Raw genomic sequence first — 144,179 nt, 5'->3', positions numbered from 1 at the left:
ACACAAAACAGGACCATAATAGAACAATCATTCAGAACTTTGGAAAATCCATTTACACCTCTAAATTCAGAAGGAAAGTTAAACAAACACTTCAGAGAAAAATGGGGATTGGTTGAACCAATTGAAAAAGTGCTTGGCACAAGATTTGACAGCAGAAAAAACAAAAGTACTGGGACATATGATCAAGTCATCGTAACTGATAAGTTTGCATATATACCCATTTTGGAAACACTGAAGAGTATTTTGCAAAAAAAAGAAGTTCCAGAAATGTTAAATCTTGGGTATATTCCCAAAGAAGGTGTTTATGCAGACTTGAGAGACGCCACCTATTTTAAAGAAAGTCCCCTGTTTTCTTTGCAAAAAGATGCTCTTCAGATTCAACTGTTTTATGACGACTTTGAAACTGCAAATGCATTGGGACCTAAAAAGGGGTTACATAAATTAGGTGCTATCTATTTTACTCTAAGAAATTACAGTCCAATCTTTAATTCGTCTTTGCTGAATATTCATTTGTGTGCTCTATTCCATACACAGGACATCAAACGATACAACTTTAATTTGATACTTGAACCTCTTGTTAACGATCTGAAAGTACTTGAGACAGAGGGACTTAAAATTCCAACTTTTGAACATGCAATTCATGGTACTGTGGTTCAGGTTACAGGGGACAATCTTGGATTGCATGGTCTGTTTGGCTTTGTGGAGTCATTTGGCGCTCGCTATTGCTGTCATTTTTGTCTCCTTGAAAAGCACAGTTTTCAAGCTGTATTCTCTGAAGATCATCCAGAAGTTGTTCTAAGAACTCAAGATGAACATGCACAACACTGTCAAACTGTAGAAGCAGATCCTAGGCTTCCTCATGTATTTGGTGTGAAACGTGTTTGTCAATTGAATTCGCTTCAGTATTTCAACACGGCTAACAATTTTTCTGTTGACATAATGCATGATATTCTTGAGGGGGTTGGTCAGTTAGAGGTAAAACTGATTCTGAAGTACATTCATAGCAACTTCCTAAGAGCTGAACAAGTTGCTGGTAGAATACATGCATATGACTATGGTTTCAATCAGCAGCGAAACCGTCCACTTTTGTCAACAGATAAAATGCTGGATGGAAGTAATGACTTGGGTTTAACAGCCATACAGTTTTGGTGTTTGTTACGCAATATGCCTCTGCTTTTTGGTGATTTGATTCAAACAGATGATAAATACTGGAATCTCCTACTTTTGCTTCTACATATTGTTAGCATTGTATTTTCGCCAGTCTTGTCAGAGGGCATGACAATGTACCTCAAACATTTAATCATTGATCATCATCGGTTGTTCAAGCAATTATTTCCGGAAATAAATCTCTTGCCAAAGCATCATTTCATGATACATTACCCTCGTAGTATAAGGCACATTGGTCCAATTTTGCATACATGGTGCATGCGTTACGAAGCCAAACATAGCTTCTTCAAGCACCAATTAAAAAGCTTCAAAAACATCACAAAAACATTAGCGAAAAAGCATCAAAGTTACATGGCAATGTATCATGAATCATTTAGCAAGGAAAGATTCATTGTAGGTCCAGGAAAGATGGTGACACTTTGTTTAAAAGAGGGTGAAGCGATTGCTGCAAAGTTTGAGATTGTTTTGACAACCAGTGTGTTTTCTGCCAAGTGGATAAAATACTATGGTACACAGTACCGTCCTGACTTTATGATATGTACTGAGGTAGCATGTGAGATGCCTGTATTCTGTAAGATTGAAACAATTGTTGTAAAGGATGACAGTGTTTTACTCTGTGGAAAATTGATGGAAACTGTGTGTTTTGATGACCACTACCATGCTTTTAAGGTCAAGCTACATCCAGATAATGTCAGAAAAGTTTTGCATATAAATGATCTTTTCTACTTCAAACCATTTGATGTTCAAATGAAGTACGGTATGACAGATACTGCCTTATATGTTGTTCCATATTGCCATTTTATGCAGACGTAGGATAATTTTGCTAATGGTGTTATACTGAAGTTAACTGTTTGTGGACTTGAGATTGTTTGCTTGGCATGCCAGCCATTTTACAGTCAATGCCAAGTCCTCTAATGTAATGAGATGTACACCATGTGATGTTACTGTAACACTACTAAAAGTGTGTTAACAGATCATTTAATTCAATAAAGTTAAGTTAAAAGCATTTCTGTGGTAACTTGATTTTATTCAATTGTACATTTTAAATTTATTACAGAATTATGGGTATTGAACTCTATGAAGGTGTAAAAATAGCACTGCATATATTTCTGTGTAGAGTCGCTTTTTCACCACAAAAGAGTAAGTTGGTGACAGAGTTCTGTGTCAGATTAACATTCATGGGAGTTATATAAAACTCCAGTGTTGACTGTCAATAACTCAGTGCAGTGTTGAAAAGCATGAGAATAAGAGTTGATTTGTCACCACTGTGGAGTAAATTATTAACTCTGATTAGAATAATATTTACTCTTAATAGAGTTATTTGACAAGTAGTGTTAAGTTTTATTAACACTGCACAGTGTTAGCCAGTGTAAAATTTTTACTCGATTTAGAGTTAAATTTAACTCTGAAAATGTAACACTGTTGAAAGAGTTAAATTGACACCAATTCCGATAGGGAACTTATAGACTCGGAAACAGTATTAAATTCGACTCTATAGGTGTTGCTTTAACACTGCCAAATTTACTGTGAAGGCTTCAACCTGACCTGATCCATTTTGTTGGTCTTGTGGTTGAACTGCTCTGAGAATCGATGTTCTCTTATACGAAGAAGATGACAGAAGCTGGTGCTTGTGCATTCTCAGCAGAAAAAGGAAGAATCGGAGCCACTTATTGTGACCTATACTGCCTTGTCGACAACAAACGCGCTCCGAAGCCCTTCTTATCGCCGCAAACCAGGGATCGCAGGAAAGAAGAGACAGAGAGGGAGACCTGACGAAACGTTGATCCGAGCCTGGTGTGGCTGAGAAAGGTTGAGAAAGATGAACTGAGATGAATACTTTACGAAGTATAAACTTCACTGGATTGGGCTGAAGTGGGATGAAGTAGGCTGCGCTGGGCCTGACTGCAGTCAATGAAGCTGACCTGAGGGGAAGGACATTGAACTGAATGAAGCTGAACCGGGGTTTTGCGACTCACTTACCGGTGATTATTGGGAAGCGTTAGAATTTCAATGACTTGGAAACACAATATTTCAAAGGAGCTGCACAAGGGGAGGTTGGCATCAGACGACATGACCTCAATCTTTAAAAGTCCCGCTGAGTTTGGGAGCGAGTCTTGGGGTGAATGGTCAGATTTTAGAGTCTTTTTCTTGAGTAAAGTCGTAACAAGGTTTACACGCTGCCACACTTTCAATTTGAGGAAAACATTTGGTCACTTGCTAAACTCACATATCTGGACTCCAGAGCTGCCAGACAGTGATTATGTGTAAATGATTGTAACACCAGACAACACAACAAAATTAGGTTAAAAAAAAAGCAGGATTGTAAATTTTAAGTTGCTGATTTTTTTCAAACCTATAAATCACATCTTGCAGGTTGATCACCTCAGTGAAGCTCCCCTCACCAAACACACACACACACACGCACGCACGCACACACACGCGCACACACACACACACACACACACACACACACACACACACACACCATGACCTTCATGATTGACAAATTTGGTGTCAATCAACTCGACAATGTTTCTGCAGCAAAAACATTTTCGTGCTGCTTTGGCTTTGAGGATATTAATGAAAGTTTCAGCGTTACACGGAGGGTCAAAGGACATCTCGGATAGAGAATATAAATCGTCTCAATGGAAATGCTGCATTGTTGACTTTTCCTTCCATTTCGCGTATGTTTTCTTTTCTTCCTTCCTTTCTGTCAAAACTCGCAGCAAAAAGAGATGAGAATGGGGGAGGAGAGGTGAACACCCCCAACAGCAGCCTGGTTCCTTCACAAAAGGGGTGCATCTGCCATAAAAGGGTGGATGGTGGTGGAGGAGGGGTCAACAGGAGCGACCCGGCTGCTGGGAGTTGTATCTTGCGGCTTTATCCTCCTTTGTGTCAGCCACTATCTGTATAATGGAACGCTAATGGGAGGCTTGGTTTTCCAAGTGACACTGATTAATGGTTGGGAATGTTGGCTAAGATCCTGCTGCCCATTATCAGGAGGAGCCTGTACTTATCTGGCCTTGAAGTTTCAAGTGAGGTCGGGACTTCAAAGGAACGTTTAGATTTTTGAGAAGCAGAATCAAAGTTCGGCCGAGCTCGCTGGGTGTCTCGGTAAATTACAGTTACTGCAATTGTCGCCCCTCCTCCGCTGGGCCCCTTTGTTTTGAGAACACAGCAAAATAGCGACTGATGACAATGACTGGAATGCATATTAGCAGTAGCATTGTGTGTCTTTTTAGCCTTCAGAGTCGACCCCCGATGTTAAAACAAGATAACCTGCCAAAGTCCATACACACTGCAGAGTGAGGCAACGCTCACCTGAACGTTTGGGATAATGTGACGAAAACACGTATTTCCTAACCCTCTGAAGGCAACGCAGAGGAATTAAACAAAAGATTCAACAAGGAAAGCAGTCATTCTCCAAACGCCTTATGGCTTTATCAAGGAGGAGTTATGAAGTGATAATGTGACCCCGTTTAATCCCACATTTCACCATGAAAGCAACGTCTGCATGTGGAATCCTCGAGCTCTCCTCCTTCCCTTTCACCTCCAAAAGATCTGCGTCACTCCCTGCATCCTCTTTTCCCTTATTACTGGCCGTCTAATGTTTCTTTGCGTTGAACTGTTGCTACATTTCAAGCAACTTTTTGAAAAAGACTTTGAGAAAACCCTTTTCTGGCCAGACTAATTTACAGACTGCAAACCGGAAATGATGATCCACAAGACGATGAAAGCATGATGGAGCCTCCGGAGAGAAGCCACTGACAGTAACACTTTGCTTTGCACCAACACGTCTTGTGTTATTGAGAGTTTTTAATAATAATTGATAGATAAATGGAAAGAAAATCCTCATGTTTCTTACTTATGTAAACCAAGCACACTCTCCAAGTCCTAAGCTTGTTCCAAGGCTTGGACTTATAATATCTGTAAAGCTGGACTGTCTGGATGAAGCCGGCCATTTGACGGAAATCATCTTGTGGCCCCCGGCGGGGATTTCGTTGCCCAGCAGCGTGACGTTAAATCCCTGCAGTTTGTCCGTCTGTTCGGCTTGCAGCACAGAGCTGGGACAGGGCGGTGAGTCCTGGTGCACTCTAGACGGCTGCCTGCAGCACTTCGCTTTTGGACTGAGAGTTAAGCTTTTATGTTTTTTTTTTATTTTTCTCTTACTGTTCGCTCTAAATAACAAACGTCCCTTTGCCTAATAGCCAAACATTTTTTTTTCATGATTGGTCATAGTGAACACACACGTACTCAGATAATACTCCCTGCATCGCAGGAAATGGCAGTTTTCTCTTAGAGTGAATCTCAGATCGTTAACTATGCAGCTTATTCAGTCGTTTACGTGACAAAGTATCGAGCAAAACTAATTTTGTAGTTGACATAACCACACTGGCCTCCATCTCACTCGAAGCCCGTCATCTCTACCTTTATGTGCTGATTATTGCCTTCATTTATATTTAATAAAATATCTGGCACATGCTATTGCCCAACCTCTGGTTTTAAAAGAATTTAATAAACACAAATATTAATATGTACCTCTGGTATTCCAACTTTGAACTGGAATAAGACAAGATATATATATGTGTGTGTGTGTGTGTGTTTTTCTGACATATTAATGGAAAGTCCTGGGCCGAGTCACCGCCCAGATCTTAATGTTGGAGTTGTGGTGGGGGTGACCTGAAACAGGCTACAAGCATCTTAATGTTTCTCATTTCACAGAATGTAAGTTGTATCACTCGGCAGTAGCATCGTGCTGTTTAAGGAGTACGACGTTAATCTTCCAAAGCATTTCAGAGTTTGTCATCAAACACCGAATTGTCATCCTGGAAGCCAGTGCCAGTTTTGTTTTTTTATTTCTCTCTTGATTGTTGTTCTCTCAAACCCCTCTGCCCTCTGAACGCCATGCCAAATATTAGAAAAGATTACCTAAAAACCACACGGGGTACTTCCTGTCCCCCGCCTGCTTCTCAGCTCCACTCTGCCAGTGGAGATTTGGAGACGTGACAACAATGACTGGAGTGAGGGTGGTGCGGATTTACCATGGGAGAGACAAGTTTCGCTTCTCTCTGTCTGACTCAAACTCTTTACCTTCTGCCAAAAGAAGATAAAGAGTTTGAGGGGAATGACAACAGCGTGAGACTTTACGAGAAGAGAGCAGACACGTGTGGCGATCTGGTGATCAACTCTTTCAGGAAGCATAAAAAGAAGGGAGAGAGTGAAAAACAGAGGAAAAGTGAAACAAATGGAAGGGAAGCTGCCAAAAGAAAAAATACACCACAAGGCTAAATCCTCATATTGATAAATACATGTCAGTATTTTGATAATAAGATATCTTAAGCCACCTCAATATTAAACGAAGTAAAGAACCCAAATGCAAGTGTTTTAGCAAAAACCAAAACAGATTGAATTTGCAAAATCAAGGCAGAAGGATCACGAGACAAGAAGTGAAATTTAGCAAAGCCGAAAAACAACCGATGGTCATACACAGCGAAGGGCGGTTACTGGACTGGGGACAGGTGAGACTAGATAACTATATATGTGTCTGAGCGCTAGCCTAGTTAGCTAAGTGGATAGACGACGATGCATTAGTGAAGCACAAGGAGAGCATCAGAATCAGCTGAATAACTGAGTCAAAGATAATAATCACCAAAATAACAATGAACACAAGACTAATAGTTACAAGCTTGGGAACCAGAGTTATATGGAAATAACTAAGGAGAAACCACAAAATGAACTCCACGTCTGTCAATTCATCAAACTTTCACTCAAAACTGAAGTTTAAAAAAAATCATCTTTAGCTTCTCTTTGTGGTGTTCTCCCTTTTTTTTTTTTTTGCTAAGAGTTTTGGTCTCTAGGTTTTGTTGTTTTTCTTGTGATGTTTGTTTCCTGTTATAATATGGTAGCTTGACATCATTGTTCCTGGCCTGTATGTTCAACTCAAATCCATTTAGTCCTTTTAGTTCTCTATATGTGATATATATATATATATATATATAATATATATATATATATTATATATATATATATATATATATATATATTTATTGTTGTTTATCACCAGTTCCCTGATGTCCATTGTCACAGTGGTAGTGGTTATGCTTTTCTTCATTGGTTGCCATGTTTTATTTGGGTTTGACCGTTTGCTATGTTGTTCTCTGCTGGGTTGCTTGTGGACGTCCTCACCAGTTTGATTTCATTTGAAGAGGAGAATTTGGTGAGATAAATGAAACATGAACAAGAAACACATCATTCCACCCCTGCCAGCAAATTTCATGTCTAAGAAAAAAAATTGTTGGTTTGAAATGCAAACCAGCTGGAGAGAAGAACCCCTGGGAAAGAGGAAAGGAGGAGCAGCTGAAGATTCGTCTTCTCTTGCTGTCATGTTTTCCTGCCACTATGATTCTGTGCAGGAGTCACACGAGTCACTCTGACCTCGATTCGCTGGTTACCACTGAGGGCGCCGGCACCACTAACTGTAACGCTCTGGGACCCACACACACACACACGCACACACACGCAGAGATGCACATGTACTCCATTGCACAACTGGAAGAGAAAATCTTTTCTCCCTTGCTTCTGCTTTAGCAAATGCTACAAGTTAGAGTGTTTTCAAGCACAGAGGCACTTACACAATCACCTTCTGTCATCTCTCATGTAGCTACAATATGGCTCACTCATGCTCCAAAGCGCATGCCAGCCCACCAAGAATGTGTAGCACGCACTCAGAATTGCAGATTATCCTGATGAATGTTTCATGCGTATGTCTGGGATCTTTTTCTTTTTTCCTTTGCATCAAACATGTAGGCGCTCACATATAGGCAACTTTCTACACCCGAGAGGGCGCCCACTGATGCATAACATCCCGCAGCTTTAACTTACTTCTCATCTGCTTCCAAATATCAAATAGGCTCTGAGTTTTATAAATGCACCCTTACATCCACAAGCAAACTATTACTCCGGATGTGCTACATAATACATGGGTCCTCGTGCGGACAGTGTGTCATTTTGCCTTCTCCTCCCTCCCTCGCCGCCTTTGTCTCTGCTAGTTATCTCTACTTTCTGTACAGTTTATGAGTCGGCTGCCAAGGCTCTCGCATGCATTTCACTGTCCCTGATAATGCACACAGTGTGGTGATGTCTCCTCCTCCCACACCTCCCAGATGAGGAGTGGGCTGAAAAGCATCTCGCTGTGCCCGAGGTCCCACCAGATAAGCCATTGTAAGCCTTTCAGTATGACAATACAGACTCTGCTAGGCAGGATATGGGTCATTGGGTCAAAGGGACAAAATGTTGCGTATTAGATAGGAATTATGAATGTGGCTCCCCTCTCCTTGGCCCTATCTACCATAGATAATCACCTGCAGATTATCCCTCTTTGGATCCTGGTGTTAATCAAACTCCTCTTAAGGAAAGTAGATGGCGCGTGTTGACATGTTTTGTGGTTTGGCTAACAGTGAGAACTCTGCTAATCAGCGGGAGACGTCAAGATGCAGGAAGGGCTATCGGATGAGGGCAAAGTGACAAAAGCGAGGTAGTCTACTTTGGGTGAGTTATGTAGGGGGTGACAGTGACATAACGACGGTTACACACGAAAGTGGCCTCCCTCGAGATAAAACCGAACGATCAGCAAAAATGACTGAAAGCTCTTTTTCTTTTTGCTTTTCGTCTTTCCCTCTTGCTCTGCATCTTTTTATTACCACTTCATCATAAGGTCTGTCAACTTATCAACTAAGAGTTTAAGAAATAAATAGGTCAGCATGTTGGTTGTTAATTTGTTATTATTATTATTTACTAGCTGGTTGTGAAGTTAGCACATGGTCACCAGTCAAGCTAACTCCAGCTCAGCTCATCTGAGCGTGATGAGTGGAATCAGGGCAAAACGGCGAGTCCGGTCACGTCCAAAGCTCCATAATATGTTTTATCTCATTTGTTTAATCCCGCACAAAGAACATCTATATGGAAATCCATGGTTATTTAAATTTACATGCTATAAGTACGTCAAACCACGATAAGCTAACAAGCTGCTAAGATGCTAAGAACGTGTTATCCATTAGTCTAGCTACATGATGGGTTCAGTTCAATTCTGTGTATTTAAATAGCATCACTTAAACAGCATCTGTCAGAGACAAATAGATCCAAGTGACGTATCGGAGTAGGAGTAAGAATTAAATCGAACTCCACACATTTATATGCGTCTCTCTCAGCTCGGCTACATTTTGGATAAACTAAACACTTTGATGACTTACTGGTTTTGTTTGTCAATCTGGGGCACCATATTTCTTTATCAACTGGAATAGGAATGTGGCATGTTTAAAATGAGATCTAAATCTAATGTTCTCGTCAAAGGTTACCTTCGCTCTTTAGAATCACTAACGACAAAAGAGTAGTGACTGACGAGGCAGGCTGTTTGTTAAAGTCTCTAGTCCAGAGATGACAACACCCCGCTGAAACTGTTACACGAATGTGAAAGTGGTTTTGCAGTAAGGAGGAATCAAAATATTGAAAGCATATATATCATCATCTTTGTAACTTTTGAAGAGAAGTTTCAACCCACAAGAGGAACTTTGAGATCCATAAAGTCATTATGTGGCTGGGCCTGTCTGTCTGTAATTCCCCAGAGTGATGAAAGATTGCCCGCGGCAGAATTTTGTCATCCTAAAACCTAAAACTCTGTCAGCAGTCAGATAGAAATTGTAGCATCAGCTCCAGTCTTCCTGCATTGTGAATCTGACGTGCTTCTTTATCTCTGTGCAACTTAGTGAGCCATGCAATGGTTGTGTAACATATAGCAACAGTGAAGGGAAGCAGCTGAAAGTCTCACTTTCATAATATATATGGCTTTTAGTCTTGGTTTGGCTGTAAAAACAACATTTTGAAGAAGCTGTCATTTGCCTCAAACTATGAGTTTGTCTTTGTTAATTCACATAACAGCATGATGTTTCATCCTAAAACATCACTTCAAGCTTGCTGGTAAAAAATTTGTAATGTTATGAAACAGTTTATTTAAATCAGTAATTCCATTCATAAAAGTGAAACCTGCATATTATATTCACTTGTTACAGACATACTGACATAATTCAATTGTTTTTAACTTTTAATGTCGGTGATTATAATTCACAACTAATGAAAACCCCAATTTCAGTATCTGACCGTTTTCCTTTTTGAATTAAATTACTGATTTAAATCAACTTTTTCCTGACATTAAAATTTTTTCACCAGCACCTGTATGTCTGGTTGTAAAGGACAAAAACAAAGTGCTGGTAGATAATCTCTCCTTCCACTGGCTCAGACACAGAAAACTAAGTACTTGATACCGCCAGTATTTGTGGGCAAACATGGAAAAGAATCACTTGGAAACATCAATTATGTTAATAATGCAGTCTTCCAGTGGCATTGTGATCTAACAGATTACATAATATTTTTTACTTTTTATGTAATCATAATAGATTGCATAAAAAGGAAAAGGAAAAAGAAAATAGCTAATTTTTGTATTTAATAAACATTATACATATTTCTATCTCATACCCAACGTTGCATCAATGGTCTGGCTGCTGATTCTGCTAGAACCTTGTGTTGTCGTTGTGCCACATCATTATCCCTCAGATATGGGTGATTCCTCATCTTAAAGCAAAGCTTTAATACTTTGTTTGCCAATAGTGTTTCAAACAGGGAGACAGTTTTATGAGGATGAGAAGAAATATGAGCTTTTAATTTTCTCAAATTTATTCTTCATAGCAGGAACTTTTGAAGAAAGTAGAACTCATTTCATTATCTTCTGCTTTGCCAACTGGCCGCTGTACATCCACTCAATATATTCCCATCGTAATGCATTTTTTCTCATAAAAGCATTTTCCCTATTTCTAAAAAATCCCCATATCATCAAAAGAAGTCAAAGTTCCCTATGTGTTTATGTGTTTATGTATAAGTAGCAGAGAGGCAAAGCACTTTATGCATGACAGACCTAATGACCTCCCTGTGGCCTGCAGAGATAAAAACATCTGGTCTGTGGCTGGATTCTTTCCAGATCTGCAGCTCAATCTGGACATCAACATGTCCTCCGGTTCATATTTTCCAAAGCCACTTTGCCCTGTTCAGAGTTGCGAGAGACCTGGTTCCTCTTCCTGCTGTCATCAGATGAAAAGAGGGAACATTTTAGACAAATCACTCGCCAAGAGGGACAAGACAATCACGTCAACACGTTTGACGATGTTCATTATAAATAAAGTCAAGTCAGATGGTGAAATTCAGACTACTTTTTACTCTTTTTGTCACTTACGTTTTGTGGTCATCAAACAAATGAATTCAAACAGACAAAAATAACTTGAGAAAATACATTTAATTTTTTTATGTTGAAAAGAAGAAAAGAAAATTCCTGTTCCAACCCGAATCGGCCCAACGTGGAAAGTAAATTTAGTGTCATCAGCTGCCGTAAAGAGTTTGCAGGATTAAAAACACAGAACGCTTTAGCTCCAAGCCAGATGCTACAGAAAACATCCAAACAGTTGCATTGATGTCTGGTTATTAGCCCATATGAAGTCTTTTTTGTTTGTTTTTATTTTCTTAAATAAAAAAAGATGGTTTTGGTAAATGCGACACAAACCTATTTGTGTCACTTTTTTCACCGACTGATAAATGTCACAAGTGTCGTTTCTCATTTCTTTCAAAGTTTCAGTCAATCAGTGAATTATGTCGCTCTATCGCAGGTGCAGTACAGGTTCTGTGTCCGTAATTTCTTGATACAACAGGCCCTTAATTCTGCGAAAAAGCCCAAGAATCTGAGTTAATCCCTGTCACTTCATGATTTAGTGGTCCTTGCACTTTCTCGGGTTATCTTTGTCTTAGAATGCCTTTGATGATCTGAAACGTGTGTGTGGTGCACAAAAACAAGATAAAAAACAAAACAAAAGAAAAACACTGCACTCTTGTGCTTTTAAGTTAAATGGTTCTCATGTCCTGGTCGCGCTTTACTTTGGCATTCTTCCCACTTTTATATCTGCGCATGCTGACCCGGTGAGTTGCAAAAGGTCGTGGCCCAGTGGCGCGGGGGTGTTGGGTTGTCGAAGCCGGGCCGAGTCCAGGATGTCTGAGCCCTTCTTGTCATAAGCAGCGCCCCCCAGCCCCTGCCCCACGCCTCCCTCCTCGTCTGCCGTCTCTTTTAGTGGGGTACTGAAATGAACTCCATAGGAGGGCGCGGCGCTCCATTGCAGGCGTCTGCTTGCAGCACCCCACCCCAAAGCCGAGGAGGGCCAGTGAGCCATCTGCGCCCTTTGTCTGAGTAGTGGGGGATAGCGGGGCTGTTTCTTTTCCAGACACCCCTTCTGCACAAGTATACGCAAAACGGGACGGCCTGCAAAAGAGGGGCAAACGAAAAGATTAACTACAAGGTGGAGGAGGTGGAGAAGATCTGGCCTCGTTCTGTTTATCGATTATTCACGTCCCTTTTCATTAGAAAGTCGGAAAGAAAGAGAAACTCCCTCCCACCCCAAATCTCTCACTCAATCAGAAGAATATATCAGCACTTGGCTCTTCTTTCTTCCACTTAGTTTCTCCCATCACTGTGGCACACAATGGCAGCCTCTGTCTGCCTGGGAGTAACCAATGGACTCTCCAAAACGGTTCACATAGCTCATTGTCTTTGTCCCGACATTTTAGAGCAAGAAAGCAAAAAATTGTTCCTTCTTCTCTCGCTCATTCTCTGAGTTGTTCAGAGAAACGGCTTCTCAAAGTTATGTTTTGAGTTTGCGAAACAGCGGATCAGGATTTCTGTTGATGCATTAGAAAAAAATTATATCAATGAAAGAGTTACTGCATCTTTGGAGACTTGTAATCAATTTCCATGTCCTGTTTTGTAAACCTCCCAGGGGACAAGGCATCCCAGAGCAACCTGAGGACTGGACACATAAAATCCCCACTCAAAACCTGTGAGAACAGTTTGGTTCTGATAGCGCTTTACACAACAGATTTAGATCCATCCCATGAAAAGGAAAAAAAAAAACACAACTTGATTAAATGGCAAAACCAGGAGGGATTCCCTCTGTTTGTATGTGTGCTTACCATGATGGCTTGACCTCATCAGTGATCATTTGTTGGGTTTTTTTGTCGTCGTTGTTTTGCATGCGCTTGTCTGGCTCAAATCATCTCACTCGCTCACCCCCATCCAGCCTCATTGTGTGCAGAGAATGAAAGACCTAGTTTTTTGGCTGTAGAGGTTGGAGGATCCTCTCTGATGCTCTTTCCCTTTGGCCCTTATTGTCTGTCTTGCTCGAGGCCCATCCTGGACCGACTTACCCAGAAACAACCAACTGCTGAGGTCATCCTGTTTTCACTAGCGGTCACCATATAGGAGAAGATGGTCTTGATTTTACTTAGGTTTTTGGACAGACAGCAAGGTTATGAGAAGAGAATCACTTTTTTAGTTGTATAAAATGGGGCACTGGTCATTTTTTCCCTACTATATTTTGTACTCTAATGGTTTTGGTTGTTTCTTACCAGACGTTTTCTGGTACCAAATGGAGTTTTGTATCGGCCATGAATCCATTACTGCCTCCCAGAGGAATGTTTCGTACCCTGATTAGCAAATGACAGTGTTAAGAGTATTTCTACAATCTGTTCATAGTCCACTGTACAAAATCAGAATTATCTGGCTTGCTCAAGAATCAAACTCAAGGTCCAAACAGTTATTTGAAGATTGCAACTCCATCTTGCATTTTAGAGGTTTTGGTTGTTTCGTTCTTCATATTGCTCTTTTTTCAGGTGCAAACAGTCTGACGTAAGACGTTTCGCATCAACGTTGCATCAGTTTTCACCTACTTTGACCAATACATATGTAAAATCTAATAATATTCTGCCGTTATTTAGGCAGTAATGAATAACAGATTAAAACAGGAAGTGGTTTCTAGTTGTTCTGGTTTAATCAACGGTCAGAATCTGTAATATTTTGAGTTCCTTTGATCCATTGGGTCCAGAACGTCTATCAGTGGAAACAATGTGGATGAGAACTGTAGATTATGGAATGTATTTAGTACATAATTAGACATTTCCTTTATTAATCAGGCCTGTTAACCTTTAATTTACCTTTTGGTACTTATTTATGTAACCAGAAGATTTTGAAACAAAGGTTAACAAAAGAAAGTGGTAAGTTTAGAAAAAATGAACAAAATACAGATTTAATTTTGTAAATAGGCCTTGCTGCTAGAGGATTGTTTAGAAAAAGCGATTTCCAAACAAGAAAAACCCAAAATGTCAGGTTAGTATATATAAAATCAGTTCCAATGGGTCACTCACACCATTCACCATTCTTCTGTGCAAAGTAAAAAGTCTGGTCGGGTCCAGAGCTTCTGTTTGTGACACACAATAAGAAAAGTTGACAGAGTTAAATGGCAGAGGCAGCTTTAGCTAAACACTGGAGCTCTGAGCCAGGAGGTTTTTCTGGAGAGAAGAAAACAAGGAGAAAACACAAAGTGAATGGCAGAAATGGTCGTAGAGAGGAAACAAAATCTTGAGTTTATGGTGAAAAAAATTACTTCTTCATCTCAGACTAAATAAGCAGAAACAATTACTTCTTCTAGTAATTTCTACATATGTTGTGCACTGGAAAAGCTGGGCCACCTAGATATGAAACCAAATAATATTTTTTCTTCAAAAAGAGTGATACGTCGGACAAAAGTTGTGTTCCTCCTTTGCAAGACCCTTTGTGAGTTTTCTATGTTTGGGGAAATCACCATCTAAAGGTCACCTTTCATGTAACGGCTCCGCAGCTGGATGTAGATTCATTATTAATCACAAATTAGATCAACAGGTCAGACATCAAATCGTTGAAAAGCAGGGCGTTTCATCTCCAACCAACTGGAGTTTTAATGCTGCTACTACAAACCAACTTTATTTAGGCAACACACTGGTAGCCTCCCAGCCCATACGTTCACATCTGCCGTGCATTTATTCATTTATAAGCATCTATAATCCATTTTTTTAATGGTCTCATTTAGTTAAGAGAGCTCTGTGCATGATTTGAGCCAGTGAACAGAACTTCACCTCAAGAGAAAAAGAATTGTGAATCGCCATGAGGAATGATTCGTGCCCTTAGTGATGACATTCGATCTTAATCGTCCATGGATCACAAACAGACATGCTCCATTATTAAGTCTAATTCCATTACTAGGCTTTTACCTGCATAGCTCCAGTCCATCCTGATTATAAATGGCAAAAACACAAAATCTGACCAAGTACTTTTGGTTTAGTTTCCAGTTCCAGTTTGTTGAAACACTTGAAATAAGACAAAACTAGCTTCTGAGTAACTTCACAGTAAGACATGGGATTTTGTTTAAAGTCAATAATTCCTTAATGCTGATGAAAGAGTCTTAGTTACACTGTATTATTATTTCACTTGTAACACGGGGAAAATATCTTATTATAAGTGAAATAATCTACTAGGACTATTTCATTGATAAAAATGAATTATCGACTTGAAACAAGCTCCTGTATCCTCCTGAAAAGGTACTTGTAAGTTAGTTTCAAATGTACTTTGTGTTAAACCTGCCCTGGAAACTAGAACAAAATTACTTGGTGAAATGCTTCGTTTGTTTCATGGTGGAGATCAATCATGCAGTGTGTGCTTTCTCCTCGCTTCGCCGCTGATCTGAACTTGCACAATCCCAGCATCCCTTGATAACCGATTCGGGGTGAGAAAGTGTTTTGAAGTATTAGACTTATAAGGATTTGGCTTCTTCAGTCAAGCGTTCAGGGGCGTATTTGTCCAGGGTCTGGGCCTGTGTGTGTGTTTGTGTGTCTACTTATAAGTCTGAGGCGCTGTTGCTAGGTTTCATGATGAAATGTCTGCTGTGCATAAACGTATCCACCACACTTCCCTTTAGGTTTAAATGAGGCTCTTTAGCCATTAGCCTGCTCCCACTCCCACTCGCCTCCCCCCCCCCCCCCTACGTTTTCACCCACACAAACATACACAAAAGGGTGCTAAATGGGGCATTTAAGCTGTCACGTTGATGAGGGCTTGGCGGGAGTCCGGCTCCACATGATGATGTTGCAGGGGAGGCCTCTGAGGTCCCCATCTCCTCACTTTCACCATGATTCATTTGCTATAACGTCCCCTTTCTCCCACCGATGCTCGTCAGGGGAGCCCACAGACATGTGGCTGTAAATTATCAATGTTTGTCTGAAAATGGGTCATAAATGTCACACCCACGTACCTCGGTATGATGCAGTTGTTTGATTAAACACAGTGCACGGTTCGTGGCTTTCTTTGTTGGACTGCTCAAGTATGTACTTTGAGAAAAAGGGTGACAAAAAAATAGACAAATGGAGATTACCGAACAAAATAATAGCCTGTAGTTCAAAAACATAATCTCTGACATTTAGACTGGTCTTATCTACCTAAATATAAAGTTCTTATGGGTAATTGTTGAAGGGTTTTCCTTGTCTATGTGAAATGTGAGCAGCGATGTCACAAGGTGAAGCAGATACTTTGCTAGCAGAAAGTGATTTGTAGAGTGTTTGCCATACGTCTTGAATTTGTACCAAACGGTGTGAGTTATTTGTTTGCTTTATTTTCTTTTTCCCCAAAATGTCCCACACAGTTTAAAAACTGCGTAGTTCTGAAACATCTTGTCATTTTACCCCAAAAGATTCGAAACAATTCCTTTTGACAAATTCAGATGAGGATACACAATTTGAAAATATTTCCGCAGCATTTTGTGCTGCACATTCATCACACGCTAAAAATACTCACCCTTACCATATAGTCGTTATTATGTAACAATGCGACGCAGCGCAAAATGAAGTGCAGAGGGTTTCACTTTTTGAGCAACTGCCAAATATGTGATTTTACTGTTTTACTTTTTTCTTTACCAAAACACTGCGGTTGGTCTAATATTTTGCCTTTTTTTTTAAATCACAAAATAAATACAATGAACAGAAACATTAGAAATAGATGTGAAAAATCGTTTGCCATATATGAGCGCTCATGTCTTGGCGTGCAGGCAGCACAAGATGAGGAGAGGAAGATTTTAAAAATGTTTTGGTTTGCTTAAGCATCTACAAACAGATCAGCTGTCATCTTGTTACTGTCGCATTTTTTCCAATGGAGTAGCAAAGACTTTGTACTCTGTACGTCCAGTGTGTGGAGCTGGTGGAGGGACGGATTTGCTACATTGAAAAATAATTTGGAAGAAGGCTGAGTGAGTGATTTGACATGTAGTAGTTTGTGCAATGGTTGGACACAAGGCCTCTGAATTGGCAAAACTTTCACTCTGTGGGACAATCTGCAAAGGCAAACACAGTCATTACATATTTTTATTTCCTCAAGGAGTTTGCATTGACTTCCATTTATTTTGAATTCATTTCTATAACCTACCCCGACCCTGACCGTAAACCTAACCTCAGTTTACATCTTAGTCCTAAACCAAACCTCTGGTCCACAAACTTAAGGGGCTCTGAGTTTTGGGCTCACAATGTAGAATATGTTGGAAAAATGGGCTTTAAAAGGTGAGAAACGCTAAAACACACGTACCCCCCAACCACACACACACACACTCCGACACCCATCACCTCCAGGCGGCATGCCCTCTCCTGCTGGGCCCCGTCTTATCCTAATGGGATTGCCATGGTGGAAGCCTCCCAATAATGAAAATAATGAAATCAGCAAAGACCCAAAGAAAGGTTACCACTGCTCTCACAGGCAGTATCCCCTGCCAGGCTGCCAACCCCGCCTTCTCCACCCCCTGCACCCGACAATCCCTGCAGACGCACAACAGACAGAAATCCGCAAGGGGAGAATAGAAGGGAGTGGAAGAGGAGGTATTTCGCAGACAGTCCCGGAGCTGGGGGGAGGGAGAGAGACGAAGAAGTGAGACATGAAGGAGAGACGCAAAAAATAATCTGACTTGTCTGAGAAGAAAGAAGAAGGAGCACAAAGGCAAAACAAGATAAAAGGTGCCTGATTCTCTGTGTTGAACTTGTCAGATCTCTTGTTTCTAACAGGACATCCTAAATGTTTCAAGGCATGTGCTTCGAAAGCTTAACAAAACCTCGTTTTTCTGACCTCTTAACTACCACACTGCATATACCTGACATGCTACTCTGTATTCTTAAAGGTAACATTTATTTTTGTAAAGTGCGCTTTGTACATAAACCAACCTTGGCCTATTTCTTGAGCAGGGATTAAGATGTAAACACCACAGGAATCATCCTCAAAATAAAACTGCTTTGTCGGCTGCAGGCCTCTGAACTGGGCTGTAACGAGAATTGCTGGATGCGTGAGCCGCTGAACACGGGAGTTCCTCTGGGACAGGAAGTGGGAGCAGTGACAACAGGAAGCTAGGGTGAAAATGACAGCGGGAGCCTTCCCACAGCATCTCTCTGCATGCCTGCTTGCTTTCTTCCTATCCTCTGGCTCCTCTCTTTCACCTCTGCTTCAGCTCCTCCGGGTGCTCATCAGCATCATCATCATCTGTGGTCTCTGGGGCTCATGAGAAAAATGAGGACAATATGAATGTGTAAAGTGTGCCAGCATTGCTGTGTGTTGGGTAATAAGACTTTGCTCGTGTCCCTACAGTGGGTGTCTGTTAAAGATCATATTCTGCTGATACTGATTATGACTTCCACTTGAAAGCAGCAAAGCAGAACTCTGCTTGGTCGTGTTTGGGTTTTTTTTTTTTTTAGTACAAATTAATACTGCACCTGCGGCCATTGCTGGAAGTATCATTTCGCTTTTCCAGGCAAGCATTAACAAAGTATGCTTGATTATCTATGCGTCACGTGTTAGAAGAGAGTTTGTCAAACAGCTGTTACCATTTCTTTTTACAGATGCTAATGTTACTCTGACGTTAGCAGCTAATGCTTAGCAAGTTCCTGTACTGCCACTGCTTACAAATCATTTGTAACGGTCACCGTATCAGCTTTTGTTCTGCAAAGTCTGTCAAATACTGTTACACAAAAAAAAGTAAAAATTGAGACAGCTTGTGTAAGTAAGCAAGTGTTGCTAGCCAGCCATACGAGAGGACTTTGCTAGCTAACTCTGTGAACTTAACCCAAAAACTACTTCCTTTCTCACTTCAAAATAAGAGTCTCACATGGAAATACAGGGTGCCAAGCACATATCTACATATCTGTGGTCCCTAATAACAGTTTAGAAAACCTTCGTCAGACAAAAGGACATGCTCACAGCACTTTGACCAGAAATGCTGTGGCTCTTGCCTTGAGATCTCGTCACACCACAAGTCTCTGGTCATCTTAACTAATACGGCTTCCTCTGACTCTTTCTACTCTCTAATTTGAAGACGGCACAAACTGCCCCGAAGCCTTCCCGGCTAATTTGACAATGTCCCACATCAGAGAGAGGGCGGGTGACTCTAACAGAGGGCTGTTTTAATATTGCAGGGGCGTTAGGTGCCGTGCCTCCAGCAGAGCAGCAGACAAACCCAGAGACACCAGTCTGAGGCTCCTGTGGACAAATGACAGCTTTAGCATCCGGAGTATTTTCTAATTGGTGTCTCATAGATGGTCCCTGCTGGGGGAGAACGTCTGATTAGAGTATTTCCCACACTCTAACTTCTGTGTGCCTGACTTGTGTTTTTGTGAAACAGTTTAAGAAAAGCGTTATTGCATCTTAATGCGTATATTTCACATCATGGACGTATCGGTGACAGCCTGTCTGTGTGTCATTAGGGTGTAATAATCAGTAAACGTTAACTTGTTTTCGCTGTCACTCGTTTTCTGCACAGATCTGGCTATTAGTGAAAATTCATGTTTAATTTGTTTTACTTTGCACAAACTTTTTTTTTTTTTGTCTTCAGCAGATTGCTACTCTGTTTTTATGTTTCAGATCATATAACAATATTATATGTTGTAAAGTCAACAAAAAAAATCTAGTAGATAAGTTGAAATGATTATGTATTTATCAAGGAAATAAAAGTTATGCTGAGAAATCTGGTGAACTATGATTTACAGATAAAAAAAAATGTTCCAGTTCCTGACATGACGAGTCTCGAGGCCATCACACTACCACTACCATGTCAAGATGCTTTTTTTCTGAAATGTGCAGCAGGATGAACACTTTTGTAAAGGTTACACATTTGTCCCATCAGGCCACTGAATATTTTCTTGAATCAGCAAGATGTTCAATGCAAATGTTAGATGTTCCTGTCTGTTCTTTTTGGTCAGCAGTAGTTTTGACCTCTGAACTCTCCTCTCCCAAGGATGCCATTTTTGGTGAGCTTTTTTCTTACTGTTGAATGATAAACACTTCAACCGGGGCTAGTGAGACCTTCGATGATGCTTGCCTCCTGGATGAGTCACCAATGATCTCTTGAAGTAACTTTGATAGACGCAGCGCAAAATGAAGTGCGGAGGGTTTCCCTTTTTGAGCAACTGCCAAATATGTCAACAAAACATCTAGTAGGTTCTCTACTCTTCTGCCTTTTCTCCATGTAGATAATGGCTCTCACTGTAGTTTCAACCCAAGCCTTAGAAATGGCTCTGCACCCCTTCAGAGACAATCAGTAATGTTTTTAGATCAGTGCATGATTTTTTGCTTTTTTAGAAATTTTAGCCTACTTGCTGTTGCCAAACAGGTTGCTTTAGAGTAACTCTAGATTCTACACATCTGGATAAAAATGCTGAAGGTATTTTATGATTTTAAAATTGGGTTGCTTTGGTTGCCCTGCGACAGACTGATGACCTGTCCAGGGTGAACCCCGCCTCTTGCCCAGAACGTTAGCTTGAGATAGACACCAGCACCTCCTGACCCCACAAGAGACAAGTGTGTGGATGGATGGATGGATGGATGGATGGATGGATGGATGGATGGATGGATGGATGGATGGATGGATGGATGGATGGATGGATGGATGGATGGATGGATGGATGGATGGATGGATGGATGGATGGATGGATGGATGGATGATGGATGGATGGATGGATGGATGGATGGATGGATGGATGGATGATGGTTTGCTTGTGACTGCTTTTTTCCCTATTTTTATTAACAACACTTTTTGAAACCTTTTACTCTCATTATCTTTGGTTTAAAAGCAAAGTCAGAAAACAGAAAAAGAAATCTCTGTAAGGAGCTGGACATTTCCCCCCTGCTCTCTATGTATCCATTTCTCTTGCGTACGTGTTCCTCTGTCCCAGTTTAGCCATTGTCACCAGATGTCAGTCCCTGGGAACACAGGCAAACAATGGTCACTAAGAGCCAAAAGTCAATTGCCATGGGGAGGGGCAACAGGTTTATGTCTTTTCTTCAGGATATTTGTTGGAGGGGTGCGCTCCCAGAATAGGACACTGGAGTGGAGTGATTTAAAGAATGGTGGAAATGTGCTCTGGGGAGGCTGCTTAGACAGGAAGTGAGAATTGAGACGGAGCGTCGCAGTCGTAGCTGCATCAGCATTGCTGATTTGAGAAAACAGGGTGGGGTGCGGCTGTATAATGTGTTGTTTTGATACCGTATCACAGGGAAAGGCTGCGGAATATCCTGGAATGGAGATAATACCCAGAGAGCATTTCCCCCAAGCGGCCGTACAGTTTGTGCCAAACAAAAGAAAAGCTCGGCTGCAATCTTGATGGAAGACAGATTAGTATCACGGCCAGAAAGCCCTGACAAAGCAGAGACCCACACGGCGTGTGGCCCTTGGGAAAACAGGCGCCCTGACAGTAGTACAGCCCGCAGTGTCAACACGGGGTCAACAGAAGAAGCTCTGACTGGAGAAAAAAAAAGAAAAAAAGAATGCTTTGGCACTTTCCCACAATTATTTTCCTCCCACATTCTGGCTGATTGATGTTGTTTTAAACAGGCACCAATTAAAAACTAGCACCTGTGTCTGTCTCTGTGTCTGTTTGCAGAGTCAGTTTTGTAAAGCAGAGCAAGCTGAAACACATACATTTAGTGGGGGTTTTTGGAGCAGGGCAATCAAACCAAGGATTTGTGGATTTGTACGTGTCAACGTAAACAACCACAGCGGCAGGTTCACATGTAAGCCATCAATTACAGTAATTGATCCCTTGACGGAAAAACGACAGGACTTGTGTTTAGTGCTTGTGTGCCGTGGGCCGAGCCTCCCGTGGAGAGCAAATACCTATTGTTCATGATGAGAACAGGACACAGAGGTGAACAATCAGCGTCTTTTGGTGTCGCTGCTGACCACATGTGGGAGACACAAAGAGAAACTTTGAGGTCATTTGGGTCAGTCCTTCTCTAGAACTGCCTTTTAAATGTTATGTTGATTCTAATAACATATTGTTACATGGTTTGCAATTGTCTTTCCAAAGACAATAACAATGCCTTTCAAAAATGTACAGTCACATTCAGTAAATGAGAATGAACGTTTTTGATGAGTCTGGTTTGTCAGATTAAAAGTACCTGTTGGAAAATAACGGTGTTTAAGCAGGCAGGGTTGGTTTTACAAACATGTGGGCCTCTGGGATGGAGCAACTTTTGGAGCCCTGTCCACTAAGGAAAAATAATTTCACTAATGCAAATTTTAAGTACACTAATAGAAAGTCATATACAACAGCAGGTACAGACTGATGCATTGTGGGGTTAATATGTCCTCTACACAAAAACTCCATAATGTTTCCAAATAAATTGACTGTAGTTTCATCATTTTCAAAGACTGGAATATTGTTTATAGTCATAAAAAATACTTAAAAAGCATGTGATTTAGGCTACTGAGACGTGTATAAAGTGCAATAATTGCAAAACACTCATTCATTTAAAAGAAACAGAGACAGAGAAAAGAAACATTTTGGGGGCTACTGTCCCCCTAAGCCCTTTCTGAGGTCTGGGCTCGTAACCAGGTATTAAGCATACTACTTAAGCCCACATTTCTGTTTTGAATAATTATTCTTTTTTTATTGGTTTGATGTGAAATTCTAATTTTGAATGTCATGTTTTTATTTTGATGTAAGTGGAAAATTGTCACAACGAACAGAAATAAAGGCTTCCAAACATCCAACTGTGTTTAATTTATCTGTTTAATATTGTTTCACTTGCTGATAAAGTTCCTAAAATGAATGGGCTTTTCAAAATTTCCACATAGCAAACGCAAAGTTATGGTTGTTTTATTGTAAGCTATGAAATAGACCAACACAAATTAATGTATGATTGTAAAATGGTTTCCATTCGTATCCAACCCATGTAGAAACTCCTAAAAGTTTTCCTGACTCAGTCAGACTGGATTGAGGGTGTCTGTGGAAATCAATTTTCAAGCCTTTAACATATTGGGTTTAGGTCTGTTCTGGTCATTCCAATAATGGCTACACTTTAATCATTCGGTTGTGGGTATGTTGAGCTGGAAAAAGTTTCAGTGAATTTCATGCTCAGCTTTTCTTTTCTTTTTTCTTCTTTGCTTTTCAATATTTTTACGTCTTTGGATCAATCCATCCTATCTGTTATTGTTTGTTTCCCTTTCCACACCCACTCGCACCCTGAGTGCCGGATCTCACTCTGCGGATGTCGCATAATTACCTATGAACACGCTCCAGCTGAAGTGGTCCTCTGAGGATGATGCAAATTGGTGACATTCATGAAAATGTCAGCGAGTTTTCCTGGAAACCAATAGTGGGTGATAGAAAACTATTATATGAACGTGTTTTATTGTGGCAATGCGTCTACCGTGTGTGCTACTGTTGCTGAAAGATTTGAGAGCTTCATTTTGTTGCGCTCTAATGTGACCTCTGCTTGCTCAGAGGATGGAGCTGACTCAGAGATGACGCAAAATCGCCTCTGCAAAACAACAACTGGGGCAATTTGCATAATGAATGTTCTCACTTTCCAAACATTTTTTAATTTATTCTGGAAGTTGAATTAGAAAGTTTGCCCAACAAACGTCAACAAACATGTAAAGACATAGACTTTTCATTCAACTCAATTTTTCAGTTCAACTGAACAAGTCTCCATTGGTTGCACAAATAGCTAAAAACTATTTTGAAGTGGCAATTTTACCGTGACTCTGCACTCTGGGGAGTAATGGACAGAGGAGGTGAACAGGAAATGACGGCGCAAAGAAGGATCCTTCATAAAATCGAGAAAACCACTGACAACCCTTAGCATCCTGTTCATGAGACTACTTCATGACAACAGAGAGCCTTTAAACTACTTCAGACTGGAATACAGACCCACACAGATCTACCGGAAATCCTCTCTGGTCCCAGCCATCAGCATCTACAATAATTTTTTGTGATACAATACTTAGTTCTTCTTTGGGATGAAAGCAAGCCTTTTATGAATTTGGTTTTAATTTGAAAGTCCTTTCGAATACATCTACTTAAAGTTTTAAGGTACACCATGGACAGCTTGACAGTCAATGACAGAGACACAGGACAAAGCAGCATGCACATAAATACTTGTATCTAATTTAGAAGGACCTATAAACTTAACAGTCATGCTTTTTGACTGTGGGAGGAAGAACAAAACGTATGAAGAAGATGGACAGAAGCACAAAGACTGGCCTTTGAGCTACCAGTCGCACCACCACTCAACGGTTTAACACTGATCAAATGGGTGCATGTCTTTAATGGGGATTCTTGAGCAGGGTCTGTGTTTCTTTAATGACATCAGTTTGTGGAAGGTATTATCTGGTTTGGACTCTTGATTGGTATTGTTGGGCGTTGCTTTTTGTGCCTCCGTCTAATGCAAGGCACTGAGTTCTCGTTGAGCTGCCATGTCATTCTTCTTTGGCTGATGTTGGTGTTTGTTCATCTATTTCCCTCCTTCCCAAACCAATAAGCTGATCTTCGCAAAAGTTGAAAGAACTCTTTCTTACTATGAGTGTTTGACCTCTGCACTTGTCTTTCCTCTTGATTTTGAAGCTGTTTCACTACACTTTGACACGAGCACTGCCTTCAAAGAAAAGGATCACAGAGTGGCCTTTAATCTGAGTGATTCTGGTGAAGAGGAAGGGTTTGACTTCACTTTGTGTCTGTAGGACGTGCCTCCTCGAAGCAGTGATCTCTCATAAATCTTTACTTTCCCACTGTTACTAGAGTTTGCCCTCTGGGACGCGTGACTGGTGTAGTGCGGAGTTCCTTAATTCTCCTGCCTTGTGGTTCTCAGGTTGGATCGTAAATGCTGTAATCAAGTTTTCAGAGTTCGTCACACCTTGCATTTACCACCTGAGATACTTGAGCTTTCTAATGGTGCCTTGCGGTCTAAGCAGGGATGTTTGGGTTGAAATCCCAGAGCGACTGCTCATTAAAATCCTCCTATATGGACGTGTGAGGGTGCTAGAAGCTCTCGTAGTCTAAAATAGGCCAACAACTCAAGGGGGTTTCCTTCCTCCACAGCCACCCCTCACTGAGGCTTTGGAGGTGAAAGGGCAGGAGAAGGAGAGCCCTTCAGAGATTCCACCCATGCGCTCCCTGGACTTGAAAGTTTCTGTTTCTGTGAACTTTACATCAAACGAATATGTGTGGCTGCCAGCCCCTTTGAAGTGGCAAAGGAGAGCAGGGGTAGAAGGGTGGGTTGAAGTGGGTGGGAGGTGGTTAGGGTGGCTTGTCAGGACTTAATACAGGGCCGTGCCTCAACGTGTTCTGTGTCAAAACGGACCCCGGTGCGGCAACCCATCAAAAGGTCTACTGGAAATGGCACAAGATCAAGGAAAACAAATGCACCTCTGAGTGACTTCTTCTTTTTTTTTTCTTTCGTCGGATGCAGGTGCATCTGATGGTACAGTGACATCTTTGTGCTCCTCTGACGAGACCTCGTCTTTTGTCTGGACTAGTCATGTTAGGTTTGGCATGTGTTTCAAAAACACCAAGTAACACTACCAACACGAATGATGAGAAGAAAATACAGGCATAGCCTCTGCCCTTAGTCTGCACATCCATGTTTGTTCCACCAGTCCTACAGCTTGTTGTTCATACTCTAAAATACAATCCATAGAAATGTACAATAAAATAGTCTTCCAACCCGTCAAAGCAGATTTATCTCAATTCACATCCAACCGGCCATGTGTTGTTTGCATGTACTCCAAACAACATATGTGGTTTTGTGTACTTGTAAGGTAAGAAGGGCTCACATGAGGAATTTTATTATATATCAGAAAGCAATAAATGTTATACACAGGGCCTTTTGCATTCACTGGCACCTCTAGTAGAAATATTTTTTTCCCATTCTTTATAAATACACTCATCTTTTATTGCAGTGGATAATTTCACACTAGGTGTGAAATTATCCACACCTAGTGTGAAACCACAAGGTTTTTCTTGTGGTTCTGAACTTTTTCAAATTCACACTTTTCCCTTAAACTGTAAAGTCCTTCTTGTAAAGTCCTTCTTTTTTTTTTTTGTATGGTGGTTGCAATGTAGCAAAAATGTTTAAAGCTCCAGGAGGTCGGGAGAATAAAATGTGCTACTTTCGTCCAACCCAATAAAAACAAAAGCTACTAAACTGGCTTGCTGTTATTAATGCAGTTTCTTGTTGCTATTAACTAAACAACAGGCGGATCAGTGCTTCACTTTTGTCACTTTTGTAACTGATGACCTGACGCTAATAAAACCAGACTTGTTCCATACTATTATTATTGTGTAGGACTGAAAATTTGCGATTAAAAAAAATAAAATAAATCCCAGATAATTCCATGGATGCGAGCACAGGGACCATGCGGACTCCTCAGGCACCGAGGGGCCGCCCTCCTCCTCTTTCCCATACACCAGCATCCACTGACTCAGGCCACATTAAACACCCTGCATTCATAAAAACAGAAAGAAAGAAACGAGAAAAGCCATCTAACAAGAGCAACGCCAACTGCTTCCTGCTGCCGCACCGCTTTCAGCGCTCTGCGCGTCTTTAGAAAAGCGCTAAAACTCCAGAGAGAGGAAAGAAAGAAAAGAAGAAGAAGAAGATCAGGGGAAAAATGGCCAAAACTGAGAGGCAAAGACGAAGTTTGAAGAGTGACGACTTCTTCTTTGATTCGGAAGCATCCCTCTTGGATCAGCAAGATTTCGACATGTCCAGCTGCGCTTTCAATGACGTCTTCAACTCCAAAGACTCCCACATGGAGCAGATCACTTTCCTGAAAAACGTTCAGATGCTGCTGGATGCTGCCAGGATCGTGGAGAGTGCCGAGCGCAAGGACGGAAGTGAGTTGATCTCTGCTGCAGTTTTTTTTTTTATCCCTTTACATTTCATTTCAATTTCAGGAGGACGAAAAAAAAATCACCTCATTGTCAACAGCCTCAGACAACAAAGGGCTGAGTTCGTGCAACTCGTGCACCACTGTCTGCAATAAGCACAGCCTGGGGCAGGTTTGCACGGGCAATACGTGCGATTTAATCATCGCGTTAGAAAATGATAGGGAGAAAGGGGGGGGCGGCTTTGATTTTCGTGTTGAGATTGTTTCTGTGCGTTATCCGCAGTAGGTATCGTCGCTGTGTGCCTCTGCAACTCTGAATAAACAGGGACCAGTCATTTTCCCTGCAGCACAGTTAAAGTGCAACATGGACCCCGGTGATCTTTAGGTGAGTGTGGCTGTTCCAATAAAACCTGATCACATTGCAGCGTCCTCCAGGGGCTCAGTTTGGGATGATGTCATTGTGCCCCAGCAAACTCCACAGGGGGCCATATATGGCAAAAAAAAAAAAAAAAAAGGAAAAAAAAGTGTTGTTTTTTTATACACAGTGAATACAAGTGAGTTTTTTGCGGAACGTGTGATTCTGGGTTTTTGACGTGTCAGCTTCCATCTCGGAAGCGTTTATGCAACTATAAATAAGTTATGAGACTTTATGCAGACGGCAAATCTCGAAATGCACGAAGACTCGGGCCTTTACGGTAGTAATCTGGTGGCGTTTAAATAAACAATAATACAGTACGAGCAACGCATACTGTAAAATATCATATCATATCCTTATACTCGGGCATGATTCGTCGGACATGCCTTTGCATTTTATCGCCAGTCTACAAGAGCCGCTTTACGTTCAGCACAGACATGTTAATACTTCCAGGGCTGCGCACGCGAGAAGGCACTTTTTTTCTTCCACTCGTAACGTAGGAATTTTCATCACCTTGCTCGAGACAGCTCTCCTCTCAAATTGTTTGCTTCCTGCTATTTGGGGGCGTGTTGCGGCGCTTTCCACATGGCGCAGATCTCCGCCGTGGTTGGTCAGCCGCGGGTTAAGCCCTCCATGCCCGTCAAAGCCGTCCGCCAATTAGGCTTGTGCTTGTCTGTGATGTCACGTGTTGCTGGGCCTGGCTTAAGCCGAGAAGAACACTCCCACCGCCGCGGTGAAGTCTGGGACTTTGAGTACTTTTAAATCCTCATTTCTCAGTCATAACTACCACTGTTATGTAGGCGTTTCTTTAGATATTGTTTTATTACTAATGCAACAACACACCAGGATCAGCTTTGCTCTTTGATTTGATATTTGTTGTGGATTATTATTTAGATAAATTTGATAAAAATTTGCCCTTCCAAAAGCAAACTTTCATATCCAAAGGTATGGCGTGCCAAAGAGCCAAAATCCATAAATATCCAAAATAACGTTTTGTTATTTTGGATATTAATGGATTTTGTGATATAATTTATAACAAGTGATGATATTTAAAAAAAATCTATAATTGAACATGCAGATTTTAAAAAACCTATAAATAAATGTCAGAATTGAAATCTAGATCAAAGAATAAGTATCCTAACATCTGATTTATCGTTTTCTCTTTAATAATGTCATCAACGCTCACAGCTCCTCAGTGCAAATTATTTTATGATACACTGTAGCACATAACTGTGAGAATCATAAAAAAACCTAATAATTAGATACCATCAGGAGATTTCAGTTATAACTACCACATTTTTTATTTTTTATTAATAAATTCACACATTAAATGCATTTATGATAAATACCTTAAAATATGTAGAGCTTAATTTTTTTTTTCATTTTAATGCATGTATCTGCATAGTTATTTTTATGCACATATGTAAAATCCATTCGTTTACCAGAATTTGTCACTTTTGGTGCTTCGTACTGTGCTTGCTAAACTTGTTCACAAGTTTTATCTTAGTGAAATTGTGAATTATAACAGAACTTGATGAAGCATCTAAATTCATTTTCTATTTATTTATTTCAAACATTTTTTTTCTTAAAACTCTAGCAAAGCAGTAACATGCATAGAAAATCAAGAACACATTAATTAGCTTACTACTTCTGTGTTTATTTAATCCTGCCCCTTTTCTCAATTTGTACTATCGATTTATGATGGCAAATATTTGCGACATATTTTTACTATAAATGTGATTAAATATATCTAAATACATTTTGTTAATTTCACTTCGAAAATGTCCGACCTGTAACTTCAAAAGGTAGCTTAAAGCAAATGCACTAAAAAATACTCAATGTCCCAGAATGCACCGCGTTTGAACCAGCCTACCTCACTCTAACCCCTCCCTAGTTCCCGCCTCCCAGCTGAGCGGCTAGGTAAACAAACAGGAGAGGAGAAGAAACGAGCAGCAGCCGCTTTGCTGGGTTCTGGCTCGTTTAGGGACACTTTTCTATTCACATCTCTTTTTGTAACAAAACAGGAAAAAAAATGATAGCCTGTTGTCTAGAAAAAATATCCCTTTGATACATTTTCTAACAAGATTTAAAAACTGCTGGTTGTTTAGTAGTAGCTTTGCTAGCTCAGAGAGATTGGACTTTTTATACCATCATTTTTATTAGAGCTCGCAAGAAAAGCTCCGCGTAGGTCAGTAAGGTGTCTTTTTATTCCCCCTCTATCACCCTCCACACAGCCAGTTCCATTAGATGCAGTCCTGTCTTCCGTGAACAAATCAATTTTTTTAAAAAGCGACCGAGCGTTCCTGCCGTTTGCGAAGGTGAAACGTTAACGGCAGACGGCCTCAGGGAAGAATGACCGATGTCCAGCTAATAAATATCCAGCGGTTACTGGAGGCAGCGGAGTACATAGAAAGAAGAGAAAGAGGTGACGTGTGTTTAATGTATTTTAAATTGACTGTTGAAAAGGAAAAAAAAAGGGGGGAGCCGGTTTTCCGTGTGCGTGGCTGTCAGTTGTAACCGTTGGTTTCCTGTCCCTCAGAGTGCGAACATGGATATGCTTCGACCTTCCCTTTAAACCAGAGCACAAACTACCAGAGGCAGAGGAAGTTCCGGAATAAAAAGTTCAGCAGCAACCACAACAGGTGAGAATATCATCTCTGTCTGCTTCTGGCTTTTTTTTTCTTCCTTTGTTATTATTATTTATTTTTTGCTGGGAAATGTATGGTAGCACAGAGTAGTTTGGAATTACTCAGAGGAAGGCACGTGTGACGTAAGCAGCGTTTCACCAGCTGATTGTCAAACTGACTTCCTGATCCAGAGTGGAGATCTATGGTAAAAGTGAGTTCAGAAGCAACAGCATTGCGGCGTTGTTTTTGAAGAACGTCTAAATCTCGTTGTCATCGTTTTAAAAGGACTTTAGTTTGTTTTTCTCGTATGAATGTTGGCACTCGTACATGTTCGGTAGGTTACCTGACGTTCTTACTTTCTCTTTCACCTTACAGTCTAGCTCGCTGCGAGTTTCTGTATGGTCACGAGATTTGCTTGTGAAGGACTAACAGGGAAAACGCAACCTTAGATCCAACCCTCCCTTGTACAGCAACCACATGCGTTCTTAATCATATAGGCAGAATCCTTAAAGTATGATAACATTCAGTTAGAAAATAAAGCAGGCAAGCACCAGTAATATGCACTGCTGCAAAAGTAAAACAACGTAACGCTAGTTACTGCCATAATAATTGAATGTAATAATAATGAATGAAGTTAATGCGCATATTACAAAACATATTTTGGTTTTTCTGGAATTATCCCACCCTTGGCTTTATATAGGTAAGATTCCCAGTAAGGTTCTTACTGACCAGGGGTCAGTTTGTGATTGATATGGAATGAAAATTATTTGGTTTCTGTGGCGCTAGTGACCTTTATTCAACAGTAGAAAGATATATAAAAAATTTATGTGAAACAAGCACTTTGAATTGCCTTTTTGCTGAAAGTCTGCTAGATATATAAAATCACTTTACCTTACCTTATCTTACCTGGACGTAGGACTGTGTAACCTCTGGATATGGTGCGCCTGCCCTTACAATAAAACATGTGGACCCTGCTCTGAAAGTTTTATCAGTCAGTCGGCCACTGATCGGAATCAGACAGTTTTCCCCTGATTATGGCGTCGAAGAGTGACAAATCAACAAAACCAACAGTTCTTTATTTCTTTATGGCCAATAAAAAATTACATAGTCATAAGCACATTTACAGTAGCAGGAATAGTCTTAACTCATGTGTTTTTAATTGTTTTAGAATCTACTGACTTCGTCTAACCTGCCAAAGTGTTTTCATTTCTTTCACATATCTTGAAAACTGAGTCAGACCTCGAAGGAAACCCTAAATCAGCATCAGCTACCTGAATTGTTCATCCGGTCACAAAAAAATAAATACAAATTAAAATAAAACAAAAATTTAGAAACTACATTTTCTACATTTTTATTCCAGTAATTATTATTACTGGAATAATAATTTGCTTTTGAATCAAAAGCAAATTATTATTCCAGTCATTGCTAAATAGAATCACATGTTGCTTGTAACAGTTAAAGTAAGTCCTGAGTTAAAGTAAGCGTTGGTGACATTCATTTACCGTCATTCTAATTTTAATTATAGCCTGTTGTCAAGCTAATGCTAATGTTAGCTGTTAATTACCATCTACTCACCACTGACATAGTGTCCTCTCTTGCTACTTATGCTGTTAGATTTAGGGAATAATTACCAGATTTTTCTTGTTGGCAAGGCTTAATTGCTTTCTTTCAGCTAGCTAACATACTAGATGCAGTAACATGTAGGGGAGGGGCAGCACTGAGGATGTTTCAGGCAGAAAGAATAAACAACGCTTCATTAAAAGGACCTTAAACTGTCAGCGTAACTCATGCCTAGTTCCAACATAAGCCTCTTCTCCATTCCAAGACATGAGCCTGTAGTTGGATGCAGAAATGGATCCTCCATGTCGACTCCCGCTTCCACCACCACCCTTCCTGGAGGCATTAGATCCTCTCCTCCTGCTTACATACGTAACGCTGCCCATTAACAGTCCCACATCAAACGCGAGCTCCCCCCTCCGATTGCCTTCTGAGCCTTTTAATATTGAGAACGGGGCCACAAACAGGAGCTGCACGTTACTCATCACGAGCGCTGAATGCTGCCTCGCTCTGCATGGCAACAGTCATGATCAGAAGTCTGCGGCCCTATTTATGGCACTCTGGATGAAAAAACAGACATATGTGGGAATGCCTCAACACAATTTGCCCTTTCAGTTGTATTCAGATGGAGCGGTCGTGATGAAGTGACAAAATCAGTTGTTTTTGGCAATAAAATATCAGCACCAAGTAAAAATGGCGTTCTTCAAAGCGAGGAATACTCTAGAAAATATTCTCCGTGAAGATAGTTTCATTGGTCACTCTAGATCAACATGCTTCCTACCTGATACCATTTCGAGTTGCATATTGTGATGGAGCTCACTTTATTTCTGTCTTGAGCCCGAGTGTGTCTTTGCACCCACACTAGGGCTGCAAATAACAATTATTTTAGTAATCAATTCTGACAATTAATCGATTAATCTGATAAAAAATGTTCATTTAACCACTTAAGCTTTTTTACACAACATTAGAAATACACCAAAAATTCAAATAATAATAATTCAATTACCTTTTTAGATGTGAGGATAAAATTGTTATTGTCTGTAATGGAATTTCTTTTAGCGTTTGCGTGATCATTTGAAGCAAAGGATGTAGCTGCAGCTGAAAATATATAGTCTACTAATCTGTTGATCATGTTTTGCAATAGTAAATGGATAGCAGAAGGGGGCTTATTAGGATATTTTTTTTACACTATTTGAACCAGGTGAAGCTTGAGGACTTCTAGGTTAAACGTTTGCATCGTAAATGAAAGACTTGCGCAGTTCTGACTTAATTACTGCTCTGACCGTGTTTTTCTTTCAGCAAATGGCCTTTCTTAAAGTCTACTCTCCAGGTGACAATTGATCAATTACTAAATTAGCTGATGATTATTTCAATGTTTGATTAATCACAATTAGTTCCATTAATCGTCTAAGCCCAACTTCAAACCGCAGCAGTGCCTCCCATTAACTTGAATTGGGGTTTTCTGTAATTTTATGAATGTTGACAGATAGAGAGGGCGACACTTGCTCACCTTGTTAGGATGCAATGCTGCGCTCTGAAAACTCATTTCCTGACCTTCGTGTGGACTCTGGTTTAACACTTGATAGATCACTCACGGCCTGCACATGTCAACAGAAGGACAGTGAAAATGCCCTTCGACCATGACCTGACTCATCAGTGCTGTTTTGTATATAAATAGGACAGAATGTATGTTTATTTCACTGATGACCTGTAGCTGTAATGGCCCGTCATTATATAGCTACACCTCATTCTTCAAAGTATTGTTTTTTTTTTCCTCCCCTAAAGCAGAAGTAGGGTTGTCCTCTTGGAGAGTTGGTAAGGTACACTTTAGGGCGGAAACAATTGCGATGAATCGATTATTGAAATAATCATCAACTAATTTAGCGATCGATTAATCGCACTAAAAACAGGCAATTTGGTGAGAAAAACATCACAATCAGTGCACTAATTATACAAAAGTAAATACATTTTGCATTTAAGATTAAAAATAAATTGTCTGTATATATTTTCTTTCTAAAACTCCTCAAGTATCACAGCATAAGCTGCACTTCGTTCAAATTCCGTAAAATTGTCATGTTGCTGTGCAATTATTAATTCGTTAATTGAAAAAATAGAACGGCCCTACTGGTGTCAAGTAATGCAGAAAGGGCTCATTTAAGTATTTATTTTATATTTATTTAGCCCCAGTTGCATCCTTTGCTACAAATAATCAAGCATATGCTAAAGGCATGCTATGATGTTGCATTTAAAAAAAGGAATTGAGTGATTTAGTTGTCTGAATTTCTTACATACTTTTGAAATTCTATAAACACTATGCTGAAGTAGGAAATGAAAAATCAGCAGAATGTGTCAATTTTCGTATTCGATGACTTGATTAAGCGTCAGAGTGACTGATTACTCAAACGATTGTGAGCGGCAGTTCTCCTAGTCTTTCTAAAATGTACATTAAAGTCCAAATTCGTCTTGCACGTTTCGTTTGCTCTCCAGTTTGCAGCTGCCTCCTCGGTAGCGGGTTGAGGCTTAAAGCCACAGGCTTATCTGACTCTGTCCTCTCTCGCCTGCCGTTTATAGCAGGGATGCTTTATCTCGCTGACCCACTCTACGGGCGTGCGCACTCGCACACATGCACGTACACTTACAAGACTGCAGGAGGACGCCTGGTGCTGTTATGTCTGGCCTGGAGCCACTTTATAATCTCTGTTGCTTTTGTTGTCGTGTACTGGAGATTCAGATAGTGTCAGTCAGGATGCAGGAAAATGGTTTCTGATTATAAATCTCTGCGAGAAAATAATCTAACTTTGATTGTTTTCTTTAAATAAGAGGCCACACTAAGATATTCTGGGCTATCCGAGTTGGATGATTTTTTTGGGGCTTGTGTCAGGGCTGGTTGGTCACACGCGAGTGACTAAAGTCACTTAGAGTTTTGCGGTGGATGCTTATAGTCGAGCATTAGGGCCAGGCTGAGAAAAAATTAAAGCTAAATCACAGGAAAAGTTATAATATTAAGAGAAAAATGTCATAAGGGAATAAACTCATAATATTAAGAGTAATATCAAGAGAATACAGTCACGATAATACAAGGATAAAGTTGGAATTATACAGGAATTAAGTAACAGTACTACCAAAATAAAGTCACAATAATGCAAGAAAAAAGTGGAAAGACAAAAAAAAAAAAAAAAAATATGGGAATAGAGTTGTTATAATATGATTTTAAAATGTATTGATAAGAGAATAAATTCATAATGTTACCAGAATACACAAAAGTCACAGTCTTATGAGGTTAAGTTATAACAACACAAGAAAAACAGTGTATGAAAAGAAAGACATATGAGAAAAAGCTTAAAGTGTTACCAGAATAAAGTCGTAATCCAACACAAAAACTAATAAGAAGTTAAAATATGAAGAGTTGAGCATCTTGTAAAGTTATACTTTTGGTATCAGTTTTACAAATTGGACATGTTTGATGCTTTTAACACATAAGCATCACATTATTATCAGCAGCAGGACTTTGAAACAGTTGTGCAAATCTCGCTGTCTTTTTGGAAGAAAGACTGATGAACTAGATGAGCTGGTCAAATCAGATCTTGATAACTATCTAGCAAAATTATGTCTTTATCTTACCAGTTCTACGATTTTATTCCCGTAATATTGAAAAAACAAACTCTTAGTCTGACCCTAATGCTCCGTCGTACAAATCAAAGTTATTTCTACCATAATTTTCAGTTTATGTAAGCGTCCTGTTTTGATGAATGCTTTAACAGAATGGAAGCTACTCTCCTTGACATGCTGTAATTGCTCCTCTAATGTGTTTATGTCCTGTGAAAACAATAATCAGCTGAAAACAAGCAATTTATTATTTTTTTTGTAATAAAAAAACAAGTTTTAATTGTCCTGCTAAAATGGGATGAGGGGTACTAAGCAACCCAAATGCTGCTGACAACTATTGACGCAAATGATGAAAAAAAAAAAAAAAAAAAAATTACACGCGCATTCATTCATCTTCTGTTTGGTGGACTCACAGATACACACATCTGCTGATCTGGTCCTTTTTTAAAAGTGGAATGTTTCTGAAAACGTTTGGCAAGCTTAATTTATTTTTTATCCTGATGTGTTTGAGTGAATATCTTGGAGTTGGGAGTTTCCAAGCATGACCACTGAGATATAGTGGATGCAAATGGAAACCTTTAATTCAGGTACTGAAGAGAGTTTCAAGTAAACAACTATTAGCAGCTTATCAGTGACTAAAGTTTGTTGCCGCTCCTTTTACTTGTCGTAGATGTTCATGTGTGCAGTCTGTCACTTGAGCACAATGGTAAATACAAAGGTCTTATTATTCTATTGTATAGAGAAGAAAAATATTGCACTCTGACCCTTTTTTTTTTAAATAAATATTTGTAATATTACAGCCTCAATCATCAATGTTTGTTTTGAGGGATTCTCTGCTATCGAAGACCAACACAAAGTAGTGAATTACCATTATATTTCAGAAAAACAATTTGTGGTTTGTGAAGTAATTTTGAAAACAAAAATCTGAGTGTCCTGCCTTAGTATTTAAACACTTTTGGCTGAAAGTCTTGAGGCTTGTCTCTCCCTGATTTGCACATCCAGGGACTTATCAACGGCCTCGCCGCAACCTGAATTTTTCTTCCCAAGAACTCTGAACAGCTTCAGAAACATTTCAATCTTCTTTATGTGCTTCCATACAGACTCGGTTTGTGAAAGACAACAATTTCAAGATCACTGCAGCTCCTGAGTTACAAGCAGCCTCTTGGCTGCTTCTCTTTCCTGACCTGTATGGAAGGGTTCCCTGTCCAGATTTGTGAAAGAAAGTGGAAAAAGTTCAATTCAATTCGAATCCAAAGCATTTTATTTATTCTGTAGGGAAATGAAATATCATTGTACCTCATATCATTCAAGTATCTTCAATGAGTCTGAATGAATCTGCAGATGCTTCTAACTACATACTGTGGCTATCTGATTGTCATGACATGGGAACAAATCAATTTCCAGTCTGCAGATATGATTTTCCACAGCGACGCACCTTAGATGGCACTCCCAGCTGTTTGCAAGCACTACTAATCCACCTCATTTGCTTTTGCCGCTCCTCTCTAAATCCTTGTCCGGCGGTATGTTGAGAAAGTCGGGTAGAGAGATGTTGAAGTCGAGGATATAGTCCTCGCCCGTTGGATGGATGAAAAACATTAGGGAAAACATTTTGCTATAGAATATTCTGGCGATTAGTTGATTAACTGGATAAAAATATTAGTACATTTTGCAGGCTTTTCATTTAACATAGCATTAGAGATGCATTGAAAGATACAAATAAGCAAACAATCAAACCACACCTATAAATAAGGGACAAAATGTGGCAACAAAGCGGTCCTTTAGCGTACGACAAAGAAAATATACACTTTTTAAATGTAAAAAGTGTATATTTTCTTGCAGTTTTGTCTAAATTACTGTGCTGACAGCAGCCATTTCAGCAAATGGCGGTGTTTGGAGTCTGTATACTCTAGTCGACAATTAATCAATGACTAAATTTGGTGGTAATTATTTCTATAATTAATTAATCACGATAGTTTCAGTCCTAGAAGAGTTGGTTTGAATTTCTTTCTCCTCCTCCTGCTCTTTGGTTCTGTCTTGCATCCATGAATGCTCGCTTTGAACTCCTATGGCATTTGCGGTTGTAGTTCAGGTATTATTGGAGGCTTTTGAGATTCTAATCAGCTGCTCCCAGTTGTAAAAACAAGTCCTCATTGCCACCGTCACGCATCATAATAAGTGTACAAAAAACACACTATCAAAATAATTTCTTCCAGCTGCGCAGCATCCAAGAGCAAAGGAAATTAAGGAATATGTTTTTTTCTTTCTTCCTACCAGGCAACGTATTACTTCTGTTCTTACTGTTCTGTTCATCTGCAACTGAATAATAAATGGAAAAAAAAAAAACATACTATAATTTGACAAAAGAAAAAAAAATGGATTCGGAGAATGAATTACAGCGTCAATCTAACCGTCATGCTGCATTCATGAACCCGAGCCTCATTCGGAGAAGGCAGGGTGTAGTTTGTGTGTCAAGGGAAGTTGGCAATTTAGGAATCAGGAGGAGGCCTTGGACTCCTTTCAGTTTGTTTCCATACAAAGACACTCTCAGGCATCAGCTGATTCACTTCACATTATTAACAGAGGTCTGAACCCTGGAAAAAAACAGCTGCTGTGTGTGTGTGGGTGTGTGCGCGCATGCTTACAGCTAACCACATGCACACACACTCTAATGCTCTACTCAGAGGAAACATAAGTGCCTTCCATGTCACACTCGTCCTCAAAGAGTTCTGGTGTGTGTTGTTCAGTCAGAGGCTTTAGGACGCTGCGGTGAATGCTTGGATGACATGTTAATGTTTGTTCATCCAGGGACTTATCAAGGCCTTCTGTATGCTGGATTTATTAGTGTCTTGACTAGTTTTCACATCCCAAATCTGAGCCTGTGTTTGTCGACCTCATATACCTGTTCTCAGATTACAAGTAGATGTTCTTTTGCATACTTTCCTGATTAAAGTCTTAAGAACAGAGGGAAAAGTTACAAGTGTTTTCACTTTGTGCTGCTGGATCGTAACGAGGTTGTAAGTTGAGCCTCAGAATTAAAAAAGAAAAATAAATGGAAGGAAGAAACAGAACAAATAATGGACACTCCGCCAGATGCTTTCATTCAGAGCCACTTACTTTTCGTGAGGGGGTTTACTAATATAATCCTGTGCATCTTTCAGGAAATCTAAAATAACTTTTATTGTGTCAAACCTGTACAGCACTGGCTCAGCAACCTCCCATGTCCTAAAACATAATGGCTTGTTTTTTTGTTCCCGTTTTTTTTATCTTTTTGCATTTTGAAGCTGCACTTGTAATCTTTTTATGCAAAAATGTCAACACTTTATCCCTTCCTTTCTCAATGCTCTCAAGATCATGTTCAGGACTGAATTAGGTTATTTCTGAAAATGTAAAGTTTGCATTTCACTCTCTGTTTGTGCAGAACTCTCCACTGACTCCTTATGTTTTCTTTCTTTATGTTTTTTTTCTGCAGGTCAACACACAATGAACTGGAAAAAAACAGGTGAGTTGGCATTTCCAGTCACATGCTGGCACACCCTTCCTTTATGGGAAAACAAGTTCAGTTGGTTTCACTTTCACTTTGATAGAAAACAAGTCTGGTATTTTTATTTTAAAAGTAAACTCTTCTTCTAACACTGACATATTCCCAGACAGTTTCCAGGAATTCACCTCCATACCATAATATGGTTCGGTTTCTGAAGTTCATAATCCCTCAGCTAAATGTGACCTAAGATTAAATTGTAGACCAGGTCCGATTACCAAATCTGGAATTTGAAAAGCGTTGGGCTAATAGAAATATGGCTGACTTTCATGTCCTTTGGACCTAGTATAAGCATAGTTCTCGCTCTTTGTTCAAAAACAATTAAAACTCACATTTGATCCTGTTTTTAAATAAAATCTGTTTAACATCTGTTGTTCCCCGTTTGTATTTTGAATGCTACCTGGCAGCAGGTCTGTACAGTAAGCGCTCTAGCTGCCTGACTTCACATTTTAGGGCTTTGACATGTGGTCAAAAACAGAAAATCTAAGCTGAAAGCTTGAAAAAATGTTTTATCACAACACTGAAGTTTTTATTGATTGGTAGAGAATGTTGGCACAACAGAAAAGTCAAATCTTTATCTAAAGAAATGCATTAAAGGAGGTTTCCAAGCTTCTATATTGTTCTAAAAAGCTTATCTTGTGCGCTTATAATGACTTTTATCTACAGGGTGAGGAAATGACTTTTCAGATTCTGGTTTGTGATTTTTCTTCTTTTTTTTAACCACCCTATCCTTTGAAGTAACTAAGAAAAGCCCTAATCAGATCAAGATTGCCACCCACATACGGCGTTTACGCTCTGTGACTCTGCAGGTTTCAAGAGTCAACCTGTAAAGGGTTTCCTTTGACTCTATAAATAGGAGCAGCTAGACTTAAAGTATTTGTTGCAAACAGAAACAAGCCTTCCTTGTATTTCATTATGTCAGTGTGTGGGTGCATTGAAGAGACGTAGGAGGATGAATCAATTCAGAGTAATTAGATATCACCTCAGCTTTCTTTTTTTCTTTGTTCTCTCACCACACTCCCTGGCAACTTCCTGTGAAAGGATGGGAACATTGGAAGGAGATTCAGTGGGTTAAATATAGATGAGAGTTGATGTGTCATTTTGGTGCTCCCATGCACAAGCCAACCTTTTCGAACTGAGTGGCCTCGGCAGATTGCAGCATCCGTGCAGGCCTGCGTTTTACTGTATTCCGCCTACACAAATGGATTCCGATAATAGCGTCGGCTTATTTGTGTGTTCACTGTACGGAGACGGTTTTGGAGACTCTCGGTGCTTATCTGTGTTGTGCGCCGTGCTTCAATGGCCATTTATGGAATGTAGCCACTTCTGCAAATCAGAACAGGCCATGGCAAAGACTGTAGATGGAGGAAAACAAAATCATTGTGGGTTTTCCATCATCGCTGACAAAGCACCAAACTACAGTCTGAAAGAGGTTATTAGCATTTATGTTACTGTCATTAAGCCCAAACGTAATGACAGGCACGCCTATGAGGATTGGATGCGACTTTCTGCTTGGTGCTTTGCCAGTTCCCACACTGACACTATATACTCAACACAGTGAATATTATATTACAGCTTAGTAATTCATATTTCAACGAGGAAAAAAAATACGGATAAGAAGGCTATTGTTAATCCATCTTTCAGAAGCACATTTAAAGTCAAACATCTATAATCCTCTTTCTTTGCCAGGAGCTAATCCAATTCCCCTACAGCGTGTGCCGGGCTGTAAGTTATACGTATCAGGCGAAGCTGTTCACCCAAGTGTGTCTGGCTTATGCAATGATTCTCCACCCTCTGCTGCAGCAGCACCACCAGCAGCTCTTGGTCTATCTTGAGACCTGACCACAGCATTTTCCAACATTTATCAAGCCTGTGTATCGGCAGGCGGCGAGACGATCTGCCTTGCATGACTAGCACAGGTGTTGATAACCTCTGCAGTGTGCAGACTTGCCGAGACAGTAGAGACCGCTAAAGGTCGATAAAAGGCACCAAAAGAGAGGTAAAAAAAACACACAAACGCATTCCAAATACTTGGAGGAAGATAACTTCCTCTGCTCATTCAAGGCTTTGATCTTGTTCCCCATACCAACCTTGTTCAACTTCCACATGTCACCAAAGTATGCAGCTTTGGTAGAGTTAATAAGAAAAGGGCATGTTCCTTGTGTTTTCGCTTCTTTGATTACATGGATTTTCTTTTAAACATGGCAAACTGTTGGATATCTCATATTATGGCTTCAGTTCATCTTTAGGTTTTTTTGTACTATTTTGAGAATAATACTTTTGACTACAAATGCGGAGGCACAATTGCTAACAAGTCATAGTTCAGACCGAACAGGATTTGAGTGTTGGGGGCGACTAGATCACATGCAAAGTCTATGGTGGTCACACATTTAGGGCACGTCGAGAGGTCTTGTAGTTTGTTTAGCACTGCGCATTTCAGATCTCAAACCTTTAATGCGTGTACAACACATCCAAAGCAGCAGACGCTAGAGTTGGGAAAATTTAGGAAAATCTGGTGTCCTGGCAAGACATGCAGGCACCAATGTGAGTCATCAAACTGGGTTTGGATGAGACTAAGATAACAGTGAAAGCAACCCTTGTAAGCGCACAGCACCTAGAGTAGGTTGTGGAACTCAACAAACTCAGAACTTCTTTGAATTATCCGGCAGATCCAGACAGACCAGAGCTGCTTGATTCAATAAATAAAGCCAAGTCCCCCTCATTTTCTTCTGCCATTATACAAAGAGACTAGCAGAGGAAATATAAAGAGGCTCTTCCCAGTTGCTCTCTATGCGCGTTTGAGCAAAGTGTGGAAAGACACGCATCTAGAGTAATACTGATGCTTGAAATCAAGCGTCCAACTTGAGGCTTTGGACATCTTTTTTGACATGAAATACATTCAGTCTGAATGCAGCATTTTCTCATTTACTGAAACTTCTTTCACTTCAATGCAAATGAAAGAATGTTGTAATTCCAGCATTACAACATTCCTTTGCTTGATGTTACTATGGCGGTCCCAATTACAAGAAACTGTTCTATTACCAAGTTTGCTCCCTCCAAATTTGGAAAGACTTGGTAAATTCTCCACACTGAGCTGCTTTAATTGTGTCTAGATCTTCCAGGGCTCTCTGAAAAATATTGACATCAAGGGAACACAAACATTTATTTTTGCTGTATTTGCACACAATATGTGTGTTACTGTCTTGCACTGTTTTTGTCCAGCGGACATATTGGGGCATTAACTGTTTGCTTGGATGTACTTGCACTCGTCCAGGGTTGGAGGGATTGATCCAAGTCCAATTGCACAACTCGGTAGAAACACTTGAGGTTTCTACTGGGCTGATGAAAGGATTTTTGTAATTCATGTAAAATGACTAAGAATTTCCACTGAGGTATTATGAAATGTACATATCTCAGTTCCCATTTCTCGGCACATGATATGCACTGTTAATCCTTCAATTTCTTGTTCAGAGCTTCTACATCTGCTCATTAATAATTCACAGGCATATTTTTTTGCCTGCACAAAGCAGAGTATTCCTTTCAAATAGAATTGTATTTTTCAAATGCCAAATAAGAAGGACTTTATACATTAATTTTTCATAGCCAGTGGACCACAAACTCACAAGTGTTCTTCCAGCCATGAGCCTTGGTGAGCATTCAGACATGATGTACCTTAAAGAAAAGAAGCCTCAGTTGTCTTCCCACTGAGCACAACCTATTCTCAGGCTCCGCTGCAGGGCCTAAAACAGAACCCATTTGTTTTGACCAACGTGACAACTTGTAAGCTTTTCTTGCCTTAGAAAAGCAGCTTAAGGGACCTGATCTTTGGTCTACTGAGTCCAGCTTGAGAGAGCACACGTGCCGTGGTGTTTTTTTTAACTGCCTTCTCTCCGAAGCCACCCGTTTCGTCTTATCAATGGCTTCTCTTGGCTCTGGCTTACCTAACGATGGTCCCAAAGGACAAGGAAGTAATTGACAGGGTAATGAGATGAGCCGGGTAATCGGTCAAACAAACCTGACTAAGGGACACCTTGAGTAGCACGCAAGCCTAATCCGTACTCCAGATTTGTGTACAGCAAGCCTTTTTGTGCTATAATTACCAAAGTGGAATGTTCTCACCTGCCACTACAGTTGAAGGATGGAAATAGCTCGAAGTCTTAGATCCCCATCTGTAATGAGGAAGTTACGTTTCTTGTTTACACATTGCCCGCTCTTAGATTTACTTGAAGACGAGCCATGAACATTCAATTTTTCATGCATCATAATGTTGAGGTCCATAATACACTGTATGTTCTGCTGAATTTTTGTTTTGCGCCCATACAGCGTTTTTCCAATGCAACTTGTTTTCTGCTTTCTGGTTATCAGGTGTGTAGCCGTTGCTGTAAAACAAGTAAAGTGCAATCAGGCAAAACTGGGGAGGAAGTCACTGAAATCGACACATCTAAAACATATTAAGGAATAACTGAAATTCGTATGATAGATCTACTCAAAGTGGGACATAACAATAAGATGTCAGCAAAATGATGCTACTGCTGCATCATGCAAAAGGAAAGCTTCTTTTAAACTGGGACAGAAAGCCGGGCAAAGTTGATGGGAAGTTGGTTGGAGCTAAATTGAGAGTAGTCCTGGAAGAAAAACTGAAGGAGGCTACAAAAGGCTTGAGACTAGGGGTGGGCAATACTTATCACAATATTCTGTAACTGTAAAGCTGGGACACAGCATTCACAGCACCACAAACACACATACTGCTCTGGAAACCATACCCATTTTTAATGCGCTGATTTAGGATACCCCTCACATAAAGAAATGTGTGACTCATGTCACTAAACAGCACATAATAAGTGCATTTAATCATGTTCAAACATGTTTGTGTCATTAAAAACACTGTGAAGTAAACAATAAAAATAGCAATCCCGACAATATGAACAGTTAAAAAAAACATAATTAATTGGAATTTATCATCAAATCAAATATCCTGTGATGACAAGAAACTGAGCACAATAAACGATAAACTGTGATAAATGCCCACCCCTATGAGACCGGGGCACCGATTCATGTTCTTCTAGCTGGATGTCCCCAAACATACAGCCAGAGACCAAAGAATGTTCATGTGTGAGAATGGTCCAGTCAAAGTCCAGACCTGTGCAACTGAGAACATGAGGAAAGACTTGAAAATAGACATTTCACAGATGTCTGTTTAAAACCATTGAGTGTGAAAGAGCTTCATCACACTTAGCCTGTAGATGTGAAACATCATACAGACCTGCTCCAAAAGACTGCAGATGCAATTGCGAGGGAAAGATGCGCCTCAGAGTGACCTAAATACAAATCACGGTTTTTAGACTTTTAATTCTAGAAACATTGAAAATGTACCTTCCCATTTACAATTACGTACTGGTTTGTGTAGGATCTTTCGAATAAAGTCCCAATGAACAATGCGAACCAGTGCGAGGGGTGTGCATACTTTTGCAAGGTTCTGAAAAGCTCGGCCTCCGAGTTAAGCCGTTATTTTTTCACACACTACACCACATTACGCTGAAGTGTGGTGTAACTGTTTGATTTGCTATCGGTGGGTTGACATATGGGCTCAGTCTGCTGTTAAATAAAATGCACACTGTGTGAAAGGGAGTGATTTATTCTCTTATTTATTGCTTGCAGCAGGTGTTCTAATTAAGCACATTTATTAGCGACTGAATGTTCATGCTGATCTGTAATGTTCCGCACATTGTCTTCTTCCCACATGACGAGTTTTGTAGTCTGTCCAGCCTGTGCTCTTAAAACGTTAACACAATACAGAGTCTTCCAGGAAGGAATGTCTCTGTTTGCGCAGCCAAACCTTACAGCGCTCTGTCACGTTGACCTTGGTGCTGTTTAGTCACAGCTAAGAAAGGAAAAGAGTGAAAAATTAAGAGACAGAAATGTGATTGCAGAAGATGCAAGACCGTGTGCTAAATATGAACGTGGCTTCTATTTTTAGCCCCACAGCTGGGGAGAAGGGAGAAACACCACTGCCTGTGGACCAATCATAGAGGTTAGCTTTTGACCAATGAGAGCAATGAGCTTAAACATGAGGGGGAGAAGTCTCCGCCTCTTCTACTTTCATAAACGCTGCTTCACGTACTTTGTCATCAACAAAACCTTGAGAGAACATCTTCATTCGTCATATAAGAGTGAATAAAGTTATAACACACCGTGAATCTAACTGCCGCCATCAGTAACAGGGGGACTCACTGACTATGACAAGCTTGTGCGGCTTAATGTATGTAGAGAATGTGAGGCTGCATCGAAGATATTTCCTCTCTGTTGGAATAAGAAGATTCTGTTCCTATTTCACGGCACAACATCAGGCTGGATCTCACAAGGCACATTTTTAGATCCTGGCCACATTCGCGTCTCCTTTTCAGTGACAGATATCTGAGGAGAAAACGAGGCCTGTTGTTGGGAGAGTTCTGTTCTGCAGACTGGGAATCAAGAAAGAGATTAATTGAAATAAATGTTCAACTTTTCAGGGGTGTGATCTTTGTGCAGCGTAAAGCATTTCCCCATCTTCTTGATGTTCCTCTGCCCATCTCTCTTCCGCCGACCCCCACCACCACCTGGCTCGATTTCTATCCTCATCCCTTTCATTTGCTCCATGTCTCTGTCTCTCGCCTCCTTTCCTTTGTGCAAACCTTTGTCAGTGGAGGAGATTAAAAGGCAGTGTGCACGTGTGAACTAATCCGTGCGTTAGTGATGGGTTTCAGCCCCGCAGTCTCTTTGCCCCGCCGCACAGAGAGCACATCTCCCACCCTCTTTTTTACTCAGGCAAACTCCGCACATACATGCTTATGTGTGTGATCACGTGCCGATGTCTGTGGTGGCTGTTTACGGGGAGTAAATTGCTGCATCGTTGCATCCGTTTTCTCTCAGTCACTTTGTTTGCCTGTTCCGGTCATCTATGTCTTCCCTTCACTCTGTATTGTCACAGGCATGGCCTCTATTGGCAGGACTCCTTTGGCACATCAGGAGTTGATTCAAACATGTTTCAGGATACATCGATCATTGAGATTGCATCTGTAGCATCTTCCTGCACATTTTTAACATAAAGAGCTGACCTTATCAAATGTAAATCAACAATAACTAAAACACTGACACCCATTTGGTTGAATTTGTTTTGATTATTTCCACTGAGCAGTATAGCACAGGCAAATGCGGTTCAGTACATCACTTTCACAAAAAGTGGCCAACCCAACCCAACCAACCCGTACCAAACCATATCTTGGCTCCCTTCACTTGTAGGTTCATAGGACAATACATTACGGTCAGGGCAGAATTACAACATAGTTCATTGAGTGTGGGACAGAAAAACATTCCTGCTTGCAACAAAAACATATCAGTGTCACATTGGTACGACACCACCTTAGTCGATTTTGTTTTGCTTCAGGGGGCGATGGATTCCTGTAACTGGTGGGTTTCTAATTTGAATCCCGGCTCCATCTGTCTCTGTTGTTGTGTCTTTGCTTGCACGCTCATGGTGGTCAGAGGCCATGAGGTTGCAATTGGCTCAGAGTCTCATTCCCATCTCCCCCCAAGCAGTGTTGCCTTCATAGCCCTGTTTCATCCTGCTACCACTACTAGTTTCTGTAGTAGAAAGAAGAGGTCTAAGCATTTACCTCATTTCCATTTATCTCATTAAGTTTAACATTTGGCGGTTAGTTAACACTGTGCAGTAAAACTGTTAAGTGCACAATAAAACTTGTTAGAAGCGAAGTTCAGGCAGTTCATTTATGAACCCTACGTTCTGCAGTGTAGAAGATCTGCTTGTTCTAAAAAAATTTTTAAATTGACAGAGGTTTTGTTGTAGCTCTATTTGGAGCTATCTCAAGGACAGACTTATTGAGAGTTTACGTCTGCTAAGGTTTGAAGTTGCCATGCGAGCACCTCACAAGAAATTCACAGAGAAATTGACTGGAAACCGGTATGATACAAATTTCAGTTTGATAACCCTAACTGGTGACTAACAAAAAGGGAAACATAATATCCCAAACTTTTTCTAGTCAGTGAACACACAGTGTGCAACAGTTACCAGGTCATGCTGAAAAGAGTCTTCAGGGTTAAGCTCAGGAGAGTTACTGGTTGAACTCACATTGGTGCCCATTTCCAGTTTCTGGACAAATTACACAGTCAGAAAACTACCCTTCCTCCCCCATTCTCTATTTCTCAGCCTCTAGCTTTCTCTCTGACTCTCTCTGCATCCAGTCCATGTTTCATGGAGATGATGAGAACCAAAAAAAATTAAAAATACAGCAAAGGATTGCTTTAATCTCATATGTGGAAGTACTATGCTGAAGCCTATGGCTCCAAGAGTGGCCAAATAAAACTTTTACTCTATCAAAATGTATAGCTTCTAAAATAACCTTTTTGTCTATTCAACGAGAACTATTGTGCTTTTTATCTTTACATTTCAAAATGATAGACATCACTGAACCTATTGCCTGTTGGTAAATGGTCTTCACTTTACGTAATGGCTTTTAACCCTGTCTTGGCTTTCACTCAGCGATGTGGTAATGCTTTTCCTATTTTCACATCAATACAAGCACTCAAACAGTACTTCTGATTGAGTATTATACTACACATTATTTCGGAATGTTTTAATAGATATTTTTTGGTCTGCAGTACCATTTTGAGTCACTTAAGAATACCCATATCGTGAATGGGTATTCACCCATACCCATATCGAATGCCTGATTAAGACTCAGGCATACTGATTGCCTGACTATTTATTTTTTTCATTTGAAATGAAAAAAAAAATACAAAAAATAAATCGCAGCCATGAGTATGCTTAAGAAAGATTTAAGGTGCATTCAAATAACACACTACATTTGATGCATTAGTTTTGTGATCATGGTCACGTCAAAACAGACACTTTGATCTTAGCTCTTGCTGGATGGGGTTTTCTTGAAATTAGTATGTAGTGGGTTTTAATGACATCTTGGCAAGTTGCTAACAATGTAATCACATGTCATAAACACAAAGTCAAAGCCAGTGAAATTACTTTGAGATAGAGCTGTCTGCTTCCATTTGCTATCTTTTCAACTTGGTGTTTATAGCTCAGATTATAAAGCTGTAATTGACAAGGTTCCACTTTTGCAGCCAAGTTGGTGCCACCTTGATGACAGCAGTAAACTTAGGTAGTATTTGCTTCTCCTTTGGTAAATATATAGGTATATATGTGTGTATGAACTCCAAGCACATTACTTAAGCTGTTGCCTAACATCAATCATATCCAGAAGAGAAGGAAAATCTGAGGTTCCCTTTAAGAAATATGACCCAAACACATAAACATCAGCTTAAGCTTCCCTATTTTGTTAATGCCGACTTATCTGTTGATGCGAGATGTTAAATGTGCAGTGATCGTCCTATTGATCTCTAAATGTTGGAGTGCATTCGTCTGCCATCAACACGATCAATTCACCGTCTAAAGTAAGAGCAAGACCATCGCCGAGCACATACACATAGACTGGCGCCTGACTGGGGACCTTCAGACCTGCCTCTAGACCATGTATATTACATGTTATCATCTGCAGAGCGAGGTTCCAGTGTGACACATGCTGTTTTATGATGTATGGCCCAGGAGTCCGAGCCACCTGTAACACAGATGTAATGGATTTAGAAAAAACCGAAAGGGTGTGGGAGGGAAATCTTTCTGACAGATTTGCAAGTCTCCCTCCTTAAAGCGAGGTAATTAGATGTCGGTTTGATGTTCTCAGTTGACAGGCTGCAACCACTCCAATAATCTTTAACCACGTTGTGAATTTTGACGTACGGCTACTTTAAAATGAACCGGGATGCTGTAGGTTAAGTAAGGCACGGAAGGAACTGTGTATTTCCCTCATGAAAATCAAAGTTTTTTTCCAGTAGTCCAGCGATGTCTTAATTTCCTCTCTTGTGTCAATTTAAAAGATTAACCACAGAAGCAATCATTGCTCATGAGTAATTAGTGTAATAAGTGGGTGAAGGGTCACGTTTGCTTTCTCTCTACTTGTTTCAGAAATGGGTCAAATTATGTATGTGTCAGTGTGTGTGTATGTGTGTGTTAAATGGGTTTTAGAGAGTGGGGGGATTTGTCAAAGAGGAGAGTATTGACCGGTATCTGGGCTGGAAATGTGACCCTCTCTTTTAAAAGCCTGTCCAGTAATTATGTCAGACATCTTGGATGGCCTGAGAACTTATCCATTATTTAAGTACTCACAATCTAGGTCAGCTGTATTTCTTCTTCTTCTTTTCCGTGTGGGTAACCCTTCAGCTCCTGGTTAAGAAGACTTTCAGTCAACAGAGTATTTAAAAAAAACAACAAAAAAAAAACGCTGCTTTGTCATAGTAGTTTCCAAACATAATTTTGGTAACTGCATGGGAACTTGGCTACACCACTTTTAGATTTTCATGCTTTTTTCTCTCTCCCAAAAATCATCTGCTTGTCTTCAGGTTGCATTAACACTAGTAAAATGTAGGAACTGTGGAATCTCTATGTCATACAGAGAGAGAAGACATAATGGGCAGCAGATCATATTTTCCTTTTTGATAATCAGTGACTTTTACTAGCAAAATTATCTCCGCAATCAACTTGGACAAGGTTGTATCTTTTTTTTTTCTCAAAACACCAGGCTCATTGCTGCTCTTAGGTGAATTGACGCTTGTGCCAATTCACCTCTGACTGTATCATCTATTTTATTTTTTGTCATTATGTGATGACCTTTACAAAAGACAGAATTTGTTTGTTCTCAGACAAACATGAAAAAGTCATGTCTTAAAGTGCTATTATCCTCTGATTTTTAGATGCATTCCTTCTCCAGCAGTTATTTATTGCAGCTCTTTGTGATATATTGTATTTTTTCTGTCATGCTCGTCCCCTTTTTTAAACCTGAATAATCTGACCGTGTGAAGGCAGTGATAGGGCATTGAAATATAATTCAGTTCATTCTTTAATATAAAAAACTATTCAAATTAGCATTCAACCTCAAATAACAGCAACATTTCACGTCATTGATCCAACCGCAAATGCACTATTCAAAATGCCAGCACTTCCACATCGACACTTGTTATTTCAGGAATTGCTCTTCATTTCCTGGTGTTCGGACCCAGGCAACACTTGTTTTTGAAAATGTAAGCAAATGTAAGGAACCACTACGACATCCGCTGAAGTACTTGTAGTACATACAGGCTGGTTACCGGTGTCTGGAAATGTTGACTCTTTGGAAAGGTATGATTTTGAAACATCCAAAATGTTCTGACATGCACCTTTTTACAGTTCCAAGTCCATCAAGATATTGCAGAAAGTACAGGAGTCTTCTCTCGGCATTTGCCCACTGCTCCACCTGTTTCTGTGCAGTTAGGAAGAAGGATATTAAAACTTTTTCTTCACTTTCAAAAGTTATGCTGTTTGAAAATCTTTATGGACACCAACAACACAAACTGTCATGGTATGGATCGCAACATAAAGTGTCACTTCGTTTGTCTCAAGCTAACAACTTGCTTTTAGCTTGGGAGCTAAAAGCAACTTTTTGTAAAGCAGGCTGGCTAACCAAGCACTTAAAGGAACAAAGTGACAAAAAAGGATAATATTCTGTCCAATAAATGCCTGAAAACGACTACTACTTTTAACAAAGGTTTCTACTTATTGTTTGCTTCATTCTATGTATCAAAACCACAGTTTTTAAAAATAAAAAGGTGGTAGTTCAGTCAAAAAATCATCAGAATTTCAGTGTCATAGCTCACAGTATTAGATTATCACACCACTGTCACCGAGATCAAGAAGTTGCAGCTAATTGCTCCTAATGACTCGAGTCTACTTGATCTGATGGGATTTTTTTTTTTTGTGGCCTTAAAGCGATTGTTAATCTTGTTTCAAATCAGAGTAATGAACACTATCGAGGCAATTTTATCTGTCTGTAATTGCATATTAAATCTGATTTAGAATGCATAGTGCGTCGCGAGTCCCTTGCAATGCCCCACCAACAGCAGAGGTTTGAAGTGAGTGCTGAGCAGTTGTACATAGGATGTGCGTAGGTTTTGATTGGAGTTGAGGTGGGCAGCTTCTCTCTGCAAACTTTGAATAAAAGACTGTGCTTCAGTCACATTGGAAGCAGATTCCCACATTTAAACAAGTGGAACGGTATCAGTTGTGCCAATAAATGTTCTCAGAAAAGGCGGAACGTGATTGTTTTTCACGGGACCTAAAATTAAAGGACGAAGAAAAGAAAGTAATGGAGGCAATATTCACTGAGGGGTAGTAGGGCCTGGATAAAAATAAAACGCAGTCTCCACAGATTCACAGGGAGGACGGTTTGGAGAGCAGGATGGAGGCAGAGGAAAGGTGCGGCGCAGTGACCCAGGGCTGGCTGGCTGCTCGCTCACATGTCAAAGCCAAAAGGCAGAGCTGCCTGCCTGCACACCCATCTGGGGCCTGTCAGGAGCACAAGTCATGGAAGCACAAACACGCACACACAAACGGATACAATCGTCAGCTTGACAGAGACCCACATGTCTACATACTTGAGTGGAGTGAGTAGTTTGGAAGCAGCCCATTGTCTCAGGAGGACAGGAAGAGCTGTCTGCTTGACTTGTTTGTTGTTGTTTTGTTTTGTTTTTTTGGGTTTTTTTTTAACACCAATGTGTAGATCTGAAAGCTGGTTGCTTCAGGTTCTTTTAATCCTGCATAGTCTGCAGACATGCAATGTTTAACCCAACCCAAAGGATTCAGCAGTGGAGTGCACATTGCCATAATTCACCGTGTTCTTTTGGTTTTGGTTTATTCATCTGTGGAAAAAAAAATGCTGGGTAGTTCAAACGGTACCAAGTGTAAGATTTTACACTTTTTGATGGTTTCCAACAGTTTGAATTTGTAGATTTGTCGTAAAAAGACCCTGGCATGGGCCGGCTGACTGCATCAAGGCAGGTTATAAAATGTTCCACTTAAAAAATAAACTCGAGTCATCAATGTTGCAGTGGTTTATAGTTGTTTTAACGAGATGCCGGAGGAGGTGCTGGTGTGAGCTGAGTTTCCACTGGAACATAGGGTAGAGCCACCACACTCCTCCCCTACCTGTTGCTGCCAGTGGATGTTCTAAGAAGGCTCCAACACTAACTAGACAAAATCAGCTCATGCTGTTTTAAATAAAAGAAATTAAATGATGTTGAGTTTTGTTTAAAATTTTTGATCTTTACAAGTTTGTCCTAATTGTCCAGCAATTTCTAGTTGCTGGACAGTTTCATTAATAACAAATGTGGGAAGTTTTCATATTTTGTTTGTTAGTTAAAAAAAAAATCTTCACTGCTGATGATTTTGCTGGTAAAAATGGGGTTGAAAGCGCCTGAACGGTTCTTTTCCTACTGCGGTAAATATTTTCTGAGCAGGTAATGGTGAGAGAGCTGCAGCTGCTTTACATGTGTCTGTTCTTAAAATAACCACTCACATTATAGGTCGATCTGTCCATAAACGTCAAAGTGGCGGCTGTTTGCCTGCATGTAACTGCTAGGTGCCTAAAGAAAAGAGAAAAATAAAACAACCCTTTCATTTATTCTTCCACCCTAGCATCTGTTTGCTAAACACTAGGGGTGAAAAAACGGGTTATTTTGCCTTTGTTGGCTCTTTGGCAATGAGGGTTTGACATCCCTCCTGCGTGACAGTTCAGAGCAAAGATCTTGGTAGCAACAGGCCACGTGTTATATAATCTGTCACAGATGGAGAGTTCCTCATTCAGACAACCTGCAGCTCACCGTGCCATTCATTAGACACTGGACTCTACCCGCTATTAGTGGCTGCCAATATGTAATGTATTATTATGCTGTAGGGTATCAAAAAAGTGTTTTTGTTCATTTGGATTTGCTGATCTTTCTTGTGCAATCCATGTACTATAAGGGGCATTTAATTGTAGAAAGTAGTTTAACCCCTTTGTGAAAGATGTTCTGTTGTAACAGGCACAAAATTATCCACATGTACTGAACAGAACCTTAACATTAGTAGCAGAGGACACAAGGTTATAGCTCTTCTAGGTAAATCCATAGCTGTTTATGTAACTGGCACCAACCAGGCTTTTCTAAGAACTCTGCAAACAGAAGGCTCTGTTGTTGGTCAGTGCGATTGTAAGAGGGTTAAGGGGAGAAACAAAATAAAAAAAGATTGTGCTTGCATATTATTATTTGAAATGCACCGAATACAACACAAAGGCTGATTTGCCGGAAAATCAGCCTTTGCCGGATTTCCATTACACCCGAAAAAGTGCATCAAAGTACATTCTGTTTGGTTGGTGCATTTCTGAAATGAAAATAGCAGGTGGCATTAGTTTTGAATGACTTTATGAATGGGTAAAAACATTCTTTTTTTGTCAATATTTCAGGGGAAAATGACCTTATTTCAATGTCTGATTGATGGGTATCTTGTATTTATAGTCACACAATTTCACTCGTACTCCAGCTGATCCTATTTGCAGCTTTTTCAGCAGCAAGTCTCCTTGATAAACAAGGTGCTTTTAAGAGGTATTGATCCTGTGATAGGGGGGTCATCACCAGGAGTCTAGGTTTATGACCCTGTAGCCTCTAAAGGAACACTTAGACCTCATTTAGATTAAACCCATTGACACCGGAATCTATCTTTGTCTGTAAAAAGCCAGCTGACACTCAGTCTCCACCAAAAAGACTTTGCCTTATTTTGGGGCTTTCTGAACACAAAGGTTGGAAACATTTTACAGCTTTCTAGGTCAAAATGGACTCCTCCAACGTAGCGCGTATCCACTGTGTGCGAAGGTGGCAGTTGCTCTGACCAAGATGAACCAGCCCACTTGCAACTCTTCACATGCCTGTGGCCATCCTAATGCAATCAGCAGGTTTCTACAACAGAGTACTTTCTAAATTCTTTTTCCTGCTGAGACTTACGCTGATGTCCAGTTACCAGACTGTTGTGTGCAACTACCATAAGCTGCAATTAGATGCCCCTCCCTGTTTTGTCCTTTTGTGGTTACTCCTTCTTTGTCACTCCTTTTTTTTTTTTTTTTTTTTTTTTTTTTTTTTTTTTTTTTTTTTTTTTGCTCATGTAGCTTCTTTAGGCATCTGTAATTATCTCAGTGCCACACACTTGGGTTTCGTCATAACCGCAGAGATAAAAAAATATGTTTTACATTACATACAGACTTATATGCAAGATATATCTTTTTGACTTATATCTTGCATACAAGTCAAGCTATAAGAGTAAGGGTGTCTGGATGCTGATAACAAGTTGCATCTTTACACTAGAAGAGATGCAATAGCGCCTAAAGTAGCTGTGAATAAATGCCAAAGCGGTGAAAGAGGTGAGCATGCTACCCCCATGTCAACATCCAGAGGGCGTGGAAGGTTGTTTGCGGTGAATCAGCAGTGGGGATCAGCTGCCCAATAAGTGACGCTTCATATCCACTCGCACACTATTTGCGGTCTATGTGCTAAGAACCATAATGAGACATTTGGGCTGGGAAAAGTGTTGAAGTGCCACGTAGCCCGGCTTCCCCCAACCGTTTGTCATGTTGGTGGGTGAGGGAGAAAGCAGGACGAAGACAAAGAGTGCATGTAAATGCGGGGTTATCAGGGGTCGTCTGGCGTTAGTTGTAATCTCTACTGAGCGCCTCCGGTGTCCGTAGTTAGTACATTTTTCTCAGACAAACAGGCCCACACATGACGGCAGTGCCCTGCTCGTTCCTCACAGCTCTCTTTATCAGGCCCTGCGTGGCCGTCTGTGAAGAAAATTCAAGTCATTGTGACTTATAGTAAAGTGATGTATGATGATATCATGCACATACACAATGCCTTGCAAAAAGCATTCAAATCCCTTGAGCTTTTTCACTTTTTGGGGACCCAAACTTTATAATGCATTTTATTGGGATTTATTTGATTCCCCCTGATAAACCAGCCAATTGCCACAATATGTGCTAGTTTCAGTTTGCCAGAAGTGAAACAGCAAATCATGGGGAAGCGGTTCTCTAGGCTGATGAGATTAAAAATGCACTTTTAGTATCTCATGCAAAAAACTACAAGCTTACAACCACAACATCACCCAGAAGACACCCAACCCACAATGAACGTCTGATGGCAAAACACGACACAAAAAACTCTTTTGCCTTTATCCCTGAATTATCCATTGCAGGTCCCCATTGGACTAATGGAAAGAATGGGCAGAAACTCAACCACATTTAGTTGCGTTGTGCCATATTTAGTCTGTGAGCTCTCCCAGATGGAGCTCTGTTGTTAATTGTTAAAAGGCGGGAGTTGATACCTGTGTATGAACAGATGAAAGGTACAGATAGACATGTCCATCATGGAGAAGAATAGGGGGACTGAATAGAGCTGATTAAACAGCAGGTTGACCTGAGCCAGACCGATACTCATCATTTAGACCTCATTTGTGTGTGTGTGTGTGTGTGTGTGTGTGTGTGTGTGTGTGTGTGTGTGTGTGTGTGTGTGTGTGTGTGTGTGTGTGTGCGTGTGTGCGTGCATGCGTGCGTGTGTGTGTGTGTGCATTTGTTTGCGTGTCTGTGTATGCCCATGTGTTTTGTGACTTTCAAAGCTGTGGCCACACGGGCTGCACCAGACAGCTGTAGACTTGTTTAGTCTGCAGACATGCAATGTTTATTCTCATACAATAACCATATATAGTAGTGGTGTAATGGCTGTAATAGTTTGCCTTTATGCTCTTATCAGCACCATCCATGCATAACTGAACCATGGCACACACACACACGCACACACCCTCGCGTATGCAGCCACCCATTCTAAGGCAGCGGGGCATAGCAAAGATCCACATAGCCCAAACGTCTGCAGTGAATTCCCGCTCTGGTCCTTTGGGTACGTCTCCTTTAGGTTCCCCCAGAGATCACTTCTGTGTCGACGGGTGCTTAATGTCTCTCCGATCTTACCCCCCAGGCTGAGCTGAAAGGGCAGCCCCCTCCTAATGGAGCTCTGATTTTGTTAAAGATACAATTATCTCACTTTACCTCTCAACCGGGGGGGTCCATTAGCGGGATAGATAGTACCTGGTGTCCATCTCCAGTCACGGAATACAGAGCTGTCAAGAATGATGGAGTGCTGGAGTTGAGCAGACTCCAGGAAATGCCATTACCTCACCTTCCCCATCGCTGAACCTAAACCAAGCTTAGTCTGTCTTTGCTGCCACTGTTACTGGTGTATAAAAAAAATAAACAATTTAAAATAAACAACGCTTTGCCTGGTGGGGTGGGAGGCAAGCACACCAGACTTACAATACATTGGTAAAAACACTGGCAATTCAATCATTGTGCTCCTTTCTGTTTGTCTTTCCACTATAGACGAGCCCACCTGCGGCTGTGTTTGGAGAGGTTGAAGGCCCTCATACCTCTGGGACCCGACTGCAGCCGCCACACCACCCTGGGCCTACTTAATAAAGCCAAAGCACACATAAAGGTACGAATGTAACTGGGACATGTTGTCCTAGTTACACAATTTGACAGACATTGCCATAAGACTATCACAATGACGCACAGTGAAAAGAAAAAAATCCCCCAGACAGACGATGTATTATCTGATCACTCTGACCAGTTTCCCTAGTAACTGCTAAAAAAACAGCAGCCCAAAGAATGATGGTGTCACCACCATGTTTCAACATGATGAGCAATGTGACGCACGCAACATTTTGCAAGTCAACCAAACGTTAAAAGTTCGGTCTTATATGACAAAAGCACCTCCATGCACAAACTGTGCATGTAATGTGGAAAAAATGAGGAAAAGTTTCATGTATATTTTTGCTCCATATTGTATGACTTCACTTAATTATCATAGGGCACAGACATTTGCATATACAGTGTGTCTGTTTCTATTCATGTGGCCAGGTAGGGGACTTCTCATTTGTGTTGTCACCGACACGTGTAGGTTATGAGGTCTGGCATTGTCTGATTGTCATCACATACTGTCACGGAAAAAAATCGCGTCACGTCGTCCTCATTTTCCATCTGTTCACTGGACATAATAATAATAATGATAATAATAATAATAATAATAATAATAATAACAATAATAAGAACAGGTATAAAAAACTGAAACCAATCAGATGGCGTGACAAAAATACAGGATTGCCTCAGACGGAGCGATCTCTTAGTGAGAATGTTGGGCCGGCGTGCTGCTCGCACGTGATGCTGAGGGAGTCAGGGCGAGGGGGGGCAGCATAAAGCCAATATTGTTGTTCTCCACCGTCACCACTCTGCACCTCTGCTGCTGTCAACTGCAGTCTCTCCACGGCTTATTGACGGCCTTTTGTTTTGCTCTGTCACTGGGAGAGTCACGCATGTTAGTGCTGGCCACTGTGACAGAAGGCTATTAGGTCTGAGCACAGAGCTGCTGTATCAGGCACGGCCAAATGAATGAGGTAACTGGCAGTTTGAGGGAGGGGGGGGTCTTGATTGGTTTTCCTGAGTTTGAAGTTTCACACATTTTCTTTCGCTGGAAAATTGTTTTCCCGACATAGCAACACCTAACCTCAGTGTTTCTGCTTTTTGTGTTTCCTCTTTCGCTGTTATTTTTCAACTCCATCTGTGGTTTCTCTTTGAAGTTGTGTGGATATTTGCATAACATTTTGGCCAGGGAGGTCTGGCAAAATCAGAGTGATTGAGCCGAGGCCCGTCGCATTAAGCTATAACTCAATTAATTGCTCGATAAATTAAAACAAGCTTAATAATGTCTTGCTTCTCTCTTTTTCTAACCAAAAAATTGCATGACAAATGTCTTCAGTCTCAACTAGCCCATTTTTGAAGAACAATTTTGTTTACAGAGACTCCATAATTCATTTTATTAATCTGACACTGATTTCACATCGCTTCCCATCTTGCAATGTGTGTTGTCCCGATTAGAAATGTCTGAAACTTAGAAGATACAGAGGATTTTATAGAACAAGAAGTCTTTGTTCCCCTTTTAATTGGCTCCCATTTGCAACAATTCACGTTTAATGGGAACCAGGGTTTTGAATTTAATGTTCTTTTTTTAAGACCATCTGGGAATGACATTTTTCCTGCTCTACAAGTGCCACCTGGTGGTCAGATAATTCCATGCAGAACCTAATCAAAAAAGCTGTTTTGCTGGCTGTGAGTTTCACTTTCAGTTTCAAGCGCCCTGCATGCAGAAGTGAGTGAACGTTCATCGGCACTCTCTTCTGCGTAGCAGAGCAGGAGATTAAATAAAGGAGTTATTATTGGGTCACTATTGTGATATTTGAGATGAAGGTGTGATGAAAAAAAATACATGCACAAGTAAGGAACAGATGCCACCATATCACCAGTTCTGTCAGTGTACGCCGCAATCACTCCCAGAGGCCAGCTGGCTCATTTTTATTTGTCAAGCTATACCTGGAAGACCCCGGCCTCTCCGGGTGTGACAGCAGAACTTGACGCACCCTGGAGAAGCTGCAGCGGGAGAGAAACGGAGGGGGTGGAGAGATGAAGCCCCTCCGCCTCCTTCTGAGAGAGGCCAGTGACATTTTGTCAGAATCTGAGCTAAACATGTGCAGAGCTTGGCATGGTGTGAGTTTAGACCTGCAGGAAGAGGTTTGGTGTCGCCAAGATGTAGAAAGAAATGCTGCAGCCCTCAGAGTTTGCATGGGTGCATAATATGGGTAAGTCATGTGGTTGTGTTTCAGAAGTTCAAATCAATTCAATCAAAAAATAGCATTTCCATATAATTTTAGAAGATAAAAACCTACGTTGGAAGCAAACCTGCACTTACTTTTCAGAATTAAAATAAAAAATAAAAACAACACAAAAGTCATACATGCACACACACAGCTCTGGAAAAAAAATAAGAGACCACTGCACTGAACCTCATTGAAGTACTTATGGTTATTCCACCAAATACTGATTTCTGAACTCTTCCTGAGTTAAAACGTTAGTATTGTTGTCTCTAAATGGGCATGAATTTGTTTTCTTTGCATTATTTGAGCTCTGAAAGCACTGCATCTTTGCCATTATTTTGACTATTTCTTATTTTGCAAATAAAAACTACATTTTTGCTTAGATTTTCGGAAACACGTCGTCAGTAGCTCATAGATTAACGTTCATTTTACTCAAACATATAATTACAAAAAGTCAAATCATAGAAACTGATCATTTTTTCCCAGAGCCGTATTTCAAATAAATAATCATGTTTTCCATCCTGGCCATGATATTAGTCTTGTGGGTGGCTGAAGTGTAAAGTGACAACTCACAAACTTTCCCTCTACTTTCTGTGTTTTTCTTCTTTTTCCTCTCTAGAAACTTGAAGAAGCCGACAGGAAGAGCCAGTACCAGCTGGAGTCTCTGGAGCGCGAGCAGAGACACCTACAGCGTCAGCTGGAGCTGCTGAGAGGAGGAAGCGCCGCTGCTGTCCAGAGCAGCCCGGGGGACGGGGAGAGAATACGCATGGACAGCGTGGGCTCCACCCTCTGCTCCGACCGCTCGGACTCCGACCAAGGTGAGGTCGCTTGCGCTTCTTTGGCTCGTTTTGCAAAATTGGGAGAGGAGGAGGTTCGGGTTCGACAGAGATTCGCTAATGTGGACGAAGTTTTGTTAGAGTTGACGGCAGATGGAGCTGAATGCAGCGCGATGCTGGAAGAAAATGTGTTGGAGTCAATTACCTGACCTGAATGTCCATTTTGCTTTCAGGCCAGCCGAAAACAAACCCGTTTAGATTCACAAATGTCATGTAACATTTTGAAAAAAAAAAAAAAAAAAAGCATCTGGTAAATATAAATATGTACTTGTATATATTTATTTTTTTGAAGAACAGCCATTTTTTTCTCTATTTTAAATAAAGAAGAACATAAAATGTTGCAATAAATTTTGCTCCACGTGCGACATCAAGGGTTCATCTCCCCCTTCTTTCCTTCTCTGCAGAAGAGATTGAGGTGGACGTAGAGAGCACCGAGTTCTCCCATGGAGAGCTCGACAGCGTGAGCATGGCCAGCACCAGCGACCTGGACGACCACAGCAGCCTGCAGAGCATGGCCAGCGACGAGGGCTACTCCTCCTGCAGCGTCAAACTTGCCTTCTCCTCCTAAAGCCGCCGCCAGCACCGACCAGCCGTGCCAAACCCGCCTGTCCTTCTCCTCCACCCCCTCTGCCGTCTTCATAGCCCATCCAGCCTCGGCGTCGCCAACGATGACGGCGTCCCCTCTCCGAGCCTTTTTTTTTTTTTTTGTTACATCCACTCCGTCTCGCCTCTCCTCTCCCCGAACAACTTGGTTCAAGTTTGGTTTAAAAGGGAGACCGGAGACTTCACACACACACACATACACACAAGTCCTCTGGATGTTTTTTTAAAGCGCACTACAAGAAAAGAAGAAAAGAAAAAAAAAATATCTGTAATTGAATTTAGGTGTGATATTTCCTTTTGATTTTTAAAAAAAGATGCACAATCGCTGATTTTACTCAAAATGCACTTACATTTTTTTTTTTTTTATAACAGTGAACTTGCTCAAGAGTCACCGGTTCTCCAGTGCGGGCGTCTGAACCGAAACTTAACAACGGCGCGGGTTAAGTTTGGGGTAGGGGCCTCGACCCAAACGGTCCCGCGGGCGCCACCAACGTCTTCCCCGTCGTCTCATTGCTTTATCCACAGCACAGAGGCTCACATCCTCCAAATCGGTGCTACCTACCGGGAAGGCGGGTCAGACGAAAGCGGGCGGAAGCTACAGAATGCGGTTTCAAAAGTCGCGACTTTGTGCGGGTGTTTCGTTTCCGCCCCTTTCCCCTCAAACACACAGCTGCGACGGGCCGTCCAGCACTCGCCCACTTCGTAGCTGTCCGTCTGTGACAAGGCACAATCCGAGACGAGATTAAAACACACACACAAACAAGAAGAAAAAAAAAAAGCAGCAGCAACGAGGAAAAAAAAAACCGTAACAGCTCCCAAGTTTGGATCAGAGGCACGACCTTTTTTCCAGCAGTAAGAAGCAATAACTCCCACAGTTTTTTTTTTGTTATTTTGTCCAATCCCTTTCCAATGTCCTTCCTCAGTTCTGTGTGACCGTCAAAATAAACAAATTAGAGCAATTATTATTATTATTATTATCATATTTTTTTTTTTGTACATACAAATAGCTTGATAAATCAAACTTTAAAAAAAGCAAGCAAACAAGCTGAGTTTAAAAAGCTCATGGATAGCGCTGTTGCTGTTTGGACTTCTGTTCATGGTGCATTATAAATGAAATTTTATCTTTTCGACATTTCTTTGCTGTTTGAAATAAACTATTTACTCGGCGCCCCGACCGGGGAGCGACGTTTTATTGGTGTGACGGAGAAAACCCAAACAGAGCAGCTCTCTCTCTCTCTGTCTCTCTCTCTCTCTCTCTCTGTCTCTCTCTGTCTCTCTCTCTGTCTCTCTCTCTCTCTCTCTCTGTCTCTCTCTGTCTCTCTCTCTGTCTCTCTCTCTCTCTCTGTGTCCTGTCGGGACTTTCAGTTGGAGGATGCGGCTGTAGTTTAGGGCAGTTGTTGTTATTATTATTCTACTTTTTTTGTTGTTGTTGTTGTTTTTATTTATTGGATTTCTTTTTTTTGTTTTTGAACTTCTTGTTTGATATTCCTCGTGCATGTGGCATTCCTCCGGTGGGTCGGGCGTCCCTGAAGGAGAAAAACGGGTCATATGATGTCAATAATCTCCATCCTAACCTTTCACTGGCATTACGAATTGCACTTCAACCACGGTTTCCTTTTTCTGCTCCGCCCGCCATCCATTCGTTTTCCCCCCGTCCGAAATGAGAACGGGAAGAACGCTGCTCGCTTTTGCATATTTATTTCTCAGTCCCTTAAAGAGCACAAGCAGTGGGGGGGAATGGGAGGCGAAAAAGTTAACTTATTTTGGTTCTGTCTTATTTTACTCACTATTATTCCTCATTCCTTATTTTAAGAAATGTATATTTTATGTGATCAATAAGCTTTTTTTTTTTGTTTTGTTTTTTCTTTGCTTTTCGGGGTGGGGAGGATTTTAAGGAATAACAATAATAATAATAAAAAAAGCCTAGCCATTTTGTTTGATTATTGTTATTTTTCAGATGTTTGACTCAATGGACACTTGAAATGTACTCGGGATCCATAAGCTGCTCCTAGTGCTGGGTCGCCGGCCTCGTCCAGAACCGCCTCCGTCCTCGAGCAATCGCTTCAGTCTCCATTCTTATTTCATTTTTTTTATTATTATTATGTTAAATTGTTTTGTTTTTGTTGTTTCTGCTCCGAGGGTCGAGCTGCTTCTGCACGAGACTCGCACACAGCCAAGACTTTTACTGGCAAATGCTGAGCCAGCTACTTACACAATAAAAAAAAAAAAAAAAAAAAAAAGGGGGGGGGGGGTCTAAAAATCAAAACACAAGAAAAAAAACAAACAAAAAAACGCAGCTTTCCTCTATTGAGAGGATTGTCGTCTCTATTCGACTTGTGTTTTAGTTGACTAAATATGTCTTACATTTACCTCCATTTGAGGATTTAATGGGTAAAAAGAAAAGAAAAAGTAAAAAAAAAAAAAGTAATAAGAACAAACCTTTGGTTGCCGCAGGGCGTCACTGAGGTGTGGGCTCCTGCCCTCAGAGCTCGGTGGAGGTTGTTGGACTTGGCACTGAATCAGAAAGTCACCGCTTTTTTGGTGCTTTATTGTAAAAACAAAAATGCCAAAAAAAAAAAAAAAAAGGAAACACCTCAGAACACCTCAGTGTCCTCTCTCTTTCTCTCTCTCTCTCTTTGAGGGACAGTTTACATTTGCTCCCCCCCACCTTTAATTTAATAACTTCCATCTTAGTGTTGCTTTATTGTTGTTGTTTTTTTTCTTTTCCCTCATATGTTGGCTTCTGAAACTGCACTGCTGAAAGTAGAAGAGCTCCTTGGTTGACCACAGATCTCTCTCTCTCTCTCTCTCTCCCTGTGCAACATGCTGTGTTTTTACAGCACGTTTGATAAAAACGGCAGAACAAGACGTGATGAAATCGGGTGTCCAAAATCGGACAATATTTGATCTTGACCGAAACCAGCTGTTCCGATTTATTGGCATATAAAACTTATGCAAGTGTGTGTGCGCGTGTGTGTGCGTTCTTGAAGGACCAAAGCTTTAGCAAAAAATAGGACCTGATCTTGAACTTGCCTTTTAGACTCTTTTTTTGGGGGGGTGGGGATGAATTTTAGCCTTCCAGGGTGTGTTTATCTCAGAATGACTGGTCTACACGGTGTGACTTGCACTAAGTGTAAAAGCGAAGCTTGATTGTGGGTTTGGTGCAGACTGGGTCCCAGATCAGCTAATAGGCAGGTCTGGAGGGAAGAAAAAAAAAGTATTTTTGGCTTGCATATCTTCTCAAAACTATATTTTCCTCTTAAGCGTCTGAGCTCAAATTTGAGTTTTCTTTCATTTTTCCCCTGGTCTCTGTCTCTGAACGAATGGCCGCCTTCTTCTAGGAGCAGTGCAGTAGAGACGCCCCCTGTCGTTGTGAACCTGTGGCCATTTTGTTTTTCTTTTTCTGTTTTTTTTTTTTGTGAAACATGCACTCTGGTGACGACGACAGTGACGATGATGAAGAGGAGGAATAACCTCGTTGTGTATGTTGAACATGCAATACCGACAATAAAGCCACCAAGATTTCCCAAACCTACAGGACTGAAATGAGCTGTTACTACCACAACATGTCTCCTGAATGTACTGTAAAGAGATGGCTCACACTGAGATGAATAAAGTTTGTGACTTTCCATCTGATATGTCCGGTATGAACTCTCATCCACTTTGTTACGCGGTAAGAAGTGGCAGCGTTACACAAAATCATGTAAACATTGATTTGCTGTTTTAATCCTCTTATTCCTAAAGCACTTAGCTGTTTAACTAGTACCATCATTTTTTTTTTATTTTGTTTAATGTACTAGAAAATGTTAGATTATGTTACAAAAAAAAAAGAAAAAGTTTTTGTCTCTTTTGGAGTGATGGCTTCTTCCCTCCTGAGCTGTCAGTATAGGACTAATTTCTCTGCATAATGACACGGCTGGGTCGAGCTTAAACTAAAAACTCATTCACTGCTGGAAATCTTTCATAGGACGGACGAAAAGACAGGTGAAGAGAAATCCCACAAATGAACTACGCCAAGCAACTTCACTGAGATTACAGGTTGGATTTGTTTAGTACAACGTTCTGCTGCAGTAACGAAAAAGAAATCCTCGCAGGCATGATGCGCTGTGCAGTCTGAGCCGTCGGATCAACCAAACAGCTGAGTGCTGGTGACTCTTTTGACCTTTTCTCAACCTTTGAAGTCTGCAGGTCAGAAAGCTGCTCATTTGAGCTCGGAGTGGAAGGTGAACGCCGCGTTTCTCCGCCCGTCGTTACGACGTCCCTGTTCTCAACCAGATTGTCACAATCTGTTTGTTGCCTCTGGGCAACATTGCGCAGTTGGGGTCCATTTTGTTCAGATAATATTACTGAAGTGCGTTGATATGCAGTTGATTACAAAATAATTATCACAGCCAATTATTTTACTTTAATAATGACTAACGGCAACAGGAGATGGATGCAGGATCAGTTCATGGATGAAAGGCGCATGGTTCATAAGTTTCCCAATGAAAACATGAGGATCCACTGTCCAACCATTATTTCACCGTTTAGCCTCAAGACTGACTTCAGTCCCAAAGGGTGATCAGCTGGTCATCAATGAACAACTGGCCCTATTCCAAGGCAGGCAAAGACTGAAGCCAAAACCAAAACTATGAGGCTGCAGGGTACTTCATATGGCTGGTGCAGAAAGTGATGCGTACACGTTTAAAATCTACACAGGGCGAGTCGTGCAACCACCAAATCTCCCAGATATGGGAGCTGGTGGAAATGTTGTCCTTTGCTTGGCTCAAATTCTACCAAATAATAAAATAAATCAGAACTACAAACTCTTTAAAAAAAAAAAAGAACCTGCAGCCCGAACTCCAGTCATTGGTGTAAACCTGGTCGTAACGACCCGTTGATAATCAAATAAACAGATGGTGATTCACAGGTATGTCAATAATCAAGTACCAAAAATGTGATATGCACTCTTTTTGTCCTAATTCATTCATGTACATAATGCACAGGAAGAGGCCTGATATTGAGCCCTGTGGCGCCCCCTGGTGGAGAGCACAGACCTGGAGAACGAGAGCAACGACAGATTCAAGGATCTGTAAGAAAACACAAATGTTAGTGGAAACTGCCTCCCTTTAATAAGGGAGGAATAGAAGATGACTCTAGACTAACAGGGTTTCTTTATTTTGGATTTTCAAAATAAAATGCTACAAAATCAGCTCAAATGTCTGTGACTGTGGGCTCCTCCTATTTAAACAGAAATGAGGATTATTGACCGTCAGCATTGATTTAAAGGCGAACACTCCAAGCTCGGTTTGGAAAACCTGGAAAATTATACCTCCGTCTATTTTCATGTGCAACGTTGCTCACAATTTTTGTCAGATTAGGTAGGGAGTGCACAATGTCTCCAAGTCAAACTTTACTGATGGATGTCTCAGGACTCTTATGACTTGAAGTCTAAACTGAAAATCGTATTGGTCAACAGAGCAGAGGAGACGTTTTGCATAAACCACATGCACAATTCTAGAAAAAGAGCCTCTTGCAGACAGCAGATCCAACAGAACCTGACTAAGAACTCCAGAATAAAATCTCCCTTGAGTTAGAAATGTGTGAGATACTTGGAGAAAATATGAGAGTTTCTGTAAAAAGGGGGAAAGACAGAATAAAATGGCAAACTTTCTTCAGGTCAACATCTAGGACTGGTTGACAACTGCAAAAAACATTGCATTCAAATTTTTGCATCCAGACGGGATGAGACTGGCCACTAGAGGACAGGCTGCCCTAAAGATTTCCTCTTGGATTACTCATACCCCAACAGTGGCGCCTTCGTTTGTTATCATTATTGTTTTTTCAGCGTTTCCAACTTTTTTGATTCTGCTGCACAGACGGAGGATCCTGCCGCTTATTTTATTCAGCTAACGCTGAAGGACATGCTGTCCCTGCTTTCCGTTTACACAGATATATTTCTTTATTTTGACTCAGTTCTTTGAACAGACTGAGTCAAATCTGGATTCGGAGTTAAATATCAGTCTGTTTTTGTTGTTTTGTTTTTCTAGCTTCAGAAATCAATCAGGGACTGACAACATCGGAGTCCATGAGGGAAATCAATGACCTGCAGAGGCGTTTACCCATGCAGCCACAAGTTTCATTCAGGTTTCATGGGCATATGAACATAGTAATTAAGGGTCATTATGTTCTCTTGATTAGGCTTGTCTTGTTTTACTTGGTCTGCTCTTAGCTATTTAAGAGTAGACCTAGTAAAAGGTTATTTACTCCTTGCGTTAGTCTTGGTCACAGTAGGATTCATTTCCCAGTGTCCCTGTTCTCCCTTGCAGTTGGTTGCACTTGATAAGAGATTGTGTGTCTTTTACCATCAGAGTGCTCTACATATGTATACATGTTTTTAAATAAATGTCCGGGCCGCATCTCCATATTCCAGTCCGCGGTTCAGCTCTCCTCCGGGTCGCTTGTGAGGGAGCAAACCCAAACGGCCAATTACCGCTGTGAGGAACGAGCCAGTGGGAGTCTTCAGGGGTCGAAAGTTGAGGCAAAATTAAGCAGGGCAGTAGGGCTGAGTGATGAGCGGGGATATTTCTGGCCAGGAGAAGAGAAGAAGAGGAGGCGGGTTGGCGGGGGACAGGTTTCCTCCGGTGGCGCGCATGAGTCACCATCCCCACGGCGTCTGACATCACGGCGGCCTTATCAGAAGAGGAAAAGCGGCGAAACGTCCTTCACCGCCGATGGATCGGAGGTGGACGCGAAAGAGATTATGCATCAGCTCTGGTAGCGCGTAGACAAAGCAGGCCAATGTTTCTGCTGATACAAGAAGCCAGGTGTGTCAGTGTGTGTGTGTGTAATGGCAGAGTGACAGACAGTCAGAGTAATTGCAGTTGCAGTGACAAGGATGGAGGCTGGTCACGTCATAGCCTGGCCATGCTTCAGGCCGTCCAATCAGTCTGTCTTTTTCTGTCTGTGTCTAAGTGTGTGTGTGTGTGTGTGTGTGTGTGTGTGTGTGTGTGTGTGTGTGTGTGTGTGTGTGTGTGTGTGTGTGTGTGTGTGTGTGTGTGTGTGTGTTCTCAATGGGTTCAGTCATGCTGTCACTAAGTGGAGACCCATCAGGCACGTAGGTCTCCTTCTAAACTCACGTAGTCCAAAGGTTTTTTTTTTTTTTTTTTTAAACTCACTACAAACAACCGAAGTAACAAACAGAAACGGGAAATAAAAAGGAAGATTTGCATTTTGAGACCTGTGAGTAAGAATGATCTGACATCTTGGAGGGTTTTCAAAAGATGCTGCAGGACAGGAAGCAGAGAGCATTTCTGAATGAAGGCTCTGGATATAAATAGAAATGTGATAAAATGTGAAGCAGTAGGGGTTTTACCAGCTTATCTAAGTGGCAGTTTGTGTTTTTTTTTCACATATGAAGAAGCTCGACAGCTGCTGGACGCCACACATTTGAACTCCCAGAAATACGTTCAGGAGTGGATCCTGAGAAGAAGACAGGTGGATTATTTCTGAGACAAGCTGTTGAATATTTGAGACAAATATATTCAAACACGTAGATGATAAATGCATATATGAAGTTTATTTACATTTCTTGAGTATTTGGAAGAATTGCCTTTTTAACCTGTGGGCTTTGGGTCAAGTACACACACGTGTTTTCATGACTTGTGGGGATTTTACATTGACTTCTATTCATTTTCTACAACCTAAGACTTACCCTAATGCCTAACACCTAACACCTAACCCTACCCATCACATATCTAACCTCTAGCCCAAAAGTAGCATTTAACGTCACGTGGACCAATAAAATGTCCCCACAAAGACCAGTGGTCCCCACAACACCACATCGTAGTCAGAAAAAGGTTCTCACAAGGATATAAAAACCACATTCCCACACACACAAGCCCACGCACACAAGTGTTTACAGATACACACCATCTTTGGCTGCTGTTTCCACAAAGTACATCTTGTATTAATTAGTAACATGTACTTTTCAGTGCCGTTGTTGATGAAGGTGTTTGTCGCTGTGGTTTCTCTGTTCTGTTTTTTTTCTCCCTCTCTTTCTGCAGGTGTAGGAACAGGCTTCTACGATATTCTCTTTTGCACTTCATCCCATCCTGTATTTTTACCTCCTTTTTTCATTAAAAGCAATAAAACACTGCACAGGAACATTAAATAAGCAAATAAATAAAATAATCAAAATACTTTTACGAAACTTTTCCTGCTCCTGCATTGTTTTCCAGCTGCCGGCAGGACGGCGTCGGGCCTTGTTTTGGTATTACACAGACCCGTGGACGTGCCGGATTTAATCTGGTGTTTATTAACAAATCCCGCCCGCCTTTTACCTGGAAAGCTCGTCACCTGACAGACCTCCGAGTTCCTGTGCTGTTCAGCACTGATGATGGTTTCACAGATGTGCAACTGAATGAAAGTTACTTATTCGACTGGTACACTCAACTTCTGTTAATGTTTCATTGCAGACAAAATGTAGTTTTTTGAGATTTCATGTTGACAGGTCATCCTCCTAATGCAGTGCATTAATATGAAGTGGAAGAACAATTATACTGTACATTGTTTTCTTTTTCAGATAATATTTTCTGAAAATGGCAGCATTTCTGTTCAGCCATTACATGGTGCAAACTAACAATCTCACACCAAATTACTTTACTACTATTATTTCTGTAAACTTCTTCCTGTTGTTAACATACCTGGGAATTAATTGCTGGAAAAACAATAAACTTGATTTAAGTTTTCGACAAATAAAATAGTAAATGGACATCGTATAGAAAAAAGAAAGAAAGAGAACACCTCCTCTCCCTCACTACAGCCAGGCACGTTTGGTTGCAAGAGGAAGAAATGAGAACAAAAATTGAGTGGGATCAACAGAAAAAGATACAACTTTTGCATATATATTAAAACAAAAAAACAGGATGACCTGCTTTCAGTGACTTTTAACAAGTGTTTCATAGTTTCCTGTTTCCCAAAGTGGCACACATGTATCATGATGAATCTCCCCCCTGTGTGGCTGAACCGCCCCACTCCCACCCTACTCTTAATCTAAACTCCCCTCTGTCCTCTGCGTTTTTTTCGCTGATAAATGTTGCAAATGTAGCCCTTTGTTGACAAGTGACGTGTAATTTTTGTCATCCTGCTCCCGCCGACACATTCTGCTGACAAACACTCACACACACTTTGGCTGACTTGGTCTCTGGGTCACAGACGGGCTGCCCTAACCGGACTCTCTAAGTTAGTTTGGAGCGTTTATGTAATGGGAGTCGGGGGACTTGAGGTTTTATTTTGAATCGCCATCTCTTCCCTCCCTCCTATCCCGTTTTCATCCTCCCCTCCGTTGTGACATGCCTGCATCCGCAGCCTCTGGAGAGGTTACAGCTCCAGGAGGATGGCAGCAGGTCAACCTTGCCTCTGGTCGCTCTCCTTGGCTGGGTCCAACTTCCCTCCAATCCACAGAGTCCTCACTGAAGAAACTAGCCCACTATATGTTCACGAAACAGGAAGTGCTTCAGTGTACATGAAGTGCTTGACAGATTTGTCAGAACATTTCATACTCCGCAGAAGGGCTGAAATGATTAATCGAATTAATCGTGATTAATTGATCATAGAAATTATCATCGAAATAATTATAGAAATAATTGTGATTAATAATAATTGATTAATCACTGCCTGGAATATATAGACTCTAAAAAGGGCCATTTGGACGATCAACCCAGTCAGAGCAGTAAGTCAGAACTGTACAAAATAAGCCACACACATAAAGCAGCAGAAAGGACATCAGTAGGTTTTACAGAGCAATGCATTCTGGGTACAGAATAAAGGCCATTCTCTGGATCACATCACAGATGGAGGATGTGAGGAGCATCTGATCTGGGATTGCTGTGACACAAGAATATTCTGAAAGAATATTGTGGAGAAAAATAAAATAAAGAACACAATTTGTTAAATGTACTTAAACATGGTAGCATTCAGATATTCTCAGCACCTATCCACTCAGCCCATCCAGTGAATCCTGTGTGAATCATGCGTTTGGGTTTGGTGAAGAACAAGAGGCATCCTGTGACAGGTGGGAGGACTGAACCCGTTGGAGCAGCTGTCCTGAAGACGTCTCATCATGAAATCATCCGCTCCCGTGTTTTGTTTTAGTCAGACCGTAAGGGATTGGGAGGTGAAATGTGCAACCGCCAGCCTGTTTGGACAGTGAGCCAGCGCCAGGTCACACAAGTTATCTCATCCAACAAGCCAGTCAGGGCTGGATGTTTTCATTTTAAACTTCCTGTGAAACAGTGATTTAGGAAAGAAGAGTTACTGCTTTTGTGGTTTGAATAAATGATATAGAAATCAATTTTGGAGATAAAGATTTTGACCAAAGACTTTGTTTCTACAACATGAGAGCAAAAAGTGTTGACTGCTAATCAAATTTCTCAAAGTTTTCTCAGATTTCTATTCTATAAATCATGGCTGGTGCGGTAAATAGATTGTTTATGTGATCCAAGTGGGTGACGGGACTGATGATCGACAAGCTGATTCACTGTTAGTTCACCTGCTCTTGTTTCTTTTTTTTTTTTTTTATGAGAGCAGGTTTAGAAATGGCAGCTTTGTGTTTGTCAAACGCTGAGTAAGCGATGGGTGGTCTGATTACTGCGGAGAAGTGTCGGGGCGGGACCGCATCATGGAAAGTGTCTTCAGCACAGCGTCCGCAGGCGCCCTGCGCCGCCGTGGAATGTATTTAGGTTACACCTGGTGTGCAGACGTAAATCTGCTACAAATTTATGGTCAGGAAACGCGTCACTGCAAAAGGTGCGAATCGACCCGCTAAAAGCTGCAGCAGACATTTGTTACGTCACTATCACAGTGTTGTGGAAATATAATATATTACTGCAACACAAAATGGTAAAAATAATGGTAAAGATAATCCACACAAACACTCCACGCATTCAACTCTACATGTCATGCAATGGTTTTCTGGGTTTTTTTCTAAATAAAATACAAGTTGTTGTTATAAACGTACATACGACATATTACTCAAACTACTGGAGAGCTGGGTCGGACTCTCCGGTACTCAACTGGTTTGAATCTTACATAAAGAACAGGGATTTCATGTTTCAATAGGAAACTTCTCATCAAAGAAGTCAGAGGTCACATGTGGTGTACCCCACGGCTTGATCCTAGGACCTCTCTTATTCACTATTTATATTCTCCCACTAGCTCACGTCACAACAGGAAATAAGATTAGACACCATAACTACGCTGATGATACACAGCTCTACATTACGATGTCACCAGCTGACTCAGTACCATCCAATCACTGAACAGATGCTTAGAAGAGATAAATGTGTGGATGTGCCAAAACCTTCTCCAGCTGAACAGAAACAAAACTGCAGTTATTTTTTTTTTGGACCTAAAGAGTCTAGAGTCAATGCACAGCTTCAGTCATTACATTAAAACCTAGCGATCAGAAACCTAGGAGTAGTGACGGACTCTGACCTGAACCTTCAGAGCCACATTAAGACAGTTACAAAGTCGGCCTTCTATCACCTGAAGAACATTTTCAGAATTAGAGGACTAATGTCTCAGTAACATGCAGAGAAGCTCATCCATTCATGGATGAGTTTATCTTGAGTCGTATCGATTTCTGCAAACCGTGTCTTCACAGGTCTGACGAACAAATCAATCAGACAACTGATTGATTTCTCAGTCAGAGCAGCACATTGCTGCTCGTGTTCTCACTAAAACCAGGAAGATGGAGCACACTAAAACCAGGAAGATGGAGCACATGACCCCAGTTCCACTGAGAGAATATAAACTACCAGCAAAATTTGAAACACTGCTGGTAGTTCGTAAATCACCAAACGGCTCAGCACCACAATACATTAAAAATCTGCTGTTGTTGTATCAACCTCAGGTCTAACGGTTCTGGTTCTGCTCTGCATCCCCAGAACCAGAACCAAACAAGGAGAAGCAGCATTCAGCTTCTATGCTCCACACATCTGGAACAAACTTCCATAAAACTGCGAAACTCCTGAAACACTGAATTCCTTTAACTCTAGACCAAAAACGGCTCCTGTTTAAAGTCGCTTTTGAAGCATAATTAATTGAGAATTTAACGAAGGCATGTGAATCAATGTTTTGATTGTTGATTCTATGTTTCATGAATTCGTGTTTTTATGACGTAAACCACTTTGAAATGCCTTGTTGCTGAAATGTGCAATACAAATAAAATTTGGTTTATTAAGAGTAAAAAATGAAGTTTAATCGTTCAATGTCAAATGTCAAACCTTGACATTTATTCATTTATATACTTTTTAATCTTGACATTTAATTAGCAAGATTTAGTTTAGAGATAAATATTTAGCTTGCTAGCCAAATATTAAATTTGGAGCTTTACTTAAAAGCTAAATAAATAATTAGCTCCAAGCTAAATAATTAGCCTGCATGTCTGTTCTTGGAAGGTTTTGAAAATTCAAGTTATTATTTAGAAATATTTTTGCTCAAAACCCATCAGGATTTTTGGTCCTAACCAAAGGCAGCATGAACCAATGCTGGTTTGGCTGCTTCGTCTTCATCTGGGGCGACTCGAGGGCCCGGCTGTCGCCGCGGCCAGATGGACGCCATTTCTCGGGAACGGGAACAAAGCAGGATTCGTCCCATCAAGCTGGTCTGCTCTCCTGGTTGAGAACGTGACTCACGACTGCAGACAGCTGGCTGGCACGGCTCCTCAGAAACCTGCCAGCCGATCCCGTCAGGGGCCCGCCTTGGCCCCGCCTCGGCCCTGGCTCCAGCTGTCTTCTTGCCTGGCCGGCGGTCACCGTCAACGGCGGGACGCAGCTCAGCAGGGACAGGAGCTTTGTTCATTAGTAAAAATGACTCCAATAAAGGAACATCTGGCGGTACAAAGAAAAAAAAAACATGTTTATGTCGATGTAAATTTCCCAAAATGTCTGGTGTGCAGTGAGGAAGTGCAACATTTTTGACCAATTAACCTTTATTTGTGTAGCAGTATTGAATACAATGGAGCGACCAAAGTGCTTCACAGGTAAAACAGGCAAAATAGTGAAATCAGACATAAAAACACAATGATACACAGAGTAACATAACCAGCTTAAGGCCCCCCAAAAATGAATTCAATTCAAAATTCAAACTCACTTTATTCTGAATTGATGAATGAATTATTGAGTTATTCGATCGACCTGGCAGACAAGGCATAGAAACTTATTATTTATTCCAACTGAATCTAAAATGCTAAACAGCTCAACGTGTCTTGCAAGTATTTGACAACATGTTGAAGAAAAACACAACATCCAACTCCCTGCCTGAGTTAGAAATGTGTATTTTTTAAAAGCCAAGAAGAGCTTAATGATCTGAGCTCAAGCTGAGAAAAAAAGGTTCTGCAGAAATAGAACTCAGGAATAAAATTGGGGAGAAATATCTTTTCCTGAAGAAGCTCCCTCCTGTGGTAATTAGCCTTCACATGACAGGCTGAGTGCTGCTCTTTGTCACCCAACAGGAGGAAAACACGTCTCTGGTTCACTTATCAATACACGTTCACACGTTTTGACAGGTCGGTTTAATTCAGTTGCATTTTCGCCAGAAGATTTCAACTTTTTCAAGCGGTTTTAGCTCAAAAGGCGAAGCAGTCTGGATAATTACACGTAGTTCAACAAAGCAGATGTTCAGGGGAGCAGGGGGGTGTTTAACATCTAAATAAAGTCATAGCGAGCACCAACTTTACCAAATTTACCTTTCAGAAGGGAGGCTAGGATTCCTATAGGAGGGTGTGAATATATTATCAAAGTGAAGAAGAGACAAGATGGCTCCATCAGTCCACGTTGTTCTGAACAGAGTCCCGACAATGTGTATTAATAATGAAGTGCATCATTGAAGTATCTGTTACTTATGTCATACTACTGTATATCACTGATGTATCTGTTTAGGGCAGGAAATGACTGTGGAACTGCATTTATATTTTAAGGTGTTACTAATATCCAAGTGTTAGAACATTTGATTTGCAGCTTGGAATTGGCAAATGCTTGAATCTGGATCCCCTGTGAAGACGTTCCTAATAAACGTCGGAAGAGGAATCAGCTGACTCGTGTCTTTTTAAGCAGAAAGAACAAGTGAAGTTTAAGAATTTCTAAAAAATATATATATATGGTTTTGGTATCTGTCTTATCCTGGCCGTGTTCTTCCTGCGCTGTTCTGCTCAATTCTCATCAAACTTCACAGCGTTTCTGCCGTTGACTTGGATTCCCTCTCATAGAATTTCAATCGAGCCAATCAGCGAAGAGAAGAGGTTTTGAACGACGATTTTCTGCTCCATTTTACAAACGTAGTCTGCCTGTAGTTTTAGCCACGGCAGCAGAGGACGTGAACGAAGCCGTTGAGTCCATGTTGGCCACACTTCCAACGTGTGTGTGTGTGTGTGTGTGTGTGTGTGTGTGTGTGTGTGTGTGTGTGTGTGTGTGTGTGTGTGTGTGTGTGTGTGTGTGTGTGTGTGTGTGTGTGTGTGTGGGGGCGTTTTTACCAGGCTATATCTGCTTCAACTGGATTATCAAAGTGAAGAAGGAAATGGAGTTCTAGAATAGATACTTGGAATTCTGCATAAAAGTACTTTCTGGACCTTTTTAATGGATCCTGCAGAACATTCACAATATATTGATCGAGAGCGCATGTGTCAAAGTCGAGTCCTGTGGGCCAAATCCGACCCGCCACTGCTTTTATGTTTATCTATACAGCGAGTAATAAAAAGTCGCATTTACCGCCATAAATAACTGCACATATTTCCAAATTGGCATCACAAACATTTTGGTTTTTATTGCAAAAAACAATCACGAAAACAATCACAAAATCCTGATTTAGAGGATAAAATATCTTGCCTGAATTAACAAGTAGAGCTGCTCAGTGCTGGATTTTTTTTTTTTTAGCAAAATACAGTTTTGTTGTCATTCTGTTATCTAATGCCTGGAGGAAAATGAGTCGAAATATTATCAGCGAGAAATTAGTTAGTGTGTATTAAAAAGAGAATAATACACACGTTGTCACAATTTCCCAATCACTTCTTGCAGTTCCAACAGAATTGTCTGACACGTTTGTGTGGGAAGCGAAACAAAATAAAGTGTACCTCATGAATGTAACGTCATTTTGTGTGACGAAAAAACAAAACAAAAACAAATAATAAGGCAGAAGAAATTCACCTGCTCTGATAGAACACTCTTTACTTAATTTTTTTAAAAACATATCAGCTCAGCAGACGACTGTCTGATGTTAGAGATGACGCTCGTCTGAGCATAATGACTAACTCTCCTTTTATTTCATTTTTTTCCCTGCCTCTCATTTCCCAGTTCTAGCCGTAATGCCAGAGGACGAGAGGGGATCGTTCCTACGTCAGAGGCAGCAGCAGTCGCAGCAACGCCCCCGCAGCACATCTCACATCCAGGGAGGATAGCTCTGCGAATGAAAAAAATAATCTTCCAGATGAAAACATTCTTGTGTTTGGATTTGCACTGAATATGTTCCAGACTTCACAAACTTCAGCGCCAAAACAGACCGGCAGACGCTGTTTCTGTAAACGTGCGTGATGTTTTGTGTTTTCCATGTTCCTGGGACGATCAGGCAGCTCTTTGTTCTTCCATCCGCTGCTCGTGTCTAATCATCTTGAAGCCGCGTCTTCCTTCTCTCAGACAACAACATGAGTAAAGCTGCCACCGGCCCAATTAGATGTGAGACTCTGACTGTGTTAAGATCTGCTTCGCCTGACACTCACACCTTATCATGTCACTCACTAATGAGAACTCTCTAGGCCGACTGGATCCATGATGATGGAGCAGTCACGTTTTTTTTTTCTCATCTGCCTCTGATCTTCTCAAGATGCTCCGCGCCTTCCTGGCCGCGGTCAACAGGAAATGAGGAAAGGCTGAATCACGCTGGGAAGGCCGTCCCTGTCGTCAATAAAACCTTTGTGATAAGGCTTAATGTGTTTTCTAAGAAGTCCCTGCTGCTCCATGTGAGATGGAGAGACGTGAGACGGGCCTTCTCCTTATCGGTTACCTTTTGACGTAAATCTGGCCGGCGTACCGCTTCGGAAGCCGAATCTGAGATTTATGCCGAGTATGGACGGTTTTTCTAAAATTTACTTAAGTCTCCACTTTTATTACCGCTTCTGATATTTCCGATTTAGATATCGAATTGACACCGAGCAAATGCAGGACCAGAGTCACCGATACTGATGCCGATACTGATACCAATGTGATACTTTCAGTTGTCGAGGTTTGAAATATCATGAAACTTCAAAACCTAGAACAAAATAGAATAATGTGAACATAGTTTATGCCTACAAAATACTTTAATAACATCCTGACATGGCAATCAGAAACAATAGCAAACCGCGGTGCTGTGTGATCTTGACGTGGAGCCCGTCCTGTTTGGGATGGACGCTCGCTCAGCTCCTCGCCAGCGTGCCTCCTTCTCGTCCTGCATGAAAACGCCGAACAGAAAAGAGGAAAGCCAAGGCTTTGAGCAATCACACGAGGTTTGCACGTGCGCGTTGAGCAGCGTTGACAACAAGCGCGTGAGTCACAAAGTTAATTATATATATAAAAGGCTCTTCTCTGTCTGCTGCTTTTCATCCTGTTTCTGCGTTAACACCCGCAGGCTTCTGTTTCCATCTGTCTCCCCGTTTCTTTGTTGTGTGCTTTCATGCCCCGAGGACTGTGTCTCTGTCCTGATCGCTCTGTGCCTCCAGACTTTTTTGTTTTTCTTCTTAATGTGCACCGACTTCTGAATGAAATATGAGACGTGATGCATCTCGACAGTGGAGCACATCAACCGTGCCACATAGGAAGGCCTGACACTTGATTGTCCGCGGTACGGACACGTGTAAAAGACGGCATGTCTTTGAAAGTTTGATTTTTGTTTTCTGTACCGGCAGCAGAGATAAAAATAGTCGACTGAATGTATTTCCTCTTAAGAAAGTAAAGGAGCCCCGCCTCTTTAAACAGACACAAACAAAAAACACATTGTGTGACGTCGCCGTTCAGCTCTGAGGAAGACGAGAGGGGACAAAGGAGAGAAGAAAGACGCCCATGGAATGAAAACAAAACATCCAGAGCTCTGATGAGTTGCTGAGCTTGTCATTGTTTCTGTTGCATAAACGCCTGCAGGCAGGTGCACCGTAATGATGTCAGGAGTGACTTTGCACCAGGCGAATTGGGGAAGGCAAAGAAGGCAGGGCCGCATCAGCTGGTCTCGCTTCAAACCACCGGGACCTGAGCCGCCCCGCCATCCTGGGAACGGCTGTTACGTCAGCCGTTGAAATTTATGGAAGCCATTTTTGTTTTCTTTAATCTTGTATGAGTTTTATGGACGGTTTAGGTTCTTGTTTCACAAACCGGTTCATGGGAACCTGAACAGGTTCAGGGGAACCTGAACAGGTTCAGGGGAACCTGAACAGGTTCAGGGGAACCTGAACAGGTTCTGCGGCGAGTTTCGTGTTGCTTGGAAATCCCATCAGCCACTGGGACTTTTGGTAGTTGGGGCAGATAAAGGAATGTTGCATGATGGGTAGGTGTCAAACCTCTGCTCTGTTTGTTGTTTTTCTCAGACCTGCAACCAACTACATACTATTGTATGCAGTTATGAAACTAAGGTGTTGTGTTGTGGCGAGGTGAAGTAAATAAATATCTCTCCTTAGCAACTTTGTGCGACAGACATATTGAAGAAGTGTCATTTGAAAATATTTGGTTTTGCCTTCCGGTATCATCAGATTATACATATAGGTTGCTTATTTATGCGCTGCGGTGACCAATGGCAACAACAACAAAAACATAAGTATTTCTGGTTGAGTACACTCGAAATAAGACAAAATCAACTTTTCAGCAAAATATAGGAGCTTGCTTTGAATACGGACTATAACTTGACATCCAGTGAGGCGAAGGCAGCAGTCACCGGAACCCAACGTTTTTGACCAATTTTGAGAAAAAAATGCAGTAAAATCAGAAAAAAAATGTGGGGATCTGTTGATTTTTTTTTTTCTAAATTCAGTGAAAAACTGGAGTGACATATTGATATAATTTGGAGTCTAGAGGGCCACATAAAAAGCAACGGAGGGCCTTATCGGGCCCCCGGGCCTTCAGTTTGACAAGTACTTGTAAGACATAATCTTAAAGGTGAACCATTGCCACCTGATACCTGACATTCTTGTTTTGAATGTACAAACACCTGGACTAATACAGAGCATTGCTACAACTACTACGATTACTTAAGAAGCAAGAAGAAAAGGGGGTGAAGGACATTTTACTTTTTTTTATTTAGCCCACTGTAAATCAGAGCTGCATGTCTTCTGTATGAATCACGGTTTTACATTAATAGGAGGATGAAAAACATGCAATCCTGGCTCAGATCTGCGATGATGTGGTTGCATTTTTCAGCCTAACGAAGAGGCCATCAAGCTTTCTCAAGTGCCATTTTGGATGAACGTAACAGGGGGGGGGAAAGAAAGGCTTTTTGAAGTCTCTCAGTTTTTACATTAACAGAGAGGTAGATAATGCACTCACTCGCATTAGCGAAGTAAAAAAAAAAAGAAGAAAAAACACATGCTCAGTTTAAAGCAAATCCATCTCAACCACAGGTAGAGGTGGCGGTGTGATTAGTGATATATGATTCACCCTCTCCTACTAAAGAGCCCTGTATATCTCAGAACAGCCTCTTTGTGTCCGGCTCACACCACCAACTTACGCAATCCCACACCTCCATATGTTAGCGAGCGGCTCAAAATACCACTGCGCCCTTCCTCTCCCATCCAGGGACGCGACGTTCCTTGAAGGCCGATACCGCAGGGATTTGTGGGAGGATGAGAAGCAGTGGTGGCGATGACTCCGACCTGAGCCGAGCGTCTGCGAGGTGAGGCCCGGGATAACGCAACCGTCTCCCCGGCTGGAGCAAAGCGGATCCAGGAGGACTTGAGTCACGGGGCCCAGAGGGAGACGGCCGATCCCCAGAGAGGGAGTCAGGTCAGATTTTCTCCCGTTCTGAAGAAAGTGCTTACCAGGAATGTCATCAGGAGGCGAGGGTGTGTGACTGACACACTCTGAGTGTGTGTGCTTTGTTCAAATGTATGTGCCTGGAAACAGTCACGATTATGACTTACTGCTGACATCACAACAACCTTGAAAAGGATTGTTTATCGTGTATTTTTAGTCCACACTCTGGTCATATTCTTCCCGTGACTCAATATATGTTTTTATCTGAACATCCCTTCTTCATTGAAGAGGTAGTATTATGTAAAAAAAAAATTACTTCATGTCATGTTTTGTTATTCCCTCTTCCAAAACGTACCTGGAGTTTTGCCTTCATTCTTTCATGCATGTTTAAGAAATCCTTTAATCTTCCATGGCAACCAGTCAGATGTGCAAAACGCCTGGTTGGACTTAGCCCCGCCTTCCTGCAGCCCCACCCTCATCTCCTGTTGTTTTGTTTCATTGTTTTGTAATTGCCCAATAGGCAGCAATCTATTCACATATATATAAATGTATTATTATTGACACATTAATTAAAGATGAGTTGTACGCGCCGATGACATGTTCACATGCACCTCAGAAAGTATGTAGCTGTGCCCCTGCATCAGACCAATAAAAACACATTTTGAGGCAGAAATGTGGGTTTCATTCAAAGTGTTTTTATTACCGGCTTAAAGATTATTTTCAAAAGCTGAAACTGTAGATACGTGAACGTCTCAGTAAGTTATAATACGCGCTCCAAGGAGGCTCATTTGTAAGATTCAGCACTTATTTTGAACATAAAATATGCAGGGATTAGACACGTTTAGTGTTAAAAACACTTTTTTATTGGCTTGATTTAATATTCCAGTCTTGAATGTTGTTTCCATGAGCTGCGAGCAGAAAATCCTCATAAGCTACATGGATAAAAACACGAGTCTATGCGTAAATATTCAGCATGAAGTATTTTCACTCAGTGAACGGACTTACTGAAACCAACACATTTCTCAAAGATATCGTGATATCTTGAGACTCTGCTGCAGCTTCAAAACTATTTTGAATGCAGAAAATGTCCCTTCTTCAAGATAAACCCAAATATGCGAGAGTTGATATTGACAGGACAAAACTTTAGGAAAAAAACAGCCCCAAAAGTCAAATTGACAGATCATTACGTAAAAGGTTATAGCTTCAAAACAGTTGTTAGAGATTGTAGTGCGTCTCACATTTATACCTGAGGAACTGAGATCTGACACACAGTTGTCTTTCTACTCTAATTGCAGATCTGAAGTGATGCACTCAGAGCACATACAATAAGATCATCACTAATGTCTAAATGTTAGGTATGAGGAAATCTGTTGTCTAAGCTATAAAAAAAAGCCCACTGAAAATAATGAAACACTTTATTATGTATGAAAGGAAACCTTCAAAGTGCTGACGGTGAAGAACAATCAGCCTGTTTGTTTCTATGATAATGGCATATTATGGTAATCACAAGAGAGCCCACTGAGAGACTGACAGCTTTTAAAAATAAAACTGTTTACCGCCGCAACAGCGGCCTGCGGCTTCAAAACACTTCGGGAAAAAAAAAACGACCTAATGGGGGGAAAAGTGTTGGCTTTGAGTCACAGGATCTTTGTTTGCTAATTCTGACTCAGGGGGGTCAGCGACGCGACGCGACACGCAGGCAAAGCCGTGTTTACCCACATCTACAAACGCATCACTCTCACCGGGAAGGTATGCGCATGCGCGGTTAAAATAGGCGTGACGACGGTTTCCCACCTCACGACCACACTACGCCTGCGCGAGTCTGGCTCAACGTACGTCACGTCGCTTATCCGCCGAACCTGAAAGGTTCAAATTCACTCACGACAAACATCCACTTACCGAACGCCCCGGGACACGCAGCTCAGTTTTAAATACCTTTCTTTAGCTCGCACCCATAAAACTAAAACGCGCAGCGGTGTGTTTGTGTGTGAGCCAAAAAAAAATCTGGCAAGAGGCGGAATGATTGAAAAATAGATATATAAATAACATTCGTGCAAGAAGCGACAGAGCCTCGTCATAAATCTCTTGTTTCGCCCCGGGCAGCATTCCTGCCCTATGGGCGTGAAAGTCAAACGTCTGAGCGAAACTCAGCTAAGGGAATGCTAGTTTGTCGGGAATTTGCTTCTGGTTCAGGCAACGTCGCACAAAAGATGTTTGGGATAAAATCTGTATGGAGAATGAAGACGGGATGAATGCAATTACGTTTCTGTGACTTAAATTGATACTCCAAACTCAATGACGTGCCTTTAGTTGTAATGTGTGAACAAATAAATCTCTTGTCACCAGGCCAAAACGCTACAGGGGCGTGATCGTTTGTAAAGTTGTAATTGTCAATTTCTACCGAGGAAGAAATAAATAAAACTCTTGACGGATCTTGTTTCCACAAATTGTGGACCAAGGATTCAGACTGCTCTGTACAAATGTTGCAAGTTATGAAACCCCAAAGGACAACAGAAACTCCCTCAAGTCTGAAGGTATTTCTTTTGAAATTATTCCTCTCCTTTGAAGGAGAAGTACACTGAGACCCTGCGGCTTGAAACAAAACTGAGATTTTCTCTTTTTCGCTTGAGAAAACCAGGTGTTTTCCACCGAGCGTTTCACTTTCAGCTTACATTTCCTCAGATACACCGTCCGGCTAAAATGGAAAACACACGACTTGGATTATTTTAAGGTTTCACTGTAATATTTAGCGAAAGCGCCGCTCGCACCTGCATTCGGTCACAGCACGGCCTCCTCCTGCGTGACCTCTTTTTAGCCGGCGTTCATTTTCTGACTGGAGTCGCAAAAGCAGCGAAGACGGTTCAACAAAGCTCTGAATCGGCCCGGCACCAAAGCCAGACAGCTTGATAGTAAAAAGGTAGAGGTTTAATCCTGAGTCATGATTTATTTATGCGTCGTAGAAAGATTTCAGTGACTTTATAGACAAGGGTTTGTGAAACTCTAGCGGCTAGCAACCAGCATCAGACAGTTTCAGCTACTGAAAAGCAAGTCAAACTGAAAATGTTTCTCTCCTTGTCTCTGAATATGAAATCTTTTCTGGCACTTTAAAAAGTGACGGATGCATTTCTTTCAGTTGAAATGCTGTTTTCTCTTTGCCGACTGGATCTGTCAGCTCAGTCTCATCAGTCAGGGATTTATTATGATTAGGACTCAGATTCAGGTCTCTATTCGTGTCCCGATGGAAAATTCACTTTACAGCATCAACACGCCAACAAGTGGCACTAAATCCCACTGCTTTAACCAATGGAGGTTAAAAACATACAGGTGCTGGTAAGACTAAAAAGATGAACAACAAATAATCAAGAATGTAACCAGAGTAGTTTTTAGTGGGTCTTGTTTCAAACTGATAAAACCAGCTGTTGACCTTTCCACCACTCGCAACACTTCCTCCCTTTTCTACAAAACCATCAACGTGCTGATCATTTCAAAGAGCCACCTCTCAAAACATCTGAACCGCCTGTATCTCTCCCCAGACGGGTCCCCACATCATCTCTGTCATGATCATCTGCTGACACCGCGGTCCCCGCTTTCATCCTCATCGCCATCGTTTTCGGCGATCACACCCAGCATAGCGGCCAGGTGGGCTCAGCACGACGCACAACCCCCCGGGCGGCGCCAGCTGAGCCCCGGGCTCAGGGCTGCAGCCTGCCGGGAGGCAGCAGAAGCCAGAGGAACGGAGGGGCAGATTGGTCACGATTACTCACTGTTGTCTGACTTTGAGGCCGCCATGTTTGTGCGGGATGTCGGTGAGTAAACAGGGGCAGCAGGCGCTGGCTTTCCTTCCCCCCACGACCCAGACCATCTGGGTGGGAATGTTCGTCAAGAGATAAAACACGCCGATAAAGAAACAACTAAACAAATGTCCATACTGAGAATTGTAAAGCAAATCTTTGGTCATTATCGCCTTGTGTTTGCTGGCATTTTGAAGCACTGATCTTCTGTCCAAAAATGCCTACCAGCTGTTACGCAAATCTTTGGTTTTTTGTGGAAAAAAACAACAACAAAAAAAACACAAAGCAATGAAATAAACTGCAGAAGAACATCTTGATCATTTTGGACTTTTCATCAAGACAAGCAGTGATTTTTAATTTCTGTGTAATAATTACACAGAAACAGCGAGCTCAGGACATTTTCCGCATGTAAAGCAAAACTGTGGATTCAGCAGTAAACTGAGTGCAGATTAAAAAGGTTATCCAAACATTCCTCTGCACAGTGTTTAGCATGCAGGAGGGAACAGTTTCCTGTTGGCTAATGTACTCTTCCTCTCAACACTTCAAGTGACGCTCAACTTCCTTTCAAACAGGAAACTTGCTTGTTTTTTTGTTGTTTTTCTTTCTGGAGTTTTTAGACATTCTTTTGGATTGGGAGGTGTTTTTTTTTTAGGATTGTATTCACAGTGAACTCTTTTGGGGCATTCTCACATCACAACTGCAAACTTTAATTGTATTTAACCAACCCTTATTTTGTGATACTTTATTGTAACATTTTATTGTCCATGAAAAAGTGTGAATATGCATTCTTACAGCGCTCCTTTTGAACATGTCACAGAGCACTGTTCGATCGCACAGGTTTGGCACAATTGCAAAACCTACAAAAGGTCCATGTAAGCCCAAAAGAGCAGATATGTCCATGTTAGCTCTGGAGGAGGTGCAGAGATCAATAATCACGTTTTAACAATCTGTGAACAATACATCTATTAGTCATGAACTTCACAAATCTGGCCTCCATTAAAGAGTGGCAAGAAGAAAGCATTGAAAAAAATCCTGCAGTTTCCTGTAAGCCAGATGGGGGGCAGAGGAAGCGGGTGGAGGAAGGCTCTCTGGTCAGATGAGACCAAAATGTTACTGTTTGCCCAACTTGTCGCAGCTTCCTGAACGCACCATCCTCCCCGGTAAAATATGGCATCATGCAGAGGGGGCGCTCTGCTTCACTTTCCAGATGAATAGAAACCCTAATCATACAACCAGAGGCTCTGTGGAGGAGTCATTACATTAATAAATCATTTGGGTGTTTTTGGAAGATTATCACAAATTCTTTGCCAAAGTCAGGCAAAGACTTTGCCTGACTTTGGCAAAAGTCAGGCAACAATTCTAAAAAACATCCAAAGCTGCATCCGAAAGATTTAGATCGGAGGTGTAACTCTCAAATCTCAAATTATTAGATGCATTCTCAGTGCGGGAGACCTGAATTAAATAGTTCCTCACTATGTAGAAACACAATTTAAGTTTTATGGGGAATGACTATTCAAGCATGGTTCACTTTCTGGACATGACATAAGCAAATTAGAAGGACCAGAAGAAGAAGAGAATTGCAGGAAAACATTTGATGGATGTGCAAAAGTATTTGAACTATCACCGGCAGAATGAAATCACTTCCATGATATGCACAAATGATGTTGCGTTGGTTCAACTAGCAGCTATGAGAAATCTACTTCTGATCAGAGAAATGCACCAAAGTGCCTGAAGAAAAATCCGTTGTCTGAGCTGCATTCAGACCATAACTCCAATCGCTGTTTGTGACAGCATGCAATCCCTGGAAGAGGCTTTTCTTTCCCAGTTCCTATCAGAAAAGCTCTGGTATCAGTGAAAGCAAAAGCACCTGTCAGGGAGTCCGTGAGTGCGAACGAGGCTGCTGAATGAGCAGAAGAGGCCCTCTTGATTGAGAAATTGGAGCCAGACGTGTTGCCTCACGTTGTCAGCTCGACGAGTTCTTCGGTAACTGAACCCAGCTTTAATTATTGCGTAGGCCGTCACCATCTTGGGTTAAGGAAGTTTCCAAGGAACTATTATGTTTCGCTGGAAGTGAGTTGAAATGAAAAGAGTTGACAATTCTTTTGTTTTGTTTTTTGTTTTTTTTACTTTCCACATTTTAGGAGGGATCATATCACAGGTCGGTGATTGTGACTTTCAATCACTTTACTACCAGCTAGCTGAGTAGCTTCTAGCTAGCTGATATGCTACCTGGAAGCTAATACGCAACCTATCTAGAAGCTAATACACAACCTATGTAGAAGCTAATATGCTATCTATCTAGAAGCTAATATGCTATCTATCCAGAAGCTAATATGCAACCTATCTAGAAGCTAATACGCTATCTACCTAACTGGTTAGCTAGCTAACTGTCTAGTTAACTAACTGCGAATCTAGCGAAATGACAGCTAGCTAATTGTCCAGCTGGCTATCTAGATAGATAGCTGTTTTGTGGAGAAGAGAGTTAAATATTTTGTTTCTGGATTGTGCAAAGCGATTCAAGCGCTGCCCCACTTCACTTCCTGCCCCTTCCACTTCACAAATATGCGCCACTTTGTCTCACAAAATCACAGTGTAATACGTTGGAATTCTGCGGTTGCAAGGTGACAGCATTTACTGAAGTCTAATGAGTGTGAATAGAGGAGGAGATAATTGGTATGCTTCAAAAATACAACAAGATTGTCAGGTACAGAGACTGAGTGTTGGCAGGGCTTGCAGGGGAAAATCACAATGGTGTTACAGGAAGAAGTCAGGGTGATAAGAAAGTGACTTAATGCTTATTTATATATTTATTCACAGGGGAAAGAACCAAATATGTGTAACACGGCAGACAGGATCAAATGTGGGGTCGAAAGGTAAGAAGAGCAGGTATGTTGAATCCCCAAAGGTTCGAAAGACCTTTAGAGGATCTTTTGAACTAGACTGTTTGGCATTTATCTGGTGATTGGGCAGCGCAGTCCTCGAGTAACTCAAAATGAGAATGTAGATGGTCAAGGTGTGAGACTGACCTGGTCAATGTTTACTGAGAAGTCATGACGACTGTGTGATCAGGGGTCAGGATGTTCCTACTTTGAAAGAAACTGTCTTCCATTCAGTGGACAGCACAAGATTAACCACCTTCTGCTCTGTTTACACTTTAACCCTGATCTTAACCAGAATGCGAGAAAAGCGCCCTCTAGGCCATGGGTGCTATATTTTCCCTAAAACATCGAAGGTCCCAGAGATGTGGGTTGAGTGCAAAAGAGAGCATGAATCTTTTGACTAAAAATGGCAAGCACAGAGTAAACATGTAGAAAACTGGAAAAACATTTTCCAGTTCTCTACACGAGACAAATACAGAAACTGGATGATGGTGGTTATTTACCTCAATCTCTCTGATGGATCATCTAAGCTGGATCATCCAGCCAGACATTGTCTTCTCTTTGCTATCAGCTTTCTTTGAATCACTGAGTTATCTCAACATTGCTCCATCCAGTGTTCATTCTTGTTCTTTGTATTAATACTTAAAGACCGTTATGCAGACAGGAAAACAAGGACAAAATAAATATTTTCAATGCTTTTAGTCGTTAAAGGAAAACCAGTATTAATAAGCCAAAGAACAAAAATCGGACCTCTTCCACAAATCTCATACTGAAGACGACCTTCCAGTTGGGCCACTGCTGCACTTTATTCTGCTCATGGACTGAAAGTAAGAGCAACTGACTCTTCCTCAGAGTGAACTTCGAAGTTATAACAACTGAGGCCGGGAGCATCATTACAGCTGTGACGATAGCAGCTGCTAATAAGGGAGCGAATGCAGGTGGGCGGTGACAGCTGGTGACTCACGGGGCGACGCCTGACACCTGCAGCCGGACGAGATGGACATAAGCGGCTTGAAAGCTCGCTGCGCCTTCGTATTGATGGGGCGGGGGTTGGAGGGGGGTTTGAGAGCACTGTCTGCTTAGGAGCTAGAAGAGACGGCAAATTAATTTCAGCACTGTGACGACAGGTGGCCCAGAGGAGGTGGGAGGGAGAAGCACGGCAGATGAGGTCGACTTCAGGAGGAGGGGAGGCTGCAGGGGCTGGTGGGCCAGGGGTGGAGGCTCACTGGGGAGAAGTGATGGCTATTTGAGTTGACATTTATCAGGTTTGCAGCGAGGGGAAAGAGTGAAACTGAGTGCAGGTTGGGAGGATGAGTCAAAAGGAAAGGTAAATGGCGTCAAACGGGATAAAATGAGCTTTTAAAGTATCAACTGTCATTGAGAACATGTGTCTGCAGGGCGAGGGGGAGGCGGTCACTCTTCTGACTCATGCCTCATGTTCCGCATGTGGAAGCGCTTTCCTGCAATTACCGCCTTCACAAATTAGCCAACCTGAGAGTTGCACCAGTTCCTTCGGGTGGCACAAGCGGAAATGTGCCACTGGCATAACTCCTTCGTCCAGCCATTTTCTCCTGCGAGAATAAATCAATCAGTCAAGTTTGTTTCTAAAGGCACATTTCAGCAGTGAGGCAGTTCAAAATGGATTCAGGAGCATTCTGGAGCAAAATCAGACAATGGGATAGTTTTATTATTACCATGTACTAAACAATAAAGGTGTCGGTGTTCATACTGGGTAAATTAGGCCACGTGCCTCTGATTTCACAGATGACAAGAGGATGCAATTTAGGATTGATGGATGGATTGTCTTTTTTTTCTGAGCCTGAATAGATTTAAACTATTGAGGTGTGGGATTGAATACGATCTATTTTTGATGACGCAATTTGTACATTGTAAGTATGTACAAATAAAAAACATTTGATAAAGTCTTAAACTTTAGTACCATGCACATAAAATATCATTACAAGTAAAAAAAATAGTTTCTTTAGTTTGTATTTTCCTTTAATAAAGTAACTAAAAGCACATTTTTTAATAAAAACTTAAAAATTGTTAAATTCAAAATGTTAACATTGCTTCCATTAACAAGGAACAAATTGTTGAATAAGTACTTAGTAGCTTTCTCTGCAGTAGTAGAAATAGTCTTTGACTAAAGTGTAGTTGGGATACTTTTAAAATAAATCTTAAGTCTTTGTTCTACAGTTTCACGAGTTTTATTCTTTCATTCATTTTATGTGAATGAAAGAAAAAAACAAAGAAACACTTAATCTTTTGAAGAATACCTTTGCAATCATCAGTATTTTTAAGGCAATTTTCCAGCATAAATGTGAAAAACCTGTGAATCACAAACAATAAATCCTGTCACAAAATAAAGATTTGATCGACGTCCCTGCACATCGTCCATTTCAGTTCGTCAGCAGATCAACGTCCTCTGTTTTTCAAATTGCCAACACAAGGTCAAACTTCCTCTTAACTTCCTGCCTCCCGCTCACAGATCCTTTTTAGGAATTTCACTGTAAAGGGAAAATTACCCAACCGCTATCTCAGCCCCTCTCTGTCTCTGTCTCTCCCCCGCCCGGCTCCTCTCCGGTCCGCTCGCCTCGTCCGCTTTCATCAGGGCCCAGAGTCGCTGCACGATAACAGGCTTTAACTCCGTCACTGATTGGATTCTGGTAAAGGCTCATTTCCAGGACATTGATCGCTCCTCTAATGAACTGGCACCAAGGCCTTCTTTCTATCAGTTCTCCAAACTCACCATTTATGGCCGTACGACTCGAGAGAAACAAAGAACAGAGATAAACTGACTCAGAGCACTAACTGCCTCCATCCAGAGAAAGGGAGGAGGCTCATGGTGAAATGCTCCATTAATGGCAGCCGTAGATAAAGCAGCCATTAGCTTGCGATGGCGACCTGACTGTTAGGAGACAGGAAATTACCTTTTGATCTTTTCTTTTGCCTGTTTTTATGAGCCGCATTGATTTTTACTGCACCAAGGTAAACACGAGGTGAATGCTTGTCTGGCAGAGCAGAAAGACAAATCGCTGCCACGGGGGCCGGCAACACTTGCTTTCGCAGTTGCACTTAGACGCCGTCCGTAAACTAAATGAGTCACAATCGCACACTTTAATGTACTTCTCATTAGATCTTTGCGTGATGTCACAACAGTGCGCGTTGGAGGGAAGCGGACGGAAGAGGAAATGGACGGATGAGAAGGAGGCGAATTAACGCGGACTGGATATTGCAGGGAAAGTGGAAGCAATGTTCCCGCTGATAATTAAAATCAAATTGCGCTTCTGCCGGGCCTTCAGCAAAGTTGGCCCCTTTTCACGGCTCGTTTCGCAAGGAAGATTGTCGTAATTCTCTGAGCCGTGATGTTGGTTTGTCTTTGTGTGTTTTCCCAAAAGGGGAGCCAATCAGAGGCTCTCTCGGCCCAGACTGTGCGTGGACAGCTCGGGTGTCACGATCGTAGTAGGACTTTCGGATCTGTGAGTTGTGACACTTGAGTGTGACACATTTTAATGCTGAACTTAATGCTGGCAGCAAATGAGGCTGCAGATGGTTGTAAAAAAAAAAAACAAAAATAAAACATTTATGCCTCCCCTCTTCATCCTCGCAACCACAAATGTTGGTGAGCTGGGAGGGCCGACCACGAAACTTTCCCTTCAACTGCGAACTGAAGCTTTTCGGTGAAATTTGGTCTGTTTCTGCCATTTTTGTCACTCTCAAGTGGTTCAGATGGTCCAACAGATTTGGCAAACTCCTTATGAGACAAAGGTAATGTAAGGAAATGCAGTTTGACAAATTTAAGGGGAAAAACCTACAATAACTCACCTGGCCATATAGAAGTAAAATCAAACTGGTTATGCCCATTTTGGCAGCAACAACTTCAATCTTTTGCATGAATTTGGAGAAACCTTGGACTTCTGTTCTTTGTCAGAGTTTCAGTAATTCATCCACATTAGTAGTTTTCATTTGTCTGCTTGAAAGGCCTTTACAGGGTTATGCCAAAGCATCTCAATCTAATCTAAGTGCAGAATTTGACTAGGCCACTCCAAAATGTTCATGTTTCCTTAACTACTCAGAGATAGTGTGAGTTGAATTATTGTTTTTGTTCTTGTGGCCAGATGTTCTCCTTCAGCAATTTTTGGTAGGGAGCAGAATTCTGAATATTGATCAGCATTATGTGACGTATATTTTCTTAATGATTTTGATGGTTGCATTAGACAAAATGAAACGATCATTGGTTGTTTCACTATTTGTGACTGAAATGTGCTATGCCAATAAACTTGACAGGACTTATTCCACCAATTGACTCAGTTTTTCTGTCTTTTTGTGAAATCTTGAGTTCACCACCGCATGTAACGTGAAACTTTTCTTCCAAAAGGTTCTGTATTTGTTTCATCAGTCCAAAAAAATATGTTCTGCAAAATCATGATGCCCACAAAGAAGTCTTTTGGGGTCAGTGAGTCAGACCTTTGTGTTATTATTGCGTAGCCGTACTCTGGCCTTGGACTTTTGCCATGAAAGCCATTTTGTCTCTACATGATCTGTTGCTTTTTGACATTTTCAGCCTATATGTAAATACTTCATTCAAGTATTGGTGTGGATTAATTGATCATTTTCACTGTGTTTATTCTTAGTAAAGTCCTTGGGGTTTCAATAAAACACTCATTTTTCATTTAGGTCTTCTTATTAAGTTGTCTTAAAAGTCTTTGTAATGTCATTAACAGTCTTCCTTTTGATACGTGACAATGAAACAGATTCTTGACAGCTTTTATGCTCCCTATTCAACCCAACTCACATTAAAAAGAGAATTATGCTCCTTGTTGATTGTCTTTTGCTGTGCGTCTGCCCTGATTTGATTTCTTTAGCTTCATTCATCAGCGGTGAGTCAACATTGACAAATAACGGGTGTAATGTTTGGCGTAACCTTGAGTGAACTATTTATTCTTTCCATAATTACAGAGAACATTGGAAATTCACTTTTCTTCCTTATGAATGTATTTGCTGACTCAATGAAAAGGTGTGATTCATGCTTCACATGTGATTGGTTTCATTCAGGGGACTTCCTCCATTCTGGTGACCAGTGACACTGGTTGCTTCCTGGCTGAATCTTGGGGCTGTGTGATGAAATGTCGTTCTGTCCTCCCTCCAATCATGTCTGCCCTTTGCAGAGAGTAAGTTGGATGTGTGCGTGTTTTCCCTCAAGACCTCCCTGCCTGTATGTGTGCCATATAGGGCTTTATATTACTTCTACCCTGTGTCATGCTAGTTTCTGTTTCCTATCCTGTTTTTGCTCTGACTCAAGCTTGAGTCATCATAGTCGTTCTGACTACTATCTCAATGACTGTCACGAACTGTTTCCCTCAGGAAATGGTAACAGCTGAGTGAAATGGTGACATGCCTCACTTGTGGTCCATTGTGTTGCCTGAAGAGCCGGTAGCATGGTAGCAAGGAAGGGTCAAGGGTCAAAGGATCCAGCTTCAGCAGAGCTCTGTATGAAATAGTTCAACCTGGTGTGGAGTTCGGCGGGCGGACGTCTTTCTCTTTGAACAAAACGACACGACTTTTGTCACGCGTTTACGTCAACGAGAGGCAATTTCGGCACTTTGGATGCCCCACGTCGGGCATTTAATGCATCGACTTCGTACTGAAACAATTTCCAACATCAAAACCCTGACTGCTGATTTAATGTCACACGATGTTCTGATAATGAACAGCAGCAGTAGCTTCACTGGTAAAATGAATTTGCTCATTCCACGCCTGAATAACAAGACGGTCTTGAGTTTAAGAGTTATTAATCTATGTTTGATCCTCTTTTTTCCCCTTTTCAGCAGATGGTGCTTTAAATCACGTGAACCTCGCTGCAAACTGTAAAAGCGACACTTCTTGGAAATTCCTTGGTAAGCATGAACGTCTGGACTGAGCAGATGGTATTTTCTTGTGTAGGATGTGACCGGTGGACGTTTGGGATTTTTGTTCTTTTCTCTTACATGTTATTTTTTTTCCTCTTGTAGTGCCACAGCTTACTACCCCGCCCACAGACGAGCCTTATCGAGAAGCAGCAGTTCCTTGTGTTCGGGGCAGTGGGATCATCTAGATAAAACAGCTTCTTCGGTCGGTCTGACAGCTCAGTGGGAATAATGAGAGAAGGGTTGTCTCAAAAAAAAAAGACAAGCATAACCTTTCTATAGGGGGAAAAAACCCTACATCCTTTTTATTTTTGTAGAGTTTGAAGTGACTGAGAAGAGAAAATAAACATAGTCACCATGGCCTCCCTCTGTCACTGATTCGGGGAAGGTGGATGGAGGCAGGCGTGGTTTGAGTCACCATCCTGCCCCCCTCCTGATCTCCTCAGACGCTGTTAAAAGGGTGATATAGAAAAAGGAAATGTCACAGATCATATGACTGCTCACTGAACACAAGCACTACCCAGAACAATAGGAAATACCGGACATAGCACATGTTGACAGGTCAGTTTCAATTTACACAAACTGAACTGCCAAGGTATTTCTTTTTTAATCTTGATTGAATTTGACATTCAGCTAACGAGCACAACCAACTTCCCACTTTTCTCATGTGCCGATGTGGAACAGATGCTTTAAACAATCTGTAGAGAAGCATCCACGCAGCTTGCTCCTGAACAACAGTACGCGTTCACACTCAGGCACAGCAAACAAGACGTTTTAGATCATTTCTTTCTCTACATACCAGCTTGAGATTTGGACATCCTGTGATAATAAACGGAAGTTCTTAACGTGCTGCTGCACATATCTTAATAACTCATCACCGAACAAAGCCAACCGAGATGACTGTTTAGGTTTTTATGGGAAGAAAATGTCCTGGAAAGAGACACTCCCACGTTAACAATGAATTAGTAGCCGTGGATGTTGCGCGCACAGTTATAATGTAGGAAAATGCAGGCGCAACCTTACTGTAGGTTTTAGCGCAACAACCTCAAAAAACTCTCAGTGCCCATTGTAGTACAATTAATTAATCATTAATAGAGGGATTACTCAACAACTAAAATAATTCAGAGTTGCAACTTTAGTGGGAAAAAGACAGGAATTTAACTGTATGTTTGCATCGGTTATGTCTTTAAAAAGAAATGTATGTTTTAGGTGACAAAGTTATCAAAATATTATAGTCGATGTCTCATGAGGATCTTTGCTCTAAACAGTTTTACTGGCAAACTCTCTGAATTTTCATCCTTTTTTTACATTGAAGTCAAAATAAATTAAACTATCATTGGCAGCAAATACTGTATCAAATACAGTCAAAAAAGTTGCCAAATGGATATTTAGTGATTGTATATATATCATGAATAAAAATGAAAAAGAGCTTTAAAATCCACTTGCAACTCAATTTTAAGGTAAGTGGACTTGGCCTGTCTTTAATTAGGGTTAGAATATTTATTGGTGTTGGTGTATCATCCTCTGAGTCAGAACGTAAATATGATTATTCACTTAAAGTGCATTATTTGGCATGTTTAGACCTGTATCTAAAGAAGCAGTTCATCCCAACAGCTTTGGCAATCCATGTTGAGTTTCCTCTGGGAATAAGTCTGCCCAAAAACGAAGGTCTAGGTTCGCTTGTAGTGAAAAGCATATGTGAACGCAAGCAGACCAAAGACCGCTGGAAAAGCAGGAAGAGGTGCATTGTGAGTACATACAACTTTAACAAATGTGGACATGAGTCTAGTGCTACCGGGAGAAATGGCTTGTGGTCTTTCAACACAGACAAAAGAGAAATCCTAAAAGCACAAAAATCTGATGCTACCCCATTTTTGTTTACATTTCTTTAGAGATTTTTGTGTTTGTTTCTTTCAGTTGTTCTTGGTGCAGCGCCCCCTCAGGTGAGGTGGGTGAACAGGTTTATCAAACGGGTTGCTGGATTTGACACAGTGAAGTGTGAAAGCGAACCGCACCAGCTGAAAATGTAACAAATGTTGCAAATTTGGTGTCCAATTGAATAATCAGGTGTGAAAAGTGTGGTTTGTCTCATGCAACAGTTCACGTTTTTGGGCTTTTGCAACAACAGGAAAAACTGTCCGAATGCATTTGATGTCATTTCCCTCCTCTTCTCAGCTGCTGAGGTTTAAAACATTTTCCTGCTTCTGATTTGACTTCTTTGAAAGTAATATAGCATTAGAACTTGATATTGGCAGTTGTCCAATCTTGAATGACTCAGATCCACAACAACAGATTGCCTTTGTCTTAGTTAAAAGCTGGCCCCGGGTGAAAATAAATACACTCTTTTTGATTAAATGCCTAAAATATACCTAAGGTACCCACAATGCAACCTTCACCTGGCAGTGACTCATGTTGCCTCGAGCTATCAGCCCCAAGCGGAGTGGAAGAACGCATTCTGGATGTCTGTGCACTGCACACTCTGTGATTTTTGGCCACCGCCTAAACGTAATACTGTGTTATTTTCCTTTAAAGCAGTGTAGGTGCAGACCCAGCGCTGTCACCGCTGTTATGACAGCAATGTTTATCCCTCACTTTCTATGGCGTGGGCACTGCCCAGTTGACACCCGCCCCTACTACCTTCATGTCTGTGACATCTTTCCACTCGCCGCCTCAGTGTTTCCGTCAGCTCGGCGAACCAGCATATGCGTGCGTTTGTGTGTGGTGACGGTTCTATGTGTTTGTGTGATCAGAGTGAAGCGGTGGAATCTCTAAGGCCCCAGTGAGTTTAATTCCAGCTGAGTGGATTTGGCTTTGCATCCCCCACACAGGTGATGAGAGGAGGAGAAGGAGGAGGAAGAGAGCGGGGTGAAAGGGCCAGACGACTGGGAAAGACGGGACACGATGGGAGCTAAATAGGGAAGGGTGGATGAGTTGCATAGTGAGATTATATTGTGAGATGTTTGAGTGACTTCTATGTTTTACATTTGAACAAGATGTCCTCCAATTATGTCACATATTTATCCATCTGTAGGCCAGCCGCAATAAATCGATTTTGAAATCCCAATAGACTGAAGTTTGTGGTGTTAGTTAATCAAAATGTTAAAAAGATTAAGAATAATAAATGCTCTTTTTCACCATATTTATTCTGCTTTCACTCACCTCTTGTATTTTTGTCAGGCTGATTTTATGAGGTTTGTGAACCGGATTTCATTACTTACCGTGCTATCCTCGCATTTCTCATATATGGTTGACCTAAAACTAACTAATTGGCATTTTTTGATCAATTTCCCTTCATTGTTTTTCTCCAGTAAATTTTACTCCAAGTGCACAGCTGCAGGTACATGCATTCAATTGTCTGCAGGAATGTGTTGTTGCAAGACGACATGCATCCTTAAATAACAAAGGCCTCGGTTTTGGCAAGAAGCAGGAAATGCTGCTCCCTATAAGCTGCCGACAGTGTCTCGGGCGGTTTGATTTACTGACAAAAAAACATGTTTGGTCGTCGGCACCTTTTCATTGAAAATGAGGAAGCAGGAACTTGTGACAAAAACACTATAAATGACTTTTGCTTTTTCAACACCAAAAGCACATCTTGAATAAAAACAAATCCTACAAACGCACGCTGGCTTACATTTGGGAATCGGTCAACTCTGACGAGGAAAAGAACATAAACTCTAACGTTTCGACTCCACCGTTTTGCGTACAAGTTTGGGATTTGGATCCAACTTTGCGGCATGCCGGCCAGTTGGATCCCACAAAGCCAGGAGCTTAGAGCGGTGTTTACCACTCCTCCTCTGGATAACCACCAACTTTCAGATCCACCACTGTGTTTATTTATCTTCTGACTTCCTCAGTCTCTCCTGTGCCCACTTGTATTTAGCAGAAGTGCAGACAGATAACAATATAATGACAAGCTCGGTATGTGTTTGCAGGTGCTAAAAGGACAAGTGAGAGGAAGGGTTGGCAGAGCTTATTGTTACATAGGAGGATGTGCTGGAAAATCACACTGGAGGCAGATGAGGAACTGTTTTCTTTGTTCCTGTGATCAAAATGCCGCCTTAATTAAAATGCACTCGTGATTTATTTTTGGCTTAACACCAAGCTAAACAAATACAGGAACATTTGGGGTTTTTTAAGGTGTTTGTCAGGTTTCCAGCAAATTAGATTTTTTTTTTGTCTTCACATATTTATGAAGTTTTAAAGACAAACCCTTTTACTGTGTGGTAAAAGTTCGTGAACATAAACACACGATTGGAGGTATATGAACTAAAGGTTGAATTTCTTAGTTCTGAACCAGAAAATAACAGAAAAGAAAAATCATCCACAAAGTTGACATTTAAGCCTAAAAAGCCCAAAGTTTTTTCCGCCATGAGCTGAAAATGAAACATGGCCGAAGGAAATCTCACAGTTACGCCCCCAGTGTCGCAGAAAGTGCTGCACAATCAGTTTTTTTTTATTGTTACCTTGAAATACTAATGATAACTTACCAGATTACAAACCTCTACGAAAAGCACAATCTTTTTCTGCTTGCAATGAAAAAACACACTTAAGATGGATGTGGACTTGTTCTAGCGTCCACGATAAATGAAAACTCCCCTGTACGGTGTGCGGCCGAACTCTGTGAACTAACTTTTGTAAATATTGCTATCTATGATACCCAGTTACATGTGCTACTTCCACACTTCCACAGCTATATTAGTAAAAAAATAAAATAACTCGGGGAAAACAATAGCAGTCGCTGCATTCAATATTCCCGTCCTAAACTTCCGACGTCTGTCATGGCGCCACAACATGATGAAGTAACGCCGTGGCAAAGTGGCGCAAGACAAGGTCAAACATATTGTTCCCAGCAGCTGGCCAACTCAGTTAAAAAGCCAAAAAAGGTAACAGCTTTGAACGTTTCCATGGCTTTTTTTTTTTTTTACAGATTGTATCTGACTTTTAGGAACATGGTCTCTCGCGTGATGGTGTTTGGAACCACAGCAGAACTATGTTCAACGTTTTATAGCCCACAGATACACGTTCTGCGTGCGTGTGTGTGTGTGTGTGCGTGTGCGTGTGCGTGTGCGTGTGTGTGTGTGTGTGTGTGTGTGTGTGTCTGTGTGTGTGTGTGTGTGTGTGTGAAGCAGGTGGAGAGAACAGCGCAGTCTGCTTACCTTAATCATCATATGTCATGCCAACGTTCACAGATCTGCATGCAGACTCGAGCTATTTTGGGAGATGTGATAAATGGTGGGCTCTGATATAAACCTCCCCCTTCAGTAACCGGGTCACGCTGTGATTCACGGTGCAGCACAATACGAAACGTAATTCTGCTTTACCTCCACATGCTGCATCCTAACCACCGGAAGCTCGGCCAGCTTCGTGGGACATCTGGATGCAGCGTGACGACATGGATGGAGGGGAAAGGATTGGGTACTTTTTTTTTTCTACCTCAAACGTCACAGAGGAGCATAACACCAAACAAAAAGCTTGAATGTTAATTCCCGGAGCTCCCATACCTCTGCAGCATAAACACCAAGCGAAATTTGGCGCCACCTGAGGCCTCTGCTATTTTTAAAGTCACCCCAACATCCCAGGAGCGTGTTTCCCTCTGAATGAAAGGGGGAAAAAAGTGAATTATTTTGTGCTTAATGTGCCAGATCGCCTCAGTGTCTCTCCTCCGTCAGCTCCCCGTCTTGCCTAAGAGTGTGGTTTGCCTTTAGGAGTCATGACGATGATGGGTGGAAACGATGACTCAAATCTTTTGAAGCCTTTGTGTGTGTGCATGTGTGTGTGTGTGTGTGAGTGTTTGCGCTCAGCATGTGTCATAGGAGCCATCATATTATGACTTGAACAGAGGAATACCAAGCATTCTTGCTCCTCGCTGAGTTTGGCAGCGACGGGTTTACTGGATGTGATCCGACTTGACTGCCTGGTTACTCACAATCGCTGAGGTTTGTTTTTTATTGGAAGCGTGTGAAAACAGGCCGTCAGCATTGCTGAGAAACACGTTAGATTATATTTGTTTCCTCGCTAATGACAACAAGGACATGACATATTTTTAGAGACAACTCAGTGTGTGAGCTCTCTGTGATTTATTGCGGTGAAACTGCCTTTTAAATAGGCTTAGTGAAGTAAATTTCTCTCTGGCAAAAAGTGAAAATGATCACATTTCACCCTGTTTTACTCCCTTTATAGTCTCTGAGAAGCTTCTATATTTATATTACAATATACATGCAAAAACACACATCTTTGTATCACCTTCAAATCACCGTAAATGGGCTCTTTGGTTCCAAAAACAGGTCTAGTGCTGCTTCCACAATTTCTAGGTGTTTGATGCAGGGTCGATCGACGCTACAGTATTTTCTGAGCTGTAGTTTTTTCCCCTAAAAACGCTTACAGAGCTCCATTAAGTGCAGCTCTAACAGACAGTTTAATACTGCGACAGTGAGAGCCTGGGTCTTTGATCGGTGTTGATTAACAACACAGAGACACAAAAGAATTACGCAAACACGGCTGCAGCGCCGCCAGGATTCTCCCATAACTCACGTTTTCCCCAAAACAGAACGCCGCTTCCTCTTCGTCAGAAACTATTTCAGAACATGTCAAGTTTATTGGAAGCAGAGAGAGCGCAAAATGAAACAGATGTGGAAAAACCCCGTTAAACAATTTAACTGTTGAACACATTGGGGCCTTCGCACCATTGTTTCTAATGGTCTCCTTTCACAACATAGGCCAGGTTTTTACAATGTTCACTTTGGAAAATCTTCCAAAGAGCCAAATGTTTTTCCTATGTCCCACAAAATTCTTTTATTCCTTAATTTTTTTTACTTTTACAATACATGTTTGCTTTCAATATTGAGATATTGCTTTCTGTGAATTGCAGCATCACATTTGTGTTTTTGTGTTTGTGGACTTTTTGTTCCTGAGCGTTCCCTGTTTCGTTTATCTGCTGTGTTTGTGTGAGCAATAGTTTTGTGTTTTGCACCACGTTCAGGTCAGAATCAGGCTTCGAAGTTAATATTGGCTGTATTCCTTGAAATCCCAGAATTTTTTTTTTTTTTTTTGCTTTCCCTCTGACAAGTCACAAAGCAAAATTTTAAAAAGGAAATGATTAAAATGACTAATATACAAACAAAAATACTTAAAACAATGTACTACTGAGACAACCACAAGATAAAACATAATCAGTCGATCATTTGTCTTTGGAGAGAAAATTATCCTTTTTAGACAACTTTAACAAACATTATATAGAAATTGTTTGCTGAAAAAAAAAAAATTTACATCACTTATTTTCAACTACATTTTGAGACTTTTTACGCGTTGGGATTTTTGCACCTACGCACAGATAAACAGCCCTCCAGGAAACGGTACAAAAATAGCCTTTATTTACATATTGCAATGTATCATTTCTGTGACACCGACTCACTGCCTCTGTTTTTATTTGGAGCTGTGATTTCCAGCTTCTTCTCCGTCTCGAGCGACTCTGATACCTCGGTGAAATTCCAATCTGCTGCACTCAGTGGTCAGGCGAGGTGAGTAATTTGGGCCTGGTTGGGAAACGGCATCATCCTCTGCAGCCTCCGTCTCCCAGCCAGGAAGCACCTGTGGAGCTGAGGCAGGAGGAAAGCTGAGCCGGACTGTACGTCCCTGCGAAGGCGTCCTATTGTGTATGGATTCTTTTTATAAGTCACATGGAAGAGAGAGGGGAAAAAAAGGGGGCTTTCTCAACAGGAAGTGGCTTTACACAAACGCACATATGCAAACGCGGTCTGGAAAAGGGTTTTTGTCGGGCGCAAAAGGAGTCGCAAGCACAAAAATGGAACCTAATGGGAGATGCAGGGTACAGGAAATTGACGGTTCTTTGGGGATTAGTCAATTTAAATGTTTTTTTAATTATTCTGAAGAAATTATTTTTGCCTGGAAGGCATTTGCAAGGCAGTACAATCATTAAACTTAAAGTAGCCTGGTTTAATATATCCTGAAAGTCTAAAACTTTTATCGCCTTTCAGTCACTTTCTTACATTTACTCATGTACAAACAGAAACGTCGACGTGACGAACCGGAATTTTCTGTGGCAGTCTATCACAGGTTTGCATATATTTGTGAAGTAGAAGAAAAATTAGAACATTATTGCACCAAACGCCACATGATGACCAATGAACAAACTCTCAGTCAAGTAAATCTGATGAGTTTTAGATTTTAAACTTAAATGTGTGAGTCTGTGAAAGATAAAGTTACAGTGGTACGTTTTGTCGACTTCTTATGAATGTTTTTCATACCAATTTTGTCTGGTACAGCGTTCCAGACAGGTCGGGGATAAAGTCGTGGGAGGGTTTTAATGGAGCGCTGGGTTATCAGGCTTTGAACATGCCACATAAATGGCATGTTCAAAGAGCATGGCGCAATGTAGGGTTGATACAACGTAGCCTTCGTAAAGAATTAAGCGCTCTGTTCAGATGACACTTTTTAACCTATGTGCAAAATGCTAACTTTAACCCTCCTTCCCAGTGAGACACAGTGTATCCCTTGCATTATTCTGAATGGAAAGAAGTAACACTTTTTGGGGGGATTAAAAGAAATATATTTTCTTTCCACTTTAAAATGATTTGTGTGAGTTCATTAGATCAAATTTTAATAAAATACACCGAAACTTGTAGTTCTTTCAAAGAAAACAGTGGACAGGTTGAAGTGGTATAAAAAACTTCTTCAAGCATTCATAAGCAAAGCAAAAGCAAAACTGCAGGCTGCGATTAGGGATATTTCTTCCATTCCCTCCGCCTCCTCCCTCTTTAATTTCTGTTGTAAAGTAATGCCAAACTCCACGCTTGAACTGAACATCAAACATCAGAACAGGAGAAACTGCTGCACTTGTGTTTTCAGCTCACACGGTCCACTCTCGGTTCAGACCCAGTCGAGTCCTCTGAGGCGGCCTGCGGGGCTTCGCCTGCCTCCCGAACACATCACAGCCGCTCTGCAGAGCGGCCCGAAGGCTGGAGCAAGCCTGTCGAGAGTTTATGTGACAGAGGAGAGGGGAAAGTGGCTATTGTGAGAATGAAAAGGAATTCGAATCCCACAGGACGAAACATAGTGTAGATTTGGCTCACCTGGATGCTTTGTTATTGTTTACAGCTGACAATGGGCCCGTCCAGCGAAACGGGCTCAGGAACGGATGGTGGGCCTCCCCTCGCATCAGTGATGTCACAGGCCCAGATTAGACCAGGCCATATGGCACGCTGCCTGCTGCCTCCTCTAATCCTCTGCTGCTGTCCAGTCACCTTTCCACCCATACATACATCCATATGAACGCAAATTGTCTGTCGAGTCAAGTTTACATGCACGGCACATTTCAGCAAGAAGGCAGCTCAGCATGTTTTACACCATAAAATCACAATGCAGCAACCAAAATGACAGTCGATTGTTTTATTTGATGTTGTTTATGTTTTGTCAGTTTCTGCCCATCTCTCACTTTCTGTGACTCCTGCAGTTCTCTCCTTGTCGTTCTTCCTTTTTTTTCTTGTTTTTCTTGCTCCTGTTATTGTTCTTGTGCATTTATGCCTCAGACTCATGATGTAACAGCTACTTGTTGAGTCCGTTGCCCACGGAGCTTTTCAGATGAATTACATGGGCTGTTTTTGTGTGGATTTACTGGGTCAGCGGTGAGTGGCGCTGGAAGGAGAAAATAACTAATAATTTTGCTAAAGCATCTGCAGAATTGCACACTTAAATTGAAAGAAGTCTTTTTCCTATTGATGTGCTGAAAGACTTTTTCTTTTTCTCCCCGCTTTTTTTTTTTACCTTTTCTTTTAATGTGATGTTTTTCATGTAAATGAACAACTGCTGCAAGCATTTGAAATAAATATGTCACATGTAATTTAGAATTTTCATTTCTTTTTTTTTTGCATTTTTATGAAACGTTTAGCTTTTGTCTGGGTCTACAAAGACAAACATGAACCTAGGAACAACAATGTTTAGCCTGTATAAGGCAAAAAAAGATGCAAAGTAAAAGTGAAACTAAATGCTTATGTACACTGCATAAGAAATACATATTTTTTTACAGAAACATCCATTTTGTATTTTGTAGAGTTAGTTACAACCTGCCCACAATAATTTGCCAGATTTTTCTTGCTAATGTAACTTTTTTCGCTACAAATTGTCCAGATCAGGGTTTTGAGATGACCACTTTAACTGACTTGGCAGTACTTTAGGGTAATTTTCAGTTTTCACTTTGACCTTAACGGGATTTCTTTGTAAGTGAATACATCCTCCCAAACACCCCCAGATTTTGTTGATCATGACTGATTGTCAAAAAAATAAAACACAGAAAGGGTAAACACTTTTTTATAGACACTGTAGTTTTGGTGATTAGTTTTGTCAGACCAAGAGGTGATGTGTGCAAACTGCGTTTTCCTTGTGTGACTTTCCAAACTTTAATCTCGTTTTTTTGTGTTGATTTTGGAGTAATGGCTTCTTCCAAGCCGAGCGAGCGGCCTTTGAGCCCACGACCAAAACAATACTTTTCTGTGGATAGTGGCGCTCTGAGCTAGCGTCTTCACAAGCTCTTTTGTTTTTTGTTCTTGGGTTAATTCACACCTGGGGTGAAGTACGCATAGTTCTCTTCCTGGTGTGTTTGTTGTTTTTTATTTGTTTTTTGGGGGGGAGTTCATTATTATTTCTTTCATGATATCACAGGAGGAAACATTATGTTTGAAGTGTGAACTATGTCCACATGTGTTACTTTTTTTTTAACTCAAATGTCATGAATTAACCTACAAAAACAATGACATCATCATTTGGTCATTCCCATACGTTGATAGACACGATGATCTTTTTCATCCAGACGTCTATATTTGAAGAAAGTAAATTAAAAAGTCACTAAGCAACTGTTTGTCTCTTTACTCTCGGATATAGCAATTAGAAATGATCCAGACTAAGATAAAACAGGAAATGTTACGTCTTTTTAAGGTCAGACTGAGGGGAAAAAAAATTATGCCTATCTGTATAATCTACACTCCTCATTTTGGGAACACATTTCAGCATTTCAGAACCTTACATCCCCGCCCCCAAACAGGATTTCAGGATCTATTTATTTATTTTTTTCCCCAAGTAGTACAAGTTCAGACCAGTTTGTGTTGCTGTAAGGTCTACAGTCTCTGTAGGCATCCATATTTAGACCCAAATGCCAGCTGAACCCAAACAGAGTCCTGGGCCGTGTGTCAGGATTGATTGCTTGTCATGTGCGGGCAGGTCGAGTGACGTTTAAGCCCGTTAATTAATTTTGGGGATTAGGCTTACAGGCTGAGGGACGCTGGAGAGAAGTCATGCTGGGTCACTGGGCTATACGTGGGACCGGGCGGAAGTCAGAGGTTGCTTTTGTCAGCTACTTTGCCTGATCTCTTCCTGAAACTCAGCTACATTCCTGACTAGCCCACATGGAGGATTATTCATAAGCCCTTCACACAAATATAAACTCCTGAGAATGTCCAGGGCCAAAGAAGCAGCTGCTACTGTTGGGTCTGGAGTGGATTGGTTATAATTTTAGCTACATTCAAGTGTTATTTGTTAGACAGGAGGCGTGTTGCCTGTAGCATGTGATTCCGCCTTTCGAGTGGATTCCGATTTCACTCCGTTTGGTTGTTGTGGTCCGTTTCCCTTGTTTCGCCAGGTCCCCTCATGTTTGTCATTTTTTTCAGCGCCACAAGTCTTCCTCACTGAACTGCTCCTTACTCCAAGAACAATTGTCCCAGGATTTAAGCTTTCTGTTCTCCACTCGATTGTCCTGTTGTTCCCCCGCAGGCCGTGGCTCGAATTTGGGTCAGCTTGTGAGTGGTCATTTCACTCCGAGTTAATTCATCAATGGAAAATGATTCTGCCTGCAAAAGAGAAAAAAATTTAAAAAATGCTCAAGACAACCTGTGGTGTCTGTACCAATCTGCCTCTTGCACGATAAGAGTCAAAGCCGATATAATGTCCCGTTAAATAAACAATCAATCGCGTTCAGTTTCAAATGTATTTAAAAAAAACAATGGCGGCTCTGACCGGTGCAGACAAGCCATGTGAGGCTGTCGCCTGAGCACAACCGTCACGATTCAGCTGTAAACAGCGTAATGTCGGCTCTGACACCGCTTCAACATTCAAATTTCACCTTCCGAGGAAAATGGAAAACACCATGCTAATTTTCATGCCGAGTGACCGAGCTGGCATTGTTCTATTCTACGTTTTATGCACTCAAAAAAGGAAGTATCACAAATAAAATCAGAAGTTGTGCAGTTCCACATGTGCTGGTCTTTTCCCCTTTCTCCATTTCAGATGTTGGTAGTTTTGGACACAAGCAGTGAGCTTAATACCAGCTCTAAAAAGTGAATATAAATTAAGTATAATTAAAGTAAATGATACGTAGAATTGAATACAACTATCTATAAACCTGACCACAATTAAAAGGGAAATGATGGATTTTTTTTTTTTATATTTCCACCTCAAATGTGATTTATATACTTAAAACTCAAAATACCCATAAGGGGAAAAATATTAAACAGTGCACAATCTCAAGCTAACATGTTGTAAAAGCACCTTTTTCTGCTCTGGACTCTGACTATGGCATACCTGAACACTGATTCTCCTCTAGTGACGTCATTCGTTTGTTTATTTGGACGTTCAGTGGAAACCAGGAGTTCACATTGAATATTTTTTTTTTACTATAATTATTTTTAATCATCAGTCCTTCTTAATCCAGACTCAGGAGTTTTTCATGTCAGGTAAAACATGACTAGCCCTTCCCAGAAACTCCTGCAGCTTTGTCAGTGTTGTTGCAGTTTCAGTCTGGCCTTTTGAATAGTCTTAAGAGGAACATCTATGTCATGCAATGTCAACATTGCTGATGAGCAACCTTTACTGACGTTTCACAAGTCAGACAAATGTTTCACAAATCACAAAGCGTGGTTTGAAATATTCTGCTGGCAGAGCAGAGTGATCCAGTCCAGGTGTTGTGGCTTTTAAACAAGAGCCCATGAAAGATGCGGAAAGTAGTGAAAAATTAGGCGGAATCGCCCTTTAGCCATTTCCCGAATTGCCTTCTTGCAGGAAACCTCGCAAGAACATGCAAGCAAGCCAGCCGCCGCAAAGGCGTTGTTATGCAATCACTGTGACGGCTTCTCGGTTGTGTCTTCAGAAACCGCGGCGCTGCAAACAGCGGAGAGACGGAGCGGGGAACGGCAGCGCCGGCCGCAGTTTCTGCGCAGGGCTTCTTGTTATCCACCGGAGTCCCGCGGGCGGGCGGAGTCACAGCGCAAAGCCACTGGACGTGGGCGGGGTTTTGTTTTTTTTTCCTGCGAACGCGCACGGCGCCGGTGTCCATATATGGTTGTCGACGTCACTCACCGGAGGTCCCATTCACATAAAACCGATCGGCCGGAATCCCCTCGGAGGAAATGTAGGCACAGACTCTCGCTGGGCTTCGCCGCTCGCCCGCTTTCGCGTCCAGCTCAAGTTGTTCAAGACAACAACAACAACAAGAACAACAACAACAAGAAGAAGTGTTCAGGATGAAGGTCTCCAGCATTGACTGCCGGCGCCTGAAGAAGCTCATCAGGAAGGAGTGCGGGAGCTGCCTGATCGTGGACTGTCGACCCTATTTTTCGTTCACCACCTCCAGCATCAAAGGCTCCGTCAACGTCAACCTCAACTCTCTGGTGGTGCGGAGGTCCCGCGGAGGGCCCGTGCCCCTGCAGTTCGTCATCCCGGACGAGAGGGCCCTGTTTCGGCTCCGGGAGGGGAGCATATCGGCGATCGTGGCTCTCGACGACCGGACGTCCCACTGGCAGAAGCTGAAGAAGGACAGCGTAGCACAGATAGTAATAAACACCCTGTCGCATCTGGCGAGCGGGGCCAGCATCTGCTTCTTGAAAGGTAAGGATTATTATTATTATTATTATTATATTATTATTATTATTATTATTATTATTATTATTATTATTATTATTATTATTATTATTTATATACCAGTTTCTCATTGGTTCTGTTTTGCTCATTGATTTAATTCATGAAATTCATTTTCTCCCTCACATTACATGGTTTTGTTGCCTGTTTCAGACTGAAATGATATAAATATCCAAATATGACAGATTTACTTGACTCTATATTATATTATATTATATTATATTATATTATATTATATTATATTATATTATATTATATTGAATGCACGCAATCTTACAGACTCCTCCAAATAACCTTAAAATTCTTATTTTTACTTTTATTTTTTAATGTTGGTCGACCAACATTTTGGTAGTATCGCCATCACTTCATTGCTATTTTTCCTCACTCTTACTGGAGAAATGAATGCCCTGCGTGCGTCAGTAGCGCGGATGAGTCAGTGCCGGAGAGACGCAGCTCGGTGCTGCAGCGGTAAAGACGTCGGACCGAGCCCGGTCCCTTCACTCGGAACCCCAACATTTACTGTACAGCAACGGGCAGCGGGGTCATCTCAGGTCGCGGCAGTGTGCGGGGAAGCGCGTCCGTCTCCGTCTGTCAGGATGCTGGCCTCAACGGATTACCGGTCCCCCCAGCGAGGGCTCCTGTAATTAATTACGCGTCTATAATCAGGTTATAAACTCTCAAATCCCGGCGCTAAGACTGTTTCATAAACACTGCCATTTCACAAGAAGTGGCGTTCTTGTGTGAAGGCGTTAGTAGGCTAGAGGTGGGGTTGTAATTATTCTAAGCTTCTTTTCTAAAAATGCATAACCGTGACGTGTATTTCTCTGTGTTGCTCAGGAGGATACGAAAACTTCTACTCTCAATACCCTGAACTTTGCACTGAGGTGAAAACCATTGACCAGAGCGGAACTGAAACCGAGAAAAGAGTCAGCAGCCACAGCGAGAAGCTTTCTCACCGCAAACCAGTTTATGATCAGGTATGGAAACACCCCTCCACTCCCACACAGCTGCAAACTGTCAGGTTTTTATATATGGCACGCACACACCGAGCCACGCTGGTGTCAGAGAGGCTTATATCTGACATCAAAGCCACATCGTGATATTCCCTGACCTTCAGTGCTCCTCGGTTCTTTTTATATATATATTGCAAAAAAAGAGAGAGAGAGACAAAGAAGTGCAACCCTCACTGAGGCTTTCATCTGCAACCTTTCCTCTGTCATGTGTACTATAAATAGAAATCTGAAAGGCCTCCTGTGTCTCTCTGACTGACACGTTGTGAGGTACTACTGCCCTTAATGGCTCCATTCCTCCATTTTTCCACTACACTTTTTTTTTGTCTGTAAATGAACACAACGTGCATTTTCTCAGGGTGGATAAAAGCTGATGGATCAAGGCTGGCGGTGGATGTTTTGTCTTCTCTGAGAGGCTGTGTGTTCCTGCCCATTAACACCTGACTTATGTCTCTGTTTCCTCTGCGCTCCAGGGTAAACCCGTAGAGATCCTGCCTTTCCTCTACCTCGGCAGTGCCTACCACGCTTCTAGACAGGACTATCTCAGCGACCTTCACATCACAGCCTTGCTCAACGTGTCGCGTCGGGACCTGCATCCGACCAGGGGCCACTACGACTACAAGTGGATCCCGGTGGAGGATAGCCCCATGGCCGACATTAGCTCACACTTTCAGGAGGCAATAGAATTCATTGGTGAGTGGCTGGATATTTTCACCACCCTAAGAGTCTTGGTAGTTAAAATACTTTAATCCGTCCAGTCTGCAAGGATGCTAAATTAGGACGTTGTACGGGTTTTACGGCCACAGTGTTCAAATCTTAAAAATACCCAGGCTGGGACACAAAAAGACTTGTATACTTATACATAGGCATTGCTATTTTTGAAGAGTGTCTCGAAATAAGTCTCCCTCTATCTCAAGCCTGCTGCCATTCACAACTAGAAAGCTTTGAGAAACCCAGCGGTAATCAGTTTATCGTCATCACAAGCCTTCAATCCCTCACCGATATAACCCAGCCAGACTTCTGTCAGTCAGGATTTCCTCTCCAGCCTCATTCCCTTCCGATCTCCTTCCCTCCTCCTCCGTCTTAACGCGTCGATGGCTCTCTGATGCCGTCATGGGCTCCGCGGCCAAATCTCTGCGTTGCCGGGTGTGGTCAGTCAGTGTGACAACTAGGTGAACTGTAGCAATGGGGTCAGAATTTGTAGGCTGACTGAGACACACAGCACAACAAGCTATCATTTGTGATGACTGTGGAGGGTAAAAGCTGGGTGACTATCGCACAGTAAGAGAGGGTTTTTTTGTCCGAACGAGATGGAAATTACTGATAGCCCCGCGGCCAGCAGGGGAGCAAAATCTGCTACAGAGGGAAGCACGGCATGTAGGACAGGTAATGAGGCTGCTGCATAACAGCAGCAGCAAAGATAATACACAATGGGATATGTATAGCTTGGCATAACCAAAGAGATAGCTCATCCACAAGCAGCTAGCCTGACCTGTATTGTCAGTACCCTGCATTGTTTGGGGACGCGGTCCTGCGTAAGCCTGGTTGTTACATAAGGTATCGAAAGTGTTCCTGGGAGCAGCTTTAACCTACATTTAAGCGCAGCTTCCGAAATTCATCAGCCATTAGACACGCAGGGTGCACAAATAATCACAGCTGCTGGTCTTAAATTAAAATCAATCAGCAAATCCCAAATGTGTCTAACTGATGTAACGGTGAGACGGGGAAGGATAATGAATATTGCTGACCCACTAAAGTATGTCCTGTTAATTCAGAGCAAACTTCGGTCATTAAAACACCCACAGATCCTGTCCGGCTCGATTCAGGTCGGTGTCGCTCTTTTAAGCAAGAGGGCCTCTCTGGAACGGATAGAAGTGGCCCCCAGAGTTCCTGCGATACAGAGAGACGTGTAGGTGTGCACAGTGGCTAATGAAACCGCCGTCTGCAACCGTGGGCGGATCAGACTCGCACGCAAGGCGAATGAAAGTACAGACCTGTAGGTGTTTGGAGAATTTCTAAGAATTCTTGAAGCATTTAAGAAGGAACATTTAGAGAGATAGGTGAAAGTAGATACGTGTGGAGGTGGGAGAATGCACCTGTAAAACCCGTAGGAGCGCAGCACGCATAGCACACACATCTGTGGAGGCTGAATGCAGCGCGCCCACATTAGTGCGGGAGCTGGTGAGCTTTGTGACTAACACCGGCCAAAGAAGTTTGCCTCCTTGCGCCAGAAAGGCTGGTGTCTTTGTTTGACAAGAGTAGCTTTGGACATGTCGCATGTTGAGAAGAAATGTGATGATTATGAGGCTGAACTGTGAATCCAAAAAAACGGATTTCAACAAAGATTTCTTCCTTTCTTTCCTCTTTAGACCAAGTGAAGCATTCAGGAGGGAAGGTACTGGTACACTGCGAAGCAGGCATTTCGCGCTCGCCCACCATCTGCATGGCGTACATCATGAGGACCCAGAAACTGAGGCTCAATGAAGCCTTCGAGGTCATCAAGCAGCGGCGCTCTGTCGTTTCGCCCAACTTCAGCTTCATGGGCCAGCTGTTGCAGTTCGAGTCTGAGGTCTTGTCCAACGCCCCGGCCATGGCTGCCGCGCCCGAACCGGCCACTCCGTGCGTCACAGAGTCGGCCTCGTTTTTTGCCAATGACTTCTCCGCCACTTTCAGCACCAAAAACTTTGAGCCATCCATGTTCACCCTCCCTACCTCTTGCCTGCAGTCCCCAGTACACCACCCGTTGAAACTGAGCCCAATAACTGCACTGCCTTAAAGAAAAAAACAGAACTACGATTGCTTGGTAGTATTACTTGAAATTTTGAGAATCAATGCTTTCTGCGTGCCTGATGTTGATACCAGCAGAGCGGGTGGACGCAGCGGAAATCAGCAAGAGACCCAGCGAAGAGTTCACAATAATAAAGAACTGTTCAGTGGGAAGGTTTTTTTCCGTCTTTTGAGCTGCGATGATGAAACAACACAGCACAGTGATTAACTGCAATATACATGCCTTAGGTTAATATTGTGATTCACTTGCCTATTCACAATTACGGTTAGGCATTTAAATCTAAGTTATTTATAAACAATGGTCTGTTTTTTTTTTTCAATAATGTAGGAAATGAAATGTGTTTAATAAATGTTTTCACCACTGAAGCGTTGTCATGTTGTAATTTTTATGTACTTGAAGCCCGATTATCAATTACGTCCACATGAAGTGCTAAAAGAAGAAGCAACAGTGACACCTGCAGTGACTTTGAGCCCAGATAAGAAGTCTTATTTTTTCTGAATGAAAGTCACACTCCATGTCTTCCCAAATTGTGGTAGTTACACAAGCCACATATTATTTATGAAACAAGATGTGAATAAATCACCGGCGAAAAGATGAAAAATGTATTATTGTTACCCACAATTATCCTGATATTGCCTCACGATCAAAGCCCTGCAGCATGGACTAATGAGAGCGCTACCGAAAGGAAGCTTCTGAGAAAGAAAATTGAAATACGACAGAATTAAAATGTGACTTTATTTTCTTTTGAGAGTGTGGACATATGAATAAAAATGCTACATTTTATTATCTGCGATTATAAAACAAAACAAAAAGAATATTTAAAAAAATGTCAGAAATCCCTATTTTACTGTTTCCTATTTAGGAATGACTGAAAGAGTCTCGAAATGTATTGTTTTCTCCATTACTCAATTTTTATTGTTAGAAGATGCCTCGTCAAGAAATGACCTCGAACACATATTGAGCGTTTTCTAATCGCATGTCAGGAAATTTGTGTGATTTGTTTTTTGTTGGAGTTATGGATTAGACTGCAATTGTCAATTCAAGCTAAGGATAATATATTTGTTTCCAATCAATACGTTTGAACACTAAGCAGACCCATGTTTGGAAATAGAAATACTATGTGTTCATCAAAAATGTTAGTTTATTTATTATCTCGATAACAAGGCTAATTATTTCTTTTACAAATCATTTCTATATAACTGTACTTTCAGCAATTCATAAATTAAAAATAACAATAAAAATGGCTGGACAAAAACAAAAACATTTTACTTCAACTACCAAGTTTTAAGGCAGCCATTTTGGATTTTGGAGGTCCTCTTGACATTTTGATGTTTGGGACGTCTTTTTGTTATTTATTGAATATTGGACATTTCTCCTTCAAAACAAAAACCAAATGCACTGATGGAAAGAAAAATGAAGCGTGCAGTCCAAACCTTCTTTAAACGACCAAATAAGTCAGTCTGGTTGCACTAAATGCTTTAAGGCATCTTCTCTAAACTGTGGTACATAATCTTTCTTGTGACAAATCTCACAATTCAAAAACTGAAAGCGTGAAAAGAATGGTCCCATAGACTTTGATGTTTTATTCTAAATGGCGTTATAGAATCACCTTTTTGTTTATGAATGCAGATAACCTATTGATGAAACTCCTCAATGCACCTTGCTCTCAGCAGCTGGCTCCTAAAGAACAGCAGGTAAAGGAAGAACTGCACTAATAATGTTGTTTGGCGCCCAGAGGAGAAGTGTCGGACTGTACCAACTGCTTAGGGAAGGAGACCTGAATACCAATAAAGCGTTTTGGAGCCAAATTTGACACGACTGTGTCATAGTTAACATCAATAGAAGTTCATAAACTTCAAGAGTACGATTTTTCATAAAAATACACACAATTTATCCGCGCTTTTTTTATTAGCCACGGAGACCCCGTTTCCACCAAATGGTACGAGCCGCTCTATCCCGCCCCCGCCGCCATTTTCCATGTTATGCTCCGTTAGCATACTCCGTCATTATTATTATTTTTTATATATGCAGCAGTTGCTCTATTGTTTCTAATTACTCGGGTTGTTTTGTTTAGTGTGTGGGGGACAGTATTCTCCAGGTGTTATCCAGGGGACGTCCTGTAAAAGCAGCCATGTATATTAAACAGGTAAGCTAGCCACTGGGCTTCTGCACGGTGTAGCCTAACTAATCTACAGCCGTGCTAGCTTAACGGTATGCTAATGCTACTAAACGCTGTAAAGATTTCACACGTAATATGCGACTTCCTTAATAAAACCAAATAAAGAAACTGAAAATGCAATCAAAGTCAAGTTTTTTTCTGTAAAGTTAGGTGTCGGTGTGGCCTGTTTTTTATCTTTTAACTGCTGCACGTCTCCATGTCAAGAGGCTAAGCTAACGCTATTAGCTTAATAATCGGTGTGGATTTTCATACCTTTAGTGCTATGCTTTTTAAGCCAGTGGTTACCAACATTATATTGCAGGTAACTCTGCAATGCAAATGAGACATTGATTGCACTTTGTCTATTATAATCATTATATTATGTTGTTATAAGGCTGGTAACGCTCTGAATGAAAGCTGCCGCCAGCGCTTGTGCCAAATGGCCCAGTCCCGCTTTTAGGATCTGTATTTGATGCAAAAATCCCCACATGCAAAGTTAAGATACTGAGTCTATTCTGCAAGAAGCTTTCCTAAATCTGCCTTTTTCCGACATTTCGACGCTAATTGCACATTGTCACTGTTATTACTAAAGGAGGTGCTTTTTTTATGGTTGTTTATCTGCAGGTCATTATCCAGGGGTTCAGAAGTTATAGGGATCAAACTGTTGTGGATCCATTTAGTCCCAAGCACAATGTGATCGGTGAGTTTGTGCTTTTTTTTTTTGTTTCAACTTGTGTTTTTGTCCTGCATGGAAGTTTCAATTAGAGATGCAATGTTTATCATATCATAATTTCCACTGCTAGCTGCTGCTGCATGCAATGTTGACTAAACTTTTATATGAACAACTCCAATAGGTTTAACAATTTCAAAAGAGATGTACATCAGAACAGATGATGTCATCCAAAGTAGCAATAAGAGAACTTACAATGATAGAAAGACCGTGTACGTAGGTTCAAATAAGACATAAAATCACTTGATCTCAAAAGTTTTGGTATTTTCCATGAAACCTTCATTACACCTTAGTTTTTGAAGGTATTTGCAAACCTTCATTAACTAACGATTTGGTTGATTTTTTATGTTTTCTTTCTTAGACATCCGGCGATTGAAACCCTGTAGTCAACAAACAGCCATCTGTCATAGAAACAGAAACATATTATGGAAATGTGTCTTTTTTGTTATGAGTAGGAAATTTCTGTCTGCCAATAATTTATTTGAAAGATATAGGTTAGTAATCGGTAGTATCATCACAGTGTTCAACACTGCTACCACAATGTTTTGCTAATATCGAGCAGAGCGAGTGTCTCCATATCTCCACTTCACCAAATTTGTTTTGTTTCAGTCGGCAGAAACGGATCTGGAAAAAGTAACTTTTTCTATGGTACGTGCTCCTTTACTTATTTTTCTGGATTTCAGTTAATTTCTCCAACCCGTGTAAAACAATATTGAAGTGACCATGATGTTTAATTGTCTTTTGCAGCTATCCAGTTTGTGCTCAGCGATGAATTCAGCCACCTGCGACCCGAACAGCGCCTGGCCCTGCTTCATGTGAGTTCTGACAACGTTCAGTCTCCTGAATGTAGCTTGAATTTGCTCTATTGGGGGAGAAAAAAAACTTTTTCAAACCACCTTGAAACTATTTTAATGTTAATGGCAGGATTATCTTTGTGAAAATTAGTTTTTAATGTTATTTATTATGTTTTTCTACTTCTGTTACTGCAGGAAGGAACTGGTCCACGTGTCATTTCAGCTTTTGTGGAGATTATATTTGATAACTCCGACAACCGGCTGCCGGTACAAATTAACATTTTTTCTGTTGTCTTTCTCTCAGCCATTGCTTTTTGAGCCTCAAAATGTCAGTGCCATTTAAAGTTCTGGAACTACAGAGATAATGCATAAAAAATAATGTTGAGTGACATTTCTGGTCTTTGTGAGATGCTTGGGAATTTGGGCTTCAACAGTGTTTTGCTGAAAGTCTTGAAGGTTTTAAGACATTTGGATAATAATCATAGTGCTCATAAATGTGTCTGAAGAATTGTGAACACTGATTTTTTAAATTTATTTTGGACGATACTGATATTCTTTTTAATGTTAGTTGGAGTTTTAGATTGTCTTCTGTATGTATCGCATTAACAAGATAACAAATTGTACTCAGGGTAAATATTTAACACATTTCTGCAGGTGTGTCATTTTACTTTTCTGCTTCAACTATGATAATGATGCTAGTTGCTTAGAAATAGGTCTGGGTGATAAATTGTCCCAAAGATTATTGTGATAAATTATGATAACGTTAATTTGAAGCCATTTTTAACTAATACAATAATAATAATAATAATAAGAATGGCTTATTGTATACTCACTCACAGATTTAAAAAAAATAAAAAATAGGTTCTAAAGAAAATGTTAACTCTGGAACTGGAAAAAAATGTAAATATCCAAAATGAACAACTAAAACAACAATCATTTAAATGATTAACCAAAATTGCGCATCCTTCAATTATTAAGTTCGGACAGTGAAAACAGCCAAATGTTGCAGGAATTTCAAACTAATTACTTGATGTCAAATGTTTGCAGCATTTCTCATCTCTTTAACGACTATTGTCCATAAAATGGTCACACTAATTGCGATTAATTCATTTATTTTTTATTGTAACAGTGTTAAGTGGAAATCTAAAGTTTGCTAAACTGAGTTAGAAACTGCATCCAGGCCAGTTGCGTAATACTGTTGTATAAACTGCATAAATCAGCCGTTATGTGGGACCGTCGGCATCACTAGTGAGAAATTTCTCTCCCTCCAGATCGACAAAGAGGAGGTTTCCCTTCGCCGTGTCATCGGCGCAAAGAAGGACCAGTACTTCTTGGACAAGAAGATGGTGACGTGCGTATTGTTGCGCCTCGCCCGTCCGTGTACTTGTAAAAAGTCCCATAGAAAACCGTCCAACTCTGCCTCCTTTCTAAGTTTCCTGCCCATTTGTCGTTGCAGTAAGAATGACGTCATGAACCTTCTGGAGAGCGCCGGCTTCTCTCGCAGTAACCCGTACTACATTGTCAAGCAGGGAAAAGTGAGAAAACTATTATTTTTTTTCCTAAATTCATCAGTGTGAAATGATGCTGCTGTGGTGAGAGATGAACAGGAGGCTCCCACAGAATGTTCTCGCCTCCTTAAGCCAATGTTGATTTGTAATCTTTGTCATTTTTCAGAATACAGATTTGATGAGATAAACTAACTTTAGGCATTTCCATCTTTGTTGCCACATTTAGTTAGTTTATAAATCCTGGAAGGCTTAGCATCACAATGTCTGTTGGTGTTGTATCAACCTTCCAGACCTCTCAGGTCTTCTGGTTCTGGTTCTGGTCTGCGCTGCATCACTAGTGTCAAACATGGAGAAGCAGCATTTAGCTTCTACGCAGCACAAATCTGGAACAAACATCTGGAATAATTGTAGAACAGTTGAAAGACTGTCTTCCTTTCAGTCTAGACTAAAAGCCTACCTGTTTAGAGTTGCTTTTTGTACCATAATAAATGAAACACTGAGCAACACTTTGTTGTGTAATGATGGCTGTTTCAGATGTTTGTTGTCTCTTCTATGACTTTGTATTGTTTTTTTTGGTTTTTTGCTTTAAACTGTGTTGTTGCTGACTTGATTGATTTTAATTCTTTTTGCAGATCAACCAAATGGCCACAGCGCCCGATTCTCAGCGACTGAAGCTTCTGAGAGAGGTGGCAGGAACGCGAGTGTACGACGAACGAAAGGAGGAGAGTATTTCTCTCATGAAGGAGACGGGTAAAAAGCTATAAAATGTGTAGTTTTAGTAAACTTAAAAATAAGATGGATCATGTCGAGTTTTATGACCCTAAAACGTAAGGTGATAATAACCTGCAACATCTTTAGATAGGGTTGCTGGTATTTTGCAGCTTTTCATCTGGATAATAATTGAACACAACGTTCTGCCACAGCTGTTTTGATTTCTCTGATTTTTGCTGCAGCGATTATCAGTGAACATCATGTACTGTTAAACTAAACGTTAGATGACATTTTTGCACAACAACCCGGCTCGTGTGTTTTTCCCAGAGGGAAAGCGAGAGAAGATCAATGAGCTGCTGAAGTACATCGAGGAGCGTCTGCATACCCTGGAGGATGAGAAGGAGGAGCTGGCTCAGTACCAGAAGTGGGACAAGATGAGGAGGGCTCTGGAGTACACCATTTACAACCAGGAGCTGAATGAAACTCGAGCCAAACTAGATGAGGTGATGAATTTACACAAGTCCATTTCTTACCAAGACATACTGGTGTAAATGTATACATCCAATAGTGAAAAATGTCACTAGGTAGAGCAGGAAACCTCTTGGTTTTGTTTATTGTTTCTTGAATTCTGTGGTTTTTATTTTTATTCCTTGGCTGTCTTTAGTTGTCAAGCAAGAGAGAGACCTGTGGAGACAAATCCAGACAACTGCGTGATGCTCAGCAAGACGCCCGGGACAAAGTAGAGGTAAAGCTGAAAAATAAACTGATATATATGTACAAACCATGTCAACACGGAGGACTGATCTTGCCAAAATTGGGGGTAAATGTAGAAATAAATAAATGACTTGATAAAGTAATTAATGTTGCAATATTGGTTTCAAATAATAAAAACTTTCCCAACTTATTTAGATTTTGACGTGTGACATGAATATTTGTTTTAGCATTTTCAACATAATTTTATTTATATTTTGAATGATGCATCAGGGACTAAAAGACAAGCAAATATCCTGAGAAGAAGCCGGGTTGTGGGATTTGTGCTTTCTCTGTTGAATTCTAATTTTATTTTCCATTTCATTTTCCAGTCTTAGCATTTTAATAATTAGTTTACTTTTATTATTTATTGTTTTCTCTTTTTCTAATGTCCTGTATTTTTTTGTTTGTCTTTTCATTTATCTTTGGCAGGATTAGACCTCCGTATTTTTAAGGTGTTCAAATATTGAGACATTTTTAACAAACATTTTTAGTTGAAACAAGAAATCACTGAATTCATTGCATGACAATTTTGATTTGAAAAATTTTTATTGTTAGGATAAAATTGATGATAAACAAGTACTTCTTTTTCTTGTCATTGTATGAAAAATATGTATTTTTTTTGGGCAGTAGAAAAATACATATGCTTTGGTTTTTATTCTATATCATGTCTCATTTTAATTTAGATTTAGTTTTGATGCACTGAGATAAATATCTAGTTTATTTTTAGACAAATAAATAATATTCTGTTTGCAGTAATAATGTCTTGTGGAGCTGAATTGTCACTTAATGAGTCAACAAGTGAAAATTCCTCTAAAACGGATCACACACCCCTTTAATCTTGTTTCCTTTCCTTTTTTTTTTTTTTTTTGTTCTTTATTTGCAGGAGACGGAGCGCGTTGTGCGCGAGCTCAAGTCCAAGGTCTCTGCCATGAAGGAGGAGAGAGAGCAACTGTCGGCGGAGCGCCAGGAGCAGATCAAGCAGAGGACCAAGCTGGAGCTGAAGGCCAAGGACCTGCAGGATGAGCTGGCAGGCAACAGCGAACAGAGGGTACGGAAGCCTCCGATCTGCGTCACAAAAAACACGTGACGGTGCACCAACACCCCTCGTGTTCATCCGCACCACTGTGGGAAAGCAGGGAGGGCTGTCTTCACCCGCCTCGCTTAAACTGGTTCATAACTGGAAAGTCCGCTTCTTACATGTAGCTTTGGCTCAATTACTGCTCTGAATATGTATTTAATTTAGTAAGTTGCCTTTTTTTGTTTGCATACTCCAGTTAACGATTAATCAATTACTAAATTGATCATTTCAGTGGTCAATTAATTGCCATTAATTGTGATTAAAGCCGATTAATCATTTCAGTCCGCGTCTATTTTTCAAACTTCATATGGGATAAACCGAATGTCAGCATTGCTGAAGTGAAACGAGTAATCAGCAGAATCACCTTCAGGCCCACTATACGTTCCTTTTGCCATTTTTTTTGTCTGCACAGTTGGCACGGATCACTCTCCATATGGTCTTGCGTAAAGTGGCTGACAGGCATAGAAGAAAATGTTTATTTTTTTCTTTGGCTTGGAGCTTCATGCTGGCTGCCGGTGTTTGGATTGATCCAATTTGGCTATGATGAGCACAACACTCTGTCTAAAGTGGAGCAAAAAAATAAACTTCACCAGCTTTTGATTATGTTTTTTTTTTTTAAATATTGACAAAATGAGTGGAAAACTCATTTGATTTATTTATTTTTTTAACCTATTTTGACCAGGAAAAAGAATAATTAACGATCTATGCAAAAGCGGTTTACCAAAAGAGGGAAGTTTGACTTGCTGTAATCGGTTTGTTCTGGCAGAAACGGCTGCTGAAGGAGCGTCAGAAGCTGCTGGAGAAGATCGAGGAGAAGCAGAAGGAGCTTCAGGAGACGGAACCCAAATTCAACATGGTGAAGGAAAAGGAGGAGCGTGGCATCTCTAGGTAGGGATGACTCATCGCTGCGCAGCTGACGACCAAGCAGAAAGCCATGAGTCAGTCAGTGCTCTGTGAAATCAGGGTTTACATTAGTTGGAATGTTTTTAAGTACAAGAAACTTTGGAAAGCAGGTTTGACGTGAAATAAAACTAACATTAAGTCAAACTAACACCTTTAATAAAATTTAATTTGACCAATCTTGTCCTGATTGTTTATGCTGACTACTAATGCTTCCCCATTCACTCCAGACTGGCTCAAGCTACCCAAGAGAGGACTGACCTGTATGCCAAGCAGGGCCGCGGCAGTCAGTTCACCTCCAAGGAAGAGAGAGACAAGTGGATCAAGAAGGAGTTGAAGTCACTGGACCAGGCCATAAATGACAAAAAGAGGCAGATTGCAGCCATCCACAAAGACCTGGAGGACACAGAGATGAACAAGGAGAAGAACCTGGAGCAGTACAACGTAAGACCTCAAAACTGAACACTGAAGTTGCTGCCCTAACAGGCTTATTTCTGTGGCGTCTCATAATCATCTTCATATGTGCCTTGAATCATATTGAGTATAAATCATATTTCTTTCATCAGAGCTCCCAACAAGAGAGTTTGTGTGAGTTTTGTTCTTTGTGTCTTCTAGAAACTTGATCAAGATTTAAATGAGGTGAAGACCCGGGTTGAAGAGCTGGACAAAAAGTATTATGAAGTGAAAAACAAGAAAGATGAACTCCAGAGTGAAAGAAAGTAAGAATTGTTGCAATCTTGGTGTGATAGTTTTCTGAAAGTGAATCTGAACCTTTTTTCACATCAGCCTCTGTATGAATCAACAAATCAACATAATTAGTTTTTTTGTTTCTTTTAAAAGTAAAGTCTATAATGCTCTGACGATCTAAACTGGGAATAGATTTATTATTTGTTTCCGTCTTGGCACATTCAGTAGCAGTCTTCCCTAAATTAACTTCTTGCTTTTCGGATGATGTATTTTTTTTCTTATGGCGCAGTTTGTTATAGTGCTAAGCTAATGTTGGCATGTTTCTTCTCTGCAAATGTAATTGTTCTGCAGAGGTTTAAGCTCTGGATCGAATATTGTTGCATATTTGCAATGCAAACATAGCTTGATAAGCCCTACTTCTTAGAGAAGTAACATAACATGCCTGATATTTAACCCATATCCAGTAATATTTCAAACAAGATATTAAATCAATTAAAAAAAAAAAAATCTGAATTATGCAAAATAGTTTTGCAGAATTTTCTCATTCCCACAAGCTCAACTTTGGGTCTTTGCTTATAGCTAAAGAAATAAGCTGTAGGATTCCAAAACTTTTCACAGTGCAGACAGTGAACACACGTTCATCGAGTTTTCCATGAATCTCCAGCAATCACTTTGTGTCTTTTCAATTCTCGCTGAACGCTTTGCCTCGCTGCCGCAGTCGGCCCGGATCTCTCTGGCGACATAAGCGTAACAGTGTGCGACTGTGTTTGTTCGTCCAGCTACCTGTGGCGAGAGGAGAACGCAGAGCAACAGGCCCTGGCAGCCAAGCGAGAGGACCTGGAGAAGAAGCAGCAGCTCCTCCGCGCGGCTACAGGCAAGGTCTGTGTCCCTCCGCAGGACTTTGTAATCACTGACTTGCGTAACAGAAAACCAGGACAGCCAACACAGTCTGCAGACGAGGAGGAGAAAAACTCGTTTTCTACCAGGCCACTTACATTTGCACGTTTAGCTATTTCTGTGCCGCGAAACTTGTCACGCTGCAAATCTATTCAAGTAATCTGTCCACATATCCACTTACTCGGGTAGAGTGAGAAATTGGCGAGTGTTGATGATTTCCAAGTAAAGTGCCTTGGCGAGCCCAGCCGAACGCCGCCAAGAATTCACTTTGTGACTCAGCCTGCTTGTCAGGATAGGTATGTCAAGCGAATTCATTCATCTGCCTCAACTCTCGCACCTTATGACGGCTGGCTAAATTTACATGTGACTCACTCGTCTCTGCCTCATCCAGCCGCTCCTTCTGGGCATATACATCAATCAAATATCACCTCTGAATAATATCAGCCGAGATGAAAGGAGGCCGCTTGCAGCTTCGCGGACAAATGTCATACATTTATTTATTTTCTCGTTTGTCCCAGCTGATTCAGTCCGTTTTCTGCATTTGATGGACTCGCCCTTATCTGTCCCCCTTTTCGCTAGCGTTTTAGATTAGCGGTTTTTGTTTCCCTCTATATTGAAATTGACATTTTCTTTATCTGTTTTCGCTCCACATTGCAGGCGTTTCTGGTGACGGATGCACAAAAACAATTACTGCAAAGTATATTTGGTGTTATCGACGTTGAATTTATTTGCTGTGTCAACTTTTTGTTTTGTCGTTTTGAAACCTTTCATACGTCTTCAATCTTTCCTCTTCTTCCTCCCGCAGGCCATTCTGAACGGTATCGACAGCATAAACAAAGTTTTGGAGCATTTCAGGAGGAAGGGGATTAACCAGCATGTCATCAATGGTTACCATGGCATTGTCATGAATAATTTTGAGTGCGAGCCAGCTTTTTACACCTGCGTGGAAGTGACAGCAGGGACACGGTGAGAAATGTTTTCTTTTTGTTTGTTTTTAATTTTTTCTTTCTTACAAAATGCCCAGCTTGAACTCCTTACATATTCATCTTTGGCAAGGGTTTGCAAACTTTTTGTCATACCAAAATCAGCTAAAAAACTTATATATATATATATATATATATATATATATATATATATATATATATATATTGTAGGAACATTGTCCTTGTTAATTGAAAGGTGTTCATTACTTTGGAAGCATTTGGACTTGAAAAATATTTTGTATGTTCCCATGTTGGTCAGTTTTCACTTGAAAACACTTTTGGCCTACTTAGCCAAGTGCTAATGCAGCAGAAAGCAGGTTTGGCTGCACCAAGGTGTACTTAAAAGATTCAGTCGATGAGTAGATGTGGTTCTAGTTGCTATAATAGTAGGAGGAAACCAGAAAGCTGGGAAAAGATGATCCCTTTGTGTTGCATCGAGTATTTTTGCAAGTAGATTTTTATGTAAAAGTTTTAGTTTTGTCCTAATTTATCTAATCTATTTTTACATAGCGGTGAGGGGCCTCACTTTGAGTACCTCTGATCCCAAAGGGTTCATAGCGTTAATGAGTAGGTGTGTTATCAAGCTGGTTAATGTGAAAATTATCTTTAACTAATTCACATAATGTCAATAAAAGCAGAGTTGTGTTTTCTGGTGTGTTGCCCAATATACTCTTAACACTCTCAGGGCGACGAACCTAAACCCTTATAAACAGCTGACATGTTGTAGAAGAGCAGCCTTCTTCATTCACACAAGAAATCAAAAGGAAGAGCTTGACGTTTAGCGTCTCTTTGCTGCAATCATCTTTTCCAAGCATAAAAAGTAATAAAGTTACTCTTTGATCACTTCTTTTTAATGGTGCCTCTTGGCAGTAATTTTTCCCGTTAGAACAACTGTTTATGTCCATTTAAATGGCGCCATCTGCGTGAGAAAACAGGCTTTTATGTTTTGAGCAACAGAGCGGAGTATGCGTGTTGCTGCCTTGAAAAACTCAGTTTGAAAGAATATAATCAGCTTTCCCAGGGGTACAAATTGTGTTGCCAGGCAGCATTTTTACATCGAAGCGATAATCCACCTAACACAAACTTTCTTTACCTTTTATGGTAAGTGTATAAAAATCAAACGAGTTGTTGATTGCATGTAAACCTCTTTGCTCTAGATGACAGTCATGCTCTGTTAGAGCTTGGAGAAAATGAAGTGGTGAATATTTCTTGTGACTTGCTGGGGGGGATGAGCCCAGGATTAGCCACCTTTGACCTCTCCGATTTCAGTTTTTTGATAATGAAGGAAACATTGAAGATTTCATAAAACTTTTTCAGAAATGTAGCATGTCACATTTATAATCTTCTTACTAATTTTGTAAAGGGTACAAAATGTCTTGAAATATTTAATACAATATACGCTCAAATAAATTTGTATTTATTTCTTCCTGTGTTTCCAACATATTGTCATAACCCCAAGAGCGTACAAGTGTCATCTGAATCTGTTTTTGGGTCATTTTGAAACGGCATCTTTTATGTATTTGCTCTTTTTTATTGACATATAGATATAATTTTGCCAGGTGTTTCAGTAAAACAATCAACTCGTGTCTTCCAGACTGTTTTACCACATTGTGGAAACGGACGAAGTGAGCACAAAAATCCTCATGGAGTTTAACAAAATGAACTTACCTGGAGAAGTGACCTTCCTTCCACTCAGCAAGCTGGACGTCAGAGACACCGCCTACCCAGAAACCAATGTAAGAATCTTGCTTTATTTCCAACTGTTGAAGCTGCAGTGACTAACTTTTACAAAAATGTTTTTTTTTTTATTACATATGCATTAAAAGTGTGACAAGATAACTTGACATGAATAATCAGACAAAAAAAACACACCTCCACACAGTGCTACAAAATCTACGAAGCGCTTAGTGCTGTCAATCAACCTTGTACACGCTGCTCATTGTGGTAATGGCTGAGAATCAACTTGCTGTTACAGGAAAACTATCTGCTGTCGTTAACTAGTCTGAGCATTCCTGGCAGGCTAAGTTGCTGAGAACTACCTTTAGCTCAGCAAAGAGCAAGCAGGAGTGTGAGAGCAGCATGTACACCTGCTTGATTGACAATTCTAAGACCCTCCTCCTAGCTTTGACTGGTTGTCTCTGACTGAGCAGTGTATTTCTGCAGATGGAGCACAGGAAGAAAGTTTTTTTTGTTTTTCACTGATTGTCTCATCTTTTACTGTCAGGAAACAGTTTTTAAAAAAATATGTTAAAAAAGAAAGTTACATATTCCAGCTTTAATGCGGTTTCTGCAAAAGGCTCGGCAGCCCTTTAGGTTTTGTCTATATTCCAACATTCTTGTTCAGAATATAAGTTTACCCCTTTTAGTTCATGTTCCTGCCTCTCTGTCTTCAGGACGCCATCCCTATGATCAGCAAGCTGCGCTACAGTCCAAACTTTGACAAGGCCTTTAAGCACGTGTTTGGGAAGACGCTGATTTGTCGCAGCATGGAGGTTTCCACGCAGCTGGCCCGAGCGTTCACCATGGACTGTATAACTCTGGAGGGTAGGCCAATCTTAGCGTTTCATGACGCTGACAGCTCCGTATCTGCTTAAAATTTACACAAAGGGTAATATTGTGCGAGCCACGCTTTTAGGCTCAACCTGTCGTGTTTCTTAAATAGGAGACCAGGTGAGCCACAGAGGAGCGCTGACCGGAGGTTACTATGACACCAGGAAGTCTCGCCTGGAGCTGCAGAAGGACATGAGAAAGGCCGAGGAGGAGCTGGCCGAGCTGGAGGCCAAGCTCAACGAGAACCTGCGGCGGAATATCGAACATATCCTGCTCAGTGAAACATCCGGAGTGACTTCACCAGGACGATTTAACGAGGTTTTTTTTTATTATTATTTTTTTCCTGACAAAGATGCGAAGCAGAAAAGAAAGTTTAACACAAAACATTTGCACAGATAACTTTACTTGGACATTTTTACAAGGTTACTGAAAATGTTGGCCAACGACCGGATGAGTTCCCGGATAATGAGTCACCTAGTTTATGTAAAGTGATCACTTGAGCAAACAGATAATATCCCCCACACACAGATGTATTGATTAAAGTAAAATGACTCATGCTGGAGTCTTCACAAAAAGGAGGAAGTCGGTGGGATCAGCGCAGTGTTTGTGTTTTATGTACCTATGACTAAAACCAAACTGAGAGGAAAGTCGTCTGACGTTTAAAATCAAATATCTATTGTTTGTTAAACGTATCTTCCAGTTCCAGGAACAGTTCCCGAAAAAGAATCATCTGCTTTCTGTAAGGCTGATGGCCAGACAAAACCTTATTTAGCTGATTCATAATTTTCTAATTTTTCCGGATGAAATAAATAGAAAGTATGTTTATTGGAGAATCTATAAAAATGGGTACGATACAGTTTCTGCACATATTTCCTGCTCGAAATTGATTAAGTGCTCGAGATTATCGTAAACTCAGCTTGCCTATTCTTTTAGAAACTTTTGTTTTTAAAACTGGAAACTCTTTTGTTTCAATCTACTTTGCTCAGAAAACACACAGGAAGTCTTCACAGTGTCAGTTTGAAGAGCCTGTTATGGACAGGAATGTCATTCGCTTTGGGCTTTTAATTGTTTGAGTCTTTCTTTTAGCAACATATTAGCAAGTTTGGATTCATTTTTTGATTTCTCTCTAATCCACATGGGGTCAAAATTATGCATACGACCTCAAATGTAAAAGTGTTTGTTGAATTGAAATTGGTTTTCTGACACAAGCCCCATTTTTGCGCTAAACCTTCATATGGCCCGAGCTTAGCGGTTCTGGAGGCCGGATTATTGACCTTATGCTACATCCAATTATGGAATCTGAGCTGCAGTATTGAGAGGGTGGATCTGGATACCCTATTATTTTAGGAACTTATCATCCTGTCTGTTATTCTAATCAGATGAAAAAATGTGGAAATTTTTGCCACGTTTGAACCAAAATAAAAATTGCCACTTGAGAAGTTCTGGGTGGAACACATTTACGAGTTTTAGCTTTTTTCCATCATAGGTAGTATTATGTAAGATTGACTTTTTTCATCTTTCCATACAATGTTATTCCCTCAACAAAAACATGCCTACAGTGTTGCCTTGATTATTTAATGCATGTTTTAGAGACATCCTTTAATCTTTAATGGACCTAGCTCCGCCTTCGAGGACAAAGGTGAGATATATATTTTGTATAGTTTGGTTTAATTACTGCTCTGAGTGTGTTCTTTTAGCAAATGGCCTCTTTTCTGAGTCCATATTCTCAAAGTCAACGATTAATTGATTACTAAATTAGTTGGCTATTATTTCAACAATTGTTTAGTCACAAGTCATGTGATGAATCGTTTCAGCCCCGGTTTTAACGTGGAAATCCGGAGCAGTCATAGGAGTCCGGGAACACGGCGCTGTCCTCCGTTTTGGACGTGGGTTAGATCCATTGTGGGGGTGTAGCTGCCCGAGAGCCAGTGGGAGGAGAGCTTCAGCAGGTCATGAAGGATTAGTGTATATTGGGTCATGTCTGCTAAAGCCATGATTCACTTCACGGCAGCACATGAAAAGCATGACAAGCGGATCAGGTGGGATTTGAAACACGCGTGTGCACTATAATGGTCACTTTCTCCGCTGCTAAGATTTGAAAATGCGTGCAGCATCTAAAGCCTCACACCGACGTGCGAATGCAAACAGAGGGAAAAATCTACTGTGGATTTTCAGATGTGTGTGTATTTGTGTGTGAGCAAGCAAGGGAAGCAGGATCTCGTCTTTCATCCCTGAAATGAGTCACTAAAAGCCTCTCTCCTTGGCTGCCCTGTAGAAAAGTACGAGTTGTTGCACTTCACTCCCTTTTCTGTTTTCATTTTTCTCTCTAACGTCCCAGTAGAGCTTGACGCTTCCCGGTGCATTTAATGTCATGTTAACCTCATGATAATGGAACCTGATTAGCATTTGTACTCTCATATGAGCTAAACCATAAATGTGTTAAAGCTTTTTCTAGTTACTTCATCTTTCTGTCTTTTCGTTTAGTTTAATTGACAGATTAGTTGGCCTAAGTATTTTTAAACTGCAGAGATCCAGAAGATCAATACATCTGCCTATTAATTTAGGAGGATGAGGATGAGGAGCTGCTCTTTCTAGTTTTCTTTCTCCCCAAGCCTGGTCACATTATTAAAGCCAATGGGTTGCACCAAAACTCCTCCAAGCAGCCCTGTAATAAACTCTGTTCCCTGCTGAGTAATCTCCAGCCTCTCAAAAATGCTTTTGCAATTTTCTATTTTCCCCCCTTTTTTTTTTTTTTTGATTTTCTGCAATCAGTCTCAGATTTTGTGGCGCTTCTTTAGAAATATTTGCAAGAAATTGTGGGATATTTGCCCTCTTGTATGACAGTAGATGTGACTCCTGGTTGATCACTTGGCTATAACCCGTCTTCAAGTAGCAATGAGGAAGCAGTGTAGTTAAAGGAAGAAATACCAACACCTACGGGTGAGAGTTGTCAGTCACTTTTGACCATTTTTGCGGAAAATGTCAAACAAACTGACAATAAATGCATTAGCACAGAAAAAATACATGGGTTTGTTGATTTTATTTAATTTTTGCCAGAAAAAACTGGGGTTGCTGAACAGATCAGGAGTCTCACTGGCCAAGTGAACGCTTGTTCCATTAAAACAAAGCTAGTGATTTTTTTGCTTTTTTGTGTGCAAATTTTACATCACTCCTGGTTATATTTGTATTTTTACTAATATTGAACACATTGGATGGGGTTTCTTGTCAAGAATTAATCAATTTCCCCTTAGATTTTAATTTCTATTTACACCAGCCCTGTTTGGTCGGCTTTTATCAAGATCTTGTGAAAGTCAGGCGGATTTTAGGCAGCTCCAAAAGCAGGAAGTGGATTCTATAGCACAGGGCATTCTGGGTAATAAATACAACCAAAACAAATGTTTACATCTTGCGCGAGCGAGAGAAATGTGTCTCACTAGCTATTTCTAAATCTAAACTAAAATCCGACTCCACTACATTTTTGTTTATATTTTAGAAAGGAGGACGTTGTGGTCATGTCTTCCTCACAGGTTTTCATCTAGTTTCATTCTTGGTGTAGCGCCGCCACAGGCGAGGGAGGGAACAAACTTTCCAAGGTTTTGGTTCATTTGACACAGTGCAGCCAAAGCAGAAATGTAAACATAAAAACATTCCCACTATATGAAGGATGGCTGGTTAGCGTATTTTTGTTTTCTCAATAAATATCAGTTTTATATTCTTTTTAATATATGTTGCACTGATTATTATTTGAAGAAGTATTTTATACCCTCTTAGAGTGCACAGAAACAAAAATATGTCCTTTAAGTCAGTGACAACCATGTAGCTGCAGCTGTTTGTGATGAAGCAACAGGACGTCGTGTGAATCCTTAATGGCCGCTCCACGAATCAACAACGAGATCGACCAGCTGATGAACCAGATGCAGCAGATCGAGACGCAGCAGAGGAAGTTCAAGGCCTCCAGGGACAGCATCCTGTCAGAGATGAAGATGCTGAAGGAGAAGAGGCAGCAGTCTGAGAAGACCTTCATGCCCAAGGTCAGACATCTTCTCTGACTGGTGTTTAGCGTTGACCAGACCATCAAGTTGATTTCTCCAGGTTTCTACACAGTCTTAAAAGGATTGGAGACATTTTCTGTGTTTGGAAAAACTATAAATGCATAGAAAAAACATTCTTTTTGTCTGTTCTCAATGAGTCTGAAAGTGGCGTTTTTATTTTTTTATTTAAAAAAAAAAAAGAAACTCATTGCTTTAGAAATTAGCTTGAGCTCTTATCTTACGATAGGATCGTTTTACTGACGTAGCGACAAATCATGCTTAAGATCCTAAGATTGTACAAGAAAGTGAAGTTGTCAAACACGCAGTCGATGTTGCAAGAAGATGAAGGCATAAACTTTCAAATCATTTTTCAGACACATGCATTCAGTTTTTTGTCGCTTGGATGACAAAATAGTTTTTATCCACAGGGTTCAGGAGTTTCATACCGTTTGAGTTATACTAAATACTAAACAATGTGAAAAACTGTAAAAGCATATTAAGCATTTGTACCTCAATGTATGAAATAGACAAAAATGAAATTTGAGCGTCAACGTTGCAAATTGTGAAATATTCATGGGTCAGAATGCTGAAAACATTTGCTGACATGCGAGAACATTTGTTGTTCTTTCTCTTCAGCAACGCAGCCTCCAGAGCCTGGAGGCCAGCCTCCACGCCATGGAGTCGACCCGGGAGTCGCTGAAGGCCGAGCTCGGCACCGACCTCCTCTCCCAGCTCAGCCTGGAGGACCAGAGGCGCGTCGACGACCTCAACGACGAGATCCGTCAGCTACAGCAGGTCAGGAGAAACGCCGAGAAGCTCCTAATCGTCCTCTGAATTATGACGTGGAAAAATCCTTGTGAAGTGATTGGCTGGAGTTATTTAAAACTAGATTTAATGTCAGCTTGTGGGATTACTGTGAAAACAGATTTTTACGTTTGATACATTTTAAAATGTGTCAAAAGAAAAAAGAAAAAAAGTCAAACAAAATTTATGAATTCGGGTTCCCACAATTTTGAAAAGAAAAAAATTAGATTCTTTTTTTTTTTCAATTATGCGAAATTTTGAAAAAATACTTGGAGCTGCCACACTTTAGATACATCTATTTTTTATTTTATTGATTTGTGTTTTTTTAGTTTTGATCAGGCAGATAATCAAAACTTAAGGAACTTGTTTCATCGTCATTAAGGACGGTTGTGGTTCTTCATTAAGTCCAGTGGAAAAACGAACCAATCATCTCCTGAATTATCCCAGATGTCATAATTCAATTCAAAAATACTTTATTGATACCAAAGGGAAATTAAATGTTGTATCTCATATTAATTCAAGTTTCTTCAAGAGTTTTTTGGATTATTCAGTTCTCATTCGTTTGGATATTAAGTCTTTAAAGATGTTGTCAGCTATGTTGTCATCAGCTGACAACATCCTGACGTTTCACTCAGACTCTGGTTCGATTGCAGCGATTATAAAAAAAACGACTTTAAGACCTTAAACACAACGTTATAATTGAATCCCATTGCTCATTGGGCCGATTTGTAGTTGTTATTTTTGCCTCTGTGAGAGCGCTTCTGACTGGAATCAAAAGGCGCGTTTAAAATGTAATTGTTGAAGGGGAAATGAGGAGCGCCTCTTCACGCGGACGTGGCTCACAATAAACATCTGCTGCCTCCATTGTATCGTTTTCCACCATTGTCCTCCAGAAGACTGCAGCTGTGGTCTGTTTCCATCTCACTGAGCTCCTCTCTCATCATCATCGCATAGCAACTCCACCTTCTCTCTGTAACCCCTTCTTTTAATGATGAATAGCCGTGTTGGATAAACGACTTCACACTGTCATATAACTCACAGTTTTGAATAGAGGAACTATTTTAATTCTTTACTCAGTGCTTCTGTGGTGTTTGTTTTTGTGATGCAGGAGCGTAGTCAACATTATTCGTCTTGAATTGACCAGTTAATATCTAATGGATGAGCTTTGACCTCTTTTGTTTCCTCGCAGGACAACAGGCAGCTGTTAAACGAGAGGATCAAGCTGGAGGGAATCATGACCCGAGTGGAAACGTATCTCAACGAGAACCTGAGGAAACGTCTTGATCAAGTCGAACAGGTGACCTATGCTTTGGGAAACAAAAATGGGAAATTTGTCCTTTGAATTTCTTTTAATTATTCTTAGGAATCCACAGCACAGGAATCATGTAATAGTTTTTGAAACTGTAATGATGATGTAGGAGCTGAATGAGCTGCGTGAGACAGAGGGCGGCACGGTTCTCACAGCGACCACGTCTGAGCTCGACGGCATCAACAAACGAGTTAAAGAGACTTTGGCTCGATCAGACGGTAGGTCCAAGAAGTAAAGTATACAATTATTAAGAGATAATCCAATTAATTATTGGTGTACTACTCCTTAACATTAATCAAAATTGAATTGGAGTATGAGATTTTTGACAATACCCAGCAGTACCTCTTAGGGGGCATTAATTCATCTGGTCTGTTGAAAGAGACCTACATGAAGTCAATGTAGGGGACGTGCAGGCTGGCGCCCTCTTCAGGTGAGGCCAGAGTTGAACTTTTTCGGGAGAAATTGCAGTGATTTTCATTTGGAACAAAAAAGCTGGTCAGAGCTGATATGGATGGAGCTGAAAACAGAACAACCCGGTTTAGATACAATTCTGTTCATTTTTTTGAATGGTCCAATCAGTTTGTGACATGATGAACTGAAAATGTCCAAGAGCTATAAATACTTCTCCCAGTATTTATCTGGAGAGCTAATTGTCAGACTACAGCATTGTTTCCCGTTCGCAGACCTGGACGGTCTCATCGACAAGACGGAAGCGGAGATCAAGGACCATATAAAGAGCATGGAGCGGTGGAAGAACATCGAGAAGGAGCAGAACGACGCCATCAACCACGACACCAAGGAGCTGGAGAAAATGACCAACAGGCAGGGCATGCTGCTCAAGAAGAAGGAGGAGTGCATGAAGAAGATTAGAGAACTGGGCTCCCTGCCTCAGGAAGCCTTTGAGAAGTACCAGACCCTCACACTCAAACAGGTACACGCACGCACACACACACACACACACACACACACGTTTACCAGCATGGTCCCTATTTTGCGGCGGCAGGTGCCTGTTCATTCCTTTTTTTTCCCACTAACTTTATTCGCTCTTGATGAAGTTTTTCTGGTGTCTGTATTTTAGTTACTTTGCATTGCAACATTTAAAAATTAAAGTGGCAATAAATTAATTCCCATTCAGGACAATAGAGATTGTTTAATGTTGCTAACTTAGAAAAAATTTAATTTTAAATCTGAATTTATCTAAACTGATTCAGGTTCAAGTGAGAAAATGCATCATGGGCCACTATTTAGAGTCAAATTATTATCTCAGATTTTTTGTTTTTCCCTTCCTTGTCAGTTCAGGGCACTATTAGTTACCTTGAATTTCTTTTTAAAGTGCAACTCTTTGTCTCTAAAGAATTATTCTTGTAAGTCTGAATCTGAATTTCTGTCTGAAGACATTTTTTCTCCTCCCAGTAGAAAAAAACTTTCCAAGCTAAAAAGCTTTTCTTTTTAAAATGGAGGAAAAATATCCATATTTTTTTTTTATCTAAGAGCTCTTTAAAAATCACTATAATGGTGTTAAAATACAATTAATCTTTCAACATGTTCTCTTCAATATGTAAAACAGATTCATCTTAATAAATTGGAACAATTTGTTTTTGCAAAATGCTGTTGGTAGCAAAAGGAAACAACTTAAAATTGTTGTTTTGAGCTGTTACCTGCGACACAACCCTGGTTCATCACTGGAATTTGAGAGGATGCTTTTATCTGAGTGCGTCACAGCAGAGCTGATTGGCTGAGAGTCACCACTAGGCAGAAAATAAGTGGGAAAGAAAAACTTTGAAAAACCCACAGAAAGCCTGAAAACCTGGCCATTGTTAAAGGTTACAAGATAAAGGTGTCAACACTTTACTGGCACTACTGGGATTTAAAATAGTAGTTTACATTTATATTTAACTAGAACTAGATTTTAATGTTGGCGCTTTAAACTGTAGTAAAGGGATGAAGGATCATTTTAGCTGATTTGAAACCAAAACCTTTTAAAACTTGATGCAGTTGCCAGCCCAATTCTTACAGTAATATTTAAACGATAATTAAGCGGGTGCGCTAAAAATGTTTTAGCGCATTCCCAAATCAGACGAGGGAATCAGCGGCTAGAGTCGTGTTTCTGTACGAATAAAGTTGAGGACCTACCAACCTACCAGCTGCCCACGCAGCCGTGACTCAGACTCAAGTGCTCCGTCTAATTTTTGCTCTCAGCCAGTCGCCTTTGGGAGCAAAGGCTGAGGGATGAGTGGACTTGGCTGCATCTTTCATAAGTGTCTGAGTTTGTGTGAGCGTGTGTGTGTGTCTCTAGCCCCCCTTCCTCTTTAACAAAACCGAGAATAGCTTCACACTTTCTCATAAACACTTGGTCTAGTTAATGTTGCTCCTCTGGCAGCCGCAGGCAGGACGGTTCTGCTGATTGTTCAAGTGGAGGTGAAGCCGCTCGTGTTGCTTTGGCCATTAGTGATTTTAAAGGATAAACGTGTTGCTGGAGAGCTTGGAATAGCCGTGTGGAAATATGACACGTGTTATGTCGAAGCCACTGGTAACTAGTAGCCTCGACACATAACTAGTTGCCAGCTAGCTATCTGTTTTTTTTTTTGCATCTATTAAGTGCAAATTTATCACTGATTGGATGGACAACGTTCATCTGTTGCTAACCCATAAGATGCTGGCTGCTTTCTGTATAAAAATGAAAAACAGCTTGGATTCAAACTGTAGAGACAAATACAGTGTGAGAAGCACAAAACTGCTGCTAAGAGCTACAAACATACCCCAGAAATGTCTGCCTTGATCTCCTGGCTAGCTCGCCAGAAAATGTCTGGCGCTACTGCTGCTAGCACCAGTGTAGGAGCAGCATTTGACGTCACAGGTTTAGTGGATTTTACACACCAGTCTTCCCTGTTTAAGAATTTTATTTCAGCAAATTTGTTACAGTGAAGGAAAATACAACTGAGGAGCATGAAACCAAAAGGGAACGAAGAGCCACAGATGAAGCTATAATGACAAGTAGGGTAAAAACTGAAAAGGAAAGGAATAGTTCCCCATCCTTTTGTTGCATTACAAGTCTTAAATTTCATTCATAGTGGTCTTAAAATGTCTTAAATTTGATTGGGTGAAACCTGCAGAAGCCATGTACAAAATCATTACCGTAAAGATAATTACCATACTTGCATATGTTGTTTATTTTCCCATGCAAATTGATAAATGAAATGAGGCAGAGCCTAAATAAATCAATCATCGCACCCTGCAAAGCTGGACCATAGCACGTCAGCAGTAGCTGCTAACAAAGACATGATGTATCGTTTTATTTTGTTTCTGATGCAACAGCTGTTCAGGAAGCTGGAGCAGTGCAACACGGAGCTGAAGAAGTACAGCCACGTCAACAAGAAGGCCCTGGATCAGTTCGTCAACTTCTCCGAGCAGAAGGAGAAGCTAATCAAGCGTCAGGATGAGCTGGATCGTGGCTACAAATCCATCATGGAGCTCATGAACGTGTTGGAGCTGCGCAAATACGAGGCCATCCAGCTCACCTTTAAGCAGGTGCGAGCAGATCGCAGGGTCATGGATGAAAACCACTTGGCGCCACGAGAAAGCACGATAACGGCCCCGATGCTTTCCTTTCAGGTGTCGAAAAACTTCAGCGAGGTTTTCCAGAAACTCGTCCCGGGAGGCAAAGCCACGCTGGTGATGAAGAAGGGCGACGCCGAAGGCAGCCAGTCGCAGGACGAGGGCGAGGGGGGAGAAGGCAGCGAGAGGGGATCCGGATCCCAGAGCAGCGTTCCTTCGGTGGACCAGTTCACAGGAGTCGGCATCAGAGTAAGGAGCAGTCGTTTCATCGTTTACTGAGCGCAAACGCATCGGGTGATGGTAATCTGAGCCAAAACCTCCTGATTGTGAACAGAAAGCGTCTGGAAATGTCGACACAGGGAGTGTGTGTAACCTCATTAAGTCTTAAAATGTCTTGAATTCACGTAAATAAAATCTTAAAAGGCTTAAATTAATTTACAAAAAGGTAAGTTTGTCTTAGATATGTTAATCACAGGTCTTAAATTTCGTGGTGGGAGGACTATTTAAATCTTGTACGTTCTTTGTTTTTTTTTCTCCCTTTGTGGCAATCGTTTCTTCACTGTGTTCTGTGACTCAAGGTGGTTGAGATCAGAGGTAACTTGCTGCTAATATACCTTGCAATATAGCAAAGTATATTAGCAGCTTTGTTAGCAGTAACCAATGCTTCTGATTCCTGCAGTGGAAACAGGGAGGAGAAAAACTAGCTAGCTAGCAAGCAAAAACAAAAGCTAACTAGCTGAAAGGTTTTTTTGCATTTCTCATGATTTAAGCCAAATTTATCTTCATACGATGCTACATTTATTCTGTGCAAAAAAACTTGGGGGTTCAAGGTTGTTTCTTTACCTCATTTCTGGCACGATACAGATCTTAAATTTCATTCATAATGAACTCTTAATTAATTTTAGAAGTCTTAAATTTAAGGTAGTCACAGAAACTGTGATTTGTATGCTACCATCAAGGTTTTGTATAAATGTATAAAAGGTTTCTGAGTGTATCTGCATGGTTTTTTTGTTCTGCTGGGGAAATAAAAACCCATCCCTCATCACGGCTCCGTCCCCTCAAAACACAACCAAGGTGAAGTTAGTCATGCAGTGAGTAATCCATATGAAAGCCGTCACAGCCGCTCCGGTTCTTTGTCTGGGCCCACAGAAACAGATTAATGTGCATTAAGACGGGAAGCATCAGCTGAGATCAGTGGGTTTGTGTGTCTGCCTTGCAGGTGTCGTTCACGGGGAAGCAGGGGGAGATGAGGGAGATGCAGCAGCTGTCCGGAGGTCAGAAGTCTCTGGTGGCTCTGGCTCTGATTTTTGCCATCCAGAAGTGCGACCCGGCTCCTTTCTACTTGTTCGATGAGATCGACCAGGCCCTGGACGCCCAGCACAGGAAGGCTGTGTCAGGTAAAGGATCGGCCGCCTTCTTCCACCTGCTGTGATGATTATTAGGGTCGGGGAAATGTTGTATTTATTATCTGCAAATATATGTGTGTATAAAATGTAGTTTTATATATGTACAGGGTTTCCACGCGATAGTAAAAGGTAGTAAGAATGCAGGCCAATAACTAAAGGTAGTACATTTTTCATCATCCCTTCAAAATATTTTTAATTTCTATTGATCCTTACTTATTGTTATAAGTTTGTTTTACTAAAATCTGTATTAAAAAAAAGATAACTACGATACTGACAGGGCCTGAGCTGCCATTGTACACTTCCTCATGGGAAAATACACGTTTTCACAACATTGGCTCGACAATCCGAGATTCAAAGACTAGGGATCACCGAAAGGCATTTCGTAAAGTATGCAGTAAAAAATCAAAATTTGAACTGGAACGACGTGACGGAGATCAAATCGGACCGAGCGGAGCGTCCACCGTCCTTCAGCTGATGATTCCTGCTCCGCCGTGGAGCAGATCAGTTTTATTCTTTTTCTGTGAAGCTTTGACTTCAATCTAAAGAAATGTTTTCTCTGGCGTAAATTCTTAGAGGCGGAGATGATAAACTGGTGACACCGATGGGCTTGCTGCTGTGTAAAGAAAACAAGCGTTTGGACTAATCAGAATCATTAACTTTCAGCACCAAAAAATAGTTTCTGGTGTCTAGAATATATGTGGGAACTCTTAAAGTTTGTATGTCATCTCTTTCTATATGCAGCATCCAGCATAGACAGTGATATTTATATTACAAACAACTGTAAAGATGCCTATCGGGCTTTGTTTTCTATTTTTTGCAGACATGATTGTGGAGCTGGCCGGCCACGCTCAGTTCATCACCACCACCTTCAGGCCGGAGCTGCTGGAGTCGGCAGACAAGTTCTACGGAGTCAAATTCAGGAACAAGGTGAGGCGCTCCTGTCTGCTGGAAGATGACTATTTTCTTTTAAGCAAATTATTTTATTAAATTACTCATTAGAGGTTGGTTTCTGGTTCTTATAGACACATTAAAATCTGTAACTTCAAGACCTCTTGAATTTCATGTTAGCTAAATAAGCTAAAAAAAGGCGGTGAAGACTCTTCACACAAAGAGGAGATTAAATTTATACATACGAATATATATTAAGCAAATCATTTCTATACTCTGGTTGAATTTAAGACTTTATTACCTCTGATCTTCACTTCAGCAGAAGCTACAATTTCTCAAAGTCGGAGTTCCTGGAGCTCGTGTCCTAAAAACGAAGGAAAACGTATTTTGCTTTTCAAGAACATAATAATAAAAAAATAAACTCTACCACATTTCTAAAGGTTCTTAGGAAGCCATAATGTCTCAAATTTAATTATTTCAATTTAGTAAAGTCTTAAGTATTTCATATGAGGTCAATATAATTATTACACTTAGTATCCTCTTTAATTTGTGCAAAATGAGAATTTTAATACTTGTCTGAAATCCAACAGAGATAAATGCTGTAATGATGTGTCACCGAGTTGATGATAATGTTATATTGAATTAGTTTAATTCACCAAGTAATTTAGTGTCGTTAAAAAGTATTTTAATGTTCCTTGCAAAAACCTTTAAAAAAAAAAAAGCTCATTTTCTTGAAACTTGAACTGAATCAAAAGCTATAAAGTTGCCTTCGTCCAATCAGAGGCCTCCATCTTACCCTGTCCACTTTAATCATTTTTCCACAAAAGTTCAGCAGGAATGGAGAACTTTCCTTGAGGTTTTCCCTCAATTCTTTATGGACCCGCTCTGCCAGAGACTCTTCAGCGTTAAATGTTTCATAACCTGAATTATTGGTGCTTGGTCAGAGTGGCATTGATGTGAAGCGTCTCTGTGTCTTTGTGCTTTAAGGTGAGTCACATCGATGTGATCACAGCGGAGCAGGCCAAGGACTTTGTGGAGGACGACACCACCCATGGTTAACGCGCTCCGCCTCTGACGTCGAGGGCCACACACACACACACACACACACACACACACACACACACACACACACACACACACACACACACACACACACACACACACACACAGATAATCCACCATGTCTGCAGACTGTTGTTTTTACTTTTTACTTCTGTTCGAGGTTAAACTCTGAAAATGTTTCGCCTCTCACAGTCGGAGTCAAGACGTATTAAAATCCCGAAATGCATAAATGAGGAGGAGGAGAGACAAATCAAAGAAATCTGAGTGATGGGCATTTGTTCGTTCGTTCGATCCCTGAACCCAGACTTCACACTGGACCTCCAACTACATAAAGTTTAGTTGCTTTTTACATAGCAAGCTCTTTGAGTTTGTGTCGCTGTATTACATTTTCAAACATTGAAGCTGACGGTGGATGAGGTAGAGACAGAAAACGGCTCCTCTTTTGTACATACAAATCTGTTTTGCTACGACTTGAGTTAAAATGTTGCTTCTAAAGTTTGTGAGAAGAGTGGCGGGAGGTTCAGCTTGTTTTCGGTGCCAGCGATGGAACAACAACGTTCATATACATTCATATTTTCTAAATTTCTGTAACATATACTGCTTGTACTCTTGAAACAATGATTGTTAGTGTTTAGATTGTTATACCATACCCTGGTTGTTACTGTATTGTGTGACTTCTTGCTTTAGGTCAGTGGAATTACAGTTTATATTCCTCTTTGTCTAATTTCCCCGTCTGGACTGAAGTTAGCCACCGGAGTCGCTGTCTAAGCAGCGGGAGGGTTTTGGTAAAGCAGCCTGTTAATACCGCACCAAGTCCAACTTTTCCTATTTTTATTGGGAATAAACGTCTCATTAGTTTTACTTTTATTTCCCAGTCTGATTTTGAAATGTTCTGTTTTTTTACGCTATTGAAAAAGCTTATAAAAATAATAAAAGGTTTTAAAACAAGCTCATTGTTTTGTTTGTGTTCCTCTAAGACCACAAGGTGGCGCTGCAGCTAACGCCTGACCTCAAGACAGTGGCTGAGATATTTTTAATTTGGAAGAAATTGAGTTTTATGTTAGCATAAGAAAAGTGATTATTTTAGTAATTCAGTTACTAAAATATTTTTTCATTTATTTTAATTCAAGTTTATTTTTGAGTGTGATCTCAAATTCAGTTTCTGAGCTTTAATTTGATGTAACTTTATTTTTTTCCCCCACTGTTAAATTTTTATTAGTGGCCAGATGTTTGCTGTGCATGTAAAATAAGTTTAGTGGTAAATTGTATATATTGTAAATACATTGCAAAGCAAAAACCCATTTTCACATCAGATTTGACCATAAATGTTTAGATCATAACTTGATTTTCACTTTTTTTTTTTTTGCTTTTAGTGAAAATTGAAAAATGGATTATTTATAATCATTAAAATTAACATTCATAAATAAGTGCATAATGTGAATTTATTTACGTATTTAAATCGGGTTCTCAAAGTGGGGGTTGAGTCCCTCGTTTGGGTCGTAGTAGAGGGGTCACGAAATGCGACCTCCGACAAAATTAAATATGAAGTAATGAAAGGACTCACTATTAAATCATGTACAGTGATACCTTTTTTATTTATTGTTGTAAAAGAAATTTACTTAAAAATACCTACAGCTATGCAACAGTATTTTTATTTTCAAATAAATAGCGGGAAACGTATGTATTTTTCGGTGGTATCCCAGCTTGGCACTGTGAGTTTAGGAGTCGCACATGTGCTAAATTAACATTTATTCAGATGCTCCTCTGTTAGCTACTCACTAAAACATGCTGAAAATCCTAACTTGCCTTTTCCAGCCAGCTTCCCTTCACATAATCCTTTAACTTCAGAGTCAGCGTCTGCCGCACATTTCGCTGGCCTTGCAGTGATGCAGTGTTTTGATATTTAGGTCCATCATCCTGCTTAATCAAAGCGTCCCAGCGGAGCTCCTTCCATTCTCGTGTAACATCAGCCTGTACTGGCAGCCTCTCAGAAAGCCTGTGACCTCCAGCCACGGCCTCAAGGATCACTGCTGTCACACCACAGGCCTCCCAATCATCCTGGCCCGGCGGCGCGGCGAGGGGCCAAGGACCCGGTGTAACCTTTAAGAGCAGAGTCCACGACGGTTCAGTGGTCAGGAGCGTCGCGGAGCCCTTTCTGATTGACGCGGGACGCCTTTTGCTTTCTATTATTTTTAGTTTTAAGCTGACGAGTACGTTTTTTATTCTTCTCAAGAAAGTGTAATAAAGAATCGACGCACAAGAACTGGAATGTAGATAAAAACCGTAGAGTAGCTCGTAAAATAAAAAGTTTGCTGAAGCTGGAATAAAGAGTGCAGCTGGTTTATTCTCAGCAGAATAAGAACTTTACATGGTACCAGGAGTGGTGCTACGCTGTGGTGCTATTTTGTAGTATTTCTAAACGTGTGCTGTGCAAACAAAGTTACTAACGTGGGATAAAAATGTATGCTATTGTTTTTAAAGCGTTGCACCCTGTTGCTGCATCAAACCTCGTTCTTTTCTTCAAATAAAACTAAAACTTGTTCGCTTCACATGCGTAAAAAATAAATGAAAGAATAGCAAACTGACAGGTGAACGAGTGACATGACAACCATGTGTGACTAATTAGGACAATGAACTGCTGCTGCGTAAACCACCTGGCATTTCACCCGTCAACAGAGATTATTAGGAAGGCGAAAACACCAGAGAAAGGAAAAGTTCATTTCATTGCAAGCAGCCGTATCTACCATGATTAACCGGGATGTTTGACACTGATGGTGAACCAGTGTCAAAGTTCGTATCCACGGCGTACCTGCCACGTTTTGGATTTGAGAAAACGGAGGCCAACGTACGATAATGATACTGGATATAATATGAGTTTTCTGATACGCCGTTTTTTTAAAAACGCGGCTGTTTCCCGGCCATGAACGGGTATGGACAGGAAATGACGGCGACGGTCCGAGCTCCACCAGTCCAACCACCGGTATTTGTCGGCTCTAGTCGCCTTTGTTTCAAGGTAGCGAGTCGCGACCCCAAAATTGGTGTCAAACGTTTGTTTGGCCTTTAACCTTTTTTGTTTGTGCTGCGTTCATTTTAAAGATATAAAGAAATGCAGAGGTCACCAAAGGTCAATCAGCCGCCCCACCTTCTTCAAATCAGACAAAGTGGGTGTCAATTAACTTGACTGCATTTATTCTGGTTTGTGCAAACGTTTGATACCAATTTTGTCTGATTTCATAAAAGTGGGGGGTGGGGGTTGATCTTTTGGCCTTTAACCTTTAAAGGCCAGACGCCAGACGCTGACATTAAGATCTTCAAAGCCAAAGCAGCACAAACGAAAATCTTTGCTGCACAAACATAGTCGAGTTAATTGACAGATTTTTTTTAATTGGAAGAAGGTGGGGGTTGGTTGACCTTTGATGACCTCTAGCAACATTTCTTTACATCATTTAAATGGTAGCGGCACAAACAAACATGTTGGCTGCACAAACCAGCACAAACTGGTTTGACACCAACTTTGTCTAATTTGAAGAAGGCGGGGGAGGCGACTTCACTCAGGTTAAGTGGCGTCTCATCTGTTTACGCTCTGACCTTTAACCTCTGCGCCACGCGACGCAGCCAAACGCAGAACATTGGTCAGAGAAGTCCGAGAAAACCAATGAACCCACTTTATCTTTGTCAACTGGACCCAGACTGAAGTCCAGTCAGAATTGTGGCAGCAGCTTGTCGACATGGTAAGACATATAAACCTTTCAAACTTTCCATTTCTGAGCCCCGGCGGCCCCACGGCGCTCTGCATGTTGACATGGATTGAAAGGGTGATCCTCGGCTGTAAACTCCCTGTTGCCATTTTATTTTGATATCAGAATGTTAAGCACAGTAATGAATAGGTAATTCCAAACCATAATCAAGATGGTAATCGTCGGAGAGGCATAAAACTGTCCCGCCTTGTGCAGCGGCAAGTTAATTTGTTGTCCAGCAGGTGCTGATTAATGGCCGCCGGGGAGGAGGAGGAAGAGGAGGGAGGGGTGTGTGAAAGGTCTGGCTCTTTTCTTGCACTCCGCGGCGGTCCATCTGCCTGGCAGGCCTGAAACGCTATATGATTATATTTTTATTCCCCATCAGAACCATCTGGGTGTTTTAAGGCTCTGTCTTCCTCCGTCTGGCTGTTTCTCCACAACACAGAGATGAGACTGTGACCCAGACAAACACGCATCCACATCCAGAAGCTGATTTGCGGTGCTGTGGTGCTCCGAGCTGTGTGCGCGAGTCGCAATGTTTTTGCTCCAACAACAAGAAAATAGTCGGCAGTGGTTGGTGTTTGTGGGCAATCTGAGCATTTAGAAACTCTCAGGTTTCTGTAAAATGTAAATAAAGAAACTCTAACAAGACGCCTGCCACCTAGAGGATAGTTGGAGTGCATCGAGTACAGTTTCCTGGCAGATCTGCTACTGTAAAAAAAGCTTGATCTGCATGTTGTGATTTTGACTGATTGACTGGTGCAGACGTTTGTCGTCTCAAAAGTTGCTAAATGTAGCAATGAAATCACTGAATTGGTAACAGTGGAGTGACAGTTGTTAACTGCAAACGGACATGAGCTGGTGGGCCGGTCCATCCTTCAAACCTCTTTCACGCAGCGCACAAGAGGAAAGTGGTTTACTTGTAGACTTTTCACACGCAAGTATCGGCCAATCAACAATCTCCCAAATTAAGAAAATTGGGGCTAATCCAGCACTGACCCCTTCTCACTTAATTGCATTTTAATTACATGTTATTGCAATGTCTCTATTTTCTAATTTTTTGGGTAATTATCACAAGGTTAATATGACAGTTTTTATATTGCATCTTGGGTAATGTAGTCTGACTTTATAGCATTGTCATAAAGATGCGATTGCAATTGTTGCATTACCATCACATATGTTGCAGTGATGATGCAGTGTAGTCAGCATCTAACTTCTAACGATCTTTCAAAGCAACTTGGATTAGACCATTTAGAGTGCATTCACACCGGCCCTGTTTGGCTCGCTTCAGTCCAACTCCAGCTGCCAAAAGGTTCAGGTCCTTTGTGCAAGACGTGGATGTGAAATCAAACTCTGGTGTGGACCAAAACTCTGGACCGCCTACAGGCTTAAGTCTTGGTTCGGATCCAGTGAAGTCTGGTGCGGAGTCAGGAGAAAGCAGGAAGTATTGCTTTGCTGGGGGGATTCTGGGTAAATACAACCGAAACGAATGTGAGGGTCGAGCGCGAGTGGAAGAAATGACTCATGGTCTTTAACAAAAGCAAAAGAGAAACCATGCGACCGTAAACATTTTTGTTTACATTTTGTAAAAAAGAAAGTCGCGTTTATCTCTCCTTCGGAGGGTTTTGTGTCCTTTTCTTCAGTGGTTCTTGGTGCAGCGCCCCCTCTGGTGGGGAGGGGGACGGGTTTTCCAAATGGGTTGGTTCATTTGACAATGCAGTGAGAAATGACCTCAAAGGTAACAAACGCCCCAATTTGGTCCCCAGTTAAACAGAGTCTACCAGACTGTAAACCTATAAACTGTAAACTGTAAGTAAAAAAATAAATAAAAAATAGAACTGTTAACAAGATCTACCATCAATATGCTGGTTGACACTTGCTTATGGGGAAAATGCTTTATGGATTTATTCACTATAAAAAAATTATAGTGTCGCCAATGTGACAAACAGTTTTGATGTTTTCTCCCGATTCATATGAAGAACTATAGAGAAACTTAAATTCGAAATTTGGGCAATATAGTATCGTTTTTATTTAACGTTTATCTAATTCAATATTTCTTGCAAGAGTTTGATTTGATTTCCAGTTTGCTTTTGACAAATTAAAAGTAATTTTAAGAAGTTGTCAAACATCCTGTACAGTAATTTTTGAGTGAATAATAAAGCAATTACTATTATTGGAAATTAAGAACAAATAAGGGATTTCATGCACATCCTCTTTCCTTGTATTCTCTTTAGACAATTTAACAACAACAAGCTGTTTATTTCTTTTTACTGGACCCCTCGCTGCGTTATTGGTTTCTGGTGTTTGGACTCTTTGGCTGTGTAAAATGTCAGCGTGTTAAACTCCATGATCTCAGCTGTTTAGCGCTTCCCCGGGATCCACAGGCGGCCTGCTGCTGCAGCTGCAGGTGTCGGTGTCGTTTGGGTCTATAAAACATCTCGGAGATCATAAACTCGCTTCTACTTTGGGCTTCTGAAAACGAGCCCTCTGGTCTGCAGAAAGCCCGCTGTATGATTGGCCGGAGGCGACTCGGAGCGGCTGGCGTGGCTGTGCGTTAATTTTAGACCATCAATAAAATAATGTAGCACCGTTCCTGCTATAAAGGCTAGAATTTAAAGGCCGTGGTTCTGTTTGTCGGCTCCTTTTTCTTTTCTTTTTTTAAACGACTGCTCTATGAGGTCAGTTGTTATATCAGCGCTTTGGCCAAATTGTCACCATTCTGGCCCGTGTTTATGAACTCTGAGGTTTCACATCTTGCTCCTGGGCGCACATGGGTGAGTCTGGGAGATGCTTTGTTTGCAATAACTGAGAACCCGAAGTTGAGATGCAGACTGGCAACTGACTGATGCCAACGTTGGACTGAACGAAGATAAGAATCACACACACGAGCTCAAATGTGTGATTCGAGCTCACTGATGTTTGATTAAACGTTTCGCAGCAAGTCAGTTCTCATCCACTCTCGCATAATACTGGCAGGGTATTTGGTTACTCTCACTCAGGGGGTGGAACCAATCGTTGGCCACCGCTGCCAAGCAATTAGCTGTTGTTGAAGGTAATTCACCAGCAGAGCACACCTGTGGAACAAATAGTTCCCCTTCAAAGCTGCTGGTGGCCGCAATGATCATATCAATATGCTCCTTTATTTATTAATAGCAAGGTCTTCAAGAAAAGATTTGCTCTGTCCCTGCCTTATGAAGTGTGTACTCAGTCCAATGCACAGGTCACCAGCAAGCAAAAACTGGAGGATTGGGGCGATGCAAGTTACGCATCGTAACTTTGACGTCCAAAATGGCGGGACTGCTCATTGTTTTGCACCACTAGAAATGACAGTACAACAGTAGGATTTTAAATGTACATTAATGGGATTTTTGCTATCTAAAGTCATGGCGAGAGAAATTTGGACGTCCGAATGTGTTTTGTGCACAAGGGTAAGGTAGAGCAAAAAATGATTTCAGTGCTTTAAATTTGAAAAGTGATATTTTTTGCAACAAAGACTCGGTAAACGTCTCTGCATGTCCGCGTTTTAAATCAAAACGTTACATGGAGCAAGGAGTGCACTGCACTGAAGTGTTCCACCCAGATTCTCTTTCTTTTTGAAGGGATCGTCTAGAATAACCACGAAAACAAGTTTATTAAATGTATTAAAGCCAACTAAGTAGAGACAATGTTATCTTTTTGGCGTTTTTTTTTTTTTGTTTGTTTTTTGCTGACACATAAACTTGACACATTCCAGATTTTCTGCCTTTTGGACAATGAACTCTAAAAGATTGCAACATGAGAGAAGCCATTTGAAATGTAAGTGAATGAATCTGCACTCACTTAATCTGCAGGTTAACTTCGCTGTTGATTTAGCCAAACTGACTGGTTTCAGCGGTCGGGCCGCTGACCGGTTTTGCACATGTCGACTTTAATCCCTTTGCAAGTGGAGCGTTTGCCCCCTCATGCGAAGGCTCAGCCCCACGCAGGGAGACATTCTCAGCTGCAGCGGGAGAATTTGCTGCCAACCGATCGCTCGGAAAGAGATTTACTTCATCTGTTCCCTTTCACAGACACCGTGCTGGAATCCTGGTTGAATACAAAATGCACTGTTGGTGAAAACATGCCGGTTTGGAGGCACGTAGAGGAAGTTGTTTCCCGCAGATGTACAAAAAAACAAAAAACAAAACACACAACATCTTTTAGTTATTTGATATGGCACCTTTTCATCAATGCAAACATCTCACAAGTACTGGGTGTGTTTATAGCGCCCCCTACATTCTTTGGCACCATTGGCATAGATCTGCACAAAGCCT

At 41.0% G+C, this 144,179-nt stretch overlaps 3 protein-coding genes and 1 long non-coding RNA gene across 6 annotated transcripts; all 4 read left to right on the top strand.

Moving 5' to 3' along the window:
- Nucleotides 1-26,837: 26,837 nt before the first annotated feature.
- Nucleotides 26,838-63,726, top strand: mxi1 (max interactor 1, dimerization protein). Of its 3 annotated transcripts, XR_008606668.1 has the most exons (7): nt 26,838-27,261; nt 30,209-30,311; nt 38,929-38,958; nt 56,325-56,439; nt 59,271-59,469; nt 59,892-60,372; nt 60,463-63,726. XR_008606668.1 is itself a non-coding variant. In XM_055041116.1 (6 exons), exons 1-6 carry the CDS (start codon nt 27,036-27,038, stop codon nt 60,053-60,055), a joined length of 837 nt encoding a protein of 278 aa, XP_054897091.1. In that variant the 5' UTR covers nt 26,838-27,035; the 3' UTR covers nt 60,056-63,726. The 3 variants fall into 3 exon arrangements, 2 of the variants coding, with proteins under 2 accessions (XP_054897091.1, XP_054897092.1); XM_055041116.1 differs by having other exon boundaries at nt 59,892-63,726; XM_055041117.1 differs by lacking the exon at nt 26,838-27,261 and adding an exon at nt 29,568-30,094 and having other exon boundaries at nt 59,892-63,726.
- A 21,933-nt stretch (nt 63,727-85,659) lies between these two features.
- Nucleotides 85,660-91,920, top strand: LOC129366962 (uncharacterized). The gene is made up of 3 exons (XR_008606669.1): nt 85,660-85,719; nt 91,554-91,622; nt 91,737-91,920. It is a non-coding gene; the product is annotated as an uncharacterized LOC129366962 (long non-coding RNA).
- Nucleotides 91,921-105,022: 13,102 nt separating this feature from the next.
- dusp5 (dual specificity phosphatase 5) lies at nt 105,023-109,711 on the top strand. The gene is made up of 4 exons (XM_055041115.1): nt 105,023-105,518; nt 106,386-106,525; nt 107,032-107,251; nt 108,928-109,711. Exons 1-4 carry the CDS (start codon nt 105,155-105,157, stop codon nt 109,332-109,334), a joined length of 1,131 nt encoding a protein of 376 aa, XP_054897090.1. The 5' UTR covers nt 105,023-105,154; the 3' UTR covers nt 109,335-109,711.
- Nucleotides 109,712-111,307: 1,596 nt separating this feature from the next.
- Nucleotides 111,308-137,098, top strand: smc3 (structural maintenance of chromosomes 3). Its single transcript, XM_055041104.1, has 29 exons — nt 111,308-111,492; nt 112,129-112,204; nt 112,844-112,882; nt 112,982-113,049; nt 113,224-113,295; nt 114,300-114,379; nt 114,485-114,563; nt 115,169-115,286; nt 115,575-115,750; nt 115,912-115,992; nt 116,884-117,048; nt 117,845-117,966; nt 118,209-118,422; nt 118,594-118,697; nt 119,445-119,544; nt 120,368-120,528; nt 122,140-122,281; nt 122,939-123,089; nt 123,208-123,360; nt 126,975-127,126; nt 127,763-127,921; nt 129,120-129,227; nt 129,349-129,457; nt 129,923-130,170; nt 132,555-132,767; nt 132,852-133,043; nt 134,014-134,191; nt 135,021-135,127; nt 136,076-137,098. Exons 1-29 carry the CDS (start codon nt 111,478-111,480, stop codon nt 136,145-136,147), a joined length of 3,654 nt encoding a protein of 1,217 aa, XP_054897079.1. The 5' UTR covers nt 111,308-111,477; the 3' UTR covers nt 136,148-137,098.
- The last annotated feature ends 7,081 nt before the right edge of the window (nt 137,099-144,179 follow it).

Source organism: Poeciliopsis prolifica, unplaced genomic scaffold (assembly GCF_027474105.1).
Source record: "Poeciliopsis prolifica strain line A6 unplaced genomic scaffold, Auburn_PproV2 SCAFFOLD016, whole genome shotgun sequence".
In the NCBI taxonomy this organism is placed as follows: domain Eukaryota; kingdom Metazoa; phylum Chordata; class Actinopteri; order Cyprinodontiformes; family Poeciliidae; genus Poeciliopsis; species Poeciliopsis prolifica.
Note: the sequence above shows the minus strand (reverse complement) of the source record. Positions and strands in the feature narration are given on the sequence as shown.

Excerpts from the sequence above, each read along its gene's own strand:
- smc3 (XM_055041104.1), top strand. Across the intron at positions 127,127-127,762 it reads AGAAGACCTTCATGCCCAAG|CAACGCAGCCTCCAGAGCCT; the intron begins GTCAGACATCTT and ends CTTTCTCTTCAG. Across the intron at positions 129,458-129,922 it reads GACTTTGGCTCGATCAGACG|ACCTGGACGGTCTCATCGAC; the intron begins GTAGGTCCAAGA and ends TCCCGTTCGCAG.
- mxi1 (XM_055041116.1), top strand. The coding sequence starts at position 27,036 with ATGGCCAAAACTGAGAGGCAAAGACGAAGTTTGAAGAGTGACGACTTC. Across the intron at positions 38,959-56,324 it reads AATGAACTGGAAAAAAACAG|ACGAGCCCACCTGCGGCTGT; the intron begins GTGAGTTGGCAT and ends TTTCCACTATAG. Across the intron at positions 59,470-59,891 it reads CCGCTCGGACTCCGACCAAG|AAGAGATTGAGGTGGACGTA; the intron begins GTGAGGTCGCTT and ends CCTTCTCTGCAG.
- dusp5 (XM_055041115.1), top strand. The coding sequence starts at position 105,155 with ATGAAGGTCTCCAGCATTGACTGCCGGCGCCTGAAGAAGCTCATCAGG. Across the intron at positions 105,519-106,385 it reads CAGCATCTGCTTCTTGAAAG|GAGGATACGAAAACTTCTAC; the intron begins GTAAGGATTATT and ends TGTGTTGCTCAG. Across the intron at positions 107,252-108,927 it reads GGAGGCAATAGAATTCATTG|ACCAAGTGAAGCATTCAGGA; the intron begins GTGAGTGGCTGG and ends TTTCCTCTTTAG.